We start from the raw sequence: 139085 nt of genomic DNA, 5'->3' as shown, positions 1-139085 counted from the left end.
ACACATGTTTTTTTTATGGTTAACTAGTTTATGCATGTGCATTGCACGTGAGAAATTTGTCTTCATATTAATTACCTGAATTTTGTATATATCATAGTTAAAATAACAATTATCATTATTATTACTATTATTATTATTATTATTAAATTTTCTATTCCATTTATGTCATAGCATTGCACGTGAGAAATTTGTCTTCATATTAATTACCTGAATTTTGTATATATCATAGTTAAAATAACAATTATCATTATTATTACTATTATTATTATTATTAATTTTTCTATTCCATTTATGCCATAATTAAAAACAATTTTTATTTTAACAATTATTTTTATTTAATATGACAAATATATAATATTAAAAATGTTCTCAAATGTTTTCGACAAAATTCTGTATTTTTTTCATTTTTTTGTGTTCTATCTTTTTTTTTTTAAATATTTATTATTCAGTTACGAGGTCATGAGTTTTTTAAAAAGTTGGACCATTAACCCACCATCTAAATAAAAAAATAGCTTTGCTCTCAAATCAATTTTAAATTATATATTCCATCTACATTATATAAATAATTTTTACTTATCACACTTAATTTTTGTTTGACATAATTAATATATAATTTTTATATATTCTTTTGATTATTTGTACTTTTTTATTTTTTAAAGATTTATTATTTAACTATCATCCACTTGACCCAAACCACTAACCCACCACCTGAAAAAGAAAATATTTTGATTTCTAGGTTGACATTAAATTTTGCATTACATTTTCATCATTAATATAATTATTTCTTATGTATAATACTTATTTTTATTCAATATAATGAATTTATAATATTAGAGATGTACTCAATATTTTAGTTTTATAAATATATAACATTAAATCCATGCCTAAATTTATCTCTATTTTTTTATTTTTTATTCTTTTTATTTTCTATTTTAAAAATTTTATTATTTGACTATGACATCATTTTATTTCTAAGATGACTTTAAATTTGGAATTCCATTTTCATTGTTAATAAAAAATACTTCTTACATTACATACTTGTTGTCATTTTGTATAATGAATATGCAATATTAAAGACATCTCAATTATTTTTTATTTTTTATTTGCATTATATTTTTTATTTATTTTAATTTTTTATTATTTAATTATGGCATTATTTATTAACTCATTTGACCCCAAATGGTTAAATTTTTTACCCACCATTGGGAGGGAAGAAAATGGTATTATTTTTAAATTATTTTTCAAAATATTTATTTTTATTCTATTAAAGTTAAAGTTATAGATTTAATTAGTATAATTTAATGATGATAAGAATATATCTTAAATACTGGATTTAATGAGAGAATATACCTTAAATATAAGATTTAATGAGAGAGAACAGGAAAGTAGTTTTATTTCCAGTTGGTTTTAAATTTTAAATTCAATTTTCATCATTAATAAAAGCATTTATTATTTATCTTATTTATTATTGTTTAATGTGTCATATATACGATGCTAAAAATGTTTTCAGTTTTTCTTAATTTTTATATTGTTTTTTCATTTTATCTATTTCGAATTTTATTATTTAATTCTAACAATATGGATTGGCCCATTTGACCCAAAATGTTTTAATTTCATACCACCACCTAGATGAAAACACTATTTTTTCTAGGTTGATTTGAAAGTATAAGTTTTGTTTTGATGTTATTGGAATTATTAATTTATTATGCATGGATTTAATTAATATAATTTAATGATGAGAAGAAACAAAAATGTCATAAATATATGATTTAATGAAGGTGAATGCAAGTTAATATCTTAAATATTAAATTCAATGAGAGGGAATTGGATGCACTTAATATCTTATTCATCTAATATCAATAACGATTACCTTATTTGCCCTTATTTTTATTAATAAATTTAAATATGGAGGGATAAACTATGTCCTAAAAAGTTTCCAAAATATTATTGAGGTCATTCGTGCTTTTTAAAGTAGTATAGATTTTAGGCTTAATGTGGGTGGATTTGCAAAACTGATGTTAAGAAATAGTTTTACTATCCAAACGCTATTTCTACTCTTGTAAAACAAAAATTCGTTTTCGAAGAACAATTTGCCAAACACATTTGTTACTCCTGAAGAGCAAGAAATAAAATTTTTATTATGGAACATAAATTTCTAAAAGAATAGGAACAGGTGGGATTGCTGGATTAACCTTATGGTCCGTTTGGTTTCTGAGAAACAGCGGGGTGATATGAGAAATGAAGAATTTATTTTCTCATTTTTTTAGTCCATGTGTTTGTTTGCTGAGACCTACTATCCTATAGAATATGCTTCTAGCATTTGGTTGATGAGACGAAGGAATGAAGAAATACCGCAAAACGGGAATGAATCCATGGGATAAACTCCATATCTAGAACAAACACATGTCTCTAGCTAGATCTAGAGTGCCAAAGTTAAACTAGAGGACAATAGTAGCGGATCTGGAACACAGGTGTCGTGTTTCAACTTGCCAGCAAGGAAAAACTAGTTTGGCCGACCATGGTTGGAATGGCAATTCAATGAGTTGAGGGCTGACCATGCTATTTAATACTTTGCAAATAAACAACTGTCGCACGAAACCACTGGAAATATTACCTTAGCCTGAGAAGACGAAGACAATAACATGTCATTGTTGTTTGAGATCTGAAGACAATAATCGTCAGAAACGAAGACAATAACCTGTCTTTGCTGTCTTCACCGAAGAAGATGAAGACAATAACCGCTGGAAGCGTTACCTTCGCTGGAGATGAAGGATACAAGTGGTCGGAGTTCGGACCATTGTAGAGGTGGGAGATGAGAACAGTCCATCCCTTGATAAAATTCTCTCACTATCGCCACACAACTTTCGTTTCTCAGTGGGGTCGCACCTATTTGGTGAGACCCCGCATCCCATATTTTGAGAATGCTATTCTCATCGCATCGCAGCATCTCTCCCAAAACAAACATGAGAAAATAGAAATATTTGCCCATCCAGGTCACACGAACCAAACAGACTGTTAAGGTGGATGTTGGCTTTAGTGCATCTAATGGGTCCATTGGGCTTGGGTACTTTGCTTATAAACATTTTTGGGGTCCATGTTTTAGTTTTGCTTTGTTTCATAATATTGTCATCTCCTTTGTTGGTAGAAGCCCTTGCCCTCATTGAAGGGTTTAGTGTCTCTTCTCAGTTTCTAGGACCATAGCATTTTGCTCAAGTTCGATGCCAAGGTGTTGGTAGATACTCTCAACTCCCCCTCTTTGCCCTTGTGATATCTTGAGCTTTTTCCTCTTGGAAGATATAAAAATCTTGCCTTTTATTTTCCAACTTGTCTCCTTTAGGTTCATCCACGGTAGGTTCAATGGGTGGCCTATTGTCTTGCTAGCAAGGCAAAACCATCTGGAGCGTCAAGTGTTTTGGCCCAGCTTTGTTTCTCAAGTGTTTGGGGTGTGTTGCTTGCTGTGGGGCTTAGTTGTCAATAATTTCTTTTTTTTTTTCATATTACTACACATATGAGCAAGCAAGTGAAGATAGAAAAAAGGGTAGAGATTTAAATATCAACTATCAACCTTATATAATAAAAAAAAAACCTTATACAATACTTTAATTGTTTTATAACCTACACTAAAACGGTAAAACCATGGCAAGTATTGACATTGTATTGATTTGAATGTGAATGTAAACAAATCAAATTTGGATATGCCTATATCTGATTTGTGCTGATCCATTCGAAAGCCTATAGCAATGGTAGGGTTGCAATTGAATCAAGCTTTAATTGAACATTGTAGTCTTGAATTTGATCATGTTCCATTTGAGTTCAATTATAATCATGCTTGAATCTCAAGGTAAGTTTGATCAATTTTTTGAACTCATATTCAATAAATAAAATATTTAACTCAAAAAGCTCATGAGCTTGGCTCAATTAATGTTATATATTAGTTTTTTATATAATATATCAAGAAATATAAAATATATTACATATTATAAAGTATTATATAAATATTTTATCAATATAAAAGCATATTAGTTTTCAAATATTCTAGACAACTCAAACCTATTGAATATTTAGTTACATTGAACTTGAACATGAACATAAAGTTATAATCAAACTCGAGTATATATGTATTTTAGTCGAATCGAGCCAAGGCATACAAAGTTAAACTTAATTCAGATTGATTGCACCCTCTTCATACGAGGGAGAAAGAAAACATAAGAAAGCAAAACTAAAGAAAAGATAAAATACAAGGACTACCCTATACTTCCAGGGCCAACACTCTCCTCCATAGGATTGTCAATGGGTCAGTTTTACACAACCAATTAAATTGTAATTAGCATTAGTTATATGATTTTGTCTCGATTAGTAATTAGGACAGCTATGTTTGGTACTAATACCATTTTTCTCTTGCAATGACCATCACTTAAATTGATATCTAGTATCACCTATACACCATTAGGCGCCACATATGAAAGAAGGAGAAAACATTGTCCTTCCCTATTTCTCTCTCTAAAGTACCCCAATTTTTGGATTTGGTCCATCTTTAATTGTAAGGATATAAATGCAATTTGAACAACTACTTTTCTATTCATTCAAATATGCCTCATCAAGCCTTATATTTAAGGTATTAATTCCCATTAATATTCAATGAATCCTATTTTTGACTAGTATATCCCTATTTTGGATTTTGGCCCATCTCTAATTACGATGGCACAACATGTAATTTGAATTACTACATTTCTCCTAATTCAATTTCCTCTCATTAAAATGCTAGTAAATGTGCACTGCTTTGCACGTGGCAATTTCAAATGATAGCAACAACAACAACAATAATTGTATTGGTGATTTATTGCATTTCGGCTTAAAGACTTGTATCAAATCTTTTTACTATATAGTTTATATATATTTTCAATTTATTGTGATAATTGAACCCAAGGTTCTAAATATCGATACGTCGGTAGGGGCGTATCAGGCAGTATCGATATTTTTTTTTCAAAACCGGTTCGGGGGCCGGTTTAAGGTTCCTCCACCCCCTGAACCAATCAGAACCTTGATACACCCTCTATAGGGGCGTATCGGGGTGCTCCCAATATGATACGTATATGCCGATACGTGTTGCTTTTTTGAACCTTAATTGAACCATTACTTGCCTAGAGACCGGTCATACTAATTGAATACTTGACTAGGATTTTAGGTTCATTTTCTACCAAATCGCTTATTTGTAAAAAAGCATTGACTTGACCAACAACATGGTGACCTAGCTAATCATTCGATTTGTTTAGTAGGGTGATGGAAGTTTTAAATGATAGTGGTTTCATTGCTAAGGAAGTTTTAAATTTTGTATTCCATTTCTATTATTCATAAAAATTCTTCTTATTTATTGTACCTAAAAACGGTTTTGTTTCCAAGTTGATTTTGAATACATAAGTTTTTATACTATTAAAATTGTTATTTGCAAATTTAATTAGTAAAATTTTATGATGAGAAACAAAAAATATATTAAACATATGATTTTATGAGAAAATGAAAGTTAACCTTAAATATGAGACTTAATGAGAGAGAATAAAATGAAATGAAAAATAGTATTCAATTTATAATTTATATCTTCACAATAGAGATAGAGAGAGGGACTATTTTAAGTCAAGAAAAAGTCAAAAAGCATTAAAGATCTATTATCACTTTTTATAGATCCTAAGTAATTTGTAATTCATCTACACATCAACATGTGGCTCCAAACGTCTAGAGTAATTAAATTTGTCAAGCTAAATACTCCATGCAATTTCAATTACAACTCATTAAGTTTTGTAATTTATAGATGTCTATTTAGACACATTGTGCATTATCAAAAAATAAAATAAAAAATAGACATGTTGTGTAGTTATTTAAGAAGCATAAGATAATTCCTTTTTTATCCTCTTATATAAGTCAACAAGAAATTAACAATGGATGACTTTTTTAAATAATCAACAAAATACTTGTTTTGCCCTCAAATTCAAATACAAAAGCATTAACACAAAAGGAAAAAAGTAATTCTTATATATTTTCCAAAAACTCTAGGGCTTTTTAGTGATTTTCCCAAAAACAAGTCATTAGTTTGTAAAGCTTTTTCTAACTTGTCTTACAATTGCTCCCTTACCTTCTCTTGAGCCTTGAAATAATTGACTTTGAATTTTATTAATCTTTTTGGGGGTATGTTCATTTGAACATCATTTGAAATAGATGAATTACATTTTATTTTTTATTTTTTTATTTTTTGCTCTATGGGGCTACACATTGAGGTGGCTGGCCCATTCCCCAAACCTATAACCCCTAACTTAGGTGCACATGGGATTTGATCCAAGAGACCTTACTAACTAGCTAGTTGGCGCCTTGTAAATAGAATAACTACATTCAAAAATTATTTGACAATGATCATTCTATCATCTTTAAAAACAATTTTCAATTTCCAACCCTAAATTTTCTTCTTAATTTTAATTATGATGTTCAAAGCCTTCTTATCAACTAATCCTTGAATAATTAGGGCACCCATGTATTTTTCTTTGTTTGTTGATATTGAGATGCTAATAATCTTAGAAATCAATTTTTAAACCTATCTGATTTTTTTTTAGAAAAACAAACTGACTTTTTGAAATGAATATTTCGGATGAGACCCACTTAAACATCTTGAGATTGAGTAAAAACTACTTATAAACCAATGGAAAAGCTAAATAAAAAACCATATTCAAAATTGTGGAACCACCCTCAAAATTCACATTTTAAAATCATTAAATAGTGACAATTGAGCATACTTTTAAAGATGACCAAATAACAATGATTTTGTTCAATATTAATTAAGAGCGAGTGAGAGCTACATCTAGCTAAACACTTCATGAAATTTTAGTTATAATTCATTATTAATTATAAAAGAGATAAATACATACAGCTAAACACTCGATGAAATTTCAATTACATTTCGTTTAAGCAATTCATTTAAAACAATCAACATAATATCAAATTTGTCCTCCAATTCAAATATGAAAGCATTAATACAAATGGGCAAAATTTGTCCAAGTAAAATTCCAGAAATTTTTAGTGGTTATTCATACTTTTAAAAGTATTATAGATTTAGGGTATTAAGCCATATTATTTAATTGAATCCTATTCTAAGTAACCATATTAAAAACATGTGACAATTAATAATTGTTTTATTTATGATAAAAGTAAAATACAATTTTAAAACAAAAAATGAAATTCTTTTCCTATTTGGTGTCAAGTCAACAATTCAACCTTTTAGGTCAAAATATTCCAACCCTTGCTCCCATATTTAAATAATAACAACATTTGAAAATAAGATAAAACACACACAAAAGTATAGAATATACAAGAAAATTAGAGAAAACATTTGGTTACATATACATCAAACAAAAATAAGTGTGACAAATAGTAATAATTTTTAGGGAAAATTCTCGATCAACACCTTGTACTTTGGCTTGGGTGACAATTTGGTCCCTGAACTTTAAAATGCGACAATCCAGTACCCAAACTTCCGAAACGTGACAATCTAGTACATGCCGTTGGTGGACCATCAATTATGTATATCACGTGACCTCATGTGCGACTTAATACTTTTGAAAATGTCAAAATCACCATTGAAAATAAAACATACTGTTCATCAGTTTCTTCAACAGAGCCCAAGTTCTTTGTCACAAACACTTGCAACAACTTTGCCTTTCTCACAAAGTCGTTGAAAGTCTTTTCCAATAATAGAAAATTCCAGGTTTTATACAACTTATTTTTTATTTTTTTTAACTTAACACAATAGTATTTTATTCCTATAGGTAAAATATAGGAGAAGAACTGGAAGCTTTGTCTTGATACTTAGATATATATGTAATATTTTATTCCTATAGGTAAAATATAGGAGAAGAACTGGAAACTTTGTCTTGATACTTATATATATATATATATATATATATTAGTGATGGTGGCCAGAGACTTTTCTGTTTTTTCGTTTTTCATATAAGATAATTACAATAATTAAAGAGAAACTTTTCTCTCAAAAATTGCTTTGGTTTTGGTCCAAAGATGACGAAATATTCAGAGAAGAAACACAAAAGTGTTGTTGTAGGAATGAAAAATGTGATGGTTGGTTATGATTTTAGCGGAGGTTGATAAAGAAAATTAAATGACACTTGAAGGGCATTTGCATCTTTTCACATGCCACTTGGTTAAATGATAGGTACTATATTGTTGCATTTCAAAAGTTTGGGTATTACATTGTTGCATTTTAAAGTTTGGGTACCAAATTGTCACTCGAGCCAAAGTACAGGGTACTGATCGAGAATATTCCCTAATTTTTATAGACATGAAAATATAAAAAATTTCAAAAAAATTTAAAAATATATTATTACTATCATCATAAATTGCCATGTATAAAGTAATGCACACTTACTAATTGAAAAAATGTCAAAATGATGTCTTCTTTAAAAGTGACTCTCCAACAACACTTAGCGCTACTTAAATGAATAAAGAAGAGTGAACTAAAAAAAATTAGGGCAAAAACAAAAGGGATATGTACAAATCAGCCCAGCCCAGAATTTACTAGGCCCAAAGTACAGGGGGAATGCATCCTAACCAAACATCGATACCAAATACTACCCTGTTAATAATATATAAAGATTTCCCCTTTTTTATAACTTTTATTTTATTGTATGTCCAAAATGATAACTTTGGCAGATAATGTATAAGACAATTTTAGTTAAAAACACCTTGATTTATTAATGTATAAGTCATTTATTAATTTACTATCATTTTTATTAAGATTATCCCGATTATACAATAATTTATAAATAATTTTACTGTCAATAATCAGTATAATTTCTATTGGGTCAGACCCGACTATCCCGATTAATAATCAGGATGAGATTAGGGTTAAGAATGCCAATAGTTCAGGTTTAATGGTAAATCTAGCTTGACTCAACCATATAGGGTCGCGTTAGGGTCAGACATATTTAATTTTAGAATTGGATTTGGGTTTTTGACTCCTAATTCTATAGTTTTAAAGCTTAAAATTTATTTATGTTCATTTTAGTTTTCGTTTTTTTATTTTAAATAGAAAAAGTGACACTTTGAAATCTATATGCCAATTTCCCAACTTAAATTATTGGGTTTTAGGTCTTCAAAACGTAAATTGTTGACATCCCTACTAGCCTACTAGCCTACTAGGACACCCTATCCCGATCCAGACCCGACCCACGGCTCTGTCCTCTCTTCTTCTTCTCCATTGCCGACCAACTCAGAGCGGAGAAACACAAAAAGAAAGAGAGAGAGAGAGAGAGAGAGAGAGAGAGAGAGAGAGAGAGGGTGTTCTATGAGGTGCAAATAACAGAGAAGCTTCGGACAGAAAAGAAAGAGAGCGAGAAAAGAGAAAAGGGGTGGGGGGTGTTCTATGAGGTACAAATAACAGAGAAGCTTCGGACAGAAAAGAAAGAGAGCGAGAAAAAGAGAAAAAGAGTGGGGGGTGTTCTATGAGGTACAAATAACAGAGAAGCTTCGGACAGAAAAGAAAGAGAGCGAGAAAAAGAGAAAAAGAGTGGGGGGTGTTCTATGAGGTACAAATAACAGAGAAGCTTCGGACAGAAAAGAAAGAGAGCGAGAAAAAGAGAAAAAGAGTGGGGGGTGTTCTTGGAGGAATGGAATAGAGAGACAGAAAAAACCGTGAGGAAGTGGGATCGACTGTCTCTCCTTCTCCACTATCGATAAAATCAGAGATAGGAAGCGATAGCTGGAGCAGTGTCACTGCCACGGACTGTCACAAACAGTCCTGGTTACGTCGTCCACCACCACTGACTTCACCGTTGTTTGCCAGAGACCGTCGTACTCTCCATTGTCTCCCTTATCGATGGTCATCGTTAGGTCAGTTGAATTGAACCTATCCCTGGCTTCCTTCTAGTATCAATGCCCGAGCTCAGACGTCCAGCCAATGTGTGATGGAAATTCTACGTCTGAAGAAAAGTATCTGCCATTAATCAGTGACTAGCCACCGAAGCCCTTATACCCGATACAAACGACGGCATCAAACGCAGTTCGAAGGCTACATCAGAAAGGTACCTGGTTTCCGTCATTTAGTTCCTAGGTATTGCTTTCTCTGTTTGAGTGTTTTGATCTCAGGAATGTCTTCGAAAAAGGAAAATGGTTATCATCTCGTTTTTTTTTTTTTTTTTTAATAATTTTCACTCTAGCCAACAAAATATATAATCATAGTTTCAGGTAGTTTGAGTAATTGGTGCTTCAGTTAACATGTTTTTGTCTTGTTTTTCTTATAAATTTAGTGTGCATGATTTCAGTTGGAGCCTGGTAGGGGCAGTAGTCTCGTTCCATAGTTAGGACCCGACTGGAGAGTTCAATTTGGAGATTCCTTGAGCGATCTAGTTCTAGATCCTTCTGGTACAGGTGACAGGGACGTAAGAGAGAGTGAATATTGTTACTCATTTGCTCATCTAACGGTTCTTATACCTGAAAAGGGGAACTGAATTAGATGATCTAAGGAATAATCCCTCTTTCCATGTTGAGGAATTCACCAAAATTTGCAAGGCAGTCTTCCCTTTGCTCTCTATCTAGTTCTTTTGTTTTGGATTTTTTTTCTCCTTTGGGGAAATGTCATCTGACAAGGGAGAGGGGTGCATAACACCTTCTCTCCCTCCCTCAACCTACCTAGACCGCCTTTCCATGGCTTTGGCATCACTATAAACCAAAACCGTTTTCAATTCTAAAGTCGGAAGAGCCATCACTCCCATTTCTTGGAACATGATGGGTTGCGACTCCAATTCTTGGCAATGAAGTGAACCACCTAATTCCGCATAGCCAATTGAACTGATGTCAGTTTTAGACCTACATCTCTGTAATGACACCTTTACCCAACTCATTTTATGGCTTTGTTTTGGTTTTTTGGGTGTGCTTTTAGGTTATGTTTGGTACCATTGCTGTTTCCACCTGAAATGTTTTGGGGTGATCAATACAAATTGGCATACAACTGTTATTTGAGGCAGTTTATAGTTGAAACAGGCATACCTTAAAAAATGCATGTGCTGGAAGATGTTTGTAGAAATGTCAAATTCATAACTGGTATGTGATGTGATAACACATCTCTTGCCAATTTGTATTGATCAACCCAAACCGTTTCAAGTAGAAAAAGCAATGTTACCAAGCATAACCTTAGTGCTTGGTACTCATAGTAGTAGATTGGTTCATATTTAGCCATAATTTGGGGCTGTTCTTCACATATAGGATTGAGTTCTCATCGATTAAGTTGTTGATCCAAGATCACCTTCAGGTTAGAGAATTTTATGGATTTAATGCATAAAACTAGGTTTGGCAATGAGAGAACAGGGAAAGATTAAGAGAAGAAGAGAGAAAAGAGGAGGGTTTGAGAAAATTGATCGTGGGGTTCAATAGAACTCTCACTTCTTTTATACTTTATGAAATAAAGGAGCAATGAGCAATTACATATAATACTTCTCATAAGGTGGCAACAAGATTTAGACAATAAACAAAAAGAAATAAAAGCGCAGTCCAATAGCAGGTCTATAAACAAATAAAAGAATAAACCCAATGGCCCAAAGAAATAAAACATCACTCTTTTCTACATTCTCCTTCAAGCTTATCATAAATGTCAATCATGTCCAGCTTGCTAAGTGTTAACTGTAGTGAAGCTTTTAATTATCCAAAAAGAAAAAAAAAGCTGTAGTGAAGCTTTAGGAACTCTCTTTATGAATATAGCTGCTCACTACTGATTTGTCTTCACAAAAGGAATGCAAACATAGGCATCACCTTTTCCTGTATGAAATGCTGATCAACTTTGATATACTTGGTTTTATTATATTGGGCTGGGTTGTGACTTGTGAGTAATAATGATTGCTGCCTTATCGTCACAACATAGCAGTAAGGCATATGAAAAGGTACACCTAATTTTCCCAATAAAAGGACCCCAACTATAAAGCCTCATATATACCATGTGCCATAACTTGATACTGTCTTGGTACTTGACCTTGCCACCACAGACCACACTTTGTTTCTTACTCTTCGAGGATACTATATTTCCACCCACAAAAGCACAATACCTTGAAGTAGATCTCTTATCATCTAGAGACCTACCTTATTCTACATAAGTCTATACCTCCATCTTCAATTCGTTATGTTTTTTATACAAAATTCCTGTACTAGGAATTCCCTTTAAGTAAGCTAGAATCCTATCTAGTGCTGCCATGTGTGCAGTACAATGAGCATGCATGTACTAGCTTACAACACTAACCACACAGGAGAGATCTAATCGAGTCATACAAAGGTAGAGAAGTCTCCCTACAAGTCTCTGATACATGGCACAATCCTCCAACAACTCCCCTTAGTAGCACATATCTTATGTCCAGGATCAATAGGAGTATCTACTGGCTTCACGCCTAACTTCCCTATATCTTTAAGTAAATCCAACACATACTTCCTGTAGGAGATGTAAATGCCATGTTTGGATCTAGCCATCTCAGTTTCAAGAAAATAATGTGAATTACTAAGACTTTACTTTCAAACTCTGAAGCTAAGAATTGCTTTAGTTGAGTAATTCCATCTACATTGCTTCTTGTCACCACAATATCATCTCTCAATTTGTGTGTCTTCCTTGCACAGGGGCCATGCTAATCTTCTCTATATTGTTCCAATTTTATCGGATGTCTCGGAGACATCGGATAAGAATAGTAATCAATTGCCTAGTCTTCTTCACAAATAGAGTGTGATCAGATTGAGACTGCTTAAAATCAACCCTCTGCAATGCTTTTCTGAACTGGTCAAACCAAGTATGAGGTGATTGTTTCAAGCTATTCAGTGCCTTCCTGAGTTTTCACACCATACCATGATACCATCCTACTTGTCTGTGTAAATCCCTGGCGGTAAAACCATATACATCTCATTAAAATTGCCATTTAGGAATGTGCTTTTCACATCAAACTGCAATAGTGGCTAATCAAAATATGTGGCTAATGACACTAGGACATCAATAGACAGCATTTTTTGCAATTGGAAAGAAAGTCTCTTTGTAATAAATTCCATTTGGTCTGTATGCATATCTTTGCTACTATTTACTAACCTGGCTCTGTATTTTTCAATTCTACCATCTGGTTTGTATTTTGTCGTGAACAACCATTTACAGTCAACTGGAATCTTTTACCTGGGTAGTTCAACCACCTCCCATGTCATATTTTTCATCAAAGCACCCATTTCAGCCTGCATGGCTTCTTACCACTCAGGTATTGTTATAGCCTTAGTTACAGACCTAGGAGCTTGGAATAGTAATAGTGGAAATGGAAGCCAAGAAAGAAACATACCCTGGAGAAAATCTATCATAAGAAAGATAAGAGGACACTATAAGCAGTAGATAAAGATGAGACGTTCCTTTTCCCATTCCTAAGAGCAATAGGATGGTTAAGGTTAGAAAAGGAAGCAGGAGCAGTGTTTCCAGAAGGAGCAACATCAGAAACAAGGAGTGCACTACTACTTGGATCATTAGCATCTGGAATGCCTTGAAGAGGCAGTAATACAACAGGAATGTCATCAGAACATTCATTCTTAGAGGAGATGTGAAGTGGCTGTGATTAGATGGGAGCAAACATATCTCCTCTTCCTCTCATACATCTGTACTAATTTGTATGGACTATGAAATGGCTTTAAGAATGGGAATATGAAGAGGTATATCAAGGTTCTTAAGGCTGCTCTCTATTTTTCACTCCCTAGGAATAATAAGGAGCAGACTCAAAGAAAATGACATCCATGAACACATACCTCTTCTTGGTTATAGAGTCATAACAACAGTATTTTTTTTGGTTTTGCATGTATCCCAAGAAAATGCATTTTACAGCCTCGGGCTGCAGTGTGTGAAGCCTTCAAAGGCGTCTCTCTAAATGACCCGTTAAGAGAGTGGCAAGTTGTGCATCAGAGTGTGGTTGAATAGTCCCCTCCTTCAGAAGGTGTAGTCAAGCTGAACTTTGATGGTTACTGTCAGTCCATATCAAATTTTGATGAAGTCGTACATGAGTTAACTTGTGGAGACGTGTCAACTTGCAAATCCCTTCCAAATGTGAGGTCTCCATGCATCACTGCTTGAAATGCTATGGTTTTAAGTGGAGGGTAAAGCTTCCAACAATGATCCTTGGTGCGTTTTGGCTTCTTACAAATTACAATAATCAGACACCACTTCTCCTTTCTCAGTGGATGTTGTCTCACTCTTTTTCCCTGCAGATACCTGCAAAGAAGAATAATACAAAGAGATCGATTGCTCCCTTTTCTCATACTACTAGTTATTATAATTTTTTTCAACTAATAGATTTTTGCAGTACTCTGACCCATATCTTCTTAGCCATGACTATTCTAAGTGGTTACTGCTATCTAACTTCCCTGTAGTAATCTTAGTATTGACATTAACAACAGTGAATTTTATTAGTTAGAAAATGAAGTATGAGTACATCAAGGCAGAAAAACCCAACTAGGGAAGCTAGCCTCAGCCAAACCTCAAAACAAAGAAAACCCTAGCCAAATTGGCCTGAATACAATTGATCCCTTGTATTCCCTTGCTTAGTATTGACATTGTTATTACTCATACTCATGTAATTATTGTTGTTAGATCTGATTTCTTTTGAAGCAGCCATACTAGTCACAGTAAACAACAATAAAAACACTGATTACAGCCAACCACTTTATGTCTGCCTATAGGTTCTCAGAGATAGGTAAAAAGAACTATAACAATCTTGCATAGTCTAGAAATAAACTTACTAGGGCTGGTGGCAAACAAGGGAGGGGAGAATGCAAGGTGCCAACCAGCTGGTTGGTAAGGTCTCCTGCTGGTTGTAGGGGAGACTTGGGATTGAATCCCGCCTGCACCTGGGTTGGGGGATGGGCTACCCCTGTTGTGTAGCCCTTCAAAAGAATAGAAAAAAAGGGAGGGGAAAAAATAACACAACTTCCTCAAAACTCACTCAAATTGCATGACACCACTTTTGTCCTCTCTAGAAATATTAAACATACCAAACTATAGCAAACACTGGCATTCCCATTTCCTAAAAACTTGCCAAACAGTCTTGAAAGCTGGATATGTAATTGTCACTTTTTTTTTTGATAATTGTAATTGTAATTGTCACAATTTTCTTTCCATAAAATAGATAAAAATATGTAAATGACTTCTGATGGCTCTGAAACTTACATGAAAATGTGTCTAAAGAGATCCACAAACCACCTTTACCTTCTCATGTACTGGTTGGCCATATAGCCTGCTGATGTTAGCCACTGGTGATGATGATGGCAGCAGTCAATGAAGATTCCCTTGACCAGAACTCCTTGCTTTACTTCTCACATTTATCTAATTATTTTGATGTAGAAATAAGTCGAAAAGAAGAAGAAAGGAGAGAAATGAGAATGTGTGGAATGTGATGATCTTTCTTGAGAATCATGCTCTAATCATTTGTGTTCAAATAATTGATATGACAAAATGCCAATGACTACGTAAATTGAGGAGGATGTCACTATGTCACCCGTAGAATTAGAGTGGGATGGGCATATCTGGAGTCTTATGTGATAGATGAATACCACTTAGATTGAAAGGAGAATTTTATAAAACAATTCTAAGGCCAACCATTTTTATGGAGCAGAATGTTGGACAGCCAAGAAACATGTACAAAAAACAAGTGTGGCAGAAATGTGTATGCTGAGTGAGAGGATTATGGGAAAATTAGAAAGGATAGGGTTAGGAATGAAGTCATTTGAAAGAACCTAGGAGTAGCTCCAATAGGTAATAAAATGAGAGAAAGTAGACTAAGATGGTTTGGTCATGTGCATAGAAGACCACCAACAGCACCTGTGAGAAGAAGCGATCTATTGTGAGCTGAAGGGGCTAGAAGGGCCAGGGGTAGACCAAAAAGGACATTGGGTGGTAATTAGAAATGATTTAAGTACCCATAATTTAACAATGGATATGGCTTTAAGAATGGAATGGTGAAACAGGATTCATGTAGCCAACTGCCAATCCCATATAGTTGGGATAAGGCTTGGATGATGATGATGACATAGATGCCCCTGTTTTTTTGATCAGTCATAAATACCCCTGTTATGTCTTAACAACACATATGTACAAATTTTCTAGGGTCTGCCAAACTCCTTTCTAGACTAGGATCCTATTTTAGTTCAAAGAAGACTCAATAACTCCTAAACTACTATTTATCCGATGACTCTTTAATACTTTAAACATAAACCAACTATGACTATATAAATTAGCCCCCATCATTGGACCCCACTAAAATTGTAAAATAACAAAAATATCTTTAGAGTGAAATTCAACCTAAATTCTAAGTACCATCACTGTGCTATACTAGGATTGGTTATGAGGCCTCTTGTTTTTAGAATTAGTCCTCAGGGGTGCTGATTGATTCCTATAAAATTCACATTCATTTTTTTTTACCAAAAAAGAGTGCCATTTTATACAAGAGAAGGTTATAGCTGGAGTTTTTCAATATAAATAACAGTAATGAACCTAAGGCCCTAATCTTTTTGTCTCCCATTACTGCTTTATTTGTCTCCCATTCTCTCTCACATAGCACACTATATCCATTAAACTAGCTTTCAACTATTTGTTTTAATGTTTCTTCCTTGTGAATCTTATTGACCTTTTTATGGGGGGTATTTTTTATTGATGCTAAAATTTTAGCCATAATTCCCATGCCCAAGCATTTATGTTCTATTTATATAGGGTAGCAGTACAGAGTACAAAGTTGTCATGGACAGCTCTGATGATGAAAATAATGATGTAACCAAGGAACTCTATCGCAATTCAACACTCAATGGTACAAAATTTGTAGAGGAAGTACTCACTGGTCAAAATGAATATTGCCGGGAGAATTTTCGTATGGATAAGCAGGTCTTCTACAAGTTGTGTGACCTTTTTCAAGCTAAAGGTCTACTACGCCACACAAGTAGAATAAAGATCGAGGAGCAGTTAGCAATATTCTTGTTTATAATTGGTCATAACCAAAGAACTCGTGCAGTTCAAGAACGCTTTCGGTACTCTGGTGAAACCATTAGCCGGCATTTCAACAATGTTTTAAATGCAATTATGGCAATTGCTATAGATTTCTTTCAGCCTCCAGTGTCTGATATTCCTCCAGAGATACTGGGGGATGCCAGATTCTATCCATATTTTAAGGTAATGTGATACTGATCAATTTTGTCTGGTATGTTCTTTTTGGAAGTTAAATTTCGCTTGGTTTACATTCTCCTTTAGGATTGTGTGGGGGCAGTGGATGGAATACATATCCCAGTTATGGTTGGTGTTGATGAACAAGGTCCATTTCGCAATAAGAATGGATTCCTTTCACAGAATGTATTGGCAGCTTGCTCATTTGATTTGAAGTTTCATTATGTTCTCGCTGGCTGGGAAGGTTCAGCAACTGATTCACGTGTATTGAACTCAGCACTCACAAGGCGTAATAATCTTAAAGTACCTGAAGGTATTTTAAACCCCAGACAAAATTGAACTGTTTTTTTTTTTTTTTAATCTTTTCTGAATTAGTTGGCAACTTGGTATATGAGATCTTTGATGATGTAGGTAAATACTACCTTGTTGATTCCAAGTACCCAAATATGCCAGGCTTCATTGCTCCATACAATGGTGTTCGCTACCCCACAAACGAAATTCCTGGCATTTATGCACAAGATGCAAGAGAGCTGTTTAATCAGCGACATTCAATATTGCGAAACGTCACTGATCGCATTTTTGCTGTTCTGAAAGAACGCTTCCCTATTTTGATGTCAGTGCCTCCCTACCCATTACAGACTCAAGTCAAGCTTGTTGTTGCAGCATGTGCAATACATAATTTTATCCGAAATGAGAAAAGGGATGATTGGCTTTTTAAAATGTATGAACAAGATATTGAGCCACCGGTAGAAGAATCAATGCCACAAGTTGAGGTAGAGCCAGTGGCAATGATACCGTTTGAGACCCAATCTTCCGAGTTTGTCTTCGCAGAGGGACAACTAGAAGCAGCTTCACAGTTGCGTGACGCAATTGCAACAGAGATGTGGAGTGATCATGTGCGAAGTTTATCGATCATGTAGTTTGTTTTCTTTAATAATTTCACCAAAGTTTCGAGACTGTTCTGAATATTTATTTTGATTCAGCAATGGTAATTCTGTTGAATACAAATACCCAAATACATTTGTGTTTAACTTGGCGAAAAAAACAGAAAAATGTTTGATCCAAAAATACCGCAACAAATGTTTCTTTGCAATTTGTGGAGAGCTCGAGAAGCTAATCCATGATTTAGGGAGTACTACTCGAAAACTGGTGCAATGGTCTTTCGAAAACTGTGTTGTGAGCAAGATTCAAAATTTCGTGATGTATTGGATGGAGCCTTCCCAATATGCCCCTACAGGGAGTGTTTCGGGTTGGTGAGTGGTTCAGGGGGTAGACTGGCTTTAGATTGGTCCCTCTGAATCAGATTTCGTAAAAAACAATACTGATACAGGTCGATATGCACAATATCAATATTTTGAACCTTGGTTGTGAGATTTGGACAGAACAGGATGGTTGAACTGCTGCTAATTACTTGATCCAATAACTTGGTTGGGATCTAATCCAGCTTGCACCTGGATTGGGGGGTTATGGGTTGAGGGATGGGCTATTCCCGTTGTGTATCCCTTCAGAAGATATCAGTAATCTTTCTGGGTTTCATTTAGGCTGCATTTGGAAACGATGCAAATGGAGTGTAAATTTGCACTCTGGTTCACTTTTGCTTGTGTTTGGCAACATTACATTTATGCATAAATGACAGACCTAATGCATATTTACATTTATAATAAAATGTAAAAGAAGTAAATTTGCATTCAAGTGGGCCTTTGATAAAAAAAAAAGAATATGCTTTATTGGAATTCATGTTTGCATCCATTACAGCTAAAAGTTTGTTTAGTAAGAAGAAGGTAAATTTGTCAGTGCAAAACTAACCAAAATTTGCAATTTATATGAACCATTTTACACTCTACATATTTGCATTCACATTTATTAGCATCGTTTCCAAACACAGCCTTAAGTTTTTAGTCAGATACAAGTCTTAAAACGTTCAAAGTATCCATACGGTTTCCTCAGCATTTTCCATACACATTTGGTTATGTTTAATTTTCATTTTGACGAGTAAAGATAAATATCCATTAACTATCAACTAAACAAAATGCGTACGGTTCTTAAGGTCTAACTATACTGGTGGTCAATTCAAAAATAGTGGTCACGATTAAAACGTTTAGGGTCCATTTGGTTAGCGGTTGGAATCAGAATTGGAATTGAAATCAATATCCTTTCAATGGAAATGGTCTATTCCCATAATATGTTTGATTCAGACAGGAATGGGAATTGGAAGAGAATGGCCATTTCCTCAAATGGGGGAATGCCCATTCCAGCAGGAATGAGAATGAGATTCCAATTCCGTTCAATCAAATAGTTGGAATTAGAATAACTCATTCTAATTCCAATTCCAAACCCTTATTCCCATGAACCATGATTTTCAAAACCGGACTAGATCGGACCGGAAAACCGGGAACCGGTTACATGACTGGTTCTATTTCCCCCGAAACCGTTTTTCCCCAAAACTGTTGATCTTGGTCAGCAAACCGCTGAACCGGCCTATTAACTGTTTGAACCGTTCAAACGATTTTGACCGTTTTCCAATTTTTTATTTTCTTTTTTATTCAATCAAATAGTTGGAATTAGAATAACTCATTCTAATTCCAATTCCAAACCCTTATTCCCATGAACCATGATTTTCAAAACCGGACTAGATCGGACCGGAAAACCGGGAACCGGTTACATGACTGGTTCTATTTCCCCCGAAACCGTTTTTCCCCAAAACTGTTGATCTTGGTCAGCAAACCGCTGAACCGGCCTATTAACTGTTTGAACCGTTCAAACGATTTTGACCGTTTTCCAATTTTTTATTTTCTTTTTTATTTTTTGTCAAAACAAGCTGACCGTTCAAATCAAACGATCGGACCATTCGAACATGCGCAACACTGATTTGGTCACCGGTTCATTTTTAAAAACCATGCCATGAACCAAATGGGGCCTTAGTCTTCTGGGCTAACACATGCGCAACACTGATTAAAACTCTTAGGTTTGGAGACATAGTGATCAGTGATGGCAATAAATAAGGTATTTGTGAAAAATTTCCTTTTGATTTCTAGGTCCGTCTAGTACCCTTATTACAAATCGGTTTCAAATTCATTTGATTTTTCCTTCCAATTTCTCAAACCTGTTAAACCTTTTATGTCTCACATGGTCATCATTTAATCACATTAGACAATAGATATCCACAACTCGTCTCACCCAATTATCATTTAATCGGGATTAAAAAAAAAATCCACTAATCAGCATCTAATGAGTTTCAATACATAGGAAAAAAAGGCGGCTTCAAATTCTAATATGCCATTCGATGCTTGTTTATTGACTCATGCCTAGGCCGTTTTAAGGGTTGAGCATGATCTAATGAATAGTACAATAGAATCACTGAATTATCTTCATCAAGTATTGCGAGGTGGTGCATAAATCGAGGTCATAGTTAGATAGTTTTTGTCAAAAAGGCAACAAGGTGGAGTCGAGGCGGAAGGGCGAAGCCATGCTCCAAGGTCTGTAATCAAGAAAGAAGTCAGAGGCCCGAGGAGTTATCCCTGGGTAAACATTTCGACGCTTAAGTCAGTACTGGTCCGGGCAGAATAACAGTATGGGTGTTAGAAGTTGGAATCCCTTACCTTGAGTGAGAGATACCTTTTTATAACCAAAGATCCATGTCCTAGTCGGATTAGGCTTCTAGGGCTGCCTGGATGAGGTTAATCGCTAAGGTATTCGGGATAGAGTCCTAATCCCTAGCGGAGTTGTCCCCATCCTCTCCTATTCTTTAGTCGTACTTATTCGCATGGCGTAGAGTCAACGTAGTGGGAAGATAAGGTGGAGGCTATGGAAGTAGCGCAGCACGGTCATGGCCGCGAAGCCAGTGAATGCCACGTAGATGGCATAGCGGTGCCGATGTGGACGAGATGACTAGGCGATGATTGGGTGATCACATGGCCTCAGCCTACTCAATCATGACCTGAACACTAGTCCCCCAGTTCCGAAGTCAAGAATTAAAATGCTCAGCTGAAATGTAGCGTGGGAGAGAGGTTTAATCTTTGGCTGAGGAACTCGAAGTTGAAGTCTGGTTGAGTGTCTCGTCCACTTAATGTTCTTTGGTGCTTGTCAAAATTCAGCATCCGTGCACTATGGGAGGCAGCTGAAGAGTTCTCTGATCATCGGCAAAGGAACTTTGGATTATACTTTCAGAATCCGAACACCACTCCCCTAGTTCCGAAGTCGAGGAGAGGAGTGCTTGGCCGAGGTATGGCGCGGTCGATTGCTCTAGTTGAATGCCGAGGAACTTACAATTGGTTTTCGGAATTCGAGCTTATTTGATGCTCGACTACACTGCGTAACGGAAGGGCTCCTCGATCATTGGTCAAAAAGGATGTTGCTACTTCTGGTTGAGCGCATGGGTTGGCTTGGATGGACCGATTTTCTAGGATGAACCGGCTAACTTCGATAGTGCATCGGCTCGAATGTTTTTGGCTCAGGGAATTTGTTGAATGTTGAACTACTTGAGCCGTTGGACAAGCTCTTGCACCTTCTGTAGGTAGCTTGCCATTGTGGGTGTCCGCGTCTCGAATTGGTTGTGGATCTGATTGACTACCAGCTGAGAGTCACTGAATGCTTCGATTCGCTGGGCTCCAAGGTCTAGGGCAAGCCGAAGTCTAGCGATGAGGGCTTCGTACTCAGCTTTGTTGTTTGAGGCTTTGAACTCGAATATGAGGGCATGCTCTAGTACTGTGTTGTCTGGGCTGAGGAGGATGAGGCCGGCCCCGGGTAGGCACTTCGACTCTCAAGTTAGTAGAAAATGGTGGTTGGTTGGGCCGAACAGTTAGAGAATAGTGTTGGTCTAAGCAGAATAACAATATGGGTGCTAGAAGTTGGAATCCCTTACCTTGAGCGGGAGATACCTTTTTATAACCAAAGGTCCGTGTCCTGGTCGGATTAGACTTTCGGGGCTGCTAGGATGAGGTTAACCGCCAAGGTCTTCGAGATAGAGTCCTAATACCTAGCGAAGTTGTCCCCATCCTCTCCTGTTCTTTGGTTGTACTTATTCGCATGACGTGGAGTCGACGTGGCTGGGAAGATAAGGTGGGGGCTACGGAAGTAGTGTAGCGTGGTCATGGCCGTAGAACCGGTGTATGCTGCAGAGATGGCAGAGCGGTGCCGGCGTGGTCGAGATGACTAGGTGGCCACATGGCATCCAAAGCCAGTTCAACCATGACCCAAACGAGTATATTGTTCAAAGTATCAATGTATTAGCAAAGATGTATAAGTACTTTAAACCATATTCGTTTTATTTTTTCAAAACTTTTTTCAAGTTTTAACTTTTTAAAAAGGGGATTTTACCATTCAGTCCACCCTTTAAGTGGAGCTACTAGTAGACTAGGGGTGGACTGAATCTTGCCCGTGGATTGATGCCAAATTCACGGGTAGGGTGCAGTTTATAGGGGGGCTACTAATAGACTAGGAGGGGATGCAAATTAGATTTCTGAGGAGGATTATAGTCTAAGGATCCCTTTAAAAAATGGATTCATGAAAACATCTACAAATGTACTTGAGACCAAAAAATGGTACTTTGAACCTTGTAATCAAAGTTGATTGTATGTTATAAACTTACATCTAGTTCTTCATATTTAATTTGTAGGAACCATCATATACAACTGATTTTCATTTTCATGCAAATAAGCTAAGATCGAATTTTTTTTCCTTTGTTTTTGTGAGATGTCATCATCATATGTTAAACTTTGCATGTTTAATATGCTAGTGATCAACCTCATGCAATATCAAGCATCATACTAGTTTCTTTGTTAAGGTTTACTATGATTATTTCAACATGCTTATGCATCATTTAGAATAAGATTTACTCTTAGGATAATTTTTTTATTATTCTTTTCTTGCATTATAATATGCCATGTATATATGCATTTAGGTATGTTGATCAGGCTAAAATTGGGATTTTAAGGATAAAATCCTCTCCCTTATTTGATTAGCATTAAAAGATTTGAGAGGATCATACTAGAAGGAAATGCTCAACCCTATGCATAAAACTCTAATTAGATAAGTAAGCTAAACAAAACCATCTTATCCTGAATTACTTTTTGATAATTACTTTACTAAATGACTATACGAACTGATTAGTGGGTTTTCTCTTGTTGTGCGATGTGTTACTGGTTACAGTTCTAGCCCATGGGAGTCTTTTAAGAGCTTCTATATGTAAGTAACCAGCAATTAAACAATGCAACTCATGGGGTTCATAGAAATTTAGTTAGGAGTTCTGTTTTGAAAGCCTTTACGAGTGTGAATCCATATAGACAATTGGCATTTCAAGAAATAGCATTTTAGAAGTGGTTGTCAATGTTTTTAAAACCGGACCGTATAGGAAACTGTTCTGGGTCTGGTTCCTGGGTCGAATGGTCCAACTGTTCGATTTGAATGGATGGTCCACTCTGATAAAAAAAATAAAAAATAAAAAAAACTAAAAAACGGCTAAAAACCATTCTTGAGTTGAACAGTTTAACCGCCCGGGTCAGTGATTTGCTGACCAAATCAATGATTTTTGGTTAAATAGCAGTTTTAGGGTAAAATGAAACCTGTCAGGTGACTGGTTCCCGGTTTTCCGGTTCAACCATCCTGTCTGATCCGATTTTGAAAACATTGATCGTTACTCCCACTTTCAAATATAAGTATGTCCACTCTTCACTCAAAAAAGGAAAAAAAAAAAAACTCCACTTTGAATTAAAAGTCTCAAGCTTAACCATGTATTTATCCACTCTTTTCCATGAGAATAATGAATGCTCAATGCTTAAATGGTTTTTTCTTTCTTTCTTTCTTCTTTTTTTTTTTTTTTTTTTTTTTTTTTTTTTTTTTTTTATGAACTGGGAAGATAAAAGAACTTGCGCTGCTCTATGATTCAACAAAGACGGTTCCGAGATCACATCTCCACAACGCCCGACAGAAAATAGATTGCAGCCGTGGAGGCCGAATTGATGGTGCTTTCAAGCCAACGTACTTGCAGAAAAGTTACAATACATAGTATAATTAATACATTTTCTTTATATAATTGAACTACAATAACATGATTTTTCGAAGAAAGTTATATTATACTTGGATGGATCTAAAGATCATGACTTTTATTTTGTTTGGCATTCTCAAACACCATCTGCATCTTAATCACAACCTTGGACTGTCTCTTTCTCAAACACCAAATGCAAACTAAGATTGTATTTTATTGTTATTTGTTATATTTTTAAATTTAATTTAAAACTAAAATATAAATAAATCACGTGTGAGAGAGAAATGAGAGGAGAGGGAGGTTAGTGTAAGCATTAAGGTGAGAGGATTCTTGGACTGTCTCTTTCTCTTGTTTAGAGGGTTGAAGTTTTGGTTTAGTTTTTTTGGAGAAGTCACTAAGGGCCCATTTTGGAGGTAAGACCTGTTCATGGGTTAAGCTTGGGCTTGGCTTTTGTGAAATATTAATGGGCCCAGTCTAAAACTCAATCCCAAAGCCTCGCCCATGAACAGGTCTATTGGGAGGGCCGAGCTAAAGATTCACCTAAGCTAGTTCAGCTACTTAAAAAAAAAAAAACATTTTAGATAAGCTATTCAAAGAGGTTAAAGCGGATAACCCTTAAAATGACTGACTTAATAGCCAATTTAGAGACTGTTTAGCGTGTCTTTTGGAGAAGATCTTCTTGTAGCTCTGACAGTCAAAAGAAGCACTGAGCTTTTGACATAAGATCTGGGCAGCCTGAAGATAGTTTGGCAGATGTACGTCTTTCCGTGCATCTGCCCCACGTCTTTCCATGTGAGATTAAAACGTGAAAGATGCGGAAAGCTTCATTTGAAGCTTCTTGAAATCAACTCGAAATGGGCTTCTTGCATCTTTTCAGTGCACCATCTTTTGGTGGCTAGATCTTCTGCGAGCCAAACGGGAATAGACCAAAAATCCGTCATCCTAGCTTGTAAATAGCCGAAAGACCGTGTAGAAAGATGCACCAAACGGGCCCACTTTTTTTTAGATTTTTCAACAAATATAATATGATGGAGGATGATTTGACCCAACCTATTGAGACGATGACATGTGGACCTGGCTCAGCACAAGCAACAACTCAGCATCACAGCCTGACTACAACTAAGTAACGGGCCTGTAGAGCAGATCGCTACGTCGTAGCTCACTGTAGGGGGAGCTCGCTACAATGCGAGCTCCAAGTCCCTCGAGTTACCGAGAAGGAAATACTCCAAAACTATTTTAGCTCGCGAGCTAGGGTAACCAGCTCGCTCCAACACATAGGCAGAAGAACTGCCCCAAAGACAATCTCGATGAAGGCCATCTCGAAGTATCCTTAGGAGCTCGCGAGCTAGGGTAACCAGCTCGCTCCAACACATAGGCAGAAGAACTGCCCCAAAGACAATCTCGATGAAGGCCATCTCGAAGTATCCTTAGGAGCTCGCTACAAGGTAGCCTGCTGCAAAGATAGCTCGTTGCGCGACAGGGTAGCTCGCGACTAAACAACGCGACGCTCTCAAGAAGTTTCTATCTGACAAGACCGTACTCGTCAGACTGCACCACGTCTCTCGATAGATGGTGGTGTGCCTGTCCCTTCAGGACGTGTCACTCATCCAAGCGGGTAGTACATTGAAATGATCACCTGCGCAGCCCTAGCAGGTAACGACTGCGACAGGAGCCCAATGGCGGTTACGCCCGATTGACAAGAACGCCCCTATAAAAGCCCTTTAATCGAAGGGGAGAGGAGTCTCTCGAGTTTGATCTGAACTTGAATTCTTACTTGCTCACGAGCTAATCTTGAGACACAATGATCTAGCGCGACCTACACTCTTAGCCTTTTATACTATTTTCTTCCTCCCCAGCGTTCTAAGTTAAGCTTCAAAGTATTCTCGCTGGGCAAATCCCCTGGGAATCCTTCACCTTCGTCTTCTCAGGTGTTGTCCGTTGCCAGTAAGGAGCCAACGAGGAGTGCCCAGATCGTGCCGCATCATAACCTTTAGATTGTCCATGTGGAACTTCCTTAGAAAGCCAAAAGCCATTGCACATCAATTCCCCCAAACACACTAAATGCCCATTGGGAGGGTTGAAGCTTTGATTGAACTGCTTTGGAGAGGCCACTAAGGGCTCATTTGGAAGGGATTTTGCTTTGATTTAGCTGTTCTCACAAAACTACTTTGAAGAAGTTACTAAAACAAGCTTCACTAGAAAGCCAATATTTTGGTTGAATATTGCAAAGACATATAGCTTTCTCGGTTTTTTTTGCCTAACATAGCTTCTTTGGCTGTCCATGTAGGGCCCTCATTGCAAAGATAGAAGCCACTACGGTGGTCTTGAGTTCCTTTGTCGTTTATCTGAAAACCGACACCTACTCACTGGTCACACAGGCATTTTCCCAAGTGTAGTTTTAAATATTGTTTGGTTAAACCATTTATCAAATAAACATTTTCTTCTCAAGTTCTGTGTGAGCTATTTATGATGTTTCCCCCAACTCTTAAACATTTTTTTTTTCATTATTTAGCTTTATATGTAACTAACGGACTCTAATGGTGTCTACTTGTCAAAAAATGTTGAGTTTTTTGACCAATTTTCAAGAAAGATTTTGTATAAAACGTTTGCTTGGATTTGCTGCCCATGAGTTATTCTCATATAAGTATATGGGAATATGGGAAATACCTCCCTTATTATTCATGGGGAGATGTTTCCAATATACGATGGTGGTGTAGAGATGTAAGAGCAAATTGTGGGTAGCAAATATGGAGTCACTAAATAAATGACAATGGAACTAAACAGCCCCAACGCGAAACATTCTCAAACCGGTAGTAATAAAGATTTTGGATATGCTCTTCACACATCGTGCTTCACATTATCCTCATAGCATATTTCAGCTGTACACTAGAACATTTCTATAGTTGTAAATCTATTATATATATTAAAGGAATGTAGTCAGGAAACAGTTCCTCCCATTTAGATATGTGGCACTCCAATTTTTTAGAAAAGAAAATATCAAAAGTGATTAATTTCACTTTCAAATAAAATAAATACTTTAGAAGTGGTTTATTCTAAGTTTCTAACACATTCAATCCACTCTCGTTTAGACATTTGGCACTCCAATTTTTTAGAAAATATGATTTTAAAAGTGGTTAATTTTATTAATTACCTTAGAAGTGGTTTATTCAAATACATTCAATCCACTTTGAAATGGCTTTTTATAAAAATAAAACATAAAAAACTCAAAATAAATTTACCAAATAAATGGTAAATACCAATTAATATGGGTTACCATTTACAGATAAGACATTATTTAATCTCTTAAGTCATATTAAAAACAACATAAATTAGTATTTTCAAACAAAATAAGTGATAATAATTTTTTATAATTAAATAGTAAATTTCGAACTAAATGATGTGAGGAGCATATCCAATATCAATAAGAAAAGCTTTTGTAGAAAGCCATGTCTTTGCAGATCCAATCTCAATAGGTAAAAGCTTTTGTAGAAAGTCATGTCTTTGCAGATCCAATCTCAATAAGTAAAAAGCTTTTGTAGAAAGCCATGCCTTTTTATTTTATACGAAATAAATATAGCTACCAGGCTGTCCGAGTGGGACCCACTTCTCAATGCAAAAGCTGCTGACCCGCTGTGTAAAATCCCTCCCAAACGGGCACGGCCACGGATATAAGGCTTGGAACCGCCCCCCTGCGAAATGTATGTTGTTCGAGTTTGTGGGTACGCGAATCAATGTCGGATCCATACGAAAAAGTGAAGGGTGGCAGATTAGCCTTCAAAGGAGGAAGCCTTGCTACTACGAAAGCCATCGACAAGAAGAAGAAGAAGAAGAAGAAATCGAAGCAGAACTCTTCAGACGCTGCTCCAGATGACGTCGGTGAGGGAACCATCGGAGCGGAAGGGGGAGAAACCACCGGAGAAGTTTACACAATTGATGCCGCGAAGCGATTGAAGTATGACGATCTATTTCCTGTCGAGGCCAAGAAGTTCGGGTACGACCCTAATTCGAAGACGAAGTCTGTTGAAGAGGCTCTCAATGATCGAGTTAAAAAGAAAGCTGATCGATACTGTAAATGAGGTGAGGAACTATGTATGTATTTGACGTTCTTTTCTCCTTTTTCTCCTACTGTGTGGAGCTAGGGTTTCTAAATATTTTTTTTTTTGAAAAAGGGTTTGATTGATTATATACATTTATTTTGTGTTTTTCCAATAACAACAGAAATAGTTCGGTTTTCTTTTTTGCTAATTTTTATCTGCTTTTGTGTTGGTACTAAGACAATTAATTTTATTTTGATCACGCGTGATTGATTATATACCTATTCCACTAGTACACCGTCATGAATTTTTTATTTTGGTGCTTCATACCACATGACATATTCCTCAAATTTTCGTTTTAATTATTCTATCTGTTCTAGTAGGGAAAAAGAGTTGCTAATGGATCTCTTTCTTCTGTTATTGAAAAAACTGTTATTGTCCTTCAAAGCTTCTCTCTATCATCTGTCCTAGATGTTCTTAATCTTACTACTAACTTGCGTTCCATTAGTAGTATTACCAAAACTTTGAACTATAGTGTCATATGCAGGACTTTAAGTTTGAGGATGGTGATTGCAACTAGTCGTGAATCTGGTGGCCTTCTCCTTAAATCTACATGGACATCCTCATCATCTCAGTAGTCCAACGGGTTTAGTAGTACTATTAGTAGGATTAAAGACCATTTAGTTTGCTGACATTGACGTTCATGTGTTTCTTTCTTATTTAAAGAGGTTGTTTTCTCATTTGTTTGAGTCTGGTCTTGTACAATATCAGTGAGAAGTTTGTGAACTTTCAGAACATTGTCAAATTTTATATCCTTTAATTAACTATAAAAGTTTAGTTACTTTTGTTATTGTTCATTTTGATTTGTTCGGACCATCGTTATTACATTTGTTGATATTAATAGTTCTCGATGTATTAGGGTGTTTGCTATTTTCAGGAATTTTGTAAGATGTTGTATACCCAGTTTGAGAGACTCCTTAAAGTTCTTCAATGTGACAGTGAGGGATGAATACATATTTGTATGACTTCAAGCTTATTTTGTTGAACATGGAATAAAGCACCAAACTACTTGTGCTGGTAAGCCTTAACAAAATAGTGTTGTTGAAAGGAAAAATCTTGTCTTATAGGTGGCTTGTGCTCTTATGTATGGTATGACCGTATGGGTGTTCCTAAAACTTTTTTGGTTTGAGGCTGTTCTTATCATTTCTTTTCTCATTAGTCAACTTCCTTGAATTGTTCTTGATTTTAAGTTTGTTGTTTAACTTCTCTATTCTATCTTTTGTTATGTTCCTTCAAACTTGTTTGGGTGCTTTGTTTATGTTTGTTCATTTTCTTGGTCTAAATTTGATCATACTCTTAAGTGCATTTCCCTGGGATATCCTACTACTTAGAGGGGAAGTAAACGTATTGTTCTCTTTCTTGTAAGAAATTTATTTTCATGGACATCTCTGTTAAGTTAATCCTTTTCTTTACTTATCAGGTGATCTCTTTTCACGGGGGAAGCATTTGACTATGGAAGAGAGGTTGGCTACCTATTAGCTTTAATGAAGATAGTGAGATATTCAACAAAGTTTTAGATGTACACCAGGAAGAGAAAGAGGCCCATAAGTGGAACAACTACCCTTAAGATCCTCCTTTGTTTTGATATACTATTTCTGCTAGTCCTCTTACTAATTTATCTTCTAATATTTTAGAACATTCAATTATATTTGTTACTTTGATATTGGCTTATCCATTGCTCTTAAGAAGGAAAGCATATTTGCAGTCGACATCCTTCTATCACTCTTTTTCCCATCTTACCATACTTTTCTTGGTTTTGTTAGTCTATTAATTTTTTTTTTTATGAATTTTTGTTAGTCTATTAATTTGCCTTGGAGTGTTTTAGATGTACTTGTTAAACCCAAGTAGAGAGATGTTAAGATTCAAGTGTGGGTCTGGGGACCAAAGTACAATGTGGGGAGGTGTTAGGTATCCCACACACACTTGGTCAAACCAGCCTTTACTTCACCAATATCTCAAAGAATGAATTAACTACTTTTTGGCACACTAATAATTACCAAATAAAGGAGGCAATGAAAGAACTAGTTAAATAGATAAATTAAACTAATACAACTAAGAGGAGAATTCAGCAAAGAATTTGACTACACTAGCATGAAGATTTCAGATTATGGAACAAATGCTAAGTGAGATGTAACTAATGGATAATTGATTAATCTAAACGAATGAAATTGAATATCACTTTAACTATAAATAAATAAATAAGAAGACATAATGATGAAAGCACTAAATTCTAACTCAAATAGGTGATAAAAAATGAAAGGTGAAATATCTATACTAAAATCGATGAGTGGGGGAAGCCTAAATGAAGATGAATAAGCAGCTATATACTAAACGATGATGCAGAAAACTTTGTAGAAAACTAAGTGGATGAACGGAAGTTGGTGATAAAGATGAAGTTGCTAATAGATGATTTAAAACATTCAACCACTGAGATGCAATTATGAATGAATGATTTAAAGTCCAAGCTAGTATGATCCAGTAATGTATGGAGTTAATTATTGAACATGGCAATTCCTATATGAAATAAATGAAACTCATTGTCTTAGATGTTTATGCAGAAAGTTAGGCGTACGTCTATCACTATATTGATGATAGGAAAGCATATTAATGCAAAATTTAAATCAATTCTTACATGCAAATAGATTATATTTAGAGAGCCAGCCTAAGATATCCTGAATTGGCCTACTGCAAGAATGTGAATGAGCTAGCTATGAAACAACTTAGGGAAACTGTGATACAAATTATATTTGATGAACATAAAACAAATAGCCAAATACTTCTAAATACTAAATTCAGTGGAAGGTACACAAAATACTAATATAAATTAAACCTATAAGGAATGCATGAATTGCCTATGAAATAGAGTTCTATTTGATTTGGTACATTTTTAAATTAAGATTACAAAACATACCTTACATCAATAATTTTTAAGAAGTTAGACAAGGATTAGCTATCATATTAACAATTTAAGACTAAATTGGTTTTTTTTAATAATATACAAAAGTAAAAATAAAAGATGTATAATAATAGTTAATAATTAAAATATAATTGTGTCTACCACTTTTCGATCTTCTACATTCTCATGGGTCTAATTTATTTTTAAGATTAGTTATATGTTTCTATTATTACTTATTAACAATTTAAATAAAATAATAACATACATAATTGTTTTATGCCTGTAGTAATTTGTAAAAGCGATATGGTGTCTGTCTTTGGACTCTTGGTTGATGCTTTATCAAAAAAGTATTGGAAATGCGAAGGACCTCGAAAAGGACCTTTTGAGGCATTATTGGGATACACTTTGGATATATGTGGATGCCGTCGAGAAATTAAGATATGCACAGATATGCTCTGAAAACATAAATAAATCTGTCCTGAGTGAATAGAGAATACATTTTTACGTGAAAAGCACATTCTTGAACGGTATTTATGCAAAAATGTATTACAATCATATACAACAATATATGACTTTTATCGGGTAACTTCACAAATGATGCATCAACTAGTGTCTTGGCTCCAATCCACCAAAAATATTTAATGCTATTCTTATTTTAAATTAAATCATTAATAATAATTAAAGAAAAAATATATAGTCTCAGCTTAAAAAACATTTTAGATCCTTTATCCATGAAAAGTTATGTTAGAAGACTAATTAATCCAAGACAAATCACATGCAAGTGTGAACCTAGTAATTTTTCTTATTAAAATAATTGTTGTGTATTTATTTTTTATTTCTAAAAATACAAAAAAAAAAAATAAAGAAGAGTAGGTGGTGTTTGGAGAAGCTTTCCGGAAGTACTTTTGTGCTTTGGGTAGCAAAAAAAAAATTGCTTTAGAGTTTGGTAATGCGTTTCAAAAGCAAAAACATTGAAAGCAAAAGAAGAGAAAAGAAAAGAAAAAGTGCCACATGGCATTAATTTGTGTAACATATCATAACCATGGTGATTTGTAACAACTATTTCGTAAACCATGTAGCATAGCATGCCACCCGACAGGTTAAAGGGGTAGGTTCTTCATAGACATTGGATTTGCCGCGAAACAAGATGAGTAGGGCTATAGGGCTAGGGCACAAATTATAGGCCAATGCGTGGAATTTTTTATATCACTTGTGGCACAGCTAGAGGTGTCAATTGGACTAGATTTGGTCAAACCTGATCAGTCCAATGTGAGTTCACTTACAAGTGGATTGGACCCAATCTGGTCAAAATCCAATGCAATCCATTAAGTTGTAAATGGATTGGATTAATATAAAAAATTATATAAAAAGCAGAGCATATAAAAAATTATAAAAATATATTAAAATGAAAAAAAAAAATCTAAAAATTACAAAAATATACCTTTTTGGCATTAAAAAAGCACTTTTGTAAAAACATTTTCATAAAAGTGTTTTTGTAAAAGTACTTTCGTAGAAGTGTTTTTGTAAAAATGCTTTTATAAAAATTTGTAAAAGTACTTTCATAAAAGTGCTTTTGTGAATGTGCTTTTGTAAAAATATTTTCGTAAAAGTATTTTTATAAAAGTATTTCTGAAAAAGTTCTTTTGTAAAAGTGTTTTCATATAAAAGTACTTTTGTAAAAGTGTTTTCATATAAAAGTACTTTTGTAAAAGTGTTTTAGTAAAAATATTTTTGTAAAAATGCTTTCATAAAATTATTTTTATAAAAGTGTTTTCGTAAATGTAATTTATAAAAGTGATTTTATGCCGGTTTGGCCTCATGATCGGATTATTGAAAATTTGGTTTAGATTCAATTCAAACCAATAAGAATATGAACCAATTAATTTTAGATTGGATCAATCAAATAATTATAACGGACCATACAAATACGATTTAATAAGTTTTTGGATCAAATTAGATCCAATTTGAAACAGGTCGATTGACACCCTAGGTACGGCAATACATTAATTCCCATATTTATGGGACAAAAACCTACAAACAAGAGCTAAAGAGATTTAAGGCCAAGGAGATTGAAAGCCAAGTATCTAGGTTCGAAGGCAAAAAATCTACCATAAGGTCATGCTTTAATTATTTTTTATATTTATGTTCTTAATTTTAATTAATATGTCTTATTGGGTCATGTTTATCATTTATCGACAAATTTTAACAAGTGAATGATTGCTAAAATCTATATATTTTCTAGTATTAGCTATAATTATATGGGTTAATTAGTTAATGTACCGCTGAGGTTACTTATGTACCCTTAATTTTTGGAAATATGACAAATACTATTACTACCCCTTTGTTAGTTGTTTGTCACATTCCATTTGTTTTAAACAACAAACCCAATAAATATCGAGTTTTGGATGGCGTATCGATTATCTATTACCCTTTCAAACGTGGTTCATGTATGTCCACATTTCTGTGTTTTAACCGTTCAAGTGAAACAACTCTGCCCCATGATTTTGCTATCTGAGCAAATAAGGGTCTGTTTGGTTTGCAGAAAATTGAAATTGGAATCAGAATTGAAATGGTCCATTTCTATAAAAGTCCATTCCCAAGGGAGGGGCAGGGAATAGTCATTCCCTCAAATGGAGGAATGCTATTATATCAGGAATGAAAATGGGATTCCAATTCCACCCAACCAAACAGTTGGAATCAGAATAATCCATTCAGATTCCAAACCCCTATTCCTGCAAACTAAACGGGGCCTAAGATTTGAAGAAAAATTAGTTCAAGAATTGGAGTTCAATCCCATCATCGAAAGTGTAATGTACCATCCGATCAAATTGACCTAAAGAATCAATTATCTAAGGGATTAAACTTGTGCAAACTTGCTCATCATGTAGCTATAGTTGTAGACCAAACTGTTATGGTTCTCTTAGAAAATCTTCGAACTGTTCTATCGTAATACTGGCCCAATCTCAGCTCTTACATATACATTGGTCTCACATGTATCATGGTTGGCCCCATATCTTCCAGCTACCTTAGAGGAATCGAACTTCAAAAACATGATAATACACACAACTGAAGCAGGAACTTCCCTATACTTGATTTAAATGAAATTATAATGAGTTAAATGGTTGTACTTGATATTTACCAAAAAAATAAGGTAATACTAGATTTTAAATGACTTTGAGGTTTAGGGTTACATTTTTAAATGGTTGGAGCGGCATGACCCAAAGGTAACCCAATCCAAATGATACGTTTACTTTTTCTCCAAGTAGGATCTCTGACTCATAACAGAGACCAAAACAATGTTTTCAAACTGTCATTGACTCAGATGGTTTGACCATTTGGCCTGAGAACTGTCTAGGCAACTGGTTGTCTCACCCTTAACCCAGTCCTTGGCTAAAAATTGTCAGTGACCCATTGACTGGGAAAATCATTGACTCGAATATTTCAGTTTAACATATGCTTGAAATTTTGATAAACAATATGGGGCATATTTTGAAAATTTGATGAATAGTTAAGGCTAAAAGAGTCTTTTTACTCAATTTAATTACAACATAATGAAAAATCAATTTACGAAATCGTGAGTTTTCTCAATGTATCCATGCCTTACCTTTTCCGCCATATCTATGCATATAGAAAGTGTATCCCAATACATCAAAATTGCCTTTCCCAACCTCGTTTGACATTAAGAGTAAATGGTAATGCTTATCATTTTTTTATTATTATTATTATTTTTTTTTGTAAATTTTCAAGGTACAAAGCATAAAGATCCATCTACAAGCATATATCATGTGAACACCATCCACACAATGTTTCTTTAAGACATGAAAGCCGCAATAGAGGCTACAAATCCATGAATGGCCAAGCAATAGTTTTTTGTGACATGAACCAGAAACTGCTAAATGATATATCGAAGGAAGCACAAGTTCTAACATACAATCAAACCCCAAGAGTCGCTACTCATATCAACATACAAGGACAATTTATAGAGAGATCAAGGGTCAGGGTACAAATCCAAGATCCCTGAAGTACTCATGCTCGAGTGCATTCCGTGCAGTAATTCTTTTACGTGGGTCCAAGCAGAGCATTTTCTGGTGGGACAGTTTTACAGATACGCATGAGAAAATGCCCCTTAATGTGTACGTCTTACTATTTATTTACTTCAACATCAAAGCAAAATGATCAGTTTTGTCAGAGTACGATAATAAAAAAAGGCCATTACCCAATGGGATTGCCCCATTACAACCTGGGTGATCAGGATTCAAATCTTGGAAACAGCCTCTTTGTATGTGCAGTGATAATGCTGCATACATGGCGGGAGTCTTATGCACTAGGCTGCCCTTCTCTTCTTCCATTACCCAATGGGATGTGAGAGGTGGGAGGGGTAGACTAGAAATGGACCTAACCTTGGCACTTTATGAACACATAAAGCGCTGATATGGGGGCTTAACAGACCAGGACAGAAGCACCAAAATTCTAGATGTCATATAATAAAATACCCATGGTGTTTCACCAGCCTGTTGGTGAATCTAGTAGAAAAGGGAAGGTTGAAGCCACGGGTGATCCAAATGCACCCTCTATGTGTGGGGTTATGAAGACAACAGTAATGCATGTGCAACTCCTTCAGATATAATTTTAATGGGCCCTGAATTAGTGTTCTTTTTTTCCCAATTATGTGTGAATCCAATACTTACAGAAAGAAGGTCAACTCCAGCTGGTTGAAGATTTGGGACCAAGGTTGCAATATCCTGCAGCAGAGGAGCCAAAGCTTAAATCTCCTAATGCACATACTTCGGCAAAAAGGTCAAACGTCCAACATAACTATATCAAAACCCTAATCACCTTAGGAGGCCACTTGGGAAAGGCAGACTTGAAGTCTGGTAACGAGGTAACCCCAGGCCAAGTTTCTTCATTTGGGGTACCCAAAAATCTTCATTATGAGAGCATGTGTAAACAAGAATACAAAAAAGGAAGATAATAAGAACCCAGAATATCATAAAGTGAGTAAATAGTACCATCTTCAGTATGGGTCCACAGGATCATAGCATAGGTTTCAAGCCCCTTTAACTCACCAGAATTCTCACTATTCAGAAGGTAAAGACCAACCATTGGATTAATCCCACCTAAGATATTGTATATGCTCCAAATCAGAACAATCAGATGATTCTCAACTATCTGATTCAGACATCATTTTGGAGCCTTCATAATCAAAATGACAAATAAATATATAGTTTGGATGATCCTCAAGTTGATTTATGACTCTTTTCGGTGGTGCCCAACAAGTTGTGGACAAATAGAAAATTATAGGGGCTCTGACCTAGCCTTGGGGTTTGTAGCTTCAGACACAAGATATTGCACACCTGAAAATCTTGAATAGTTCATCAATCTCAGAGTCTCCGGGGAATAATGGCCGCTGGTTCACCATCTCAGCAAATATACAACCAACTGACCACACATCAACAGGAGTAGAGTAATGGCGAGACCCAAGGAGGATCTCTGGTGCCCTATACCACAGTGTTACAACCTGAAAAGAAAATTACCGAGGGAATAAGAGCCACAGCCAAAAGAACTTATAATTGAGCTTATCTTCTCTATCAGACACACTGCAGGCATGTAGATTTTGGAGGTCTGCCTTAAGGTGAGGTACTAAGAAAACTCATGGAGTCATACAAGAGTCACACACACTTGAGGCATATGCCTCATGCTCTTACGTTTTAAGATAATGTTTTATAATAGGGTATTATAAATAGAAGTGGGGAACCATTAGGTCGTGTTTCTCATTACATATCAATGTAATAGAAAGAAGAGAATCCCTCCAAACTTGTTTATTATAATATTTATGGTAAGATACTAAAAATAGAAGTGTGGGCACCACTGCTTTGATTACTTTAAATGCTTTACATCCATTTGAACATGAGACTATGCATTTTTTATGTAAATATGATGCACCTTATGTGAATTGTAAATTCTGATACCATGTGATCTACCTGAATATATTGTTAGAACAATAAGAAAAAGAAAGAAAACTAAGGATGTAAAGTTGGTCAAGAGAAGAGAAGAAATTAAGAAGAGAGAAGGGTTTCAGTAGGGAGAAGTCGAACTAAACTCCCATACCGTCGATCCATGTTTTATTTAGCTTCTAATCAATAACCAAAATTACAACTATACCCCTGACTAGTAACACATTATAGAGAGAGAATAAAAACAATGATCAAAAGGCAATATTACCCCTGCCAACTAGACTTTAACAAGAGCCAAATTTAGTCATTGTACAGGCATTTAGATGGCTCTTCATACGAATCTCTTCTTCAAAGCAGCTGAACCAAAGTTAAGCCTTCTCAAACAGGCCCTAATAATCCCCCTTTTATTTTATTTTTTCTAGATTACACAGTAAAAGTCCAAGAAACAAAATTTGAATCAAAATAAATCTCAGAACAACTTGCATAGCTGGGGAAAAAACCAAGTAGAAGATTTGCAATCATAAAGAACAATAATAAATCAGCTACTATTGAAGAGAAACATCGAAAGTTGGATGTAATATTGCAAAAACCAGTGAAATAGGTAGCTCAAGTTGATACCTCATGAGTAAATGTCCTCACAGGAATACCAAATGCCCTGGCTAATCCAAAGTCTGCAAGCTTCAAAGCATTGGTACGGCGATCTATAAGCAAATTCTGAGGTTTTAAATCTCGATGTAATACTCTATGGGAATGACAATAAGCAATTCCACGAAGAATCTGATACAGAAACATCTGCAAGAGAGGAGGAAATCCATCCCATGTAGTTTAATAGCAGCTTTAGCCTTGTAACACCATAGGTACATTATAATGAAATGCAACACATACATGCTATTGCCAGAATAGCCAATATACTGTACAACATCCTAGAATTTTATTGACAAATATGACCTTGTTAAAAACATGGTTACAGAATCTTCAAGTGTGGCAGCTAAACTCTGAAGCAAGTCTGAAGAGCATTATATTTGTCTTTTAATATAGAAGAATGTCTTTTAATATAGAAGAATGCATGAATATCTATGGGGTGGAAGCATCTCACGCACTTTTATTAAACGTGGATCCTTGGCAAGATCTGGACAAGAATCCATGTGCTTCTTCAAGTCCAAGTCAAGATACTCAAATACAAGATATAAGCGTTTCTCACTGTGCACTACATCCTGCAACCTGTTAGACAGAACCAATTGACAAATTATTTACAAGAAAAACCATAAAACAGATGAAAATGCAAATACAAGAAATTAATTAAATTAGAGAAACTCTCCATACAGGCATATTTGCCACGAGAATTTAGTATTGAATTTGAGAAGTCACAAATTGAACAGGGGGGTTTTGCAGTAGTCTGTTAAATAGCAACTAAGTGGAATTCTCCTAAAAGATTGATGAGGAATCTCTTGTCAAATAGTTCAGCAATAAATAATTAAATAAAAAAAATCTGGTGTTGAAAAAAATAAAATAGCAAAGAGAGAAGAATAAGAGAAAAAAGGAAGAGACAATCGGATCATGAGGTTCACAATGAGTACACCATAGCTTCTCCTTATCAGCCTCTTCAGTCCTCTTAGATTTGTCACCCTGCTTAAGATCACCCTTTGCATCCAAGGCCACCTGCTCCCCCTCAGTAAGGTTCATGGCCTGGCTCCTAGTCTCCTCTGACTGAATCAATGCATACAGCTCTTGTAGACTAGGCAACTCCTTGCTCCCAACATTTGTACTCTGATTGGTTCATAGATTGGATTAAGACTGACTAGAAAGGCAAGCATCCTCTACCATGAGAATAACTTTTTACAATTCATAGCACCCTTTATATCCCTCAGGCAGTGGTTGGTGATAATCCAGCTCATTCCACATTGAAGTAAGAGTGGAGTAATAGTCCAAGAGACACTTAACACCCTGCTAATATGCAGCCAACTCCACCTGCAACTGGTATAGTCTAGCATAATGTCTTTGTTCTGAGCAAGTAGCTTTAGCCTAATCCCACACCTTGACAGTGTCACCCCACATAAAGTTATTCCTGATTGAGGGAGTGGATGACAGCAGCCAAGACAATACCATACGGTTTTTTTGGTCCCACTTATCATCGATATGACCCTTCTCCTTTGGTTCTATAATAATCCCTATCAAATAGCCAGTCTTCCCCCTATCACCAATAAAGAGTTTGCCACCCTTTGCCCAGTCTAGATAGTTTAAACCATCTAGGGGTGCAATGGGAATGGGTACAAACAAGTTATCAACTTGGTTTGGTATTCCGTATTGAGATCCTATAATTGAGGATGAAGCTGAATCCTCCCTAGCCATCCGAATGATTCAAGAATTAACACAACTGGTTCACATAGAACTTTTATCAAACACCTGAGCCACAAATGCCCCAACGGAAACTTGAAAGGTGCTATTAACTACTAGTTTCAAGCCACCAACAATGCACAGTAACAGAACACTATAATGAGACACTTCTTAGGCTGTTAAAAGAGCAAAGAGTTTCACCTTTAGATACCTGAGAACACCACTAGGGTTAATCACAATTGTAGCACATAGAAACCCTCCTCAACTGAGCTTGTAGGACATCCCAACACTTTAACGGAAAGCCTAAACACACAGGTACACACACCTGCATATGAAAGAAAAACTGGATAGAGATACCAATCGAATCTCTTCACATCACCACTTTATGTTCAGTGACAAATCTTCCTGGTACAACAACCAAGAAGAAGAAAAAGGAGTGAGAGTGCTGAAACTACTCTTGATCAGTCCAGAAATCAAATGGACCACTTTCTCTATAGTTTTCAAGGTGCCAAGGCGAGGCTAGGCAACAGGGGGGGCACCTTGTCGCCTAGGTGCCCGCCTAGGCGATGGATTTTTTTTTATGTTGAAAATTTAGATCCTAGGGTAGTTCCCTAGGTACCATAACCATATTTCCTTGATAATTATTCATAATTTTCATAAGTATAAAGTTCATATTAAAGTATAGAAAATCAACATATTCATGAGAAGAAAAAGAAGAAGGAAAATATATATATATATATATATATATATTATATAGGGGCTGAACCCTTATTTTTGTTATAGGAAAATAAGAAAAGAAAAAGTATTGGTAGTAGTAGTAGTAGAAGAAGAAGTAGAAGAACATATGGAAGAAGAAAATGTGCTGATTAGATAAAATTTTAAGTTCTTCCTTACTTATTAGTTCAGGTTTTGAAGTCTTTGAGGGTTTAATACAGCATTTAGCGATGTTCGTGTTGATTAAACCCTAATAAATAAGAAAATAAAATAGTATATAAAACCACAAAATGATTAGTTTAGTTTAATAATGTCTATTTTATAATTATAATCTCAAAAAAGAATAAACAAAAAAGTATTTTATAGTAGGAATTAAAAAAAACTGCTTGAAGATTAGGCAAGGTGAACCTCAAAGGGTGCCTTGTCGCCTAGGCATCATCTTGACAACATAGTCTCTATGAGTTTGTCAATCTGAAAGTTTCTTTTTTGAACCTAGTGGCTGGGTTTGGGGCACCAGACCTCGTACCAAGCCCCTTGAGGCAAGCTCAAACAAGTCCATGTATGTGTTTGGTTCCGTTTACGTTTTTTCATTCAACGTTTGTACTTTATTTGCTTGCAAAACCGAGAAAAGTAATAATTACAACCGTTTATGACAACTAGGCACCACTAGGCTCCACATCAGCGTAAGAGTGAAAAAACGCCTAACAGTTTGTGGAAGCTTTAAAAAATAACTTCCCCAAACGGTAGGTGTGCACAAAAACCAAAGTCCAATTTTGCCATTCTTGATGCGTACGGAAGAGCAAGAGAGGGGAAATGGTGAAGTGGTGCCTATGTGGCAACATTTATTGAATAAACGCCCACAGAACCAAACACCCTGCATGATAGCCCGCTTTGCTCACTCACCAAAGATCCGAAGACTAGGGGTGAGCAAAAAAACCAAAAAACCGACCAAAACTGAATTGAAAATTCGGCTAACCAAACCAGTCAGTTCAGCTTCATTCAGTATTTAAAAAAACGAAGGTACCGGTTCGGTTTTGGTTAACCAAAATAGAAAACAGGCAGTTAACCGAACCGAATGGTATACATATATTTATAATATATAATATATTATATAAAATATAATATTATATATATTTCTAGTATTTTATTATATATTTATATATTTTTTCTATAATAAATATTGTAAATAATAAAAAACCAAAAAACCAACGAACTGAACAGGCGGCTAATCAAACAGGTTAACCGATCGGCTTCGGTTCGGTTTCAGTTACCAGTTTTCCAAAATTAACCCACTGTTCAGTTAACCGAACCATGAGCACCCCTACTGAGGACCCCCTAGTCTCTAATGTTGTTCATTCAATCATCCTAATAAAGTATCTTTTTTTTTTTATAATTCTAATAAAGTATCTTCTTAAAAGGCAATGTATAAAATCCTTTTTGTGTGTGTGTGTGTAGGGATTAAGAATTTAAGACCCTAAAATGGACTTGTTTGGGCTTGAATATGTTTTATATGTTTGATTTTATTTTTAAATTTTCATTTGAATATGTTTTACATGTTATGTTTATGTAAATTTTTAGATATTAAGGTTTTTAAAACATAAGTTTATAATTTTAATTAATGTTATGTTTAATATATTTATTTATTTATTTATTTTTTTGCATTTTTGCACCTTGCTTTGGAAAGGCATGTGCCTTGCCTTGTGCCTTGAGCGCAAATTGCCCCTTATGCTTTTTTTGCACTTTGTACTTTTAAAACAATGGAGAGAAGAGATCAGTTCATAGGATCAGAAATTTTGCCCTGATACCATGTTTCTTTTGAGTTGGAAATCTTGGGAGAAGAGAAAGAGAGAGGAGAAGAGAGAAAAAGGATTAGTTACATCATAATGATATCTATTTGTTATCCCATCTGTATCAAGATTGAAGACACAACATTATCTTGCCAATAAGGGATTTGCTACCTCATGAAAAGACGTAGTTTTTTTTGTCTGTAGTGTTTTCTCAGAAAAAGACAACAAGTGAGAAAGGTTAGAATAAACCAAAACAAACCCTTTCAATCTCCTTTTATGCCTTGATAATAAAAAAGTACCATGAAAATAAAAAATAAAAAATAAAAACAAGAACAAGAATCTCCAACCTCCAAGAATGGCTTTGATAACCCTTCTTGACATAATGGCTTAGCAAATCTGTTTCACGCATCTTCATATAAAAAGGAAATTCTAACTTATTTTTCAATATAATTATGTCAGTGATGAGAAACAGATAGCAATAAATAAACATGCAGCAAATGAAATTATAAAAATTGAGAAAGTAATGACTTTCAGCATCACATGCCAACAATGATTTTTTTATCAGCGACAAAGAAATTTCAATTTTATTAATATGAATAAATGACATGTTTATTAGCCCCTTAATAAAGTGGCATGAGATTGTAGAAGAACCTGACTATGTTTCCATGTTGCATCTCTTTCAAGAGGGAGATTTCTCTTATTGCAGTGCTTGGAACTCCTTCATCTTCCTGTTCTAAACGGATCTTTTTAAGAGCTATAGTCTCATTTGTCAAACGGTCACGAGCCTTATAAACCACCCCATAAGTCCCTTCTCCAATTTTCTCAACTTTCTCGTACTGCCATACTTGCCACATTACAACTCAAAGGTAAACGAGAAACAAATGAATGAGAAACTACAGGACCAAGATTGATTACCTGGTCCATTAACCCCAGATAAGAAATCCTCACTGCAGAAGGAAGAATCTGAAAACAAGTATTCAAAGGGAAAAAAATACAAACAATGTCAAACATGCTTCCAATTAATGATGTTAGGTAAATACAGAATCACCTTAGGTTGCATTTAGAGTAAATTCCTGCCAATTTTCATTTGGGGAATGCACATGGTGTGCTTGGCAGAAACTTCTCAGAATCCCCATTCTAACACAACCAGAATAGCTTTTGGTAAGTAGAATGAAAATCGTGGGTAATTTCTATACTCTTATATATTCAAAATTCACCAAACAGCATACATGCAAGTATAAGAAATATGCAAAAGACGATTAAGGAATCATTGTAGTCTTGGATTTTATTTTCATCGATCTATTACACAGTTAAAATCCACTACAATTGTCTTGTATTACACTGAGCCCCCACCCTGGATAAAGGTGGGTTTTGTCAGGTTGACAGCCCAAATAAAAATCATTAGCAAATCCAATATGAATATGCTTTTTCTAATTCATAATTGAAGAAGACTTATTAATGTTGTCAGAAAAGTACAGTATGAATATACAATGTGTATACACTAATATAGTGTACAGGGAATATCTTGGAGCCAGTCCATACTGCTCCCCCTTAGTCCATTCAGAATCCCATCCTTGCAACTTGCAAGGCTATTTGCTGGACTCTTAATTCAAAGGATAGCCATCCCACACCAAGGTCCATCTGCTAACTCCTTCACAGGCCACTGAGCCAGCAAGTGAGATGGCAGATCTTGGTATCCAAACCAAGTTTGCACCCAGACCAAGTGCCTAATGCCTTGCTTCCATGATCTGATAATTGAATCTCTAAGGTTCTTCCATTTAACCTTTTAACCAGAGGATTATAGTATTTGAATCCATTTCAACTATTAGCTCCCTGAAGCCAATGAAGCAGCCAGTTGCAAACCTTGAAGCATAGCTTGTATTGGAGTTACCAAAATCTAATGGTCCAGAAAAAGCTACTTTGATGTCCACAGTTATGATCTCTGAAAACACCACCTATACCCAAGCTTCCAGGATTCCCATGGCTGTGGCCATCAAAGTTCAGTTTGATTATATCTAGTAGAAGGGGAATCCATGCCATATTCAAGCTTACTCTTAAGATGAGGTTGTCATTGCTCTGGCTGACCAGATGGTTTAGATGGAAAACTAGTGAACCGGTTCCGGTTTCATGAAACTGCTCAGGTCATTAAATAATTTAAATTCCAAAACATATGTGACAAGACTTGAACCCATGACCTCTTATTTTCAAGTATTGTTTAATTATCATTAATCCACTTCTTTATTTGTGTTAAGTAATGACTCTTTATTGCATATATTACTTTATTACACACGTATTTTAAAGAAAATGTGAATTAAGAGGTTTGAACCATGGCCATTTGCTTTAAAAATTAAGGAACTTGCCATCCATCCACCATATTTAAGTATAATAAAAGTTGTAAAATATTTTATATATAGTATTTAATTATCATTAATCCACTTCTTTATTTGTGTTAATTAATGACTCTTTATTGTATATATTACTTTATTACACATGTATTTTAAAGAAAATGTGAATTAAGAGGTTTGAACCATGGCCATTTGCTTTAAAAATTAAGGAACTTGCCATCCATCCACCATATTTAAGTATAATAAAAGTTGTAAAATATCTTATATATAGTATTTATATGACTCGTAGTATATATACGTATATGCCACGCACGGTTCGACCTCTGGTTTGACCCATGAACCTCTCCCTTTTTTGGTTCTATGCTCGATCTAGTTCTCTAAACATTGGTAGGTAGAATGTGGTTGCATAGCTTGCTTTTATAGACGAAGCACATTTTATGTGATAATACCAGTGATTTAAAAGGCATGCCTAGGCACACAAGCGAGGCGCATTTCAGGGTAGGCGCCTCGCCTAGGTCCTGAGTGCAGCCCTTTCAAAAGGTGCACGCCTAGTGTGCCTAGGCGTGTGCCTTTTGAAACCTTGACACTTTATTGCTTTTTTTGTGTCTAGCGGTTGGGCCCGTGCCACACCCCTCAAGGCAAGCCTAAACAAGTCCATGTTGGGTAATGTTGTTCATTCATTCATTCATCCTAATAAATTTTCTTAAAAAGCAATAAAAACTATAAAATCGTTATTTTATGTGAGAACTAAGAATTTACGACCTAATATGGACTTGTTTGGGCTTGCCTCGAGGGTCGTGGCACAAAGGGGGCTCATAGAATCAGGGATGTAATATGTTTTACATCACATTAGCTACTTGAAGTAATGCAATTGAGAAAAAAAAGAGATTGTGGGTTTTATATGCTTGAAAATGTTTTATATATTTGATTTTATTTTTAAATTCTCATTTGAATATTCTTTACATGTTATATTTATGTATTTTAATATTAGATAATAGGTTTTTGAAAACATTTATTTTAAAACTTAAGTTTATATTTTTATTAATATTATGTTTAATAATTTTTTTTGCATTTTTTGAAAATTTTGGCATTTTTTTGACAATTTTGGTTTTTTAGCTTTCTTTTTTATTTTTTACACCTTGCTTAAAAAGGCACACGCCTCACCTTGCACCTCAAGTGCAAATTGACCCCTGCTCTTTGCGCTTTTAAAACACTATATAATACCAAATTTGGGCTTCTCTCCTAGAAGGCCAAAGTATTGTCTTCAAATGGAATACTTTCCAACAACAAAGCCTAATTTTAGGAAGGATAGGGTCTGACCAAATGGATTTGATCAGTGTTGCATGGATTCTCTTAAATGGATGTTGTGTCAAGTCATCCAAGTCCAACACTCCACAAATTCTTGAGGGCACTTCTATATAACATATCATTTTTATCTACAAGCTTATTTGTCATAAATGAATAGCTATTCTACAAGATCAATTGAATTTTTGTATCAAACACGACTTAGTAACAAAGACAACATTTTCTATAGATATATAATGTTACAAATTAAAAATATAAATTATTTTAATAGTGTATGCTTTTCCTTAAATACGTTCACAAATCCATGTTTTCTCATCTTGCCTAGTCAAACTTTTGGAGATGCATCAGATTACAATTCCAATGCCCGTTTTCATCTTGGTTTAAAATGTCCCTAAATTTCCTAATATTTTCATGGCATATTTCCATTTCCATGGGCAGTGACACAAAATTTTACTGGAACCGACATATTCCCAAGTGAACACTAGCAGTACTATATGGAGTACAAAAGATGGTTTCCACGACATATTTCCATTTCCATGGGTAATGACACAAAACTTTATTGGAATCGACAAATTCCCCAATGAACATTATTGGCACTATGCAAAGTACAAGAGATAGTATTATAACATAAGTTGGTAACAATATTGTAGATATGTGGATTCTATCATTTGGTTTTGAATCTCAAGGTTTACAGAACAATTTCAAAACATCTTTTTTTCTTCTACCTATAACCTTAGTTTCTTAGATTTGTTTAATGATTTGGAACAAGATAATAATTTAAAAGGGTGTGTCATTGCTTCTTTTTTCATTTCATAAAATATCATTCTATGTTTTTGCATATTTTACAATATTTCCAGCATGTCTATAATTTTCACATTATTTCTATACGATATTTCTGACATGTTTCCTCTATTTGGATAATCAACATTTTAAACCTTAGTTTCCATGCAATACTGGCTTTGATAGGAAAGATGGAAGGGGATGGTCAAGAAGAGTTAAAGCCTTGATGACAGAAGCACAAGAAAATTTACCAAGATGGTCCGTACTAAAAAATCCTCATATGGAGTCATTAGGGTTAAAACACACACCATCCAAACACAGAAGCAAAGAGATAGCCCCAGAGAGTTTTTGTAAGAGGAAAGGGTATACAATCTTAGAAATGAGTGCATTGAAGCAGATTCCCCCCACCAGAGGTCCTCACAATTTATTTATTTTTTGATCAATAACAGAAATCAATTTATTAAAAAGGTCTTCACAAATTCTCAAGAAGAGAGTGATCAGTTCCGAGGGATTGCAAAGTAGCTCCCGTTACTAGTTCCACATCCTACCCATTAGCGTGAGCACCAATGGATACTTTTGATAACTGAGTGCCACAACTTATTACAATCAATTGGAAATCTCCATAGCCACTTGTGAGTGGTTCTACAATGATATGATGAGGATCTCTAGAAGAAAATGTGGTTCTTTTTTTTTTATAAGTAAGAAAATGTAGCTCTTTCTTTATTGTAAACTATAGGTTTTAGTAAAAATCATATGAATGAAATTACACTATTACTGCATGCAGAACAACCCTACTATGTTATAGAAAAATTATAAAGCCCAAAGCAGCTCAGTCCTGTACATCTACGATTCTTCTAGCCCATCTGAATCTAATTTCCATTTCTTTTGATAGGTTCCACACCTCTCGCATAGTTGTTCTATGATTCCATACTACCAAACTCTCCATTCCCATACAATTTACAACTAGATTAGAGCCACCTTCCACCTCAAAATCTAAAGAAAATGTGGATCCTGATAGAAAAAAAAATGGCAGAATTCATGTAGCCCATCTCAAATAACTGGGCTTAAGGCTCAATTTAGTTGAGCGTATCCACGACAGAACTTTATATAAGTCCACTTGTTGAAATTATATGGCAATCACAAATTGAAGAAGCATATGTTTGTGTCTCATTCAACAAGGTAAGATAATATACATTTTGTTGAGGTAACATCATATAAAGTAAAGCATTTTCTGTTGTGTTATTCGAGCAATCCACATAAAAATGATACAGGAACAAATTGAATGTTTGAATGTTATCCAATCATGTATTGTGTATTAAAGAAATCCAGAACCCAACAGTCAGATTCTCCCTTCCAATTCGAAAAAAATACGAAGCCCAGTTTTAATACAAAATGCATCACGGAGATCTTTAAAAGCAAAGAACTAATGCTGAATAAATGGAAACTATAACAGAAATAGAGAGGTGAGAGAGGGAGAGAAATCGGAAGAGCAGAGAAAGAACGTGTGACAGGGGGACCAAAAGCAAGATAGAGAGATCGAGAGAAAGTACCTGGTTGACTGGTTCTATTTAGGGTTCGAGAGAGGCTTCACTTCTACAAGAGTATCAGTTTCAAACCTGGCTCAAGTCGACTCAGAAGTCAGAACCCGCACGGCCTTGCTCGAAGTAGGGCCCGCCCAGCCCGATCCAGGGCTGAACAGAGCTAAATTTTAGGGCCCAAATTGAGTTTGGCTCATTTCCTGAAAGAACCATTCCCAGACCAAGGACCCGAGGGACGAGGCAGCGAGGCTCGATAAAACTCCACTTTTTTTAGGGTTATTTAGCAAAGCACCTCCTATGGTTTCATGAATTTACTAAAACCTTTGTCTTTTACTAAAACATCCTTATAGTTTGTCTTTTACTAAAACATTCTTATAGTTTGCAATCAATTTATTAATCTACCTTCCATTAGATGAAAGTTGAAAATGATAGTGTTAACACTAAAATCCGTTCAAATTAATTCCATTTTTGCCCCTATTAAACATGGACAAGCACTATATCTTTCTCAATTTGATCAATTTTGTTTTCTATACAAAAAAAAAAAAATGTTAGGGGTGCTTTTTGGAATAAACAACCATGATCCTTACCCTTGAATATTTTCCACTCAGTTTAGGGGGACTTCTGAAATAAACAATCATGGGTCCATGCCCTTAAACATTTTCCACCTAGTTTAGGTGACCATGTTACTATTTTCATAATGAAAGATGGATTAAGTAAATAGGTTATAAACTATAAGGGGTGTTTTGGTAAAATACAAACTATAGGGTATGTTTAAGTAAATATATGAAACTATAGGGGGTGTTCTAATAAATGACCATTTTTATTAGTGTTAAGATAATTGCACTAGGCATCGACCTAAAAAAGGAAGAGGTTTACAGGTTAGAGGTTCAACGAACCATGAGGACATAATATCAATACATAATAATATTAATTATATACATATATTAAAAATATATAACATATTTTTTAATTATAGTTTCAATTAAAAATTAAGATTTGAACCCAAAAAAGACGTTTTTTGGCAAAAACAGTGGTGGAAGGTGCCTTTGGAAGTTTGCATTTATGTTTCAAAAGAAATTCAAAAAATTGGCCAATTTACAAAAATCGGGACCCATTCATTTGTTTTTCAGTTTGACCAATCAGGTCAACAATTTTAAGTAGTTTTTTTTTGTGACTTCTTATTTTAGGGATATGACTAAACTAGCCAGGTGCATGGGTCACAATTCATCTACTTCAATCGATTGATCTGGTCCAATTTTTCTAAAATTGTGTTTTTCAATTCAAATCGCTTTGTTAAAAAAAAAAACATTGACTTAATTAACAACCAAATGAGCTTACTGGTTGAATCGTCGAACCATTTCTTCTGTCAACAACATGGTGACTTGGTTAGTTGAACCATTTAACCATTTGACATGGTTGGGGTCATGTGTTAGACATTAATTCTCTTTTTTTTCCTAACTTTTGTATTCCATTTCCATCTTTAATAATAAAATATTTTTTTATCACATCTGTCTTTTAATATGATGAACGTATAAATGTGCCCATTATTTTTTACAAAAATTATTCTAGAGTTTATTGAATATATCTATTTTTAAAACTTATTATTATTTAAATATGACATCATAGGTTGACCAATTAGCCCCAAATGGTTAAACCACTAACCTACCACCCAAACATAGGTTGGTCTTAAATTTTGTATCTAATTTCTATCATTCATAAAATACTTATTATTTATCATTACTTATTTTTGTTTCACATTACAAATATATGTGCCCATTTTTTATTTTTTGTATTTATCTATTTTTAAATTTCTATTATTTAATTATGGCATAAATGGTTCACCTATTTTACCTAAATGGTTGAACTATTTACCTACCACCTAAAAAATGCTTTTAATTTTAGGTTAATTTTAAAAAAATTACATTTCTTTTTATACTACTAAAATTATTATACATGGGTTTGATTGCTAGAATGTAATGATGAGAAACAAAAATACTTTAAATGTAAGATTCAATGAGAGAGAAATGAAGTTAATATCTTAAATATGGGATTTAATAAGAGGGCCCACCTATTTTTTAAATTTTATTATTTAATCGTGGCATCAAGGGCTCACCTATTTTACCCAAATGGTTGAACTACTTACCTACTACCTAAAAATGGTTTTATTTTAGGTGAATTAAAAAAAAAAACTTACATTTTTATACTATTAAAATTACTGTACATGGATTTGATTACTGGAATGTAATGATGAGAAATAAAATATCATAAATATAAGATTCAATGAGAGAGAAATGAAGTTACTATCTTAAATATGAAAATTAATAAGAAGAAATAGAATGAAATAAAAAGTAGTATTCAAATTACAATTTATGCATTCACAATAAAGAGAAATCAAATTCAAAAAGAATGGTACTTTAGTTGAGGTATAAAATATCAACATACCCTAATATATTGGAAGGGGGTGTATCAATACTCTGAACCTTGCACTTTTTTGTTTTTTAGTTTATTTTCAAGTTTTGAACCTTCAAGAAAAGTCAAGATGCCTTAAAGGAGTTGTTCCCACTTTTTATAGTTGCATAAGAAAATATTACTTTGTACAATCACATGCATCATTGGTAGTTGTTTCTTTGAATGCCCTTGTACTATATTTATCATTAGTTATTGGTTTAATGATCACTTAGAGAAAATGACATTATTAATATATATATATATATATATATATGTTATTTATATTACATTTTTGTAAACTTTTTATATAATTTTTCTATAAAAATATGTATATATATGATGAAAATAGTTGAAAAAAATAGTTTTATTTTTTGTTTTTCTTTATTTAAACTGTTATATTTTCTTTTTATTTTAATAATTTATTATTATTTTTTAAATTAAATTGGATGGTATCAAATTCGAATATCAAATATCCTTATCATATTCGAATCCGGATCAATATTTGTGTGATTCAATCAAATCTTGGGATCGAATTGGAATATACCCTGATTCGAATCTAATTCGATCCGTTTGCATCCCTAAAGAACATATTATTCTTAACCAGTGGCAAACCTTTAGGTAGTTGTTTGTTTATGTTTTATAGTTAGGGGCGTCCTTTTTCTGGATTTTGAGAGGGAGAAAGTCGATTGAATTTTGATTCTCATTGACCAAGAAACCCATGTTCATTTTTCAGATTTGTGTGGGGATCAGGAAAAGCTTATTTTCCAGGTACCCAACTCTTAGGTAGATAAATAGCTTTTCCACCTAGGGGAAAGTCACTAACACTTGAATGGGACAAAAATACTCCTTTTAATAATGAATTATTATGGCTAAAATGGTCATTATCTTATTTAACTGAAAAACAAAAGAACATGGATAAAGGCATTTACCTGGGTAAATTTTTCTTGGAAAACACTTACTCATGTAAGTACATTTACCAAGGTAAGTAACTTATCGAAAAGTGAACATAGCCTTGTAGTTATATATATAGTATATATGTCCGACTCACTGTTAGGGGCATTTTTGTCCTTTGCTTATGATGCCTGGTATAAATGATAGGAGGGACTTCTGTTCACTCACTTTTTTGACTATGCATTCTAGTTCTCTTTTCTCTTTCTCTCACACATTTTTCTACAAGATTAATACTTACAAAATGGTATAGAGCACTAGATTTGATCATGGCACTTTGAGACTTTATTCCATTCTTATCCTCTTGGGATTTTTTTCATTCGTGGGGCAAATAAATAGGAAAAATTTGGTCTTATCAAACCTACATCCTCTTTCTTAGTAAAACCTAGGCATGCGCAAAATCTTTCTCAGACCTGTATGGTGGTTTGAAACTTTGGATCATGTGAGCAATTTTATTTTTGGAAAGCTTTGGCTGTTTCGCAATTGATGTTTTGTTACAAGTGATGAGAATAAAAACCTTATTCATGTGTAAGGAACGCAAAATCCACTACCGGTGGTCCGGTGGTAAGTGGTCAATATTCCTCTTCTTCCAATCTTATTCTTCTTCATCTTTTTTGAGTTCACGTTTCCCGAATGCGAACTCTTTTATGCAAGCTCAGTTCCATTGCTGCATGTCCTTCCAATTTTATCAATGTTCTTATTAATCTCTCTCTCTCCCTAACGGCCTGATTAATGGTTGCATCTCTTTCTAGTAACCTTACTGGGATGAAAAAAATACAGGAAGAGGATTTGTTTCCTCTGGTCTCTGATTTTTCCCTTTTGATTTTATTGCTTTAAAAGTAATTAGTGATAAACCTTTTGATTTTTACTCTGATCTCTGATTTCACAATTTATGTCTTCATTCTCTTGTATTGTCAAAAGCCTCTCTAAAAGCCTTTTTCGTGAAAGCCAAAATGGTCTGAATCGTCTAATTGATTCTTAAAACAGTGTGTAGATGCTGGCAACATGAAAGCTTGTTATACCCTTGCCGGTGGGATGTGGGATGTGAGATGTTTCTGGGTTAGGGCTTGTTGGTGGAGGAGAGGAGGAAGAGGGAGTTTAAAGAAGATTGGAAGAAGAGGAAGGAGAGGAAGAAGAGGAAGGAGCAGAGGAAGAGTAATGGGAAGAAGAAAGAAGATTCTCTGCTTACCGTTAGAGCGCCGCTGGTGGATTTCGCGTCCATGAATGCCGGTGTAAAGTGAGATTGCCGATGGGATGTGGGATATGATTTTAAAAAATGACCCAGACACGGAATCACTCTGGCCATCGGTTTCTGGGTCACGGTCCAATCGTGCAGTTCAAATGGGCAGTCTGTTTTAACAAAAAAATAAAAAATGAAAATAGCAAAAACCCATTGAATGTATTGACGGGTTGACGGTTTCCGAGTCAATGGGTTATTGATTTTTTTTACAGTTTTTTATCAAAGACCGGATTTAAGGTAAAATGGAATCGATTGCCTAGATGATCCTCAGGCTGAATGGTCCAACCGTCTAGATCAAGGATGACTTGAAAACCATGGTTTTTGGGCTAGGGCTTGGTGGAGGAGAGGAGGAGGAGAGAATTCAAATGGATTTAATGTATGTTTTATCCTTTTGTATCTGGTTCAACTGATTCAGTTGCTAATGGTAAAAAGTTCATTAAATAAAACCAAAATTCAAAATGCTATGTAGTAGTTTCTTATTGGTGGGTTCACGTGTCCAATACACCTATGGGGTGCACAGTAAAGACCTACAGTTACAGTCACTCCTCTAAATGGTCTAAATTATCTAAAATGGGCTAGCAAAGGGAAGACTGGGTATTCAACTAAAAACATATAAAACCTGAGTTGAAGGTGACAAGACATGATAAGTAAGACTAAAAGAAGTATCCGGTGATGACTTGCTTCTTGTTCTCTATTAACCCTTCCCTTGGGAAGAATTTCATGTCGGTGAAAACGACCAAAAGAGGTTTGAGACCTCTTTACCTTAGTTTGAGACCTCCCCCCCATCCACCCATAGAAGTTCTGAAATCCTTAATTTGTTAGTTCTTGAATGGTTAGAATTTTTCTTGTTTCTTGCTCTTCTGGTTAATGTCCAATAATTTGATATGCTTTGTCAATGTTTTTTTGATCTTTACTTTCGGCGCCTGCATAATTTTGTGAGGCTGGATTTGCTCCCAACCAAAAACCATTCCTAAACGTTCCTATATGATTTGTGTCCACTATCTCAAACATGGTGGGTTCCGTTGGGACAGATTTTTTTGGTGCAGATTCCAATTCTCTTTTTTAGCATAGCTTCACCTTAACCTCCTTCCATTTTACCGTAGTTACCTATTCCTCCCACCATTCTTTTATTTACAAGACTTGGATAAATGAGCCACATAAACTAAATGGAGTTGAACCTTCTCCTCTCTCTCGATTTAAGCAAATTGGCCATTGATATAAGGTAAGCCTAAGTGAGTTAACTTTGGTTATGCTGTTGAGAGCATTTTTGGACTGGATACATTCATGATTCACTAATTCGCATCCATGTCTATGTTTTTTGTCAAAAGGAAATAAGGGGAATTACTATTTTAACTCCACTCTCATGATAATGTGTGGCATTTCCAAAAATATTCTCAACAGCGTAGGCTGTTGGCCTCCAACAGCCAACGTTTTTCCAGCCTAGTAAAGCTCCAAAAGCTAGTCCATCCTAGTGCTCTTGCCAAATCACCGAGGAAAAAGAAAATCCGTCTAGTTTGAACAAATGGAGTTGCTTTGAAGGCTAGACCATGTAAAGCTAGTCTGTAAAAGTGAAGCTCCATTTGATCACTAGAGCAAGGTTTAAGGTATCGATACACCCTGATCTGATGAAAGGGGTGTATCGGTATTTGTACTACATGCTTTTTATTTTTTATTTATTTTTTCAATAACAGGTTTGAGGGGTAGGTTTAAACATAGATTAACATATAAAATAATGGGTTTGGGTGTTAACCTTAAAAAAGGCATATTGGCACCATGCTGATATGATATATGTTTGATACGAGGTATATCGTGTTGATACTTTGAACTTTGCACAGGGTAATTTATTTTGCTTGGCTTTTATCTTAACCAAGATAGAGGGTTATGATGTCAGTACTAACAATTGCAATTACTTCAAAAGGTATCACTAGAAGTAGCTCAAATTCAACTTGACTCAAAAGTTTATATGTTTGAGCTCGATAGTGAGCCAAGCCTACTCAAGCTCAAATTAGAGCTTGAACTCAATATTTGTCCTGCTTGTTTAACATTTAAAAACTACAAAAATACATCAAATTGCCAGCTCTTATCAATCTAAAAAGAGACATAGCTTGATTATTTTGGTGAACTTAGCCGAGTTTCATACCATTTGAGCTCAGCTTGATTAGCATAGAACCTATATATTGGGCTTGAGCTTAGCTCGAAACTCAATTTGGACTGAACTGAATTGATTTTTTCGCAAGCTGAGCTCAAATGATTCACAAATATCTTCAAATCCACCTCGAGGTACTATGAATAAAGAATAATCATCCAAAAGTGCCTTTTCACACTCCAAGTTACCTCCCAAGAAAAGGTTATCAAGTCCTAGTATCATGACAATTACATATTTTGTGGTTCATCTGATTAGAATTAGTATCATATCATAAAAAAAGTGACACAATCTATATCAGCACTCAGGGAAGACAAATCCCAATTAGCATTTCCATATTTGCATACAAATAATCCACATATGCTGTTGACCAATCTAAGATATAACTATTGGCTGGAATGGAATTGTTCCGGCCATCTGATGGATCCACCTAGTTGGGTGTGAACGAACATACAACATGCTTTTGAATATTACTAACAGCCAGTCTCTGTAAGGTAATAACAGCTTTTACATACACTAACGGCTGCTCTGTTTTGCTGGTTTTTTATATGGATCAATCCAACATTTGTCACCCTCTACTGCTTTTTCCCATCTACTTCTGAAGATTTCCAATTCAGTGTAGGACTGTCTTCTAACCTGAATAAATATAAAACAAATAATGTTAATGGAACTTCCCAATCATAGAAAGAAACAAGTGAAATACTAGATAAAACTTATTAGAATGTCATCTAGTCAATTGAAAATTTTCTTGAGGTTTTAAACTTGAGTTGAGTAGCCAATAAAATTAAGACTATTGGATTGTATCTCAAATAGAAAATTTCCTGATTTTTCTACCGAGTAAGGTGCAATCTTCTTCTACATTCTTCATAAATGGGCAATCGATGTGATAAAAAAATGAAACACTACTTTTGTTTTAATATGACTAGTTCCATCTTGATCAATGTCAGTATGCGCCCCCCCCCCCTAGCAGGGGAGGTGGGACAAGGTAAAGCAAACCAGATCAATTTGAGCCCTTGAATATACAATAGATGCCTGATTATGATCAACTAATTTTCTTTGGGCAATACCACCTGGTCAAGTGCAAATCCATTTGGATTGACCAGAATATCAAAAACAGACTGCCCTCAAAACAGCAACTAATTCCATCTTGACCAATGTGTCCTCGCCATAGCAGTGGAGGTGAGACAAGGTAAAGCATACCAGATCAATTCGAGCCATTGAATATCCTAAATAGATGCCTGATTATGATCAGATAATTTTGTTTGGGCAATACCACCTGGTCAAGCACAAATCCATTTGGATTTACCAGAATATAAAAAACAAACTGCCCTCAAAACAGCAACTATGCATTTTTAACAATTATAAAAATGTATATATTATAAACCCATACTTATTATATGAATAATTGAATAGCAGAAAGACAAAAAAAGACAGTGTCCCATAGCAAAGTCTATGGGACTTCACAATTGATGAATCAAAAAAGAAAAAAAAAACAGAAGCTTCAAATTGATTGTTTTTCTAATTATAAATTTCAGTTGGAGACTCACTGATGATCTACCGTCAATTACATGGGAGTCAAATGGTGCCTGCAAGTCAAAAATGACATATCAGTTTGGATGAGCAGAAAATGATATTGGTTCTCTCAAGTTTGACATGCTGTCTTGATAAGTTATGGCCTAGTGAGTGCTTTAGAATTTGACTCCATACATGACCATTAAATAGAAATGACTAAGGCCCTAAGGGGCCATTCGATATCAGCTGAAGTGGCTGAACTGATTGACTTATTTCTTTGTCCTTTAGTGGGTAAAAGACTTAAACCTCCTTTGATGTTTCTTGTAAATACTGAAACATCCCCTCTCATTTCAAAATGGACTAAGACCTCCCCTGTCAGGTGATGTCATCAGATAAAGACCTTCCCTTAACAATCCACCAGGATCCATTTGTACATGACATCATCCATGGGATTCTTTTAAAAATCCAGTTTTGCCCCTTCAAGAAAACTCAAAGTTTTTAATTGATCACTGTATGTCTTCAGAAGGGTCCAAAAAAACCCATCCTTGGTATGGTTTGACACACCAACATGGGAATGAAGACTAGCATAAACCTCTTGACAGGATCCTCCACAAACCATGTATCATGCTTCATGATATTTACACTGGCACGGTGAACATTTTGGTACAAGAAAGGAATCTGAGGCCTCTTTTGCATTGACCATATTCCTACAAATCCAACATGTGCAGTTTGGGCAATACCGACTGTGCAGAGAAACACGATAGAGAGCTGATCCATCAGCATGCATTGCTTGCCTACCACCTTTCCTGGACTTGTATTCTGAAGACCAAACCTCAAGATGGCATAGGGTGAATGACTTCCTGAACTCCATAAAGGATATATGCATGGTCTGTACAACTTGAAACCGGCATGAACCTTGAACCCAGACGCAGAAACTGCAGCACTTACAGAGTATACTGTCCCTCAAAATCCAGTCATTTTTAACCACTAATTATCCTTTGGGGTCTGGTACTGGATTATGTCATTTACAAACACAACACACCAGAATCAATCAACCATAACAGCAGAGATGTAGCCCCAAAGGATTATCACTTACCATCCTTTTGAAGTGCTTTCCACCCTTACCAGGACTTCATGAAAACAACTTGCAATTCCCCTTTGAGTTAGAGGCCTTCTTCAAAGTAGATTCCTTGGTGGAGGGGGCTGGAATCCTTGGTTTTAATAATAGCTGCAATCAAAAGGCCATCATCCTCAATCTGACGTTCATGCAATCTCTTTTACCCTTTTCCATGGTGGACTTCAGATTTTATTGACCCGACAATTTTCCTGCAATTCTTTTTTGTATGATTTTTTGGGTGGGGGCATTTGGGGAAGGTTATACTCATGGGTGGTGACACATAAATTATTCAAGAATTGTCCTTACAGCTCTTTTTTTTGAGCATGGCTTTCTTTTTGTATGATTTTTTTGGAACAGTGTTTTTTGGAATGTACGAAAATTTTCCTGCCTTGTCCAGTGCCTTACTGGGCAAGGTTTGTATACATGCTCAGCTTTCTTAATGAAATATTTTACCTTTTCTCTCAAAAAAAAATCCTGCAATTCTGGGAAGCAATAGATATTATTCACCTGCAAAGGGATTTCATCAATGCCATTCTCAAAGTGAAGTTTCTTTCTGTGACTACATGCAACTCTTCTGAGCCATTGTACTAGTGATGAACCTCTTAAACTTGGATCTTCTGCGCCTTGCTGCTGCAGACTACTGGCAAGGGAGGAACTTTTCTGCTACTACCAAGTACCATCATTCCTTGCATTAGCTTTGCAGCACTTCTGGCATTCCTTTAGATGCATATGAATCCTATTTTTTTGGTAACTCCATGTTCTAACCATGGTTTAAAGTATCAATACACCCAAATGTATCAGCAAGGGTTTATCAGTACTTTAAACCATGCGTGTTTTATTTTTTGTAGTTTTTTTTTTAAACTACATTTTTATAGACCTTTTTATATTATTTAATAAATAAAACATAATGATTTCCTGAACATACCTTTAAACAGGTGTGTCGGAACCCCAACACCATATGATACAATATGCTCCGTATACGCCCATAGTCCTCCCATATAGGGCGTATCGTATCAATACTTTGAACCTTGGTTCTAACCTTCTGAGGTGATGATAGACATAACTTCCTTGGTTTTCTATTTATTTTGGTTGTTTTGATTTCAGAAATCTGAGGTAATGATAGACATAGCTTCTTGCTGTTGTTTCTTTTATCTTGTTGTTTATGTATTTGCCAACATGGGTTCAGATTTTATGGTCTTGATGTAGGACCAGCTCAGTTCTAGTCCTTAGAGAATGTTGAATGGTCTTCTTGATCAAAGTTTTATGGCTGTTGATGGCTGTAATGGCTTCTTGAAGGAATAAAAGAGAAAATAGGGAGAGAAAGAAGAAAATACCTAGAATCACTCTAGGGCATGGGAATCACTTACCATAGCTAGCATAAGCTGAAGAAAACTCAATATGATTCATTGCCTTTGTGTAAAACGTCCATACATATTTATAGACTCTAAACTCATAATAATCCTATGAGTCAAACTGTTAGACTCATAATAGTCTTAGGAGTCAAACTGTTAGACTCAATAATCCTGGTAGGACTCAAACTAAGTTGTCATATCCTACTTCAATTCAAAGAAGACTCAATAACTCTAATCCTACTTATGCAATGACTCTGAAATTTAAAACATAAACAAATTATAACTAGACAAATAAACCCTATCATTGGACCCCCACAGAAAATTGCAAAATGACAAAAATACCCCTACTGTCAAAAAATACAGAAATACATAAAATATCATAAAATTCCAATTTTGATTCTTCAGCTCCTGCATCAGGTCTCAAGATGCAGGGAAGTCTAGAACTCTAGATATCTGAAACTCTTCTGTATGTATTCATATCTGCGATCACTAAGCTCTGGCAAGAAAGATTCCACTGTTTAAAAAATTTGAAGAATTAGCAAGGGTAAAAGAGACTTTCTGATGATTCTGTTAGACATAGCTTTAACAAGGGAGGTCTTGGATCAATTTGGTAAGAGAGGGGAGGTTTCTGTATTTATGAGAAATGACAAGGGAGGTTTAAGTCTTTTACCCTAAAATATTTAGCAGTATGTAACAAAGCCAACACCCCTTGAGTCATTACAGATTTAATAACTAAAAGATGGGAGCAGTGAGTCAACCGATACAGCTGTTATCAAACAGCTCGTAACTGAACCAAATATACAAAACATATTTTCTGGTGGAAACATACCAGTTCTATGTTTCAAGTGGCACTGAGACATTGAAGTTGTTTAGTTCCATAGCAAGTTTAAAACAAGACTTTTACCTTGTTCTCATCTACAACTCCAAGTGTAGGGAGACCCAAATGAACTATATACTCTGAGTCCACCACCCCAACATTTTTGGTTCTATCACCCTGTCCAATAAAAGAAAAATAATTGAAAAAGAATGATCCAATGTAGGCAAGATGTATGCATATATTTATACAATTAAGGATAATATACTTGCCTGAGCACAGTAACCAAGTTGCATATCCAGGCCCCATGCATGGATTAAGTCGTTCTACAAAATGAATAAAAAAAAGAAGTATAATAAATGTTGTTTGGCTGTGCCATATAATTTAGAAAGCTACGCTACAAGCAATTGAGAGAAAAACCTTAAAAGGGAAATATCTATATTGTCAATTTTCCTTATAGAGACTTCATTATGTCTATGAGCAGCCACTACATGAAAATGCTGAACCTTAGGTCCTTATCCAGTCCATCCCTCCCTAGATAACTGGGACTAAAACTAGGTAATGACTAGAAGCTCATTAACATCATACATTCTATTGTGCAACCAACTACTTTTACTAGGATAATTGAGGTGCTACACCCCCACACCTGGATCATATACCATGTACAACGCCAGGCTGCCCTTGAAAAAACTGGTGCCATCATTTCTACCCAACTGCATCATTGTATAAATTCAGGTCATATAAATAAAGGAAGTGCATCTTTTATGATGGTAAGTAGTCAAAATTGACAAGGACATCAATAAATTAGTTAAACCAAATGGGGAACTAATTGACAAAAATATCAGCACCATGTGATTTGACATTTTTACCCTATGCATGGAGGAGCTGTACTATTGCTATCACACCTCTTCCCTTTGCCTTTTAACTTGTAAATCCTTCTGTTGATGCAAAGTACCAAATGTTCATAACAAATTAGGGCATAGTTGAAGTAACATACAGTTAAACACAAATCTAAACTAAAAGCCTGTGCCAAAAATAGAATTGCCAGAATAAACAGCATTTCAGGACACTTAAACAAGCACAATGATCCAAGAACCAACATGGCAACATGTACCAGCTAGGAGGTCATAATTGAGAAGCCACTCTCATTGACTAGTCCTAACTATTAAATCCTGAGACCTTTTCCATGGAGGTTTCTTCAAAACGCTTTTGACCATTCAAAACAAAGTTCAAGGTCATTGAAACAACTACCTCCCTGGCTATTGGCATTGGTCTTCCAATTTGGAGACAAGTAATTGAATAATCATATTTCATAGATGGTAATTACTATCCATAGTACTGATATCATAGATTTTACTGATTCAGAAGATATTTGTCCTGAAAAGATAATAAAATAACCTGTGCACTTTTGATTTCCTCCCACGAACAGTAATTTGATGATGCACCTCTGATTTAGTGGGATCAAGTGCTGGCTGTGATATCTCCAGTCCTTCATCTTTAATGATTGATAAATAGCTAAAGAACACATTGAAAAAATAACAATTTCATTTTATTGTTTTATCAATAACTGAACAATTGATTAGAAGAGAATGAAAAAGGTATAAAGCCCTATTATAGAAGACTGAAGAAACAGGGAAGAAATCCTTAGAGGCAAAAAGAAAAAAAGAAGAAATGGTTCATGGCTGTCTTGCAGAATCTCAAATTTATAACCATTTTTTCATCAGATAAATTACCGTCCCACTTGTGCATTTTTAAAGGAAAAATTACTAAAAAGGGTGTGATTATATTAAAAAATGTTGTAGGGTGAACATTGCCTTATTAGTACCTTTAAGAGTTAAGATTCACGAACTAATTACTTTGAGGGGTAAAACAACAGCAGAATACAAAACACCATCTTGTTAGTTTTATAAATATACCACTTTACACTTCCCTTGGCACATGAGCCAATTCACACACATACACCCAGTTTCATGTGGCACTTAGTTGGGGAGTTGATAGGGGCTCATGCTTCAGGTGAAAACCTATTGCCAATTTTCCATGTAAAACCATATTGAGAGCTTGGATGCTTGATAGGGGCTCAAATTCTTTAGAAATTCAGTCAAAACAATCACAACATGTAAAATTTTCTAAGCACTTTTCTGGACATGTTAAAAGATAAGTTCAATGTAAGGGGTTAAGTTGTCTATTTTCAAAAGTTATGAGAGTGATTTGTAGTGAATCTTGTTACTCCTGAAAGCAATTATTTCAAGATCCTTAACTGTGAAAGCAATAGGGTGCTATGGATGCCCTATCCATTTTTTGTAACTACTTGGAAGTGGTTCTTTTCCTTTTTGAGTTTAAGTAGAATTCTCCAATTGATGCAGAAACTATATTCAAAAGCTCCTTCACGTTACTAAGAATGAAAGATTATGTAGTGTGGTATAGTAAGAAAGCAGTTTTGGATTATATTGGAAGAGAGGAACAAAAGAATGAATATGGGATGGTATGCCCTTAGGAATTAATATAGCAATGCTTTTCCCCCAACATCTGATGGATAATGATAGCTGTAACTTCTGTTTATAAAGTTGGATAAAAGAAAATGAAAGAGATGAGACAAAAGAAAAAAACCTGATATCATTTTAATAGGCACTTAGAATTATTCTATATATGCATACCGCATAAACCTAGGCTCAGCCAGCCCTACTTAGGCTTAGACTAGAACTAGGAAACTCAAAATTATAAATTTACAACTAGCTTCCTTTAAACCAAAGAAAGCTAACTCCTAAACTAATTTATTAAAAGCAATAGAAGTTCAAGCACAATTAAATAATGACATGACCAATAGCTGACCACTTGGCCCCTACATCACTGCCAAGTTAACAGGAACAGAAAAGATGGCAGACTCTTGCTAAGGATATTCAAGGTTCATCTGGATCTGCTCATAATAGAAAAATGTTCCAACACGTTCCAACATGATCTGTGTCCACACATCGCAGAGATGGTGGGTCCCAGCCTCGTGGTGAGATGTGTGGACACAGATCATGTTGGTACTATTTTTGTTGTGAACAGATCCCACTTCTGAGGTAGCTTCTTCCTCGGGTCGTTTTCCCAAATCTATACAATGTTTTCCATTTATAAACAAGCTCATTTACCAATCAAGAACAATACCCAATACATACCGTCCTGGGTGGAAATTTTCAACCCCAATATCCTCATCCCAAACAAAAATGTAATCATATCCAGAAACTATGTCTGGGTGTAGAAAACGCTTGGCAAACCACCTATTTCAATCACAAGATGCAGAAATGTCAGACAATTACCAATATACAACTAATCATGCAAATACTAATGTCCTAAGTTGATAATTATGGGTCAATGCTTTTGTATGTATCAGACATCATCACCATTTAGTTTGATTAATTGCAGAAACATGAACAGCACGATCACTCCATTCTAAGTCCCTCCATTCATCAACAACACCATCATAATGAAAAAGCATTATAACAAAGTTACTTGAAAGAAACTGCAAAATTGAACATGAGAAAGAATTAACCAGAGATGAACAGTTAAGATAGCAAGCAGGAAAGGATAACAGTTTGGGTTATCACCTTCTTAACCATTTGATTGACAACTTCCTTTTGCTTTATTCCAACAGAAATGGCTAATAAGTTCATTGAAGGCTTCACATTTGCCTGATTCAAACAAATTTCGAATAATACTCATTGTAACATTACCTCATAGAAGGAATTAAAGCAAGAAGCATATATAAGCAAATGTGTAAGGTTACGCAAAATGCGAAGTAAATAAAACCATTGCTTTCTCTATATCTACCAGCAATAATAGAAAAGAATTTTATATTTTTGATTTCATTGTGTGGTTCATCTTTTGGCTTCAATTGAAGTTAAAATCAAAAGAATGTAGAAATTACAGACCCACTGGTTCATTAATGTTGAAAATGCCGAATATGTCATAGAGTTGTCTTTTGTAATTTTCACATTATTAGTATATAATAAAGATTGCAGGGCTGCATCATTACAGCCTCTAATCACATTACAGCCTCCTCAAGTCAGTCCTACTACTGGCAACATAAGTAAGTATTAGTACCACTTCTGGTTCTGATGTTGTTATTACTACTCCTGAGGTTGTTACTGCTCGTTTTTCTGCTTTGACCTCCCTATAGCACTTAGGAAAGGGAAAAGGCATGCATCATCTTCTTCTACTGCCGACAATTTGTTTTCTTACCTCTCCTATGTTCATTTCTCTCCTGGATATTTTTCCTTCTTGGCTTCTATTTCTTCTGTTACCATTCGCAAGTCAGTGACTGAAGCTATGCAAATACCTGAGTAGAGGGAAACAATGGAGACTGAAATGAATGCTTTGCTAAGAAAGAAGACATGGGAGATAGTTGAATTACCAAGGGAGAAAGACTCCAGTTGGTTGCAAGTGGTTATTTATAGTTAACTAAAGGTCAGATGGGAGTATTGAAAGGTAGAAGGCCAGATCAGAAGCAAATGGATAGACTTAGACTTACAGAGTAGATTAGGAGTTGCAAAGATGTACTCTCTTTGTGTTTTGTTATCTTTGGAAGTTCATTTTGATTGACCACTCTTGCAATTTGATATTTTGATGTAAAGAATGTGTTTTTGAATGGGGATCTTAATGAGGAGGTGTATATGGTGTTACCCCTAGGTTTTTACACAAAGAATAAAGAAAGCATGGCTTGCAAACTCAAGAAGGCATTGTATGGCTTGAAGCAGTAGCAGCATGCTTGGTTTGATAGATTCAAGAGACGTTTTCAGAGATTTGGCTTTGAGCAGTCCCTATCAAATCATACTCTATTCAGGAAGAAGAATGGCCAACTGATTACCATTCTTATTGTATATGTTGAAGATATTGTAGTAACAGGCATTGACACAAAGGGTATAGCATATCTGAAATAGTTTTTGGCCTTAGTATTTGAGATTAAGGACCTCGAGGAGTAGAAGTATTTTCATCATATTGAGATCACCAAATCAAAGCATGGTATTTATATTTCACAAAGAAAGTATGTATTGGACTTAAAGATATGGGGAAGCTAGGACTGAAGCCTGCAGACAATCCTGATGATCTTGGAAATAAGATCTGTGCTATTGAGAGGGAGCGCCTTTAAAGGACCATGCAATGTATCGAAGGCTTGTGGAGAGACTACTCTATCGCATGACTGGGCCAAATATTTCTTATGCTGTTAGTATGGTGAGTCAATAATTGCATGCTCCTCATACATCTCATATGGCTGTAGTTGATAGAATCCTTCCTTATTTGAAGGGGAGCCCAGGTAAAAGGATCTTATACAGGAAGAATAACCATCCAAAGTTTGAGGTTTATATTAATGTAGATTGGCTTGGATCTCTAGACAATAGGAAATCTACCTCAGGATATTTCACGTTTATTGGGGGGGGGGGGGACATGGTGCTATGGAAAGGTAAAACAAAATGTGGTTGCAAGTTCCAATGCCAAGGCTGAGTATTGTGCAATGATACATGGTTTATCTAAGGTCCTCTGGTTGAGGTCCTTGTTGGAGTTGGGTATAAGTTATTCAAATGCTACTATTACTATATTGTGATAATAAGGCAACAATAAATATTGCATATAACCCCATACAATCTGATAGAACCAAGCACATTGAGGTGGATAGATGCTTTACACAAGAGAAAGCTGTTCTTGATGATGTTTGCATTCCTTTTTGTGAGGACCGATCAACAGTGGGTTTAAGACAACTACAATATACACTGGAAAGTTGGGCATGATTAACAATGGGGAAGTGAAGAAATAAGTGTTATTATTATATTTATATGAGAAAGGTAAGGTATAGTATATTGTATTAAAATCAGAAATGTGGTCCTCTGTACACTGAGAAGCTGTACATGAAAGCCATTTGGGCCCCCCCCCCCCGCTGAAAAAGTCCTTTCAAAAAAGAAGAAAATGTATCATCTCTAAATACATTGTGTATAGACATCCAGCCCGTTAAGTATTCTACAAGTGCATTGATCACCCGATTTTGAAGCTGACTTTTGTTCAAAAATTCTGCAATTCCTTTTGAACCAAATAGCCCACAAGATTGCATCTGGGGTTGTGTTCCAACAGACCTTCCCTTTCCTTGACATTCTCAAGACTTTCCATCCTTCTAACAGACCTTCAATGACCCTGGGAGGCTCCATTGCAGGTTTATGGATGTTATGGGCTGCTTATATATTGTGTATGCAGCAGATCCTTCACTGACCCAGGGCTGCTGTATATTCTAACAGATACTTCTCTTTTTTTGATTAATGAATTTTCACTTTACTCTTCGAAAAAAATCACCTATCATAGATGAAAACACTGTAATTTGTGTCTATGTAAACTTCTACTTTGTCCATGATCTGAGTAAAGAATCCCCCTCCCAGGTAATTATTCTTTCAAGTAGTATAAAATTTGCATTGCTACCTTTAGTTGGGGCACTTCAACATGTTGGGTTGAGCTGGAATTCTACAGTATTGGAGTACTACAAGGCTACTTAAATGTCACCATATTTCAGTCAAATCAAAACAGTCATTTCTTTTCTGGTTCGTAGTGCATTCTGCAAGTAGAGGTGTAAATTGGGTCGTGCCACCGACGGGCTGTGGTACGCATGGCACGACCGTATGGGCCATGCCGGGCCTGGGATTTTAGGTCCATGGACTAGCACGACACGGCACGGCACGACCAAGCGGGCCGTGCCACCCACGTGTGTGTGTGTGTGTATATACTTTTATTTTCAATTTTATTATATTATTTCATTTTATTATTGCATACATAAACAATTGTATACATCAAAATTCATATAAAATAAAATTTTAAAATCTTCTTTTTTAATTTTTTGTATATATATTTTAATTTATCTTAATTTTTATTTTTTCAAAAAAAAAAAAAAACATGGCTTGGCTATGGTCCTGCTTGGCTCAAGGCTCGACCTGCAGACCAGCCCGGCCCACGACACGACACAGTGTGGCACAGGTCTGTGTGGTAGGGGTGAGCATAATTCGGTTAAAACTGAAAAACCGAACCAAATTTCGGTTTCGGTTTAATTGGTTTGGCCTATTCGGTTTTTTGGTCGGGTTCGGTGATTCTATTTGGTTTTTGTTCATTTCGGTTTTCGGTTTCGGTTTTACCATATTTTCCAATTCGGTTAACCAAAAAAACTGAATTAATTATATATGGAATTAATATTAATTAATTAATACATATACTTATATAGTTATATATGGAATGAAAGATCGACCATTGACCGAATTAGCATAAAAGTAGGCAATTCCACATACATTACATTAGCGTATTAGACACGTTCACGTTATTACTCATCACGTAAAGTCAAAATTGGCAAATTCCAAAACAACAAGCAATTCGAAAATAGAAAGAGAGAGACTTCGTCTCTTCGTCTTCCTCACTGCGGCGCTTCCAGTGGACCAGTTCCAGAATACAGATCTGAGAGTTGAGACTTCCATAAACCATAGTTCCATTGCAGAGTCCAGACTTTCCACTCCAGTTTCCAGTTCGACACTTCATCTTCCTCATCATCTGTTCGGCTGTTCCAGTTGACTCCATAGCAAGAGCCAAGTGCAGATTAGACTCCACCACTCCAGAGAGGCAGGGATCGAGATTCGAGAATCCTCCCAAATAGAGTTCTTCGTCTGCCACAGTTCAGGCAGGCACTTTGCACTCAGGCACTCCCTCACCGCCAGTTTACAGGCTTACAACAGCCAACAAGTATTTCTTCTTCTTCTTCTTCTTCTTCTTCTTCTCCAGAAGTCCAAAGTCCCAGCATTCCGAAATACGAAAAATATTTCGGTTAGAACCAAAATAACCAAAAAAAAATCCGGTTCAGTTTATTCAGTTTTCCATTATTTTGGTTTCGGTTCGGTTTGTCATTTAGCTAATTCGGTTTTTGAAATTTCAGTTTTTTCAGTTTTGTTTTGAACCGAAAAAACCGAATCCTCACCCCTACTGTGAGGGCTCGAGCCGTGGGTCGTGCCATGCCAACCCCTCAAAATATCCCAGGGGAGGGAAGCACAACCCACACTTTGTAGGGACCGCATGCGGGCCATGCTTCTATTTGCAAGTTACCATTCAACCTTGACTTCCATTTCTTCCTTTGCTTTCATATTTGCATCAGAATGTAACACAAGATATTTTAGGAGAATCTAAAGGGAAATGGAAAAATGCTAAAGAAACTTGGTGCTAGAATGAAAAGGTTCCAAAATATAACCAAAGTAATATAGCATGTCATAAATATTGGTAGAAGACCGAAAATGTAAAAGACTAGGAAAAATATAAAACCATAAGAAAGGAAGTTGAAAAAGAGATCAAAAGTGGAGACATTGATTTCAGATATTGAGGGTGACATTGAATTTAGTGGGAGAGGGGAAAGAAGAAAGATTCTACTGTAAGGTGGAATTTTTTGGGAAGGGTTTTTTGAAAAGAAGTGCTCAATGAAAATCATCAACTGGAATGCGAGAGGACTAGGAAGTGAAAGAAAAAGAAGGGCCATCAAAGACTTACTAAGAAGAGAGAAACTGGACATAGTGTTGATACAGGAGACCAAGTTGGCAGAAATGGATAAAAGGTGGGTGAAAAGTGTATGGAGATCAAGAGGAGTTTGTTGGACATTGGCCCCTTCCTGGGGAGCCTCTGGAGGTCTTGTAACTTTATGGAGGGAAGATGTGGTAGAATTAGTGGAGGAGCTAATAGGGAGATTCTCTGTGTCTGTAAAGGTCAGGAATGTGGGGGATGGATTTACTTGGATTCTAACCAGTGTCTATGGGCCAAACACTTATAAAGAGAGGAATGAGATGTGGGAAGAGTTGTATGGAATACGAGGCTTATGGGAGGGTCCTTGGTGCCTTGGGGGGGGATTTCAATGTAATTAGGTTATGTAATGAAACTAATAACCCCCAAAGAACAGTTACTACCAGCATGAGAAAGTTCAATGAATTTATTAGTGACTGTGACCTAAAGGAATTACCTTTCTTACAAGCCAACTTTACTTGGTCTAGTTTCCAAGAAAACCCACTTTGTTCGAAATTAGATAGATTCCTCTTTAATGAAGATTGGGAGAGTCATTGGAGAAACTTGATGGCTAGAGCATTACCTAGAGTCACTTCTGATCACTGCCCTATTCAGCCAAGCCCTGAAACAAAACCTCTGGTCCATGGCGTTTTAGATTTGAGAGTATGTGCTGACTCACCCGGACTTTGTGAATCTGATTGGGGAGTGGTGGAGAGAAGAGTTAAGAGGGGTGAAATGGAAGGTAGTGAGATTCCACAAAAAGCTGAAGAGGTTGAGATCTAAAATTAAGGAGTGGAACAGGGAACATTTTGGAAGAGTAGAGGAGCAAAAAATTAGTTTATTGTCTAGGATTGAGGAATTAGATTCCAAAGAAGCCCAAAGGATGATGAGTGAGCAAGAAAGGGTGTTAAGAAGAAACCTAAAGAAGGATTTGGAAGAGGTCCTTTTAAGAGAGGAAATTTCATGGAGGCAAAAGTCAAGACATAAATGGATTAAGGAAAGGGATGGGAACACAAAATTTTTCCATGCACTGGCCAATGGGAGGAGAAGAAAAAATTCCGTGGCCAAGTTAGAGGTGAATGGGGAGGAAGTAACAAATCGAGATGAGATAGCAAGGTTGTTTGTGGATCACTTCAAATCAATCTATAGGAAACCTTTGAATAATAGGCCAACATTGGAAGATTTGGATTGGACTAGGATAACAGAAGAACAAGCAAATTGGTTAGAAAGGGATTTCAGTGAAGAAGAGATCAAACATGCAATGTTTTCAATGGGTAGATCCAAAGCACCTGGTCCAGATGGCTTCACAATGGCTTTATATCAGGATTGTTGGGATGTGGTTAAAGAAGACCTTGTTTGGGTATTTCAGGAATATGCATATGAAAAAAAGTTAAGCCCTGGAGTTAATGCAACCTTCTTAACCCTTATCCCAAAGAAAATAGATGCAAAGCACCCTAAGGATTATAGGCCGATTAGTTTGGTGACAAGCATCTATAAAATCTTGACCAAAGTGTTGTCCATGAGAATCCGAATAGTACTACCATCCATCATTAGTCAAGCACAAGGTGCATTCGTGCAAGGAAGGCAAATAACAGATCAGATCCTAATAGCAAATGAGTGTGTGGAGAACATGAGAAAGTCGGGGAACCAAGGTTTTGCGTGTAAGCTAGACTTAGAGAAGGCTTATGATCTTGTGGATTGGAGTTTTTTACTAGAGATCCTTGGGTGTTGTGGCTTTGGAGATAGATGGTGCAACTGGGTAAAGGGATGTATTAGTTCTTGCCATTACTCAGTCTTGGTCAATGGGATGGTTAGATTTTTTCTTAGCTTGTAGAGGCCTTAGACAAGGTGACCCACTCTCCCCATTTCTTTTCACCTTAGTGGCAGATGCTTTCAGTAGATTAATCTATAAGGCAGATAGGGAAGAGGAGGTGAGTGGTTGGAGGATAGGAAGGAACAATGTCCGGATAACCCATCTACAGTTTGCTGATGACATCATAATATTTTGTGAAGGGGGTGACAGGCAAAAAGTGAGGAACCTTAGAGCATTGTTACAATAGTTTGAGAAGGCTTCCAATTTGAAGATAAACATGGATAAGAGTTGTGTGGTAGGAGTCAATATGGATGAGGAGAGTATTCAGTCTGTGGTAGATTGTCTAGGTTGTTCTGTCTCTTCGTGGCCCTTGTAGTACCTAGGTCTCCCTCTAGGGGCTAACCCAAAAGAGAGTAGTTTTTGGAACCCAGTTTTGGAAAAGTTTGAGAAAAGATTAGCTGCTTGGAAAATGAACTATATCTCTATAGGGGGTAGAGTGACTTTATTGAGAGCCACCCTAGTGAACCTACCTATCTATTTCTTATATGTTTTTAGGATTCCTAATAGGGAGGCTAACAAGTTGGAGAGATTAATGAGAAATTTTCTTTGGGAGCCAGGGGAGGAAAAGAAAGATCATTTGATTAAATGGGAAATAGTATGTAGGAGCAAAGAGGAAGGTGGACTGGGGTTAGGAAGGTTAACTCTCAAGAATAAAACCCTCTTAGGAAAATGGTTGTGGAGATGGCCTAGAGAAAGGGAGAGGTTGTGGCATGAAGTGATAGCGAGTATACATGGAAGACTGGAAAATGGATGGTATGCGGGTGTATCATGGCAACCGATGTTGGCATCTCCTTGGAAAGCAATCCAAAGTAACCTCCCTCAATTTCTCAACCTTGTTAGGTATGATGTCAACTCTGGTAACTCTGTTTTATTCTGGGAAGACACTTGGGTGGGTTCTGTTGCTTTAAAGGACCAATTTCCGTCCCTTTATTCTATTTCCCTTTACAAGGAAAAAGCTATCTCTCATTTTCTCCCTTCTCCTTTTTCACCCTCGCCCTTAAGTTGGGACCTTGTCTTTCGGAGAGGGTTGAGGGATGATGAACTTAATAGTGTTTCAGACCCTTTGGTTGCAGAAAGCATTAACCCAATCTGCAAACACTACAAAGCATTTAAAGTTCTGCCCAGTACAAGGTAGATCTATTTGCCCCCTGTTTTGCTAGAGTGTCCACCAACCCATTTGCAGTCCTTTTGATCCAGCCAAACTGAGTGTTGAACTTCCTTGCAATTATGTTAATTTCTCTGTATATAAATTTGAGCTTCCAAGGTGCTGATGTAATGTTTTTAGCCCAAGAAATGACCAGCAGTGAGTCTCCTTCTATTTCTAAGTCTGTTGTACCAATCTGCTCAGCCATCTTTAAGCCTTGAAGTAGAGACAACGATTCCGCCTGTATTGAATCACCAATACCTATTGGTCCCGAGAAGAGTGCAACAACTTCAACTAGATGATTTCTAATAACACCTCCTATACCTGCCCTTCCCGAGATGCCGAAGGAACTCCCGTCAAAGTTTAGTTTTAATTTGTTCAGTGCAGGTGGCTTCCACTCCGCTCTCACAACTTCTTTGGGAACATCTATTTGTGCTACTTCAGTCCAGCTTCTTAGAATCTCATTCGTAGAGAAGTTTTTTAATAGATCCATGGTCATCACCCAATGTGCAGTTCTGATTTTTATGGTTTCAATGGCTTCCTCCTTTGATTTACTTTTTCCAGAGAAAATTCTTTGGTTTCTTTCCTCCCATATAGTCCAAACCACAGAAGCTCTTGCTGCCTTCCATAAGCACTTTCCTCTTTTCTTGCCTCAGGAGGGAGGGATTGAATAGACTTACCACATCCTGTGGGGGAGCCCATCTGCATCCAAAGAGAGAACAAACAATTTCCCAAATACAAGAAACAAAAGAGCAGGATAAGAGTAAGTGGGGTAGGGTTTCACCACAATCCATATAAAGGAGACATACATGAGGAGAGAGGCATTTATTTGGCCTTCTTTTCTGTAGCACATCACAAGTATTAACCTTCCCTAGGAACACTTCCCAATAAAAGGCTTGCACTTTAGGAGGGATCGGTTTACACCAGATTTCTCTCACTGAAAAGTTCACCCTCAAAGGATCAAAATGAGTGAGCAGACCGAAGAAAGAGGCACAAGAAAATAAACCATTAGGAGTTGAGGACCATACTCTACTATCAGTTGTAGTTTGCTCTAAATAGACCTTCTCAAGGGTTGAAAGCAAAAGCAATAGGGATTCACATTCATTTTCCCTTAGCCCCTTTCTGAAGCCAGTCCCAAGAGATACCCAAATCGGAAAGTATGCCAACCCTAGCAACAGGTTTGTTTCTAAGGTTTGATAAATAGTAGAGGTCCGGAAAATTATCCTTAAAAGGAAAATCCCCAACCCAAAGGTCTTCCCAGAATAAAACTTTATTACCACATCGAACATCAAGACGAATAAATTGAAGAAAAGATGGTAGTACCTCAAAGATTTCCTTCCAGGGGGAGTTCGGAGCTGCATTGGAGGCTAATTTTGCATCCCAGCCGTTTTCTACTTCACCACGAATGCTCTTAATGACCCAGTGCCACAACCTATCTTCTTCACAAGGGAATCTCCATAGCCATTTCCCTAGAAGGGCCTTGTTTTCTGTAAGATGTTCCCAATACCTAGGCCACCTTGCTCCTTAGGTTTACAGACTTGCTCCCACTTCACTAAATGATCATTCTTTTCATCACCAGGTTCCCACAAGAAATTCCTCGTTATCTTCTCCAACTTCCTTGCTATTTTCACTGGGATTTTAAAGGTGGAAAGGAAATAGGTAGACAGGTTTGCTAGGGTGGATTTTATCAAGGTGATTCTACCCCCCAAGGAAATGTAATTTCTCTTCCACACTGTCAACTTCTTTGTGAATCTCTCTAAAATTGGCTTCCAAAAACTTTCAGTTTTCGGGTTTCCCCCCAATGGCAAACCTAGGTATTCTAAGGGCCAGCTTTTCACTTCACAACCTAGCAAATTTTCCATGGCTTGGATTTCACCCTCCCCTATGTTTATTCTAGCTACACAACCTTTTCCCCAATTTACTTTTAGTTTGGAGGCCTATTGAAACTTGTCCACCAAAATTTTCAGATTCCTCAAACTGGATTCATCACAACTCTCATAGAAAATGATTGTATCATCTGCAAATTGCAAGTGAGACACCACCACTTCTGAACTACCAATCCTCTAGCCTTTAAACCGATTTTCTTGGTCAGCCTCGATGATTTGTCTACTCAGAACCTCAGCCACAATAGTAAATAAGAATGGGGATAAGGGATCACCTTGTCTCAGCCCTCTTTTAGCTGGGAAGAAATCCTTTGCTACCTCATTTAGGAGAATAGAGAAGTGTGCTGAGATAATACATTCTTTGATCCACATTCTCCATCTTTCACCTAAACCCATCTTTTCCATGAGATTCAACAAGAAGGACGAATCCACCATATCATAAACTTTTTCTAGATCCAATTTACAAACCAAACCTTTGCCACCTTGTTTTTTCTTAGCTGCCACACATTCATTTGCCGCTAAGATTTGATCCACTATTTGTCTCCCTTCTACAAAAGCTCCCTGGTTCTGTGAAATAACAAATGGCAAAACTGTTTTCAACCGAGCAGCTAGAACTTTAGCAATGATATTGTACATGCTACCCACAAGACTTATCGGTCTATAATCCTTAGGGGTTTTGGCCTCTTTCTTTTTTGGCACTAGAGCAATAAATGTTGCATTTGCTCCTGGAGAGAGAGTTTCCCCTTTTGATAGAACTCAACAAAGACATCCATTAAATCATCCTTCAGGATTTCCCAACAATCTTGATAGAAAGCCATTGAAAAACCATCCGGCCCCGGAGCTTTTGATTTTGTCCATCGAGAAGATTGCTTCATGGACCTCCTCTAGACTGAAGGCTCTTTCTAAGATAGCAGCTTCGGTTTCTGGCACTCTATCCCACTGTAATTCCCCCAACTCCAAATTGCTTTCAATAGAGGAACCCAGGATTGACTTAAAATGATCCACAAAGCACCTTTCAATTTCCTCCTTTGAGTTGATTTCTCTTCCCTCCACCTTTATACTGGAGATTTGGTTTTTCCTTCTTCGCCCATTTGCTAGGGAGTGGAAAAATCTAGTGCTTCCATCCCCCTCCAGAAGCCATTTGTATATTGATTTTTGTCTCCAAGAAATTTCTTCTTTCCTTAGGATCTCCTCTAGTTGTAGTTTTAAATTCCATCTTTCGGCTCTATCCTCCGACCCACATTCTTTATTGGCTTCCTTTTGATCCAACTCCTCTATTTTCCTAGCTGAATCCTCCTTTAATACCTCAAGATTTCCAAATTCCTCTTTGTTCCACTCCTTGATCTTTTCCTTCAAATCTTTTCAACTTCTTGGTGAATCTCACCACCTTCTCTCTAGCCCTTATTCCACCTTCTGACCACCAATCTTTTACCTTTTGCAAAAAAATTGGAACTTCCAGCCACATATTCTCAAATCTAAAGGGTGTGGGCCTCCAATAAGGTTTTCTTGGTAGAGGCTTAGAGGGCAATGGTCCAAGGTTACTCTAGGGAGGCTTTTAGTGTTAAGTTTCTCCACAACTCCTCCCAATCAAAAGAGAAAAGAAATCTGTCCAGTTTTGAGCAGACTTGACTTTCCTGAAAATTTGACCATGTGAAGGAGGCTTGCAACAAGGTGGGTTCTCTCAATTTTAGGGATTCAATCGAGGAGTTGAAATGTCTCATACTTGTTGTTATGGTCTGATTGGGATTGTTTGCCTCACTTGTGTACCTTATCACATTGAAATCGCCACCCAAACACCATGGACCAACCCAAAGGCCCCTAATTGCGGCTAACTCTCCCTAGAATGTATCCCTCTCTCTATATGAGTTCGGGCCATACACATTAGTCAACACCCACATCCTTCCATCACTCATCCTCTTGGCTTTTATTGATACTGAGTATTGTCCCATCAACTCCTCCTGACAGTCCACTTCCTCATTCTTCCAGATTATGAGGATACCACCCAAGGCACCCCAAGATGGAGCAAAGGACCAACTTAGACCCCTGCTACTCCAGATACTTCTTATCCATCTTCCATCCAAATCCGAGAGTTTTGTTTCTTGGAGCATGACCACTACCGGTCTCTCTTTTTTTATCACATTCCTGATTATTCTCATTTTCTTTGCACTCCCTAATCCTCTTACATTCCAACAAAGAATCTTCATTCCACTTTTTATCTAACCCATTCCCTATTACCCAGTCCTAGTCTCCTCTTTTTTTCTCCCTCTTCCTATTTACAGATTTCTCATAGAATACTCCACAGATTAGTTTTTCCACCTCATTCATTCTTCTTTTTCTTTTTTTTTTTTGTCATCTCCTATCTCCTTTCTAAGGTAGACCTTCCCTTTGGTAAACTTTCCTCTAGCTTCCTTTTGTTCATGCCCTTTTAATTTAGGTGGTCTTTTGCATTCATCATTTTCCCCACCAAACCCACTAAGTACCTTCCCCTTTTCTTCTGTACCGACAACAGTTCCAATTCGCCCTTCTTTCTTCTCTAATAGCTTCTCGCGATTCACTGCTAGGATTCCTCCCTCCTCCCTATCTTTATCTCCTCTCCCAACTTCTTCTCCTTCCTCACAGGGGTCATTTTTCGCCACCGGTGAAGTTTCTACAGCTGGATCTGCAAAAACCAAAAGTTGAGGATTAATACTAGGAATAATATCAATTGAATTTTAAGAGTAAAAAGGGAAGGAGAGGATTGGATTAAGGGAAAGGGGGAAAGGAACTCCCTGATCCTGAATCTGGTTTCTGCCAACCACTCCAAAGACAATCCCTGATGGTTCAAGTTCAGGTTCAGTAGCCACCTGTGCAGCTGGGGGGATCTGTTCCTCAAGTGGTTCCATGTTTGGTTTGCAGCGGGAACCCAACTCCTCAAGCCCGTTACCCTGCCTTTGTTCTTGCTTTGTTTTTACATTCTTCTCTCTCTGAGAATTGAGAGTAAAAAGGGGAGGAGGAGAGGATTGGAGTAAGGGAAAGGGGGAAAGGAACTCCCTGATCCTGAATCTGGTTTCCGCCAACCACTCCAAAGACAATCCCTGATGGTTCAAGTTCAGGTTCAGTAGCCACCTGTGCAGCTGGGGGGATCTGTTCCTCAAGTGGTTCCATGTTTGGTTTGCAGTGGGAACCCAACTCCTCAAGCCCGTTACCCTGCCTTTGTTCTTGCTTTGTTTTTACATTCTTCTCTCTCTGAGAATCATCAAGAGGCCTCCCACTCTCCACGGAAGAGTCACCAACCCCCGAATCCTGTAGCTCCAGAACTTCCGTACTAGCTTCTTCAATAAAAAGGAGTTCTGTTCCATAGTCCTAAAGGTCTGTAAAATTACAGACCTTTGTTGAGATGGAGCTGCCTATATTTGACGGCTGATCCACTTCTTCATCGCCCACATCTCTCAAGTCCTCCCAGTTGGAGTCATCTTCAGAGTCCCGTTGCGAGTCCCTATTGTATCGAGGGTTTGGGTTTTCAGGCATTGTGGAGTTCTCTTCAGTAGCCGTCCTCCATTGAAGAGTCTTTCCTTGTGCAGAAGAGGCGCCTACAACCTGAGAAAGAGAGGGGAAGAAAGCTCTGTTTGACATTCTCGTAGGCGCACGGGCGTGCAGGTCCTAAAAGGTCGAAGGGGAGGTAGATGGGGACGATGATAGATCGCACCTATCGTCCCCCAACTGCGTACAAAACCTTTGCACGTGAGAAATAAGAGGGTTACGTGACCCAATTAAACTCTTTGCAACCGGTTTAAAAGCTTGGGTCGGGTTATGTAACCCTGGCCCAAAAAACCCAATTTCCTTTGTGTAATGGGCGCGAGAAGGCCCGCTTCTCGATCTCAGCACCTCAGAGTAGGATTTTCCTTGGACAGTTGGATCCCATTCAAAATTTTTCGAAAAATCTCCTATAAATGGCAAGGAGTGCTTCTTAAGGCTATCCCCCGACTTTTAAGTTACCATAATTCCCTGGTCAACTTGACCTTTCGGGCGGTCCACCCAGCTCTTACCACATGGCCTCCAAGAGTCCACGTCAACGTCTTCTTCCTTCGAATTGTTCCAGAGATTTGCTTCGACTTCCGATGCCAAGCACACCGTTCTCCAACAGTCAACCGCAAAGATATCCATACTCGGGATTTTTTCAGATTTTACTCCTGCCACTTTGATTTTTTCCGCTTGAAGATTTTCCACGCAGAACCCTTCCAATACACCACCACAAGCCACTACTATTTTGTGGAAAAAGTGTTCCTACCAGAGGTTAAAGGGTAACCCCAGAATCTTGATGACTACGGTCTTCTGAGAGATGTTTAATTCATTACAGGAAGGTGACCAATTTTCCACTGCAATCTGGCCATATTTTGTTTCAAGGATTCTGTTTTCAAACTGAAGTTCGGCCATGTCAAGTATTGCTTTACATCTCTCAAAAGGGATAAGGGTGAGTTTCTCCTTTGGTTGAAACTTCTCCCTCAAGATTTTCCGAACTTCTTCCCAATTCTCAACTTCTTTTTTTACCTTCACTACCTTCCTCCTATTCCAATCCACATTCCTAGTATCTGTTGAGAGTACTGTTATGGGAGTAGTCACTTTATTTTGTTTTAACTAGCTTGTTTTCCCAGTTAAGCTCCCATTTTTTTTTTGATAATTGAAATGATTTTATAAATCAGCAATAAAATAGTACAAAGTCCTCATGGAAAGGTACGAGTTGCAACCTCTCCAGGCTAGTTAAGTACAGATTTCCGAATTAATAATAACTTACATAGAAGCACAAAAAAGATTTCCCTATATACCCCCTGTTTGGCTAGAGCATCAGCCAAAGAATTAGCAGACCTACTAACCCATTTTACCTCCACTCTCATATTGTTGGTTAACCACTTTACTTTTTTGATGAGATCTTTGTAGCCCCAAATGGTGGTATCCAAGTTTAGGGGCCACCTGGTTACTACCTGAGAGTCCCCTTCAACTAGGAGATGCTCCACCTCAAGCTGGTTGGCGATCTGAATTCCTTGTACTGCAACAAGTATTTTTGCCCTTGTGGAATCCCCCACTCCCACCGGTCCTGAGAATAGGGAAATTATGTTGCTGTCCTTATTTCTCAGGATACCCCCTATACCTTGTTTTCACTGTAGCTACTGTAGCTACAGTAGTCCGAACCAGTAAGGAGAAGAAGAAAGAGAAGAGAAGAAGAAGAAGATGAAAGAACTGTCGAACTTGATAGCTAAACCCTATCAGTCGACCTCTTAATAGTGATTAGGCTTCTAATTAAATGTACAAGGACTAAACTGCCCCTACTTAAGTATGGGACAGAGAATCTCTAATAAGACTGCCACATAAGCTCATAACTTAACCAAGGTGAGATGACTAATCTACCCTTATTCGGCTAACTCTAACACTCCCCCTCAAGTTGGAGAATATATATCATATAATCCCAGCTTGTTACATATATAGTTCACTCTCCCTGAGCCTAAGGCTTTCGTAAACAAATCTGCCCACTGATCACCTGAGCTTACATGTTCTGTGCTTATCTCTCTAGTAAGAACCTTCTCCCTCACAAAGTGGCAATCAATCTCTATGTGCTTTGTTCTCTCATGGAAAACAGGGTTGGATGAGATATGGAGCGCAACTTGATTGTCATAGTACAACTTCATAGGTTTATCCATGTGGAACCCGATTTCTTGTAGGAGATTCCTCAACCACACTAATTCACATGTAGTGTGTGCCATGGGTCTGTACTCGGCTTCAGCACTGCTTCTAGCCACAACCGTCTGCTTTTTACTCTTCCACATCACAAGATTTCCTCCAAGAAATGTGCAGTAACCTATAGTAGATCTTCTATCAAACACAGAGCCCGCCCAATCTGCATCCGTGTACCCAACTACTTCAAGTTTTCCTCCTGGTTTATACCATAGCCCACGACCTGGAGCTCCCTTCAAATATCTTACAATTCTAAGAACTGCATCCCAGTGAGATATACGAGGGTTCCGCATAAATTGGCTCACCACACTGACTGCAAAGGAGATGTCTGGTCTCGTGATAGTCAAATAGTTCAGCTTCCCCACTAGTCGTCTATACCTTTCAAGATCATCAAATATTCCCCCTGTATCACCGCTCAACTTAACATTTGGTTCCATAGGAGTCTCAGCCGGTTTTGCACCTAACAGTCCTGTTTCGTCCAATAGATCGAGAACACATTTTCTTTGGCACAGGTTTACACCTTGTCTTGATCTAGCAACTTCTATACCCAAGAAATACTTCAATGTCCCAAGGTCTTTTGTTTGAAAATGATTTTGCAGAAAGACCTTGAGTTTGTCGATCCCCAATTTGTCACTGCCAGTTATGACAATATCATCCACATAGACCACTAATAAAATCTTTCCAACTTCTGAGTCATAGCTGAACACTGAGTGATCAACCTGACATTGTTTCATTCCAAAATTCTTCACCACTTCACTAAACTTCCCGAACCAAGCACGAGGCGATTGTTTCAACCCATAAATTGCCTTTTTCAGTCTGCACACCTTACCAGCCTCCCCTTGAGCAACAAACCCAGGTGGTTGCTCCATATATACCTCTTCTATAAGGTCACCATGAAGGAAGGCATTTTTTATGTCAAGTTGAAATAAGGGCCAATCATACATAACTGCAAGGAAAATTAACACACGGACAGAGCTAATCTTAGCCACTGGAGAGAAGGTCTCCATATAGTCCACTCCATACAACTGTGAATACCCTTTAGCAACAAGTCTGGCTTTCAGACGCTCCACACTACCATCTGGCAAGTATTTAACAGTATACACCCATTTACAACCCACAACATGCTTACCAGGGGGAAGAGTAGTGAGCTCCCACGTGTGAGTATGTTGAAGAGCAGAGAGTTCCTCCTCCATTGCCTACCTCCACCCAGGTGAACTAAGAGCCTCTTGGACATTGTTAGGTATGGAAATAGATGACAATAGTGAAACAAACTGGCGATGTGAGACGGAAAGGCGAGATACTGAAACAAAATTGGAAATGGGATGGAGAGTAGAACTACGTTTACCTTTCCGTAAGGCAATGTGTAGGTCAAGTCCTGAAGGTTCAGCAATAGGAGCAACGACAGGATCCGCGGACAAGGTAGAAGCTGGAGGAGGGGCCGGTGTCGTTCGACGTGTATACACTTGCCGAATTGGTGGTCGTTCAGTAGGAATCTGTACTGGATGAGATGACGAGTCAACTCCAACAGGAACACCCGGAACGGGATCACTGACCGGAAGAGGAAGAGGAAGTAAAGGTGGAGACGAAGATGCTTCAGTTCCTGAGAAAAAGGGAACATACTCAAAAAAGGTGACATCAGGACAAACATAGCACTTCCGAGTAATGGGATTGTAACACTTGTACCCTTTTTGAGTCCGAGAGTAGCCAAGAAAGACACACTTAATGGAGCGTGCATCCAATTTGTCTATTCCAGGACTCAGATTGTGAACAAAGCACACACAGCCAAAGATACGAGGTGTTAATGGAAAGGGAGACAAGGTGGGAAACAAGATAGAGAAGGGAGACCGACCATGAAGAATAAAGGAGGGCATCCGATTAATGAGGAAACACGCAGTAAGTACAACATCACTCCAAAACCGTTTAGGAACACTCATATGATGAAGAATAGACCAAGCTGTTTCAAGGAGATGACGGTTCTTCCGTTCAGCCACCCCATTTTGTTGAGGAGTGGATGCACAAGAAGTTTGATGAATGATGCCATGCTGTTCTAAATACTGTTGAAAGGAAGTTAGAAAATATTCACGACCATTATCTGAACGAAGAACTTTGATTGGAACACCAAATTGTGTACGTATTTCAGCATGGAATTTTTGAAAAATGGAAAATAATTAACTCCTTTCTTTCATTAAATAAATCCATGTCATTCTTGAACAATCATCAATAAAAGTGACAAAATACTTGTAACCATTATAAGACCTATTTTGATCGGGCCCCAAACATCTGAATGAACCAAAGCAAAAAGACTCAACATACGACTTTCAACTCTAGGACTGAAGGAAACACGACAATGTTTCCCAAACTGACACGACTCACACTGTAACACTGACAAATGACTCAAAGACGGAACTAGTATCTTGAGTGCCTTGAGAGAAGGATGTCCCAGTCGACAATGCCACTGTAGAGGAGTGAGTGAAGTCTAAAGTGCAACTGACGATCCACTACCGTCAAGGTAATACAATCCACCAGCTTCATGCCCCCCACCAATCTTCTTCCCCGTCCTGAGATCCTGAAAAACATAAGAGGAAGGGAAAAAAGTAACAGAGCAGTTAAGAGTCTTGGTTAATTTACTAACAGACATAAGATTGAATGGAAACTTAGGAACATATAGATGATAAAGAAAGAGAAGCCATGTCAACATTGCCAACACTACAAATGGGAGAGGAGGAACCATTGGCAAGGGTAACAGTTTGAGATGTGGAAGTTTCAGAGAGAGAAGAGAACACACCTGGAGTCCTGGTCATGTGATCAGAGGCTCCAGAGTCAATAATCCAAGGAGAGGTTTTAGATGACAGGCAAGCTATACCTGAGTGGGCAAGAGTAGCAGTAGTGTGCTGTGAAGTGGACTGAAGGAACCGCTCATACTCATCACGCGGTACACTCACCATCTCCCTTCCGGAAACGGATGTAGATGTGGAAGGAGTTAAGTCTGCCTGTTGATTATCACTGACATCAACCCCACCAGCAATAGCATGATTGGCCCATTTAGAGGGAGGGCGGCCATGAAGATCATAACAGAAATTTACGGAATGTCCTTCCCTACCACAGTGGGTACACTTCCTTGTAGAGCTGCCTTTTTCTTTCCCACGGCCTCCCCCTGAGTCACGACCACCACCACGGCCAAATATGGAACCACCACGACCTCCTCGGGAGGCATGTCCTCCCCCTTTCGTACCACGTCCACCTCCTCTGGCTGTTACAAAAGCTGATCTATCAGACTGTGTGGGATTCTCTATTTGTCCCAAAGAAATCCTGCGGAGCCGAGAAAACACTTCCTCAAGTGTAGGAAGGGTAGAGCCCCCCAATATTTGGGCTCTAACTGGTTCATACTCTGATTTCAACCCCACTAAGAACCTTGTGACGTCTAGTTGTTCCCTCTGTTGTTGCTGAACTTTAACATCTGGAGTGAGAGGATGATAGACATTGAGTTCATTTCTGAGGTTCTTCATACTGGCATAGTACTCTTCTAGGGTTTTATTTCCTTGTTGCAGACCAAAGTACTCCTGATAGAGTTGATATACCCTTGTAGTATTATCTTGCCCAGAATACAGCTTCTTGGCATGTTCCCATATGTCCTTAGTTGTATCTAAGAACATGAAGTTGGCACTTATTTTGGGTTCCATACTGTTTCATAGCCATGTCATGATTTGAGCATCCTCCTGTTCCCAATCATCAAACCCTGGAGAGTCAGCCGGCGGTTTATCTTCTTTCACATGCTTCGCTTTTCTCTTTTCCTTGAGAAAAACTTCCACCGACTTGGCCCATGGAACATAGTTCTCACCATTCAGTTTAATTGAGGTCATCTGTACACCTAGATAGTCAGAGGAAACCACCACACTAGGTTTCTGATCACTACAACCATCTCCCATTGCTGCCATGATACTCTTTCAATGCTGCCTCTAATCTGAATTCCCAATCACCAACTAAGTGCTGCTGTCAAGAGTTTGATGTTCCAGAACCTACAGCAGTCCCTAAACACAATGATAGATACACACGCCTTTGTTCTTATCCACACCACTACTGATTTCACAAAAAAAAAAACACAGACTACACCGACATTAACTCAGCACTTACTAACCACATGCAAGCTCATTTACAACTACTCAACAAAAACTCAACTAGCTGTCACACCACTACTGCTGTCAAGAGTTTGTGCATTACAAGCACCACCACAACTACTTAGCAAAAACTCAACTAGCTGTCATTGCATTACACATTGCACCATTCGGCCACCTACAGTAGCAGCCCTTACACCATTTGGTCACTGTAAACACAACCTTCGTTTGAGAGCTTCATCCAACCATTCACTCTTGAAGTTGTTTTCTTAGGAAAGAAGGTTCTGAGCACCAGAAAAAAAACTGTGATGTTTCAGGCCTGGGACGAATCACTTTTCTCCATTGACAGCCCAGAGAAGAAAAGGATAGAACTGAAGTTGTCACGAACTGAAACAGGTCACGAACTGAAGTTGTCACGCTCTGATACCATGTTTTCACTGTAACTACTGTAGCTACAGTAGTCCGAACCAGTAAGGAGAAGAAGAAAGAGAAGAGAAGAGAAGAAGAAGATGAAAGAACTGTCGAACTTGATAGCTAAACCCTATCAGTCGACCTCTTAATAGTGATTAGGCTTCTAATTAAATGTACAAGGACTAAACTTCCCCTACTTAAGTATGGGACAGAGAACCTCTAATAAGACTGCCACATAAGCTCATAATTTAACCAAGGTGAGATGACTAATCTACCCTTATTCGGCTAACTCTAACATACCTGAAGGCCCGGGATTGCCTTGGTTGCTTCCATTAAAGTTCAGCATAATGACACTTTCCAAAGGCGGAACCCATTCTGACAGAATTCTATCCTTCTTTGTTGAAGTGTTGGCTATTACTAGCCAATTTCTCTACAAATCATCAAAGGAGAAGTCATCAAAGATATCCACAGTTTTCAGCCAATGGATTGCTCTTGTTAGGATACAATCCTTCATTTCATCTAACCCTCTTTCCTTCTCTAAAAAAATTATTGCATTCCTTTCCTCCCAAAGAGTCCAGAGTGGCTGCCCTGACACATCTCCACATGACCTTACCTCTTCTAGTTAAGCTCCCATTTGCCTCCACCGATTTTTGTTCTTCCCTCTGAGCTTGCTCTTCAGTATTTAAGGTCACCCATTTTCCCTGGTTGAACTCCTCAAGAGCACCTGCGACCTTCTTCCACCCCTATTTAGCTTGTCCCTCCGGTAGGTATACTAATTGTTTCCTCCCTTTGCCAAAGAACTTTGTTAATACAAGAAAACCTCCATTTCTGTTTCTTCTATTTTCTACTATAAATCTTTTTCCCTTGTTTGTCATTTCATTTCTCCATCCCTGTATTCTTTCTGCAAGTAGTAAACCATCTACAAAACCTTAAACCAGTCGACCACTTCTGAGTCCATTAGGATCGTTGCTCGTTGGTCTTCCCTTATTTTCAGACTCTTCATCCCCCTATTTGTTATCTCCTCCATGAGGATCTTCTTCTTCTCCAGCTGAAATACTCTTTTCCATTTTGCCGCCTGAATAAATTTCTCCGTCTCTCGATTCTCCATGAGGATCTTCTTCTTCCACAAAGCTAATTTCCTCCAAAAGGTTACTTTTCTTGTGCTTCCTTTTTTAAGGCTCTTTGCTCTTCCTTGAGTCAATGGGGTTTTCCAACTAAGGAGATTTGGTCTAGACCTGTTCCACCTAAAATTGTTATTTTCTGCTGGGAGGTGTTTTATAGAAAGATTAATACCTTGGATTTCTTGCAAAGGAAAAGACCTTTCATGTGTTTATCCCCTAACTGGTGTGTACTTTGCAGGGCTAGTGGTGAGGATTGCTCCCACCTACTTGTATCTTGTTCCTTTTCTAGAGCTATTTGGAGTTGGATTTTCTCTTTATTTGGGTGTAGGTGGAATCTGTTCACAGACTTAAGCCAACTGTTCGATCCCTCCTTTTTTGTGTGGCCTACAAAAAAAGGAAAATTGATGTGGAGATGTATTAGAGCAGCTGCATTGTGGACAATTTGGGAAGAAAGGAATGCAAGGATTTTCAAAGAAAAAGAAAGAAGCATTCAGGCCGTTGAGGATTGTATCTTGACTAGGGTCATTCACTGGTTGAGAACTTTGGACTTCTTTCATACCTTTTCCTTTGATGATATTTGGAGAAACTGGGTAGTGGTGGCTAACAGCCATACAAGGAAGGACAGGGAATCTGTACTGTGGACCCCTCCGCCTGAAGGATGGGTAAAGCTGAACTTTGATGGCAGCAGCCAAGGAAACCCAGGCCCAACGGGGATAGGAGGGGTGCTGAGAGACATGGAGAGCAACATATTAGCCTTGTTCTCAGGCTCTGTGGGAATAGGAGGCTCTAATAGAGCTGATATTTTAGCAGCGGTACAAGGTATTCAGATTGCAGAAAAATTAGGGGTTCAGCACTTGGTAGTTGAAGGAGACTCTCAAATTGTGGTGGGATGGTTGAAAGACCCAGCTTCAGCCAAGTGGCAACACAGAGATTTATTAAGGAGAGTAAACTGGCTTACAAGAAATATGACTGTTACCTCTCTATGGGTGGGAAGATCAGCAAACACCTTAGCGGATGGGTTAGCTAAGCAGGGGGCTACAAGGGAGCAGCTATTTTAGGATGCTTTGTAATTTTATTTATGGTTAATTCTCTTTTATTTTGATGTAATATTTTTCTGAAGAGGAAACAGCTTGTGCCTCTTCAGTGGTGTTTTTCCTGAATTAATAAATTTCTTCATTCATAAAAAAAAGTAGAAAAAAAGTAAGTGAAACTAAATTTAAGGCATATGATAACTTCATCATAAATTAGGAACTAGCGAGAGAGAGAGAGAGAGTAGAATTTATAGGCAAGCAAAAATTAAAGAAAGTAAAAGCCAAGATGTAAATCATGTTATATGCATCAAAGAGGAAGATCAAAGGATCTTAATAAAAGATGAGGAAAGTAAAGAAAGATGGAAAATTTATTTTGAAAAATTATTAAATGAAGGACATATAAAGTATGCTAATGCAAGAGGGACCAGTAGCTATAATAGTACTAAAAACAGCATGTACCATAATAAAATTAAAATTTCTTAAATGAAGGAGACATTAAATAAGTTGAAGAAGGGAGAGACATTAAGACCTGATGATATCCCAATAGAACTGTGGAAAGGTATGAAAGATGTAAACATATTATGGCTAACTAAACTATTTAATAAGATGATGAAAGCGAAGAAGATAGTGGGTGAATGAAGAAAGAGCACTGTGGTACCTATACTTAAAAACAAAGGCAATATCAAAGTTGTAATAACAAAGAGCACTAGGGGTTGATGTTTGTATTTTGAAAACTCTTTAATGAAGTTACCGTTTCCAATAAAAAAAGTTGTAATAATTATCATGTGATTTACTCATGAACCATGCTATGAAACTTTGAACTGATTGACAGAAAAGTTTAGAGAGAAGAGAAGAGATCTTCATATGGTACTCATTGATTAGGAGAAAGCATATGATAGAGATCCTAGAGATAAAATTGCAGGTTTTGGAAAATAAAGGAGCACCAAATAGGTAATATGAATCTAATTAAGGATACGTGTGAAGGTGCAATAACCAATGTTAGAACATTGGTTTGGAGAGACATCAAATTATACAATTATAGTGGGCTTCAACGTGGCTCAACACTTTATCCTTATTTATTTGCATTACTCATGGATGAATTAACTGAACATATTCAGGAGGAGGTCCCATGATGTTTGTTATTTGCTTATGACAATAGTAATAATAATTGATTAAACAAAAACCAATTTGATATATAAATTTAATAATAATAGGAATACGATTTAGAGTACATTTACTCTTTGAGGGCTGAAATAATGGCTGTATTGGAAGGTGTGCAAAAAGCCAAGGAGTTGTCTATTTGTAAATTGGTAATTGAAGGGGACTCCAAGTTGGTTATTAATTAATTGGCTGCAATAATAGGGGGACGTTGGGTGGTGGGGTTTCATCCATGAGCATAGGAGAATTAGGAATTTGTTACAAAACATGGAGGTCATACTACATTGGGTTAAAAGAGATGCTAACTCCTTTTCTGATTGTCTACCTAAACAAGGGGTGGGAAGAAATCAGTTTTTCTTTGGCAATGTTGTAATCTTTCTTCTTTTTGGGAGAGCTAAGAGAGTTTATGTTTATCTCTCCTTGTTTTCTTCTTTGTATTTTATAGTTTTTATCATCTAAATGAATTGATTAAGTTATTGATCAAAAAACAAAAAATCAGGGTACATTTACAATCGGAGATCAAGAGATAATTCGCAGTGATCTCTTTCATTACCTTGGTATGATATAGTTCATAACAAGGGAGAGATTGTGGATGACATCACCCAAAGAATTAGAACAAGATGGGAAAAATGGAGGGGTGCATGCAGAATCCCATGCGGATGTTGGGTAATCAAGAAACAACATGTCCAAAAAAATGTGTAGTAGAAACGCAAATGTTGAGATGAATAAGTGGAAAAACTAGAAAGGGAGAGTCAGAAATGAACTCATTCAAAGAAACCTAGGAGAAGCTCCAATAGGTTTTAAAATGGGGGAATGTAGACAATGATGATTTGGTCCTATGCAAAGAAGACCTAGCTAGGGGCCATCTTACATTAGGTTGTAATATTTATTTTGTCTTTTAAGTACTTGTCAGAAAACACAACGGAGGTTTAAGTATTCCCATTCATTAAAAAAAGGACAAAATCATCTTGGATTTAGCTAGGAGCCACTGCTTGGTGAAATAGTAAAATCTCGGGCATGAAGCATGAGAAAGAAGGTTCAAGTCTGAGAATGGCTGCTATTTGAGAAAAAAGAAAGGCCAAAGGTTAGGTCTGTATCCAGTTCACCCTTCCTAGGACCTCAGATAACTGGGACCGACATTGTTAATGGCTATGCCAGGCTTAGCTGAACCATCTCAATATCCACCGCAGGTAATAAGTCTTCCTTTCCTGTGTCAATGATGAAAAATAGAGTGATACTGCGGGATACACATTTATCCAGTTACAATATACAGGAGTTAAGAATATTGTCATTCACAACATTTGACAGTGGATTAGTATTTATAGGAGCAACTTCACATACCACACTGAAAATAAGTCAATGAGCACTAGGCATATCACAAATGATTGCATAAATTTCAAAATCTAGTAAACTTGAGTCCAATATAGTGTTTTAAAAGCACAAGGGGCAATTTGCGCCCGAGGCGCAAGGCAAGGCGCACACCTTTTTGAAGCGAGGCACAAAAATGGTAAAAAAAAAATTCAAAAAAGTGCAAAAAAATATTAAATATATATTAGTAAAAAATATAAACTTGAATTTTAAAATAAATGTTTTAAAAAACCTGGGCTGAGGCGCAAGGTGCACCAGGCACACGCCTAGGACCTAGGCAAGGCGCATACCCTAAAATGTGCCTTGCTTGTGCACCTACGCGCACCTTTTAAATCACTGGTCCGATAACATTTCAAAATGCACAAGAATCTTGATCAATACCAAAAGTGCCTTGCAAAATATGAGATACCCTTATTTGTTGATACTAGTTCATGATTCACAAATAGGTTAAAGAAGAGTCTGAACCATGATCTTTTAGTAACACTAAGAACTTTCTTCCAGTTCATATGCACTTAAAAAATATGTGCAGGACATAACAATTTATGCCTTAAGAAAATAATATTGTCTTCTATCACTAATTGAGCTTTCAATACATAGTTTGAAATACCATTTTCATTGGTGTGCCCCATAATGGTCGCATTTCCAAGTCGGCTGTTGTGGAAAGGATACCTTTTGGCAATGCTTCACTCCCATAAGGCTGGCATTGATTCTAAGAAATAAAAACAATACATATCATAAAGTATTTAATCATCTATGTGAAATTTGTAGAACAGAACAGACAATAAGAAAGACAAAGAAAACTCAACTCACCATTAATCCCAATCATTTGGGGTCAGCTAAAAAGAAAATAAACTAAAATATATAAAAGTAATAACCTTGCATGCATGAGATGGCCTATTCTGCTGGGTATCAACAGCTCCCCATCTTGAGAATTTCTGCATATTCAATCCAAAAATCCATTCACTATACGCCGAAATGCATTTGAAGAACAGCTTTGATGTACAAACAAAGAAAGAAAAAAAATGAAAAGAATACAATAAACAGAGAAAACAATGATGCAAGTGCTGCAGTATGACACAAACTTTAAGGCTGTGTTTGGTTTGCGGGAAAATATTGTGATACAAGAAAGTTCTATAAACAAAGTGAAAAAAAATACACTTCCTAGAATGCAACTATAAACTAAACAAAGTTTAGTTTTGTGAGCTAGATTGTCAATTGGTAGAACTGGTTGGATCATGGCCCAACTGATAGAGATAAAAACATGAAAACTACCAAAATTAAAACTAAATAGAAAGAGATCACATGTTGTATATTGATCTATAAAGGCTCATGTTCTGAGTCACAATCCTGCCACTCTGATTGGTAGTTAGTTACTTAATTTTGGAGTTAAAAACTACAAGAAAAAAGGTTCAGAGATGAGCCTTCCACCTGAAATCTTGGTTTTTCACCTTGATGAAAGTCCATTGGTCTGTTTAATTTAATATAGCCGATGGAACTATTTTTTCAGCCATGAAGAAGATGAGGCTCCACTCCACCATCCCTTAATCTGCCCTTTCATTTGAATTCCCATCCTCACCACCATCTCATTCTAATCAGAAAATACTGCCTAAATAAGCTCCCTCTCACACAATCCTCCATCCACACCATCAACAAAAATATATTCTCAGTTCCTCACACAATTTGTTGATCTTTATGCTTCACTTATCTAAAACAGATGGTAATATGGGCACTTCCCCCAATAAAGTGGAAAAACTACCTCCATTTTCTGCTCAACTTTGGTGGCCCTACGTTTTTTGATGATAACAAACTCATTGAGAGTACTAATAGTGTGATTAAGTATGCATCTATCTTAAATAAGCTTCTCTGAGCCTCAATTGTATTAAAGCAAGTTTGCTACCAAAGATGAAGAAGTGGAAGTTTTACTTGATCAGCTGCTTGTGCCTCATGTTCGCATTACCATCTCCAAGTATCTCCACTGAGGAAGCTCCAAGTGAATTCAAGCACGACAAGGCTACTTCAAGAACTCAAAAGATTTGGAGCTGATCAAGAGGTTAACTGCTACATCAACTCAACAAGGAGGAAGACTACATCAAGTTGTACTTAAAAATGTTAGTCTTTAGGATCTTAATGTGATCATTTGTGTAAGATGCACTCTCTATGATGCTCAACAAGACCAAACTCAGTTTAGGCAACCTCAGAGACCATTGGCTAGAATAGGTTTGGTTCCTAGGATTTCCTAGACTTAAACAAGTGATTACAATCTTAAAAGTCTATTTTGAAAGCTTAAAGGAAGGAAGTACCAAACCTTTGGATGGATATTTCCAAGGTTTCTAAGTGTTGGGCTGTCTATAAGGCAAGATTGTGATGGCTTTGTAGTATAGTTGACTACTCAGAAATGTACAGTTGACTAACTGTGACAGTCGAGGCATGATTTTCTTGAGTGAGAGACATAGTCAACCACTAGAAATGTATAATGGACCAACTGCGGAAGCCGAGGCATGATTTACCAAGACTGTGAGAGAAGTAGTCGACTACCCAAAAATGCATAGTCAACTAACTGAAACAGACAAGTTCAAGTTGATATTAGTCGACTAATAATAGGAAGTAGTTGACTGGAAGAGAAAAAAGATTCCTCCCTTCGTCTAGTAGATGGCTACCAAAATTTCGTAGTCACCTACTTAAAATAAATTTGACCATTTAAAGGCTTAAACACGCATTGCTATCTTTGGTAAGCCTTCTATCATGTTGGAGCAAATTTGAGTCATTATTAAGAATGGTACAAACCCTCCAACAACTAGAAAATGGTCACTTACTCTCAAATCCTCTATAAATATAGATGTTTAGCTTGATTCAAAGCAAGCAAGAGAAAAACAAAATGCTATCATTCTAAATAGCGTATAGTTTCTTTTAGAGAAAGCAAGTTAGCAAGAGTCATTTGTGTTGAGGAGATTCTATTGCTTCAATAATTTCAGAGGTGAAAAAAAAAAACTAAGAAGCCTTTGAGCTTGTACAATCTCACCCATCTATTGTGGATCTCATTGAGTTGAGCATCTTAAGAGAAAACTCTTGCAACTTAATAGGTTTGAGTTTTATATTTCTATATCTACCTATCAAGAGGTCTCTTGTTGTAACCTACAATGTTGTGCTAGGAAGTCACAGATGAACATGGGAGGATTCATGGAGATAGGACACTGGAGAAAAAACATTGAAGATTAAAGCTAAGGAGCTTCTTTTTGAAGAACTGACACTAAAGGGGCATTTGAGTCTGAAAATCAGGGAAACAAGGAGAGGAGTGGTACTGGTAGAAGGTATGGGGGTGATTGAAGGTTTCAAGGAATTTTTGGAAGGTGCAAGTAACAAGGGTAAACAAATCAGCTGTAAGGAGTTTCTTTCAGAAGCAGGAAGAAAATATGTAGTAGAGTGCAACAGAAATTCTAAAGGGTCTATCATAACCTTGACAGAAGGAGAGGTCAGGGTTGGAAGGAAGTTCTTGGGGTATTAAGTGAACTGCTGCAATGGTTGGGTGATAAAAGAGACGAAAATTCAACAGTAAAAGGGAAGTCAAATAGTACTAATAACCAGGTTGAGGATAATAAGCAAGAGGCTCTAATAGTAACAATTGGGGCAGGAAAACACAGAATGGGAGCAAATCTAAAGGGAGAAGACTGGGGAAACAAATTGATAGTTAAAACATCAACCTATGTTGAAGACTAGACGAAAGTTTCAGAGTTGTTAACAACAAGATTGAAGTTGCAGAAAATGTTCATCTTAACTCCCTTTGAAAAAGGAAAGGCACTGCTGGATTTACTTGAGAACAAAGTAGAAGTTGAGGCCTTAAACATCGAAGCTAAACTTGGGAACCTCACAATCTCAAGATGGTGTCCAGGGTCAAACGCCAGAGACGTCTTTATTGAAGATGGGTTGTTGGTTCGAATACTAGGCCTGCCTTTTCATTTGTGGAAGCAAGAAACTGCTGAAGCCATTGCATTGATGTGTGGAGGATCACTTGGTGGTGTATTCTGGAGAGACCTCTACTCGGCTGCTATTCTACTAAATGGAGTAAATCCAGAGGAGATACCACGGAAGATAGAGGTGAGAGTCAAAGGACAGTTCTATTGGTTGAGTGGGGCCACCGATTTGTGTTTAGTTTATTTTCTTTAAAATTAAGAAGTTGTTGGGCCTTTGGCCCATCAGTTTTTATTTTAAAAGGGTTGTAACCATTTTAGTTTGAGTTGCCGCCCTACTAAGGGCATCTTTGTAATATCTCATATTTAAGTTAAATATAAATAGAATGAGAGGCTGGCGGCTAGGGTTATGATACACAATCCTAGTTGACCTTCTTCTCCTTCCTTCCCTTTCTCTTTCTATTGCTGAAATCTACAACTTTCTCCTCTTCCTTTCACAAGAAGCTTGACCGAATCATCAGATAGTGGTTTCTACTTGGTATCAGAGCAGGTTGAAGGTTCTAGAAGTGATTCTCTCATGCAGCCCTAGATCGGCCGACTGCATGGAGATTTAAGAGGCTGATTGAAGCTCTCAGGTAAGCCCAGTTTTTGGATTTTCTTGATGGATCTGTATGCCCTGTAGCTGGTCTAGGGTTTCTCATCAGAATCAGGAAAAACTGGAGGAAGGGGAAGAGTCATGTTTTTGTTGGACTCTTCAATTTTGACCTAAGTAGTGGCGCCCTAATTTTTTAGGGTTCCTTGGAGTTTTTTATAAGGGGCGATTCAAGTCCCCCATGGTTTGGAGGCTTCTAGAGAGAGCAGTTGCTTTTTCTCTCTCTTCTCCCATCCCACAGAAAAGGAATCTTTTGTGGAAAGAAAGTCCAGGACACCAAAGAAGTGTCGTTGGTTCTAGAAGGTGTTTTGTTTGTTCTTGCTGCTTTTTTATTTGTTTTCTATACACTTTTGAGAAGCATGGAGGGACACAGAGTTGAATATAAGCTCGGGAATGAAATGAGACCTGTGGGAGAAGGTGCTGGAGACCCCTTCGGAGCTAGGACCATTACTACAGTTAGGTTGGATGGTACAAACTACTTGGAATGGTCCCAATCTGCAAAGATGGCAACTGGGGCTCGTGGAAATTTGGGGTATATTACTGGTGAAGAGGTGAAACCTGAAACTAGCAACTCCCGGTGGGTGCAGGAAAATTATATGGTAATGACATGGTTGTGTAATTCCATGTTGCCACACATAAGTAAATTTTTTTTATGGGCAAATACTGCTAAGGAGATATGGGATGGGGTTGCAGAAACCTAATCACAAAGGAAGAATGTTGCTAGGGCTTATCCACTGAGAAATCAAATAGGCTGCAGGGCAGCCGAACTTTTGCATAGGTTGTAGCTGGCACCAATACTAACGATTTAAACAAGGAGAAGGTGTTGGTTCAAGGAGAACCGAACCCAGGTCTGGTGACTCTAAACCAGACGAAGGATTGAACGCATGTGGCCCCTCAAAAGTCACGTGGCATCACAGGTTGTAGTTGTGGGCCAAGTAATCAGCAAAAGCCCATCAAGAAGTTTGGGTCAACACTCAAAGGTTCAAAAGGAGCCCATGATAGCCCATTTGAAAAAAAGAGTTAGGGGGACCACGTGAGTCACTTAAAACTCACGTGGTTGAACAGGGGAGCCTCTTCTAGACGGGATGATGTGTTTATCATCGTCCTCTTCACAACCTTCTACTGGTTGCCGCTCCTCAGGAACGAAATCGATTGGACAAAGCTTGCTACAATGGATTCCTGTGAAGAAACAAAGCAAGATTTCACCTGAAAGACGAAATCCTAGGTGTGCAAAAAGGAAGGATTTGACTTTCTTAGGAGATGGGGGCTGGTTAGACGAGGAATACAATGAAGATTCAAACAAGGAGGATGCAAATAACATAGGTAGTGTTGAGTTGCAAGTTAAAGGGGATTTCCTGGAGGAAAGCTGTTTCAATACAGAGATTTTGTTCCTAGAGGGAGATTCAACTATTGGGGGTGAGATCAAGACAGACAGGAAGGCTGAAACGTTGGCTACTGATGTTGTGCAAGCTACACCCTCCTTAATTGAGGGAGCTAATCAAAGAGAGCAGTATTGTGAAGATATATCTTGATGTACATTATTAGTATAACCCTTGTTGTACAGTACTCTTATTATTTTATTTGTTCTTTTTTATCTTTCAGCCCATAAGGGCATTCTTGTAACAATACATATCTTTTAATATAAAAGGGGCTCTTTGGGAAGAGGAAGGTAACTCAGTTTTTGATGAGGCTTAGACATGAATATGAGATAATCAGGTCCAATATTCTGAGTAGGGGAACACTTCCAGATCTAGATTCTGTTTTAGGGGAGCTACTAAGGGAAGAGATTAGGCTTCTCACTGTTGTCGGATTTGATGGAAAGATGACTAAAATTGGGTCTGAAACAACTTTTATTGCTCATGGAGGTAAGAATTCAACCTCCAAAGACTTCTCCAAAACCCAGTGTTATGAGTGTAAGGGTTTTGGGCATATTGCCTTTCACTGTAAGAAGAAGAATGTCTGCACCTATTGCAAGCAACATGGTCACATCATTCTAGATTGTCCAATCTGACCAGCTAAGGGTTCTCAGAAAAAGACTCAACCTCGGGCCTATCAGGTAACAAATGGACAGGCAACTGACATTGTGTCCACTAAGGGTGATTCTTCGGTGAAAAGCAATTCCACTAGATCTATGGATAAATAAAAGGTTCAAAATTTAGTATACTTTGCTATTTCCTCTGTTTTTTCTACTATTGGCTTGTCTAGTAAGTTCTCTGCATATTGCTCTTCTCCTTCACATGCTTGGATTATAGATTCAAGTGCCACCAATCAACTAAATCCATCTTCTAAGATTCACCGTAAACACATTGTTACTGCCAATGGTGAAAAGTTAGACATTATTGGTAGTAATGATTTATCCCCTAAATTGTCACCCATTATGTCCTTCCCTCTCTCAAAAACCCTCTTAGTACCCAACCTTACTACTAATCTAATTTATGTTAGTTAACTTGTTGATGAAGGAAATGCTCTCACCTTTTCTCATGATGATTGCTTGATATAGGACTGATACAATGGAAAGGTGAAAGGGAAGGGGCATAGGCTGGGGCGTTTGCTTGCACTGGAGTTCGAGAAGTCTCAATCAAGAGCTTCTCTGTTGAGTTATAGAAATAATGTTTGGGATTTATGGAATAAACAATTGGGTCATCCATATTCTCAAAAATAGAAGTTTTTGTTTGACTCTGGTTTAACTAAGAATAAAATTCCTCCTGTTCATACTATTGATGTTTCTTACACTGCTTGTTGTTCGAGTAAAAGTTATGTTTTACCTTTTCTTCACACTTTTGAGTATGCCACTAAACCTTTTGAAATAATACATAGTGATATTTGGTTTGCTTCTATTACTTCACTATTAGGATACAAATACTTTGTATTGTTTATAGATGATTGTACCAGATACACTTGGATTTATTTTCTACAGCACAAATCAAAGGTCTTTGTGACATTTAAATTATTCCATACTTTGGTGCAAACTCGTTTCAAGTGTAATATGAGTATCCTCCATTCAGATTCAGGGGGAGAATATAGAGACGGAGACTTTCAAGCCTACTTGAGGAGTTATGAAATTCAATCTCTGCGCAGCTGTCCAGACACTCCTCAACAGAATGGTGTAGCTGAACGGAAGAAGACATATCCTCAGTGTTGTGCGGAAATTACTACAGGAATCCCACGCCCCGACTTCATTTTGGGTAGAAGCAACTAGTACAGTTGTGTATTTGATCAACTATCTTCCTTCTTCTGTTCTTGGCAACACTTCTTTTTTTTTTTTATCAGCAAAAGAGAACTTTATTTGAATTTAGGGTTAGATTAAAGTTTTACAGCTTTGTGTATGGGATTAATGCTCCCACACTAGTACATATTTCTGTCCCACTTTACATTGCAGCCCAAAACAATTGTTGCCTCAAAGCCCCTTGTTTAGCATGATAATCAACTAGCCCATTTGCACTCCTTCTAACCCATTTGAATTCAGCCTCTACCACCTTTGCAACCTTTTCCACTTCCCTTATCACTTGTTTGAAAGTCCACGGAGTATTTCTATTGTTTTTAGCCCAAGAGGTGATCATCTTGGAATCCCCTTCAACCTCAATATGCCTCAGTCCTAGCTGCTTAGCTATCTTCAGTCCTTGTAGCAATGCCATTAACTCATCTTTTAGAGAGTTGTCAATTCCAATCGGTCCAAAGAACAAAGCTAATATTCTCCTTTTAGAATTTCTGGTTACTCTTCCGATACCTGACAGTCTCGGATTTCCAAGAGAGCTTCCATCAAAATTCAATTTAATCCTATTGCCATCTGGAGGTTTCCATTCCATCCTTTCTCTTTCACTCTTGAGGATTGTGCTACTTCTATCCAAGATCTTAGAATGTTTGTGATTGAGAAGTCTTGAAAGATATGCAAAGATTTTACCCAATGAGCTACTTTAAATTTAATGGTGTTGATTACCTCCTCCATTGTTCTACTCTTCTCCAAGAATATTCTGTTATTCCTTTCTTCCCAAATCACCCAACAAATAGTTGCCTTGTAGCTTTCCACATAACCTTCCCTCTTTTCTTTGGTTGGCTCAAAAAGTCACAGTTGAAAAGTCTTGCCACATCTTGAGGGGAAACCCACCTGCAACCAAAGAGAGTACAAAAAAATTCCCAAACGTAATGCACGAAGGAACAAAATAATGATAGATGTGCCAAGGACTCACCACTTTCCTTACAAAGGGAGCACATGTGAGGAGAAAGGCAAGCAAAAGGTCTTCTTCTCTGCAGCATATCACAAGTATTTACCTTGCCAAGGAAAATTTCCCAACAAAAAGCTTGAATTTTTGGGGGCATAGGCTTACTCCAAATTTCTTTCACAGGGAAATCCCCAAATGGGATGCTAGGTGAAGCAAGAACACTAAAAAAGGAAGAACATGAGAAGAAGCCATCTGAAGGGCCTTTTCATATTTTGGAATCTTCCAAGGATGGGTCCAAGTGAACTTGTCCTATTAGATCCAGCAACTGAACTAAAGAGTCACATTCATTTTCCCTGAGGCCCCTTCCAAAACCCAGATTCCAATTGACCCCATTTGGACCAGCAATCTGCAATCAATCCCCAGTTCAGTATACCTGCATTGAAGTGGCTCCCACTCTAAGATCCTCTCTGCTATTTTCTTTGCCTGAGACGATAAAAAGAATCCTCCCCCTGTTATCATGTTGAACAGGCCATTTTGGTATTTATTCCTTTGCAATCCATGACTCAACTTGCCTTTCATCAGGGTTGGATATGATGAAAAGACCAACCAGACATGCTTCCAGTACCACTAGTCTCTCTTTCAACTTTGCACCCTCCTTAACTTTCCACCCACCAAGATGCCATGAGTTTAGGAAATAGAAAGCCGTATCCTTGTTTCCCTAGCTGTATTCGATTTGGCATCTGTAACTGGGTATCATAGTTTAGGAGATTACAAATTACCCTAGTCCCTAATTTGGTTGTCTATGAAAAATCAACTTTTGTTATTTATAAATTACTCTATTTTTTTTCTTTACAAGCTATTCATATTTACTATCTAGAAGGATTCTAAGAATCTTCTTAGTAAACCTGTATTTGGAGGAACCTAACACTAATATGGAATGCTTACATAACACATTCAAAATTTTCTCTTTCCTGGGAAGGGGCTTTTCTAAAGACTAAAGAATAAATAAGTGACCAACCATGCCTTAACCCTCAACCCAGTTTGCTCTTGTAATTAACCTCAAAAGCCGAATAACCAACACTCCAAACTGCAAGATATGCTTCTATGCTATTTATCAAATTAAGAATATCTGCATAATAATGATAAAAGAAAAAAAAAATCAACCACAGGTTTAAAATGATGTATACATCTTTGTAGTTTCTGGCTGTGAATGCACTCCCAATCAAGAGGGCTACACAAATCAAAGCAGCTCCACAGAGACATGATCTGCTTTTTGGATCCACCAGTAGAGAAACCTGAGAAAGGAAGACGGTAAAATAATACAAACATGGTTGCATCTGTGGATAAGCATAACATTTTGCTTCCATGAGTATCAAAACTAAAATGCCATTTTAGATTCCTGGATTTAAAGATGAAAAGAAACTATGAAATTCCAACTGAAGTGCTTGCATAGATATATTTCAGTGGCAAGGAAAAAGGGTTAAAGTTTCAGCTGTGGATCTGCTTGGCCAAAATCAAAAAACAAGATGAGAGGTGCCAAATGAATTAGGTAAAACATTTATAACCGTTCCAGTAAGCTGATCAATGTTGATTCATGATTACCCGTTCCCCTCACTTCAATTCCAATATGAGATAGTCAAGTGGGACAACAATTGAAGAACTTCTCAAGAAGACAAAGAACTGAAGATGACACTGAATCTTGTGATCTAGGATCTACATTTTTTTTTTAATTGGAAACAGTAACTTTCATTAAAAATAGCAATTAATCATCATACACAGTCAACCACTCAGAATATGAGTGTTGACCCCAATCAATTTCAAAAGTTCCAATACAGCCCCAAAGAAGTTTACCCTGAAGGTCCCCTGCTTTGCTAAACTATCAACCACAGAGTTGGCTGACCTCCTTACCCATTTGAATATTACTCCAAAATCCCTTGCTAAGAAAAGTATTTCCCTTATTTGTTGTCTAAAAGTCCATATACTCAGCCATTTTTGTCTGCAGCCATCCTATTAACAGCTTAGAATCTCCCTCCACCTCAAAGTTTTGAAATCCCCATTGCTTGGCCAATCTCAGGCCTTGTAGTAAAGCCATAATTTCAGCTATCAGAGAGTCTCCCACACCTATGGGACCAGAATATAGTGCCACCAGTCTGCCCTCCCCATCCCTGAAGACTCCCCCAGCTCTAGAGGGTCCTGGATTACCCAAGGAGCTTCCATCAAAGTTTAATTTTACCCTTTGTTGTGCTGCAGGTGTCCAATAAGACTGAAACACAAACCGTCTAGTTGAAGAATTTGCCACTGCAGACCATCCCCTTAGATCATCCACTGCTGATCTAGAATCTACATTGACCAATAGGAAAATTTATATGGTCTTTTTTTCCTATTAGTAACAATCAAGGATTTTTTATTGGAAACTATAAATTTGATTCAATAGCAAATAAATGTGGTTACATGTTAAAGCATGCAAAACAGCCCTACAATGTAACATTTAAATTTCAAATAAGGCTAAAACAGCTCAGATATGTTTCTCTATTGCTTGGCTAGTGCATCAGCCAAGCCATTTTCTGTTCTTCAAACCCATTGGAATCTGACTCCTTTTTTTTCACTAGGTGTCATACCTCCCACATTCTCATCCAGTCTACAACCCGCTTAGAGTCACATTCCACCTCAAATTTCTCACAAGCCTAGTTGTTTTGCAATCCTCAACCCTTTTCTTAGTGCTGGAATTTCTGCCCTCAAACTTTTATTGTTGAACCATAATTACCAATAAAAAAATTGAACCAGAATTGATAATAATTCAATAAGATGAACGGTGCACGTGAATAACATTTAGGAGCATATATAGATAATGACGGTCAAGAAGATATTGTATCAGTTGATAAGGTTTTAAGGTTAAGAAGGTAGCACACTTTGGTTGAAAGAGAAGCTGAGTTTGGCAAGAAATGGGGAGTGTTCCTTTTAGGAGGGGAAGAAGCAACTAGAAGAGATAATTAAAACTTCTAAAATCCGGTGAGAGTACACAAGAGAAGCTAGGAGAGTGAGGGCTGAGGTTTTGAGAAGTTTTTGAGGGTGGTAGGTGGAGAACGTAAGGGTGGTGATATGGCAGTTAAGACAAAGGAGTGGATATTGATATGGGGATTTAATTCAGTGAAAAGTAAATGGAACTGAAGGTTTTGGGGGGTGGATTATGATGCCATCTTAGGAGGGTGGATGGAATTTTTGTTGGTAAGGCAAGATGATCAAGAGAAGGGTTGAGGTGGGGTATTTCCATTTTTTAGTTTTACATGGATAATTTGATTTAGTAAATGAAGGTGATATAATAGTGGAGGGATGGCTGTTTGGGGTCAGGATCTCCTGAAAACAAAACCCCTGCACATACTCTGCAAGCATGGGCATCCAGCTGCACATTAGAAACATCTCCTCATGAATTTAAGATGCATGTACAGGAGATATTCCCAATGTTAGGCTGGATTCCATGTTCTCAGAATTTTGCTTTCAGGAGATCCAGGCTCCTGTTTGGGTGGTTTTTGGTTTAGCGGGCTATTTTTGTTTTATCCTGTATATTGTTCTTCTCTTGTTGATGTCTTATCACCTGAGATTTTACCATTTATTCTCTTTTAATAGAATTTATTCTTTACTATCAAAATAATATCATAAGAAAGTATCTACCTCTTTTTCTGATAGTTATCTTTAGACCTGGCAAAAAGTTGACCCAGCCCACGAACCCGACCCAACCAACCCGAAGAAAAACAGGGTTAGGGTCTCATATTTAGCTACATGAGTGTGAGGATGACCCGACCTGATCCAACCAAGAAAAAGCTGGGTTTGGTTATGGGTCAACCCGCTGACCCGATTGTCAGGTCTAATTGGGACTATTTATGCATTGTTAGTCTTTAATTTTTACTATTTAGTCTTTACTCTTTGAATTGTTAAATGTTCAAGTTTTCTTATTTTATATTTTGAATTCTAAGGTTAATTCCTTTAATTTTGGCATTTTTAAGTATTTTTTCATTATTTTTTTAAATTTCAGTCTTTTTTTTTGGATGACCCAAATTGACCCATTGGTCAACCCTAACCTGAACATTTAGGGTTAGGGTCTAGCATTTGACAACCCAACCCAAAATTCAACCCGACCCAAATCAACCTGAAGTGTCTTGACCCAACCTGAACCCGACCCACCCAACCCAATTGGCAGGCCTAGTTATCTTAGAAACAGTTATACAGGGTTGGAGCCAAGATGATAAACTGTAGTTTCCTGGTGTGTATGAGAACCATAACCCACCCTATGAAAGAAAAGGAAAAAAAATATATATTTAAGTTTGCCCTCTGTCTTAACATAATAAAAAAGGTGGATCAGCTAGAGTCAAGACACAGGGCCATCCGTTTTCCTCTCTTCTTGGCTAATGAGCTGATCCCGAAAGCATATGAAAAAATAAATAAACAAACAAAACTAAAACAAGCTTATTTAAGGCGCCAGTGGTTGCCCTTCAAATGCTTGTTCGTTATTTTGAACTATCCACATTTTTACTTAATTTAATTTTTCAATCAACTACCTTGCACTTCTTAGCTGTAAATAAAGAGGGATATTGTTAGAGTAAAAAGAAGAATAAAAGGAAAGACATTTTGGGAAACATTAACGAACATTTAGTTAATCCACATCGCCATTGTGACTAAATTCAAATAAATTCTTTGCATTTAATAGTCATTATTTGACTCAATCAAATAAAAATTTGCAGTAAGCACTATTAAACCAGTAAATTTCTTCACCATCCAGTGTACTTCAACAAAAAAGTCAAGTAAATATAAACTTATCCAAGCATAATTACAAGGAACCTTACGTAATTTGATATCTTCATCTTCCATGAAATTAAGAATCAGCTAATGATATGAAGAACAGCTATTTTCCCATCTCAAGGAATCTGTGAACAATGTAGAAGAAAATGAATAAAATTTAAGAAGTAAAAGAAAGACGGCCCAAAAGCAAGGAAGATTAAAAAAACAAAAAAATAAAGAAAGAAAGAAATAAAGAAAGGGGTGGAACAAAAACAACAGAACAATAAAAAAGAAGGATATTAAGGTTCAAGCTTCAACCTTACTGACAAGCAAACATTGATAATGAGAGAGAGAGAGGGTTGTAACTTATCCTTGACAAGAACCAAGTTGTGGATTGTGGACTAACCAAGCAACTTCAGCTTGAACGGTGGAAGTCAGAAGCTACTAGTCTGCAAGAGAGATAGAAAGAGAATCTGGACCACGCGAAGAGAAGCAACGTCGTAGGGCGAGAAAAGTAACATCGTGGGGCGAGAGGAAAGATCTCACAGCAGCATTTGCGATATAATGCATACACGTCTATGCAGAGTAAGGCGATTTAGAAGGCGTGTGTAGCTTGCCTGTTTGGAAAAACAGTCTGGGCTCTGGAAAAACTTGGCTCTTCGAAAGCTCCTACACAGCTCAGACTGCCTTTTACAAACAGCCAAACTTTTCGCTGATTGTAATTAGCCCTCCTTGTATAAACTTAAAGGACTTTTAATGAAAATATTGTCCAAACCCCAAACCAGTGAGTTTAGAGAAGAAAAAAGTTTTTTTGAGACAAAATTATCCGTCTTTCTCATCGTCTTCCATGGGCATCTGCAAGCTTGATTTCTCTGTTCTACTAGTGCTTAATCTTTTGTATCTTATTTATTAGTTTTATTTTGTCAGACTTGTTTTTTTCTGGTCTGATCTTATGAAGAATTACACTGGTTGTCAAGATTATACATTTGTATTACTATGGCTACAGTGGTTTTCCAGTTTAAACTTTAATGTTGCTTCTTGTGCTATTATAATCAGCTTACCTTCATCCAGTGGTAATATATAGTCATTCATTGTTGGTAGTCTTGTAGCTTCTACTCTGAAATTTAATTTTAATTATGAAACCCAACAGATAAATCCTGTTTTCCTATGTTTTTGTATTCCATCCTTTGTGTTTGTTGTATTCTTTTGTTTGTTTATTCACATGATCACATTCCTTTGTACAATTGTATCGTAATCTGAAACACTCATAAACCCTTTTGGATTTGAATTTAGTTTACATTAATTATAATTTTGACACCCTTGTCGTTTTCCTTCCGTCTGTCATAGAATTGGCTGGTTTAGAAAGAGTGCAAATTCAAATATGTTCAGGACACACAGATGGAGCCTATGCGTATTTATGTTTGCACCGAACATATCTGTATTTGCACTCTTCCCAAACAGAGCCCATGGAGATGAATTAACTGTTCATGAGGAAATTGCTTTTCTGTTTTTTTTGGACAAAAAAGGTACTATCAAACTGTAACTGTACCGATGATATATGGAACCGTGGAATTGGTTTTCATTTTAGTTTCAGCTTTCAGGACACAGAGAGAATAAAGTGATGAGAGAAGTTCCGGCAAATTTACGGTGTAGAAGAGCTCTGGAATGTGAAAAAAAGATACTAATATATAAGGGTTTTGAAGGGAGTCCGGACCCAACATGTATGAGATGTGTGGTGTCGGATCATGTTGGGAAGGCGTTGGAACTTATGTTGCTGGTAGGTGATTTCAACTGAGGCTGGATCTCCTATCTGCACGTACCATAGGACACTGCAGCTGTAAGTTGGGGACATGTTTACATGTCATCATTTATGGAGAGAAGATCCAGATTTGATTCCAACTTCAGCACCATTGCCAAAGTTGGCCGAGGCATGGGCAGACCATTTGACCCAAGAACTGGTCATGGCTTCCAAGTCCAGTTTTGGACCCTAAAACCGTTTAACTTGGGTTTGGACTAACAGTTAGAAAGACCTGAGAACCAGTGGTTAAAATGGTTTCATTTGCAGATCAATTTTTAAAACCATGGGCCAAGGAGGTGATAAACTTATGACATGAGTACCAAGCTATAGAGGAGTTTTAAGGCTACAAGTAGTTTCGAGAATTTCAAGGGTATTTTTACCTTAAAACTAAACACCCTTACAATAGGGTTGTCAAGATGTTGGGCTTGGGTTGGGTGCAGGTAGAAACAGAATTGACCCATTAAGAAATACTGAAGACCCAGAACCGACCAGACCAAATAGGGTCTGTAATTTTAGACCCATAACCAAACTGATGGCTTCTCGATCACAATTGGGTTTGACCTGGTGGACCCAATTATAATAAACCTTACTGATATATAATTCGGGTTGAGTGCAAATCAGTTTGGGATTGGGTAGAACCAGTTCTAAACCAATAATAATCAGGGCAATATATCAGGAACAAAAGATGACCCATGGATTCCACTTCCTCAAAACAGAACTGACCCAATCAGTTTGGGTCCATCCGTCAGGCCTGATCCATTGACAGCCCCACCTTACAGCACGGCATCCAGCTCTCCTCTAAGTGTCAATTGGGTTTGATCATATGAATGATCTACGGTGGCTGTCCACAGTAGACAACCCCTAGGCGTCAATTGAGCTTTCCCTGCATAACATAACATGTTAGCCAAAATTTTGAGCGGGCATCTAGCCTTCACATTCGGAATATCTTCTGTACTTTGAATATTAAATTTATGGGGAAATATTTTTTTTGTGAGAGTTTATGGGAAAATATTTACCATATAGAGCTGGATGCCATATTTATACAAAATTTTCTCGAAATTCTGTCTCCAAATTCTTTTAGGCCTTGTTTTCTTCGGTGTAAAGATGAACCAGATAAAAAATTTTTCATGTGATTCACTTTTGCATTTATTTACTTGCACTGTATATATTTGTATTTGCAGTATTCTCAAACTGAGCTTATGGTTTAATTTTGCATTTGGTTCATTTTTGTATCTCTAATGAATATATTTGTATTTACACTCTGCTCAAACGGAGTTCTCAAATGGATCCTATCTTTTTTACTCTTACCTAGTGTAAAATGTCCTTGGCAATGCAAAATTTGCACCACCTTCCTCTTACATCAATTCTCTTTTGTGTAAAGTGGAACCATATCATCTTGTAGGGTGCAAGTCAGGGCAGGCTGCGCTGGGTTTCAGCTCAACTCAAACCCAACCCTAAGAATTGGGCCTAAAGCTTGAGATCAAGGTCAAGTCACACTAAAATGTGATGCACTCAGGTTAGTCAATTAGTACACACTCGGGATCTTTAAGCTTAAAGAATCATGTCAGCAATGTAAGCTTTTGCAAGGGTAAATTGCTGAAACCTGTCATCGCCTCGTCAGGTTATTCACAAGTCACAACTGCTTAAAATGAAAGGTGGTTTCATTGGTTTTTTGAAGTACTTTGCTATTTTAGGTTGTGTTTGATACCATTGTTGTTTCTTCTTAAAACGTTTAGAGTTGTCATGTCACAATCAAAAATGTTTTAAGTTAATGAATACAAATACAAATTGCTGTTGTTAGTTTCAACTCTAAACAGCAATGATCAATCCCCAAAATGATTCATGAAGAAACTGAAATGATAACAAACACACCCTAATCAAGCTTTTTCAAGTGAGCAGCAAGCGATGTTAAGTTGCAACGACACGGCAAGAGGAAAGGCGAACTTAACCAAGCAATTCCCTCTGTAGACTGTAATAAACATACAATACAGGTTATTACTCTGTTAAGAACTTAACCAAGCATTCTCAATATTGTTAATTGTAATGTATCTTCCCATAAAAACTATTAAAATGTACGTTTTATTTTGATGCCTCCAAATGAAGAGATGGAAAATGTGCTATTGGTTTAATTACAAGAGATGAAAATGGAGAGATTGTGTTTTTTGTGCAAGGACATTTGCTCCGTTGCTCGTGTTCAATCAGTGTAACGGAAATGCTGGCAGCCTGGCAGCACGTAAAGATCACAAAATTGCATTAAGATTCAAAGGCCTGAATATCATTAGATATTCTCATGATTTTAGGAAAGCAAAATTTTTTAGGAAATGGGCTTACAAATTTAGGTCATGCTTCAAATTTTCTGTAACAGTTATAGAATAGTTTTTAAATCATATTTGTTTTTGTGACATTTAAGGAAGTACCACGAAAAAGTGCACATTTTATGTATTTATACTTTCATACTTATTTCAACCTTAGATTTAATGTTACTAATATATTTGTGAGATTTGTAAGAGTTTGTTAAATGTATCCAAGTGTATCTATATCATTTTACCATATCCAAACACATCCAAAGCATATAATGCATATCCTTATAAGTTAATACTTGGCACTTAATAGAAAATATAGTATCAAATTATATAAAATGTTGAGCAAAAGGAAAAATAAATCTATAGTTTAGCTAAATAACAGTTGTTTTTTTCGAAGCTAAAAATAATATTTCAAAATGTAAAAGGAAATAACATGTTGGACTTCAATTTTAATGTGCGTTACCCACAAAATAGCAAAGATATAAAGATAAGCATTATCCAATAAGCTACACCATCTAAATAAATAATTAAATATGCGGTATCATAACAATACCCACCTATTTAAGTATATTCAAAAGTTGCAACAAAAATTATTTGTAAAGAATTTTTATTATTTTTTCTTTTAAAAATAAATTAAAGTATATTAATCAAATGGGCAAGGTATACTAATTGTTTTAACTAATATAAAATAAAATGTAAGAGAAGAGTTCAAAAAAGCACAAGAAAATTGCATAAGAACTTTTTGGGGCTTTTGTCTCAAAATGCCTTTAGTCCTACATCACAGTGATCACACCTCTTCAATACCAACCTCTGCCTTACACAGATTTAAACCTCGCCTGACCTACATCTCACCTTTCAACATTGCCATTAAGCTTCCTGCTGCCAAAGATTAAAGTCGCCCACAAAGCAATACATTCAGGTGATCTCCTAAGAACCCTTAAGTATTTCAAATAACATAAGCAAAAAAATAAAAAATACAAAAGAGGTTCTGTAACGGGCCATATATGATCCTACCATTTTTTTTTAATTCCCAAACCTTACTCCTGATGGAGGCACGGCCACTGAAATTTTATTAAGAAATCCAGCCAAAAAAGACCTATGAGGGGGGCGTAAAAGCCTAATCCCTCTAGAGAACATACCGATTAAATGCTGCTAGATGGCTAAAAGAATGATAAGAATATTACTAGAACTCTTAAAGATTTGAATAATTCAAAGAAGGCCTTTACTTCCCTGTGTTAGCTTCACTCAAAACTGATGCATCAAAAACCAGATCAAAGGTCAACCTGGTTAATTAACAACAGGCAACTGCTGTTTTGACATGAGCTAATCAGCTACATCACCTAATAAGGTTAACTCCATTTTTGTTTCAGCTCCGGCTCAGTGCTTTTATCTTCTTGCTCAACTGGTATGGTCAAACTGATTTACTCTGGGAGTCTTGGGCTTCATGGGATGCTCCTACCTTCCACTGGTCAAATACATCTGAACTTAACATGAATGAGCTAGCGTTTCTATGTCCACCCCCTCCATATTTCTGCATTTCAATCACCACCTTTAATTTCATCCCAGAGTTATAATTATCTTATCTGTTAGTGTCAGGAAAGCATTTCCATAAACCCAATAGGAAGTATATTCCATAAAGTAGATAGAAAGGAAAAGAACATAACCTGTGATATGGGGGTTGTGTCTTCTGAACCCAAACTCCTCAGACTTATTTTCAGCAATTGATCATTTTGTAGCTCAGGAACTCTATAAGCAACAGCTCCAATACCCCTAGAGGACCCAAGAAAGACACATAGGACAGGGATCATATCAAATTGTAACCAGAACAAGGACACTTATGAAATTTGTACTAAAATGCAGAAGAAAATGGTGTACACCTCTGATTTCAGCAGGAAATTAATGTGGATTTTGAGTCTGTAATTCAACCTAAATAACAAGGAGGTTCCTTCAGTACTTAGTCATCTTTGAGGTTGAGTTGTTAGCTTGATTTGTGGCATGGGAAGTTCCACATAAAGCAACTTAAAGTATTTTTAGAATGGATAAGGATGAGAGATTTGAAGGACAAAGGTCATGGAGGCTAGCCTTATTAGGCCAAGTGTTCTTGCATAGGAAATTGAGGACTGATGAGCCTTAAAACTTTTAAATAAAAGGGAAATCCAAAATGATGTTTGATTTTTCCATGCTTCCTTTCCTTCTTCAGCCTTATGGGCCCATTTTCTAAGCAGAAACCATGTCCCAAATAGAGGGTCCTTTTTACAGCAAAAAAAGAAAAAAGAAAAGAAAAGAAAAAGTGGGTCATTTTTACATAACTTCTGGATGGAGGTTGCCTTTGGCATTAAAGGACATTTCCTTTGAACAATTCTGTAGTTTGAAGTTGACTGTTGCCTTAAGAACTGTTAGGAGAGTAGTATTTATATTTAGTTTCTGTTTTATTTCTTTCCTTTTCACGCCTGTGATAGGGGGATGTTATTGGCCTTTTACACTTGTAAATTAAAGTGGGATGGTTTTAGGAAATTCTATTTTACTATCAAACACTAAACAGGATTAAAATTATAAAATTAAAGTGGGATGGTTTTAGGAAATTCTGTTTTACTATCAAACACTAAACAGGATTAAAATTGTAATTCATCATTGTTTACACATTCAGATTTGAGTTACTCGTATAAATAGTAACCCAGACTTTGGGAAAGTAGATTTTCTTACCAATTGGCAAGTTCTTTTCTTCTGAGCACCAAATACAATATTTCTACATGATAAGCAGCATCAGAGAAGTTGTGTTTTCTCCCTCTATTTGTTCCATATAAAGGAGTGACAAGTTGCAGTGAAAAGTACAGATCATAGATGAATGAAGGGTAACAATTCAGTTTCTGCGAGCTGTGATTTGTGGAGTCATTGTGACATCTAACCAAGTTGGTGAACATATATTCTATGTTGCAATAATGGTGTAATTAATGATTGTGAATTGTGATCATGTGGTAGTTGTGAAGAAGGTGTTCTTAATTCTGGTTTCTGTTATTTTTGTTGAGAAAGGATATGAAGTCCAAAGTCCTCAATTGTGCTGCCAACTGATTTTTTTTAGTAGCTTCCAACTGATTTTAAGCCACATCCAAATGACCTCGAGTTGAATAGAACTATATTGTATGGGAAAATTCAGTTGAGATTCTCCTAACAGCTGGGGGAAAGGTGGAAGAAAATGAACAAGTATAAATTAGCCTAAATCTTAGGGTACTTCCCTAGGTTCCATAGCAACCAGCAATCATTTTTTTCTTCCTTGTATCTCAGTTCGGGTTTTGAATTCTTCAAGGGTTCAAGACAGCATACACCAAAATTGAGTTTAACTCAGCTTGTGCCTGATTTTAGGCCAAGACGTATTAATTTGTTGATCTATGTAGGCTCATTTGTTCTATGGCATTGAGGAGCTGAGAATAGTCCATTTCTTGGCTACTCAAGCTCTTCTTTAAAGGCACAAAGGGGTTGACCTCTTTTTCTTGGTTAGGTTATAGGCCATTCCTTCAGCTTCATAATCGAAGTCTGATTCTTCTATATGGTCTATTCAACTGCTGGCCTACTTTCAGTCATTCTAGGTTGTTTTGATCATAATTCATAAAAAAAGAACTTGAGTAGAATTAGGGTTTCCCTATTCAAGGTGTATAAGTATGCACTATGTCTGCTAAAACCCCTTAATTATATTCCTTTAAGGAAATACCATTTGATTTTGATTTTATGTGAAAGAGCTACTTTGTAAGGGTTAAACCCAATAACAGGTATAAGCAGTCCCATCAGCTTGGACTCTTAGCGGGTTATACCCATGAGTGGGCCCTACAATTGGTAGATAGGTCATGATCCATACACCATTGGGTACTTATGTATTTAAACTTATACATCTTAACAGTGAGTCCCGTTAATAGGTAAAAAGTGGGACCCACTTATTTTGACAGTGGGCCCTGCTGACGGGTGGGACCCACTAGTTTGATTTGATAGTGGGCATGGCCCACTTTAATGTTTTGAACTTAAATATTTTGACAGTGGGTCCCGCTGATAGGTGGGACCCACTAGTTTGATTTGATAGTGGGCATGACTTACTTTAATGTTTTAAACTTAAATATTTTGATAGTGGGTTCTACTAACAGGTGGGACCCACTAGGTTGATTTGTTAGTGGGCGTGGCCCACTTTTAAGATTTTAAACTTAAATATTTTGATAGTGGGCCCTACTGACAGGTGGGACTCACTAGGTTGATTTGTTAGTGGGTGTGGCCCACTTTAAGATTTTAAACTTAAATATTTTGATAGTGGGCCCTACTGACAGGTGGGACCCATTAGTTTGATTTTATAGTGAGAATTTAGATTATATTTTATTTATCTATTTAGATGTATATTTTTTATAACTGAGGTGGATAGGATCCACAGATTGAACCTTAACTAATTCAAGGGGTAATGTAATTTATCTTCTTAAAGTGGATAAGATCCACCTCATATGACAGTGGGTCCCTTTGTAACAGTTGGCAACAAACTGAAACAGTGGGTCCTAGGGGTGTGTCATTTACGAGTGGCAATATAAGCTGCCACAGTAACATGTGTCCCCCTTTTCAGGTTTGCAACAGGTGGAAAAGTGTTGCTACAGGTCAGCACACCTGTCCCATTTTATGTGTATTGATAGCACCGGGTTAGCCTACTGAAATTCTTTGGGGTGGATAGAATCCACTGACATATCAGAGGCTCCCCAGTATTATTATTATTATTTTTTGTTATCTTTGAGGTGGATGGGATCCGCTAGGTATACATATATATATAATTTGAAATAAGCTTTTGAGTTCTAACAGAACTCTAGAGAGAGAGAGAGAGAGGATAAGGATTGAAATAGATAAATTTTTAAAGAGATAGAAAGAAAGGATAAGATTTATACTTGTGTAAGCCTATCCTTATACCTCAATCAGCCGAACTTCAAATCTCCTCTATTTCTTCTCTCCTTTTTTTCTTTCTTTCTTATCTCTTTCTCTTCTCCCTTCTCTCTATCTGCCTCCCAATTTTCTTCTCCTCTCCCCCTTATATAGAGGGAGATAGTTATGGGGTAGGGAGGTTAGAGCAACCTCCCCACTCTTCATACGTGGGGTGGTTGCTTAACTCCCCCCCATAACCAGAACAACTTAAAATTTGAATTTATGTGGAATGGGCCAGCTGTCAAATCTGCCCCCCCCCCTCAAGCTTCATATTTATTTATATTTTTTTTGCATCATATATTTTTTAATCATAAACATAGGTACAACTAGAGTAACCAATAAAAATGCTATGGGCCCACGAATAGGATCTCTTCATGGGTCGGTCCACGGGGAAAACCCTCTGTTTTCCCTTGTTCCTCCCTGCTCTTGATGGACCTATCTAGGCGCCCTAATGGTGATTTGTTCAAGAGATCACCTTACTCTCCTTTACTCTCTTTCTTGACTGAATATTCGATATCCTCATTTAATAACGGTGTCTCCTTAAATAGGAGATTACAAGAGTCCTAATCTTAGGGAGTCTCCTTGCTGAATAGGGAGACTTCCAATTCTATCTTGCTAAGGATAAGATAAGCTAATCCTAATTTGATAATAAGATAAATTAATCCTAATCTGATAACAAGATATACTAATCCTAATCTGATAACAAGATAAACTAATCCTAATATGATAATAAGACAAACTAATCCTAATCTGATAACTTACTAACAAGATAAGATAAGAGCAATAGAATAAGATAAGAACAAGCAAGATGATCTAATCTAATCTGGCGGTGGGTCAGGTTCCTGTTGCTGCCGGCGGCAATGGTACGTCTTTCCAAGGAATGCAGCGATGGTACGTCCCTCCGGATATGTGGCTTGGAACTCTGTCAATGGGATCCATGTGGCTTCGGCCAATGGTAAGCTACACCATTTCACCAAGACTTCAAGAACTCCTTGATTGAAACGAGAGCGGATGACAGCTTTAGGTTGGGGAATCAGTTTGCCATCTTGCAGGGGTGGCAGGGAGGGGACTTGGTCCGAAGGAACACCCGTAAATGGTTTCAGCAAGGCGATGTGGAAGACATCATGAATCCGGCTGGTCTCTGGCCGTCCAGTTGGTAGGCCACACTGTCAATCCGTCGTAGAACCTTGAAGGGCCCATAGGACTTAGGGGCTAGTTTCGGGGCAACTATACTAGGACTAGTAATAGCTGCTCGGAGAAGTTGTTGTTGCTGTTGATCATGTTGTTGCTTCTGCTGCTGCAGTTGTTGTTGTTGTTGGTTGTCTGGCTACTGTGGCTGAGGGTGTTGCTACTACTGTGGACCAAGAAGAGTCTGTTGCTGCTGCTGTTGTTCGCCGGACGGTTCCGTCAAGTCAGGCGGAGGCTGTTTGTGGTTACAACCCCTTCTGGATTCCTCTCCCTATTAGAGAAATACGATTCCAAAAAGCGTCGCAACTCCCGGACATCGTCTTTGACCTCACGAACCTCCTTGCTGGTTTCTACGAGCCTATGCTCCAGTTCGTGGACCCTGGATGATAGCTGCTACAGATCTCCCATGACGACCGGCTCTGATACTAAAATGCTATGGGCCCGCGAATAGGATCTCGTCACGGGTCGGTCCACAGAGAAAACCCTTTGTTTTCCCTTGTTCCTCCCTGCTCTTGATGGACCTATCTAGGCGCCCTAATGGTGATTTGTTCAAGAGATCATCTAACTCTCCTTTACTCTCTTTCTTGACTGAATATTCGATATCCTCATTCAATAATGGTGTCTCCTTAAATAGGAGATTACAAGAGTCCTAATCTTAGGGAGTCTCCTTGCTGAATAGGGAGACTTCCAATTCTATCTTGCTAAGGATAAGATAAGCTAATCCTAATCTGATAATAAGATAAACTAATCCTAATCTGATAACAAGATAAACTAATCCTAATATGATAACAAGATAAACTAATCCTAATATGATAATAAGATAAACTAATCCTAATCTGATAACTTACTAACAAGATAAGATAAGAGCAATAGAATAAGATAAGAACAAGCAAGATGATCTAATCTAATCTGGCGGTGGGTCAGATTCCTGTTGCTGCTGGCGGCGATGGTACGTCTTTCCGAGGAATGCGTCCATAATAGAGAGAGAGAGGATAAGGATTGAAATAGATAAAATTTTAAAGAGATAGAAAGAAATGATAAGATTTATACTTGTGTAAGCCTATCCTTACACCTCAATTAGCCGAACTTCAAATCTCCTCTATTTCTTCTATTCCTCTCTCTTCTCTCCTTTTTTTCTTTCTTTCTTATCTCTTTCTCTTCTCCCTTCTCTCTATCTGCCTCCCAATTTTCTTCTCCTCTCCCCCTTATATAGAGGGAGACAATTATGGGGTAGGGAGGTTAGAGCAACCTCCCCACTCTTCATACGTGGGGTGGTTGCTTAACTCCCCCCCATAACCAAAACAACTTAAAATTTGAATTTATGTGGAATGGGCCAGCTGTCAAATCTGCCCCCCCCCCCCTCAAGCTTCATATTTATTTATATTTTTTTTTGCATCATATATTTTTTAATCATAAACATAGGTACAACTAGAGTGACCAGTAAAGTGTCTATAACCAGTCCAGATTTACTAGGGTTTCCGATTCTTCTACTAACACTAGTCTCCTATGGGGTCTTACACTAGCCCTCTACCAACAAGTTGTGGTGTAGACTTTTAAAAGATATTGAATCAGAAAAGGTTGGTGGGGTGGGTACCTGCTTTAGTTCACTACCATTCCGGTTCAATTCTTTGGGTCTCAAGGTACCAAAACACTAGTCTCCTGTGGGGTCTTACACTAGCCCTCTCTACCAACAAGTCGTGGTATAGACTTTAAAAGATATTGAATCAGTAAAGGTTGGGGTTGGTGCCTGCTTTAGTACACAACCATTCTGGTTCAATTCTTTGGTTCTCAAGATACCAAAAGAGAAAAAAATGAAAGATAATAAAATATGTTTATTTAACAAGCACTTGGGATGTGTTAATGCAATGATATGCCTGAAAGGACAACCTAAAGGTAGCCTACTCCACCAAAGATTGGAGTTTTTCTTTTCCGGGAAGGTATTGTGGAAGAATTAATACCTATGACCTGCTCAGAGACAGAAAACTAATTGGTGCTATCTTCCCACTGGTGTGCATTGTGCAAAGCCAATAAGAATTAATACCTATGACCTGCTCAGAGACAGAAAACTAATTGGTGCTATCTCCCCACTGGTGTGCATTGTGCAAAGCCAATGGTGAGACTTGCTATTACTTATTAATCTCGTGCCCTTTTGTTTTATGTTTTTGGGAATGGTTCTTTTCCTTGTTTGGGTGTAGGTGGAATCCCCCAGCTGATGTATGAAGTTTATTTGACTCCTCTTCGGTGGGCAAAAGAAAAGGAGTATGTGGAGGTGTACAAGGGCTGCTATTTGTTGGACTACTTGGGAAGAAAGGAATGCAAGAATCTTCATGTATGAGGAGAGAAGCAAAGAAGCTATCATAGAGACTATTACACTTAGCCCATTGGCTGCAATCTTTTGGACTCCTTTTCTACTGTCTCATCGAATGACATCATTTCAAACTGGAAGGGTGGAAAATTCTGCCCCAATTAAGAATATCAGTATTCCTACTTGGTCTCCGCCAAAAAGAGGATTTGTTAAGATCAACTTTGATGGAAGCAGTTTGGGTAACCCACACACAATAGGAAAAATACTTGCATTTTATTCTGGCCCAATTGGAGGAGATTTCCTAAGAGCTGAAATTTTGGCATTAATTGAAGGAGTAAAGAGGGAAAGATCTTTGAACATTGTTAAATTAGTTATTAAAGGGGATTCTGGATTACAAATTGGTTGTGGGATGGCTACTAAGCAAGGAGGCAAAACTGCGGAGGAGTTAAAACAACAAAAAGAGGAAATTCAAATGGTTCACACAAATGGAATAAAGAATCTGATGGGTCAAAAGCAGAATTCCTGGCAGTAGTTTTCGGGGTTAATAAAGCCAAATAATTGGGAGTTGGTAGTTTGATCATTGAAGGTGGTTCAAAGGCAGCTTAGAAATGAGTTTAGATGCTTCAAATGGATTTCAAAAGATATGAATGTTCAAATAAGGTAGGTTAAAGATCTGCTAACATTTGGCAGATAGTTTAGCCAAGCAAGGGGTTCAAAGACAACATATGTACTGGGCACAACTGTAATATAGTGGGGGGGCTAATCCTGTAATGGGTTTGCTAGTTTCTCACATCTTGTTGTATTCTGTTCTTTTTAATCTTTAATGAAATTCTGATTTTCATATTGCTAATAAAAATTATGGGTCCAATGGGTCAAAACTCAAAAGGAGTGCAAATTCCTTTCCTAATGCTCTTGCTAAACAAGGGGCAGGTAGAGATCAGTTGTAAAAAGAAGAAAAGTTTTTTGGGGAGAGATAAGAAGGTTTATCTCTTTCTGCTTTTGTATCTTTATTGTACTCTTGAGCTTCATTTCGAATATTAATGAATTTTACAGTTACTGATCAACAAAAGGGGCAACCTAAAGGTTGTATCTAAGGCATTATATGCAGCTTTATTGATGGCTACAAATGTTTAGCCATAATTGATCGAATCGGTTAGAGTCAACAGAACAGGGTATTTTGGTCTTTTGGTTTATCTAATTAGAAGTGAAAGGTCTGTTTTATTCAAGTTTAAGTTATGTGTCCCATCACTTGTAAGGGACAATACTGTCTTTCTTGTAACTCAATTTATTCAATGTAAATACAAAGTGGGTCGACTAGAGGGGTGACTTTTCCTCTACAGGCCGAACCCTTCTTCTTCTTCTCTACTTCGAACCTAGAACTGAATAGGATTATTTATGTGGTATCAGAGCAATAAGACACCAGTTTTTTCTTTTTTCCTTATTTTCTCATCACCCTTTCTTCTTCCTGAGTTCGCCGCCAGCCATATCAGTTTTCTTTATTTTTCTCCTAGAATGATTGGAAGTGAATATGCCTCCGGTTGCTGTAGTGGTGGTCATTGAGGTGGTGTACTAGATATCCTCTATTCGGTGATGCGAAGAGGGCTGTTTGTGGACAGGTATAAACAGAATCTTTTATTTTAGCCCAGTAGTGGACTGCGGCTGCTTTCTTTTGGTCTATAATACATTTCTGTGGTGATGTGAATTGATAGGTATGCATATCAGCCTCTTTTCATTCTGTTTATACCTGGATATGTGCATTGAAAGTAGGTCTTTCGATTGCTGAGTTCATGACAGCAGTAGTGTGGTGATAATTATATTCTGTTGAGTAGTGTGTGGTGTGGTGCTGAATAGTCAAAGAAGAATACCTTGTCTATAACAGTGATTCCTTTGTGAAGTGACGAGAATTAGTTAAGATGGCGTCAACCGGAGATGGGAGTGACAATAAAACAAGTATTATGATTTCTCCAGATTACTTAAATGTTCAAATGACATCTATTAAGTTGAATGGTGAGAATAATGTGTCGTGGGCCAAGTCAGTGGAGGTGTTCTTAAAGGCCAAGAAAAAGGTAAAGCATGTGAGAGAGGAAAAACCCTCTTCAATGTGAATTTTATGTTCCTAGATACAGCTAAAGAATGCTCAAATCATGACCTGGCTGTGGAATAGCATGGAACCTAAAATCAATGTGCATTTTATGTTCCTAGATACAGCTAAAGAAAATTGGGACCATGCTAAGAAACTTTATTCCGACCAAGATAATACTACTAGAGTATATCAGTTGTACCAAGAGTACTTTAATCTGAAGCAAGGTAACCAAAGCTTGGACAAATACTATGCAAGCATGAGAAATATCTGAAATGAGCTTAATGTATATCATCCTCTGACACCGGATGTTCGGGCTCAGCAACAACAGCGAAAGCAACTTGATGTGACACGGTTTCTGGTGGGTCTAAAGGATGACTATGAACCTATTCGAGCACAAATACAGGGGGATCTGCTCTCCCCTCACTTGAAGAAGTGCTTGCCTGCCTTAGGAGGATATCTATTGAGTCTACAGAGTCTTCTTCTCTCTCGGACAGATCTAGTTTTGTGGTGACTAGAGGAGGAGGTCGTGGAAATAGAGGTGGTGGAGGTAGTGGCCGTGGATTTCCAGGAAACCGAGGTGCTCCTATGTTTAATCGTGCTAGTGGCCAGAGTGGAGGTTGAGACTCAAGGGGAGGTCGTGGTAAAGGAAGGAGTAATGTACCTAAAAAGTGTACATACTGTGGATTAGAGGAGCACACTGTTAATTTCTGCTATGATTTACATGGTCCACCCAACACTTGGGCTAACCATGCTGTGATTAGTAGCAGTGGTACAGTTAGTGAAAATCAGCAAAATGATCAGGCTCCCTCCACATCTATTGGTGCTTCTGGGAAGGAGATGGTGAATGTACCACGTGAGGTATATGAGAAATTCCTTCAGACATCCTCTCAGTAGAACACAGCTACTCTTGCCCATTCAGGTATGGCTTGCTTGGCTTCCAAACCTTCACACTGGATCATTGACTCTGGAGCCTCGGATCATATGTCTGGGACTCCAGATGTATTTTCCTCACTTTCTCCGTTGTCCACATCCCAAACAATTACCCTTGCTAATGGTTCTACATCTCCCATTTGTGGCGTTGGTGATGTTGATCTTTCTTCCTTATCTTTATCATTTGTTTTATATGTTACCAAGTTCCCTTTTAACCTTATGTTTGTTAGTAAATTAACCAAGTCACTTAATTGTTCCATTACCTTTTATCCCTCTTCTTGTGTGTTTCAGGATCTCAAGACAGGGATGAAGATTGGTGGAGGGTGTTTGTTGAAACACAATAGCCGAATAAGAAGAAAAAGATTTGAGAATGGTGGCTTATCTACTTCAGTCGGCCCTACAATCTTATATAGATGTTTACAAAATAATGTTACATGAATGGACTAGAATGCCCCTGATTAGTGATGGGACACCTAGACAAATAAAACATTAAACAAGTTTAGGCCCAATAACTAAGGACTTAAGATACAAATGTGACTAACACAAACACTAAATCAGCCAAACCAACACTCCCCCCTCAAGCTAAGCATGGATGTTAGTCATGTTTAGCTTGCCAAGTCTAAGAATTCCATTGAAACTAGTCCTTTTGATAGCACATCAGCAATCTACATCTCAGAAGGAGTATAAGGAATGCAGAGTTCCCCTGAGACTATTCTTTCTCTAACAAAGTGTCGGTCAATCTCAATAATGCTTCATCCTATCATGTTGCGTTGGATTATTTGCAATGTTGATGGCAGCCTTGTTGTCACAGTACAACCTGAGAGGACACTCGACCTTTATCCCGAGCTCACCAAGAAGGGTCCTAAGCCACAGTAGTTCAGCAACACCATGAGCCATAGCTCGATATTCAGCCTCTGCACTTGATCTACCAACCACATTCTGCTTTTTACTTCGCCATGTAACCAGATTCCCTCCAACAAATGTGCAATACCCAGAAGTAGACTTCCTGTCTCCAACAGAACCGGCCCAATCTGCATCAGTATACGCTTCAATTTCAATTTTATTGTGTTTTTTGAACAGAATTCCTTTTCCTGGGCAAGTCTTCAAGTACCTAAGAATCCTTTCCACTGCTCTCATATGAGGAATATTTGGAGAGTGCATGAACTGGCTGACAACATGTACAGCATAAGCAATATCTGGTCGAGTGAGAGACAGATATATCAACTTCCCTACCAGTTTTTGGTATCTCTCTTTATCAAGGTAGTCCTCACCTACTGATTCCTATAGACCATGGTTCTGTTCTATTGGAGTATCTGCTGGTCTACACCCCACCATACCTGTCTCCTCTAGAAGATCAAGGACATACTTCCGTTGACATATATAGATGCCCTCTTGTGACCTAGCAACTTCAATCCCAAGGAAGCACCTCAGATGGCCCAAGTCTTTGATCTCAAACTTAGAAGCCAAGAACTCCATTAATCTTTTTATCTTTTCCAGATCATCCCCAGTAATCACCATATCATCCACATAGACGATGAGTGTCGTAAGTTTGCTATTCTGTTTCCTTATGAACAAGGTATGATCTGCACCACTTTTGAGTGTATCCCACTCTCTTCATGGCCCCACAAAGCTTCTCAAACCAAGCCCAAGGAGACTGCTTAAGACCATATAATGCTTTCCTCAGTTTACACACTTTCCCATCAAAACCATAACCTGGTGGAGGATCCATGAATACCTCTTCACGTAGATCGCCATTTAGGAAAGCGTTCTTCACATCCAACTAATGTAGCTCCCATGAGAAGTTTGCAGCTAATGACAATAAAACCCGGATTGTGTTGAGCTTCGCGACTGGTGCAAATGTCTCTTTGTAGTCAATCCCTTCCTTCTGAGTAAACCCCTTTGCCACAAGTTTGGCCTTGTATCTTTCAATGGACCCGTCCTTCTTATGCTTTACAGTGAACACCCACTTGCATCCCACAGTGCTATTCCCTTCTGGTAAATCCACTAATTCCCAAGTCCTTGCTTTCACTAAGGCTTTCATTTCTTCATTCATAGCCTCTCTTCGTCTTGGGTCAGACACTGCCTCTGAGTACCTAGTAGGGACATGCACGGAGGAGAGACCAGACACAAAGGAATAATAACGAGGAGATAAACGTGAGTAAGAAACAAATTCAGCAATGGGGTGTTGGATAGTACAAGAACAGGTAGACTTACGAAGAGCAATAAGGAGATCCAAATCAGAAGTATGAGTGATAAGATTACCTGGAGTTGTTGAGACAGATTGATCCGAGTCCGATTGGTTGCTACCATGAGTTAGAGGGTCTTTTTTCCTTCTGTTGTAGGTAATTATTATATCCTTTTGTTGCTTACTGGAGTCCTCAGTTACATCTGCAGCATCAAGAGTGGTAACAGGTGCAATGGGAACCTCACTAGGTTCACCCGGGATGCTACAACTAGGAGGATCAGGAGGAGAAGATGGAAGGCCCGAGGCAGAAAGAGGCACAAAAAAGAAGGGGGAAGAAGAATCCTCTTTCATCACATTAATCTCCTCCTGAAGAGGATTCTGGGAAGAAGGAAAATAGGATTGAGACTCAAAAAATACCACATCTTTTGTGACGTATTTCTTCTTGGTGACGGGATCATAACACTTGTAACCCTTCTGTGTAGAAGAGTACCCTAGAAAGATTCCTTTCGTAGCCCTAGGATCCAACTTGATCTTGTTTGGATCCTTTACATGTATAAAACATGCACAACCGAGGACTCTAGGTGGAAGAGGAAAGTCTGGAAGATTAGGACAAATGACAGAGAAAGGAGTTTTCATACCCAACACCTTGGATGGCATCCGATTTATCAGATATGATGCAGTAAGGACAGCTTGAGACTAGTAGTGCTTGGGAACCTTGTGCTGAAATAGTAAAGCTCGAGCGGTCTCCAATAAGTGTCTATTTTTGCGCTCAGCAACCCCATTCTATTGAAGGGTACTAGCACAAGATGACTGATGTAGCATGCCAGCATCCTCCATGAACAGGTTCAAGGATCTTTCAAAATATTTAGCAGCATTGTCTGAACGGAATTGCTTAATCTTCTTGTCAAATTGAGTTTCAATCATTTTACAAAATGCCATGGTTATCCATGACACTTCATCACGTCCTTTTAACAAGTAGATCCATGTGCATCGTGAGTAGTGATCAATAAAGTTGATAAAGTAACGAAAGCCATCTATAGAAACAAGAGGTGAAGGGCCCCAAACAACAAAATGGACCAAATCAAAAGGAGCTTGAATTTCATTACTAGAAATTGGATAAAGAGTTCTACATTGTTTTGACAATTGACACACTTCACAAACTAAACTTTGACTTGAAATACCCTTGAATAATTCAGGAAACAACCCTTGCAATGATGAAAAAGGTAAATGACCTAGCCTAGCATGCCACAAGTGTAACCTAGCTATTGACTCCTCATTATTCTGACTATTGGCAGCAGATGTTTGTAAGGCCGAACTGATGTCTGCATCAAAATAGTAGAGACCTCCACACTCATGGCCGCTCCCAATCGTTCTCTTCATCAATCTGTCATGAAAGACACAATGAGTAGGAAAGAAAGTTATGCTACAGTTTAAATTCTTGGTAAGCTTTGAAACAAATAAGAGATTGGAAGTAAGATTGGGAACATGTAGAACATATTTAAGAGAGGTCCTTGCTTAGGTCAACCCCCCCTTCCCAGATATGGTGGAGAGAGAACCGTCAGCAACTCTCATCTTACCTTGGTCAGACATCAATTGATAAGAAGAAAATAAAGAGGGCATGTGTGTCATGTGGTCAGTTGCACCGAAATCAATAATCCAAGAAGTAGAGCCAATAGAACTAGTTGCACTATAAGCAGAGACAATACCTAATCTGGCAAGGGAGGTGGAGGCAAGGGAATTAGTCCTTAGACGGGTTAAGGCCCGACTAAGGACCTCTACCTCATCAACAGTGAAACCCAAGGACCTGGATGCGGAGGAATTAGCAATCTGTCTCATGGGAGAAGATGCAACTGTAGATGTGTTCTTCGAGCTATCACCACTGTGACTTGTAACAAGGTTCCCATTTGTTGTTTGATTCTTCTGGTGCTTCTTGTCTTTCCTTAACACAGCTGGTTTCAGATGAGGATAAAGAACCCAACAAGTCTCTTTTACATGCCTTTCATCTCCACAATGAGTGCATTTAAGATGCCTCTTGTCTGAATGCTTGTTCCCCTTTTGGTTTGAAGAAATCAGGGCTGAATGTTCAATTGGTTGTATTTGAGTATCAACTTGCATCTCTTTCCTCCTAACCTTTTCATTCCTTACTAGATAATAGACATGATGTAAATCTGGCATTTCATTCCTTCCCAAAATTTGAGACCTTATGCTCTCATACATTGGATCTAAACCAGCCAAGAACTTAAAGGCTCTACCCTCTTCAATTTGTTTATCATGCCTCTCCTTGTCTTTTGCATTCTCCCAATCAAGAATAAGATGATGATCAAGTTCTTCCCATAGTCCTTTTAGGGTTGCAAAATACGTTGCAACTGTTATATTCCCTTGTCTCAATGCAACAATGTCTTGGTTTAGCCTATAAATTCAGGCATTGTTTTTTCTCTGTCCATAAGTTTTAGAAACTTTCTCCCAAATCTTAGCAGCGGTGGAAAAGTGTTGAGCAGTCCTGACCACTCTTAGAGTCATCGAAGCAAGCAGCCAGGACATAACAATAGCATTTTCCTTATGACATACTGCGTACTCCACACTACCCACTTCAGGTTCCTTCTTCTGTCCATCTAAATAACCCATGAGTTCTTGGGAAGTAATGAAGAGCATGGCTGAAACAGACCATTCTTTAAAGTTGTATTCATCCAACAATACACCGGTGATCTGCAAGCTGTGCAGATTTGGACTTTCCAGATTAGGAGACCTCCCACCAGTTCTATTATCCCTAGAAGACACTTCTCCCGATATTGAAGACATCTCCTTCCTCTTACAGTGATCACAACTGAAAAACTCAGTACAAAGAACACTTTCAGACTTACCAAAGCTGTTACAAGCCTGAGAACCCGTCATAACAAGTCTGAAACCAAGAATAATCCACCTCTGTACTGTGTTGAACACTTCTGGACTAGGTTGGGCTTTGACTTCTGCTGTCGTAGACTGTGATCACACTTACAATCTGTACTAGGACTGTCAAAGTCAATTCTTCCACCTAGATCTGTTCCACACAGATCTCTCTTAGTAGTCGAATGGCTACTACCTGCTACAAGGTATCTAGTAGGGCATCGACTTCTGGAATAAACTCCCCTTGGGCCCTACAACCAAGGGAAACCCTAGATATAGACCTTGTTGTGTTCTACGGTCAACCCTAGGGTTTCTTCACAACGGCCAAGATAGGAGAGAGAGAGGAAAAAAGGAATAGAGAAGAGCAGAAAAGTGGTGGCTATAACCAGACAAACGGATTAGTGCTCTAATACCATGTTTGCTGGAACACAGCAGCCGAAGAAGAAGAAGAAGAAGAAGAGGAAGAAGAAGAAGAAGAAGAAGAAGAAGAAGAAGAAGAGAAGAAGATTTGAGAATGGCGGCTCATCTACTTCAGCCGGCCTTACAATCTTATATAGATATTTACAAAATAATGTTACATGAATGGACTAGAATGCCCCTGATTAGTGATGGGACACCTAGACAAATAAAACATTAAACAAGTTTTGGCCCAATAACTAAGGACTTAAGACACAAATATGACTAACATAAACACTAAATCAGCTGAACCAACAGAGGGCATAAGGCAGGTGGATTGTATAACCTTGATGGTGGTGCCCTGCCAGTAGCATTTCAGTCATCTCTTACTCCTTTTCAATGGCACTGCAGAGTTGGTCATCCATCTTTCAAGGCCCTGAAGTTGCTGGTTTCGTCCTTAAGTAATCTTTCATCGTTGGATTGTGAATCGTATTAGCTTGGGAAACACCAAAGAGTCTCTTTTAGTCCAAGAGTTGATAGTCGTGTCTTGAGTCCTTTTTCTTTATTTCATTCTGATGTTTGGGGTCCAAATAAAGTGGTGTCATACAATGGTTATAAGTATTTAGTAATTTTTGTTGATAACTTTTCAAGGATGACATGGCTCTATCTTATGAAAGATCGCAGTGAATAGTTCTCAATTTTTCAAAAATTTTATGTTGAAATACGTACCCAATTTGGAGTTCATATTAAAATTCTTTGCTCCGATAATGCAAAAGAGTACACCTCAACACCATTTCAATAATACTTAGAGCACCATGGGATAATTCATCAAACTTCTTGTTCCTACACCTCACAACAAAACGGTGTAGCTGAACAGAAAAATTGGCACCTACTTGAAACTGCTCAGTCTATGATGCTTAATATGAATGTCCCAAAGCGTTTCTGGAATGATGTTGTCCTAACATCATGTTTCCTCATCAATCAGATGCCCATGTCCATCCTTGGAAGTCAATCCCCTTTCTCAGTTTTGTTTCCCACTCTGTCTCGGTTACCTCTTACTCTGAGAGTCTTTGGGTGTGTTTGTTTTGTTCAATATTTGGGGCTTGGTTTCGACAAGTTAGATGCACGTGCTACTAAATGCATCTTCCTTGGATACTCTAGGACTCAAAAAGGGTATAAGTGTTATAACCCTAACTCTCATAAGTTATTTCTCAGGCACCGAGGTCCCTTCTCCTTCCCCCGTGGTTCCACTTCATGTTCCTGTTGAGGACCCCCTTTCCGTGGTTCCTATTCCAGTTACGGATCCCTCTCCCATGCAAGTTACTACTGAGTGGCCACCAATCCGACAAGTGTATACTCATAGAAGAGCAACGACCCCCCCTCCAACTCAGTCCTCGTCGACAAATCCAGTGGTTGCACCTCCTCCCTTGGACCTTGATCTTCCTATTGCATTGCAGAAAGGTAAGCGTAGTTGTACATCTCATCCTATTTCACATTATGTTTCAGTTGCTCACATTTTTGCTTCCCACCGCCACTTTATATCCTTGCTATCATCGGTTTCCACTCCCAAAACTGTCCAGGAAGCCCTTACCTCTCCAGGGTGGTAACAAGCAATGGAAGAGGAATTGTCTGCTTTATAACACAATCACACGTGGGAACTTACTATTCTCCCTCCCGGTAAGCATGTTCTTGGGTGTAAGTGGGTCTACATAGTGAAGTATCTTCTAGATGGCAGTGTAGAACGATTAAAGGCTAGGTTTAGTGTTTTAAAAGCGCAAGGTGCAGGGGTCAATTTGCACCTGAGGCACAAGGCGAGGCACGTGCCTTTTTGAAGCAAGGTGCAAAAATACAAAAAAAAATGCTAAAAATAAAAAAAAAAGTCAAAAAATTCAAAAAATATTAAACATAATATTACTAAAAAATATAAAGTTAAATTTTAAAATAATGTTTTAAAAAACCTATTGTATGAGAATTTAAAAATAAAATCAAACATATCAAACATTTTCAAGCATGTAAAACCTCTAATCTCCTTTTTCACTCAATTACAGTACTTCACATAGCTAATGTAATGTAAAACATATTACATTCCTGATTCTACGAGCCGCATTTGTGCCACGCCCCTCGAGGCAAGCCCAAACAATTCCACATTAGGTCTTAAATGACCCAGTTTGGTAATGTTGTTCATTCATTCATCTTAATAAAATGTCTTCTTAAAAAGCAATTAAAACTATAAAATCATTATTTTTTGTGTGAAAAATAAGAATTTAAGACCTAATGTGGACTTGTTTGGGTTTGCCTCGAAGGGCGTGAAATGGGCACCCCCGGCCCAGCCGTTATGTTGAAAAAAAAGCAAAAAAGCGCCAAATTTTCAAAAGGCACGCACCTAGGCGCACCAGGCATGTGCCTTTTGAAAGGGTTGCACCTTGGACCTGGCGAGGCGCATACCCTGTGCGCCTAGGCGCGCCTTTTAAATCACTGGCTAGGTTAGTGGCCAAGGGCTATTCTCAGTTGTATGGTGTGGACTATATGCATTTTCTCCTGTGGCTAAAATTGGCTCAATTTGGGTATTGATTTCATTAGCAGCAAGGTATGACTGGCCTCTCTTGCAACCTGACATCAAGAATGCCTTCCTGCACGGTGATCTAATTGAAGAGGTATATATGGAGCAACCACCAAGGTTTGTTGCTCGGGGGGAGGATGGTAAGGTTTGTAGACTTAAAAAGGTAATTTATGGGCTAAAACAATCTCCACGTGTGTGGTTTGGTAGATTCAATGAAATAGTGAAGAACTTTGAGATGAAACAGTGTTAGGTGGATCATTTTGTATTCAGCCATGACTCAAAAGATGGGAAAGTCTTGCTAGTGGTGTATGTGGATGATATTGTCATAACTGGGAGTGATAGTAATGGGATTGAGAGGTTGAAGAACTTCCTACAGGACCACTACAATATGAAAGATTTGGGTAAATTGAAGTACTTCCTAGGAATAGAAGTTGCAAGGTCAAGGCATGGAATTAACTTATGTCAAAGGAAATATGTCCTTGACTTACTTGAAGAAACAGGGCTGTTAGGTGAGCCGAGACACCTATGGAACCAAATGCTAAGTTGAGCATTGATGCAAGTGAAAAGCTTGATGATCCTGGAAGGTACAGGAGGTTGGTGGGAAAATTGAACTATCTGACTATTACACAGCCAAATATATAATTTGTTGTAAGCAAGGTTCAAAATATCGACACGTATCGACTTGTATCGGCTGACCGGTTCAGGGGGTGGAGGAGCCCCAAATCGGCCCCCCTAAACCGGTTTTAGAAAAAAAATATAAAAAAGTAAAAAAAAACAGTATCCATTCGCCCAATACGCCCCTACCGGCATATCGGGCATATTGGTATTTTGAACCTTGGCTATAAGTATGGTGAGTCAATTTATGCAACATCCTCGGATTCCTCATTGGAAAGCAGTTCTAAGAATTGTTAGGTATCTGAAGGGTGCTCCAAGTCATGGTTTGCTATACAAAAGTGGAGGAACTCTTGAGATAGAAGGATATACAGATGTTGATTGGGTTGGTTCTGTATCAGATGGGAGATCAACTACAGGGTATTTTACCTTCCTTGGTGGCAATCTGGTAACTTGGAAGAGCAAGAAGCAAATAGTGGTGGCAAGGAGCAGTGCAAAAGCTGAGTACAAGGCTATGGCTCATACCACATGTGAGCTAGTATGGTTGAAGAACTTGTTACAAGAGATGGGGCTCTTAATTGACAAACCCATGAGGTTATACTATAATAATCAAGCTGTTGTACATATCTCTTCTAATCCAGTCCTCCATGAGAGAACAAAGCATATTGAAGTCGATTGCCACTTTGTAAGAGAAAAAATGATTAGTGCAGTGATAACTACATCTCATGTGAGCTTAGGAAACCAGTGGGTAGATCTCTTTACAAAGGGGCTGTCTCAGGGCAGAGTAGATTATATATGTGACAAGCTCGAACTATATGGCATATACTCTCCAGCTAGAGGATATACTCTCCAGCTTGAGGGGGGTGTTAGAGTCGACAAAATAGGGGTATTTTGGTCTTTTGGTTTATCTAATTAGAAGTGAAAGGTATGTTTTATTCAAGTTTAAGTTATGTGTCCCATCACTTTAAGGGGCAATACTATCTTTCTTGTAACTCAATTTATTCAATATAAATACAAAGTGAGTCGATTAGAGGGGTGACTTTTCCTCTACAGGCCGAACCCTTCTTCTTCTCTTTCTCTTCTCTTCTTCTTCTCTACTTCGAACCTAGAACTGAATAGGATTGTTTATAGAGTCAAATTTGAAAACAAGAACTATTTATTAATCAGATTAAATTCCAATATTGCTTCAATATAGCAGGTTGTGAAAAGGAGATATCTAACCTCAACTTTACTCTATTACTCTTGTTAGCCAACTGGTTTCCAAGCTCACTTCTTAGATCTGAAATAGAATCACCATGAACAGCCTGCATAAAGACTCATTAGAAAGTTCATATTTTAAGATTGGTAAGACATGAAAATTGAAAAATGATTTCAAGTAGGGATACCCAAAATATTTAATCCATGTATTGCGTATTAGTGAATTAGATAAAATGCAATACAATAAAACATATTTTCTATATTGTAATTGGTATAAGAAAACTAGAACAAAAGGAATCCTACCAGACTAAAATTTTTATCTTAAACTTAATCATAGTTGTCAAGGCAATGCCTAGGTGACAAGGTGCGCATGGAGGGTTGCCTCGCTTAATCACCAAGCTAATTTGTACATGGCACTATGAAATACTTTTATATTCTTAATTTTTTTAAAATATAATAAAAAAAAGGCATTAATAACTAAAATATTCATTTTGTGGGATTATATACTAATTTCTTTTTATTAGTTTCTAATTTGTTAGGGTTCAATCAACACACATGTTGGTGTATGCTGTCTTAAACCCTCAAAGACTTAAAAACTTGAACAAACAAAACTAAGAACTTAAAAATCTTGTCCAGTAAACACATTCTTCTTCTTATTTTCCTAGGAAAAAAACAGGGTCTCAAGCCCTATATTTTTTGAATTTTCTTTTCCTTCTCATGAATATGTTGATTTTCTATTTTTGAATATGAAATTTATACTTCTTTATGAAATATATGGATAATTATTAATAAATGGTGGTTTCTAGTTGTTATAGAACCTAACCTAGGTAACTACGCTAGAATTCATGTTTTTTAGTTAAAAAAAACAATCACTTAGGTGATGCCTAGGCAACAAGGCGGTCTCCTGTCACCTAGCATTGCATTGGCACCTTGGAAAACATGATTTAAATGGCACATATTCATAGACGAAGATAGTCTATGCTCCTTTCATGCAAAACTGCTATGACTTCTCAGTTTAGCATGTAAGGTAAATTCATAGGGAACTTTATTAAGAACTAGTTTTTCTGGGTTCAGGGAATTCATAATGGATATGTAGAAATTCAATACCATCCTTTTCTTTTCTCTTTTTGGTAGAAGAAGGGAGGAGCAAGAATCAAATGGATCACTATTTCAAAATCACATTTCTAATCAAACCAATATCTTTTTCTCTTTCCAAATGCTACAGTATTGAGCAAAAAGAAGTCTACCCACAGATTCTACAAAAGAAAGACTGGAAGAATCATTATAATGCTACTCAACGAAGAAACAACAAATAAAAAGAATGTGCAAGCAAGAACATACCAGGCAACGGCCAAATAATCCACCACCCAGTTCAATTTCAAAAGACTGCTCAAGAACTTCATCAATTAGTTTTTGTTTTTGTGACAAGCTTCCCATGCCTTGATTGATTACAGACTGAAGATCCAACTTTAGTAACTGCTCAAATTTATGAAATTCAGATAGTAAGAAACGATGGGTGCCAGTTGCCACATTAATGTTGTGGTGTAGTGACTGTTACACACAAACACACACATGCACATGCATGTATGAGTAGAAATCAAACTATTAGTAGTCTGATGCACACTAAGAATAGGAGAATAGAAAGAAAGGAAGACCCAAGAAGAAAATAGAGGAGACGATGGGGATCATTCAAGCCTTTGAAGACCCATATAGACAGCATGGGTCAAATGTTGCTTCCCAGGAGCATGAGCTAGTTATTACTACTACAGCTACTTCCCAGGACCACCCAACATGTTCTGTACCTAAGGAGAACCTTCTAAGTATGGTAGGGTGCTGCCATTTGAAGAGGACTTACCTTACTCCATCCACTTCATTTGCATCTACCTCAGGTAATTGGGCCCAGCCCATGATCACCCCTACTTCCGTCAGAGTACTAATGTTGATCCTCTTAGAGTTTTCTTTACCATTTTCCCTCTTACCTCTACCCCTAGTCACTCCCAGCTCAACCCAGACAAAGCTTCCTAGATCACTACCTTCATTTTTTTTTATCAGAATAGGTCACTACCTTCATTGTAACCGTCATCTTCTTATCTGTCATCTTCCTAGCAACCCAATTCTTCTTCTTCTTCCACTCTTTCTCTTCCAATTTCCTAAATGTATCCTTGTTATTTCCTTCATAAAAAAAAATAAAAAAAATAAAAAAAATAAAAAAACTTAAATCTAGCCTTAACAACCATACCCATCACATGAAACCTAAGGCTTTGACATTGCTCTGTACAGGAACAATCAATACATTGACAGAATCACCAAAACAACCAAACCAATAGATCAAATTGAATATTTACCTGCTCAAACAAAGAAGGATTTAGTTTAACATTGTATTCAATATTCATATTTTTCATCCCACTACTAAAAGCTTTACTATCTGGAAGAGCCCATCTCCATAGATCTGCATCTTCAATATATTTGAACATCTGCAGCAGACTAACGCCTTTGAGTGAACTCTCAGGTAACAGTTCATTCCCAACTCCAACTGCCCCACTACTGCTATTTGATATCTTACCACTTCCTAAGAGATTCTTCTTAAAGTAATCATAAGCAATGGTAGCCCCACTTCTCTCCATGTCAATTACTTTAATCACATTCTTGCCAACAGAAGTGTTTCCATTTAGCATCTCAAATGCAGTCTTGTGATGGTCTAAAATCACAATCCTGGGAAAAAGAGAACGTCATGAGTTATTAACAACAGAAGAGTATAACTATGTCTAAGTTGATTTCCTTGCAGAAGGATAACATGAAGAAACAACTGAGTCCTAAAATCCATCAACTCCGCATATCTCTTAAACGGAAAACAAACCAAAAAAACAAACCTTTCAACTTTAGAAGCGACTGCTTGAACAAAACCAGAAGGGCCTACGAAATCTAGGAGGTAAACATCATTAATTTCATCCAAAGGAAGATCTTCCACCCTGAAGAAAGAACAATAAAAAGAAAAAAAAAAAAAAAAAGATTATTGATGCCATATCAACAACTAATAACAAACAAGTACGAAGTATGTAATGAATAAAAACCCACATAGGAACTGTACACTCTTCATATCATTCAATCAATAAATGAACCTGAAAAGCCTAATATATCATAACAGGGACATACACATAGCATTATCCAACAACTAGCACTTAGCAAAAACATGCATCGACCAAGCAATCAACGTTACTAATTTCTGAACTAAATAAACTCCAGCTACATCAGAGACAATAGAAATACGGAATGAGGGAGGGTAGAGAGAGAGAGGGGAAAGGGACCTGATTGGGTCATAAACAGTATTGGGGAAGAAAACGGCGGGAGTGGAAGTGGCGGAGAAGAAGAGGTGGGCGGCCAGAGCTGCGAACGCGCCGTCCGGACAGGGATAATGGTACAAGACTGCAGCTTTCTTCCCAGCTTCCATGGAAAAATGGCTTTGTGTACAGAAATGGCAACCAGTTGATATCCTGCGGACTGTGAAGCAGTCCTTTGACGGGATCAGGCGACAAAAGAACCGAGTTATCATCACTTTCCCTCGCCGAGCTAGACCACTGCAACCTTTAAAGGGGACGGTTGTATTCTCGTTTCCAAATTTACCCCTATGGTATGCCCTTAAAGTACGGATAAGCCCATTTCAGATTTCTGAATCCCAGCCCAACCCTACCAGATTTCAAAAACCTAAATAACTCTGACAGAAATATTTGATGGATAAATTCCCACACCATGAAGGCAATTTGTAGATGTTGATGACTTTGGAAGACAATATGGTTTTCCATGTCGTTTTTTTCTTTTTCTTTTGCAAAATTCCGAAGTACTCTTTAATTGAAAAAGACCTAAATACCCTCTCTTAAACCCAACATTGTTTTCCAACTTAGCAACGAGAGAATGGAAGCCAAAGCCTTATTCTCTCTCTCTCTCTCTCTCTCTGTGTATTGCCATTAAAAACCCTTTTTGAATCACCATTAAATTCCATGTTTTCTTTTTGAATCACCATCAAAAGCCATGTTTTCTTTTCAGGTCACCATTGAAAAGGGTTGTTAAATGTGATAATGTATAAGCAGCAGAAGGAATAAAGAAGAACAGTGGCCAAATATTTGCACTAAAGAACGAGCCACACATTCAACGTTGTGGCTGCCCAACGAGAACTTTCTTGGCCTCACCATGACACGAGCTTTCGGAGATTTCAAGTTAATGAACCATGGCATAATTGTCATCCCAGAGATCACCCATCATCGTTTGACTATGAATAATCAATTTCATGTTCTTGCCACTGATCGGGGGTACAACAGCTCGTCAACATCAATGGTGATGAGTTAGAAAGACTGAGACCCTTTTTGTTCTTGGTGTTTGACTAATGGCATGTGTCGATTGATGTAGGTACGGGATGTGCTTATCACCAAAGAAGTGTCAACTATTGTGTGGCTTCAAAAAGTGGAAAGAAAGCAGCAAGAGCAGTAGTTGATGCAATTGTTATTGTATAGAGATGCAAATCCCCTTATTCAAAGGAGGACTGCACTGTTGAAATGATATTTTGAGTCGGTGCTTCAGCTTGTTCACATTGAAAAATTATAACTCTTTTTTATTACAAAGAAAGGAATGAGATGATTGAGTTTAGTTTTGGTTGTTGGTAATGATATTTTGAATCATTATCTCAAAATATGCAAATGGTTGAGTTTAGTTTTGGTTTCAGTTGGAAAATTGGGATTTTATCAATATCTCAAATCTTGGTAAATTGTTACCAAGTTGGGATTTAGTGCATATAAAGCTAATAAAGAAGAGCGGGAACAAAATAATTGACATTATTATGTCATTGCCAATTAGGTCATCATTGTGAAATATGAAAGTCAAATGAAAGTTATCAAGTTCTCATCAATAAATTTAATTAATACTTATAATAACTTATCTCGATAAATTTATACTAAGTTGACAATTAAGACATTAAAGTCCAAATTTAAGATGGTGATAAAAAAATAATCGATAGTTCATACATGGTTGACATGTGTCCTCACTCTTCATTCTTAAAAGTAGTTTCATAGGCTTATTTTGATAAATCTTTTTCAGATTGATAATTAGAGAACTAAAATCCAATTTGAAAAGATGAACAAGGCATAAGTAGCATTGTAATATATAGTCTTTTCTTTGATTCTCTTTTTTTTTTTTTTTTTTTGGGGGGGGGGGCAAATAGATAATGAACTTTATATTAAATGAGTCTGAATATTATAGGAGTCATCAAAACTACCTACATAAGTTCCTTCATCGTTAAACTTACAAGCATTATAAGCTAGTAGATGGGCAATCGAGTTTGACAGTCTAGATATATGACTAATATGTACATACTCCAAAGATTTAATTAGGTTCAGAGTAGAATCTTTAAAATTCTTCATGGACTAGTCCACCTTCATGTCTTTCACAATTGCTTTTGTAATATTAGTAGAGTTGCAAAAAAACCCACCATGGATTTCATATCCAATCTCTTAGCTTTTATTAAACCTTCAATGATGGCCCTTCATCTAGACTAAGTTGCAAAAGATGCACAAATTCTTCTGCCTTTTGTACAGATAGAAGACAAGCATGACATCAGAACTGAAATGGGGTTTACTTGATTTAAAATCTTTCCCATGAGTGTTGGGAATGAATGTTTCCATGTTTGAATAAAGGTCTTCTATTTTGCCTTTTTAAAACACCAAGTCTTTCTTTCAGTAGTTTAATCTCCATACTCTTTGAAGAACTTTCACTTTCAAGGGTTTTATATGCTGCAATAAGCTTTACCCATATCAAATTCAAGCTTCTGATTTGCCTCACAAAGGCACACTATCTCCTTGTTTTGATGATGTTATTTGTAGGTAGCTCAAGACTAAGCTTATGTTGCTCTCCGATTATCACCTTTCCCACATCCTTTTCCTTATATTTAGATCCTCAATATCCCTATGCAACTTCTTGTTCTACATAAATTTGACATGTTTTGCATCTAAAAGCTCCATTTCTTTCTGACAAAGCAAACCTTCTGTTCTACCTGAACTTCCACCTTTAGGAATGCATACACCAAATTGAAACTTAAACAACCATCTTACATGCTACAATAAGCTCTAGAACCTTATGCTTAAAAAGAGCTTCATGGATAATGGAAATCTACAGGTCACCATAGAATGTTGTGGCCTCAGCTTCCTAGAATTCATCTCATTTCTTCTCTCTTAGATTGGCCTTGTCACTATCATGCCAATTCACATCACCTCTACACCCCCACCATATATATATACACTAGATCTTTTGCAACCGATACCAACTCTTTGAAATGCAATAGTGATCATAACAGTCACTAATTCTGGTTCAATAAGTGACAACCTTTTTTTATCTAGATCAGAAATACGTTGAGAAAATATGAACTTTGATAGGTGTAGCTTAAGTAATCTGGGTGATTACCTTCTTTATTTCTTTCTTTTTAAGTTAAAAGCTGAAACAAGTATATACATCTTACAAGTTACAACCTTAAAACAAGTAGATAAAACCAGCTGAGTTAACTTTTCATTTCTAGAAAACTTAGAAAGTATTGTTGGGCCTAAGGTAAACTCAATAAAGGATCTGTAAAAAACTAACAAATTCGTAACTTTTTTTATCTAAGTAAGAACTAGAAGTTGATATTAAACAAAACATAATTTACTCAAATGACATCTAGGACTTCAAAGTTATAGAAGTATATAGCCTGTTTTGGTTAAATAGTTCTTAAGGACATAAAAGCAAGTTAAATATTTTACATGAAAATGTAGTTTTCCAGTTTTGATTCCTGAAAATCCACATAAGTTGTTGCAAAATTACTTGTTTTAGGATGCACATTCTGGGATCAAGTGAAGAGTATTTGCTCATCCACTTGATGTTCATTTTGGGTAATACCAATCTCCTGATTTTACCAAAGCATGAACCGGAAACTCATGCTTTTACTTCATTATGTACACATGATTGCTAGTGTTTCACATCCTTTTACTTTTGTTCTATGATCTATTAGTTGTTGCAGGAATACCAACTTGATAATTCATGATGTCTCAACATTTAGATTTAAGATTGCAATTTTACTTTATTTTTTTCTGGGTTTTAGATGATGAGGTCATTGTATCTGAATGTGAATTGCAAGATATATCAATTACACAACTATTGGATGCTCTGCATGAGGACAATACAATTGCTCTGCTAGACCTATCTCACAATTTATTAAGTAATAACAGTATCAATACCATCATTAATTTGATATTGTCATATTGTCATTTTAGAGTAATGAATTGTGATGCAACCACTTCTTACATTTTCTCAAACAATGTCAGTTCTTTTCAATTTGCTTTGCATAACCCTTTACGGCACCAGTTCTCATGTAAAATTCTTCAATATTGATCATCTATTCATTTGTTTTTTGTTCAAGAAAACGAAACAGTGTAGAAACTTCATAAAATATTCATTTGTTTTGGTCCAACTTCATTATTCCAGGTGGGTACGTAAATTATTTGCTACAACTCTTTCACTTTCGTATGTTCAAACTTCAAAGCAATGTTGCATAGACTCTCCTACATGGACAAATTGTCCATGTTGAACATGCATCAGTGTCCGACACCCATGGTTTCTTATGACACTTAAATGCACAATTTCCTCTTATCTCTTATCAGAAAAGGGTGTTTGGCCCCAATCAGCTTCCTGCCAATTGTGATATTCATGGCTTGTCTAGATTTACCGTAAAACACTTGAGTGGGAGCCCTTTTCCCTTAGGCTGAGTTTGGAAAGAGTACAAATGCAAATATGTAGAGTGCAAAACCTTACGTTTTGTATTATTGTGTATGTATTTACGTTGTACACATTTGCATTTGTACTCTTTCCAAACCGAGCCTTAGTAAATAAATCATGAACTAATAGAAAATCAATTACTATCAAGACTTTTAAGACCCCTCCTACTACAACACAAGGAATGAGAAAAGATTAAAGAGATAGATGAATAAGAAAAAGATGTGACTGATACAGTTCAGGCTTTTGGTTGATGTGACTGACATGTAATACTGTGGAGCTAATTCCCCTTTATTTATTATGGATTAAGAACATTTTTTTGGAGTTCTTTAGCTTAAGTTATTTCATATTTGCTTTGATTGGTGGGAGTAATGGGCCTAATGGATATTTATTTCTTTCTTGTTCTTGGTGCAGATAAGGTTTGTTGATAATATAGATCCAGTTGGAATTGACCACCAAATTACACAGCTTGGATTTGAGTTGGCTTCGAGACTCTGATCTCTCTTTCACATATATAAATAGTTTCATAGTTGCCAAGTATTGAAAAACAAAGGCTTACCACACAAATTGCTAGATTTATGCACATTTTACAAAGAAGTAATCATGTGTATATGTTCCAATAGACATGTCTTGAGGTTGTCAGATTTTGAATCACATGTCTTTGGCTTAAGTTATTGGTAATGACATAGCTTGATAGCCATCTAATGTTGTTGCATCAAGATTTGATATCTTGATAGCCATCTATACCAATATAATGAACTTATCCAATAGTTGGAAATCTATTTTGCTATATTTTTATTAGGTTGATAATTATGTGTTCACCCTTCCCGTATAGGCTTTATATGTCTTGACTACCATCTTGATGATAATTTACTACGAAAGGATCGAAGGGTTAATTTTTTATCTTCTAGAGCTTATTCCAAACAAGGCAACTTAAAGATTCTAGCATAATAGTAATGGTTGCAGTTCATTTATTTTCAATAAACAATTTTCCTACTATCACTAAACATGTAATATGGATAAACTTGAGTAAATATGCCATATTGTGTGATATAGGCTAGATCATACAAGAATATGAAGAGAGAAAATTCTCTCCTAACCACTATTAGGCACCAAGCCTCCCACTTGGTTGAATATAAGTAAGACCATTTTTTATCTGGATACTCAATAGTACAATGCTTGAGAATCCATGAACCACTTATGATTATGAAACAATCCAACAAAAGCTTTATACCTTGAAGCATCAAAAGTAGTTATGATCTAATAAAGTTTCCAGATTAAAAGGGAACAAATTTCCTTAAGGCTTCATTTGGTTTGTGGGATGGGGATAAGAAAAAGGGAATATCCAGAAAATATTCCATTTTCTCTCATTTGTTTTGAGGGAAAGAGAGGGATGGGATGAGAAAAGTGTGGGATGTCAGATCCCAAAATCATGGATTTGGGGTCACACCAAAATCGTGCAAATGGTGGAAATTTTTGGAAAAACATTGTTACAATTGAAAGAAGTCAAAGAACCACCATCTTCCCGTCTTCACCAAATCTACAACGAACCAGGCAGCAGCGGTGACGCACAGGCGAAGCGATCCTCTTCTCTCTTCTCTCTCACCTTCCCGTCTTCACTAGATCTGTGGTGAACTAGTGTCACAAGTGACCATTTTGCCACGCCTTCAAGTGCCATCACCACGCCCACAACATGTCATCCGAGTGTCCAAGTGTGTGTCTTGGGTGGGACATTGCATGTATTTTGTATGGGGGGGTTGCCAATGGCATTATTGTAATTCTATAGTATTATTTTTCACATTTTTTATGTTTCTTATTGTCACTCCCCCAAAAGCTTAACATACTCTTTGAGGGGAGGTAGGTAGTCGAGTGAGTCAATAGCATGTAAAGGTTAAGCACGAGATCCCCTCGACACTGAACTGTGTGCTTGTGCTTACCATCAATCAATGCAATATAAATATCCTTTTGACTAATTTGTGTGCCTTCTTATTGCCTTTTGTGTGTTGTTGCTTGCATTCGTAGGCTTTCTCGACCACATTGAGCACCGCACGAGGCCTCGTCGAATAACCCTGTGACACTAGGGCGAACCAGGCAGTGGTGACGCGCAAGCAAAGTGAACCAGAGTAGTGGAGACGACAAACAAAGAAGAAGAAGAAGAAGAAGAAGAAGAAGAAGAAGAAGAAAGAGAGATTAGAGAGGGGACGCACAGATCTACCGCCGTTGCAAGACGAAACAGAGTGAGAGAGAAAATGGGGGAAAAGGGGAAAAAAGAGAAGAGAAAAGAAAATCAGGGAGAGAGAGCGGGAGAGGGAAGCCGGAGATGGGTTCAAATCCGCCACTTCTCTTCCTAGTCGTCACTCTGTTCGATCGAGAGAAGGACGAAGGTGACTCTTTTTACATTTTCCCATCCCATCCCATCCCAATAAAACCAAACAATGTTTTTACACTTAATTTTTTACACTTTCCCATCCCACCCAAATCTTCCCACAAACCAAATAGAGCCTAAGAAAATACTATTTAGGTGATCCAAATTTCGAAAAAAAATTATATAAACCCAAAATTGGTTTTTAACTTTGTGCTTCCTCAGCCCAGTATAGTGTAGAGGATTAGCATCATACTTTTGTGTTGTTTAGACGCAATTGCCTTTGACTTGCTTAGTATCAATTGTCTATTAGATCAATAACCCTAGAATATTTGTATAGGATGGCCAAGTTTATATATCCATCTTTGTTGAAAATGACTTAATTAGCACTATCATGTGTAGTACACATTTACTTCATTGTGAAACAATGTTAAACATTTGTGGTTGCTGCCACATGTCTCCACACATCAAATCAGCCCCTTAAATTTTGAAATCAGATATCTCATAGGTTTGTTGATACATGTATTGAATTGGTAAGTATGAAAAAATGGATATGAACGTACATAAATGTGATAAACTTTCATATAAATGTTTTCATTTCTCAGTAAACGGTGGAATGAAATTCCTGAAAAACAAGCTATGAAAATTATAATAGTCCTAAAATTCATAATGACTTACTGTAGTAAAAGCACGTGCAAGAGCATTGTCATGTACATGCTTACTAGTATATAAGAATCTCTTTAACCTAGCAAGTTTTTTCCAACAAAACTAATTTAAAGAATTAAACTACTTGACCATAAATTTTTATATGCTCGTCCGAACTTTCTTATCCTCCAAAAATGGATCATTAACACCACTTCCCAGTTACCACTCAATGGGCGATCTTCTCACCAATTCTCTTAATTGCATATTCAAGTGGAAACCCACGAGTTCGAATCTTCATTGAAGTATATAATTAAACTTTTCATTTAATAAAAACAATTTAAATATTTAAGTATTTAAAATATTCATTTATATAAGTATTTTTTATAATTATTTTCAAATTAACTATAACTTAATTTTATAATTAATTCATTTCATAACTAATTGACAAAAGTTATAAAGTTAAATTATAATCATATATACAATAAAGCAATTTTGGAGAAAGTCGTTTGAGTAAACATTTGGTGACATTAGCAACAGTTATTTTTTGTAACCGTTGCAAAACTCCATTTTCTTTTGCCACAAATGTTACTAATATCACGAAGAGGAGAACTTCCGCAACGTTTTATTTAAACGTCGTGAAAGGATGACTTTTTTGTAGTGATTATATTGTAAATCCAATTCTCCAGTTTTTCTGTTTTTTCAGCCCTATAACCTATTTTGCCACCGCTGATGGATCTCTACTCATGATAGTTTGAATATCTACTTCTTATTCAAAGAGAAACTTGAAAATCCCATTTAATGTATTTCTCCACATCAACCCTCCTCTATATATGCCCAAGTTGTTCAAACTGTTCAAAACATCCTCTTCCTCCCAATGTAACTCCACAGAAGAACAACGCAAACAACTCCTTACAAAGAAGGCGATGGAATCTATATATTCGTGAAACTCCTTACAACAAAGTGAACAAAATCTCCACATGAATCATTTACAGGAGCGAACCTGATTCTTGTTTTTAAATGAAGCAGCCTATTTTGCATTCTTCCTGGGCCAGTTACAAGGAGCCATCTGCTTAATTTGTTTGTAATACAAAGGAATTTTGTATTAGTGTAAATGTTTGGAAGTGCTAATAGGTTGAATGTAAATTCTGGTTTATTTTTGTTCCAATTTTGACTCTGTTATGTTTACTTAGGAGTAAAATGGGAATGGTATTGTTCCTTCTTTATTTGAGAATGAAGTTAGGAGGTTTTTTTTTGCTTGTAAAATGATGTGGTAATCTATTTTAGAGAGAGATAGAGTTAAGGTAAGAGGAAGGTGGTGTAATTTTTAATCATTGGGATGTATAATTTGCGCCACCAATGAGTAAAAATTTGACAAATGGAGTAGAAGTGCAAATCATCATTACAAACAAATACATGAAATCTGAACTGGGTGTAAAATTTATTTCTGATTCAGATATGCACTGCAAACAAACAGAGCCTCTAATTGCCCAAGAGCCTAATAAGTAGTAAGAATATCCAGAAAAACGCTGTAAAGGAAGAAAAAAAAAAAAAACAAGAGGCATTCATCTCTTTTTCTTTTCTGT

The 139085-nt window shown here is 37.1% G+C and overlaps 5 protein-coding genes and 1 pseudogene across 21 annotated transcripts; 2 read left to right on the top strand and 4 right to left on the bottom strand.

Annotated features, from left to right (window-relative positions):
• The first annotated feature begins 9135 nt into the window (after window positions 1-9135).
• On the top strand, window positions 9136-18210 carry LOC148864069 (nuclease). Of its 2 annotated transcripts, none has more exons than XM_088979970.1 (4): window positions 9136-10076; window positions 16751-17203; window positions 17282-17507; window positions 17606-18210. In XM_088979970.1, the coding sequence occupies exons 2-4, from the start codon at window positions 16778-16780 to the stop codon at window positions 18112-18114; spliced, it is 1161 nt and encodes a 386-aa protein (XP_088836096.1). In that variant the 5' UTR covers window positions 9136-10076; window positions 16751-16777; the 3' UTR covers window positions 18115-18210. The 2 variants fall into 2 exon arrangements, with proteins under 2 accessions (XP_088836096.1, XP_088836097.1); XM_088979971.1 differs by having other exon boundaries at window positions 9138-10105.
• LOC148864070 (U6 spliceosomal RNA) lies at window positions 12610-12702 on the bottom strand (annotated as a pseudogene).
• Window positions 18211-27825: 9615 nt separating the features above from the next.
• Window positions 27826-29979, top strand: LOC148864068 (uncharacterized). 4 transcript variants are annotated; one of them, XR_016110404.1, is made up of 3 exons: window positions 27826-28253; window positions 29130-29287; window positions 29691-29979. XR_016110404.1 is itself a non-coding variant. In XM_088979968.1 (2 exons), the coding sequence occupies exon 1, from the start codon at window positions 27908-27910 to the stop codon at window positions 28250-28252; it is 345 nt and encodes a 114-aa protein (XP_088836094.1). In that variant the 5' UTR covers window positions 27826-27907; the 3' UTR covers window position 28253; window positions 29691-29979. The 4 variants fall into 4 exon arrangements, 1 of the variants encoding a protein (XP_088836094.1); XR_016110402.1 differs by having other exon boundaries at window positions 28758-29287; XR_016110403.1 differs by having other exon boundaries at window positions 27837-28253; window positions 28746-29287.
• Window positions 29980-34852: 4873 nt separating this feature from the next.
• On the bottom strand, window positions 34853-48230 carry LOC148864067 (cell division control protein 2 homolog). Of its 3 annotated transcripts, XM_088979966.1 has the most exons (9): window positions 47936-48230; window positions 42871-42918; window positions 42607-42791; window positions 38221-38341; window positions 37739-37912; window positions 36521-36684; window positions 36003-36090; window positions 35855-35908; window positions 34853-35251 (listed from the first exon to the last, which is right to left on the bottom strand). In XM_088979966.1, exons 2-9 carry the CDS (start codon window positions 42877-42879, stop codon window positions 35162-35164), a joined length of 885 nt encoding a protein of 294 aa, XP_088836092.1. In that variant the 5' UTR covers window positions 42880-42918; window positions 47936-48230; the 3' UTR covers window positions 34853-35161. The 3 variants fall into 3 exon arrangements, with proteins under 3 accessions (XP_088836092.1, XP_088836093.1, XP_088836091.1); XM_088979967.1 differs by lacking the exon at window positions 36003-36090 and having other exon boundaries at window positions 47936-48194; XM_088979965.1 differs by lacking the exons at window positions 42871-42918; window positions 47936-48230 and having other exon boundaries at window positions 42607-42809.
• A 6709-nt stretch (window positions 48231-54939) lies between these two features.
• On the bottom strand, window positions 54940-102284 carry LOC148864066 (uncharacterized). Of its 6 annotated transcripts, XM_088979964.1 has the most exons (16): window positions 101739-102271; window positions 101398-101478; window positions 97747-97854; window positions 88718-88777; window positions 88450-88551; window positions 63085-63168; window positions 62881-62999; window positions 62656-62757; window positions 60896-61012; window positions 60367-60435; window positions 60144-60210; window positions 59770-59823; window positions 59588-59677; window positions 56250-56288; window positions 55903-55978; window positions 54940-55338 (listed from the first exon to the last, which is right to left on the bottom strand). In XM_088979964.1, exons 2-15 carry the CDS (start codon window positions 101413-101415, stop codon window positions 55907-55909), a joined length of 1101 nt encoding a protein of 366 aa, XP_088836090.1. In that variant the 5' UTR covers window positions 101416-101478; window positions 101739-102271; the 3' UTR covers window positions 54940-55338; window positions 55903-55906. The 6 variants fall into 6 exon arrangements, with proteins under 6 accessions (XP_088836090.1, XP_088836085.1, XP_088836086.1 ...); XM_088979959.1 differs by lacking the exon at window positions 55903-55978 and having other exon boundaries at window positions 101739-102284; XM_088979960.1 differs by lacking the exon at window positions 55903-55978 and having other exon boundaries at window positions 101699-102213.
• Window positions 102285-104818: 2534 nt separating this feature from the next.
• Window positions 104819-130444, bottom strand: LOC148864065 (DHHA1 domain protein). 6 transcript variants are annotated; one of them, XM_088981201.1, is made up of 7 exons: window positions 130016-130444; window positions 129581-129679; window positions 129056-129422; window positions 128052-128186; window positions 126735-126817; window positions 107098-107203; window positions 106591-106964 (listed from the first exon to the last, which is right to left on the bottom strand). In XM_088981201.1, exons 1-7 carry the CDS (start codon window positions 130258-130260, stop codon window positions 106845-106847), a joined length of 1155 nt encoding a protein of 384 aa, XP_088837327.1. In that variant the 5' UTR covers window positions 130261-130444; the 3' UTR covers window positions 106591-106844. The 6 variants fall into 6 exon arrangements, with proteins under 6 accessions (XP_088837329.1, XP_088837328.1, XP_088837327.1 ...); XM_088981200.1 differs by having other exon boundaries at window positions 128052-128261; window positions 130016-130389; XM_088981203.1 differs by lacking the exons at window positions 106591-106964; window positions 107098-107203 and adding an exon at window positions 104819-105099 and having other exon boundaries at window positions 130016-130388.
• Between the last annotated feature and the right edge of the window lie 8641 nt (window positions 130445-139085).

Source organism: Nelumbo lutea, chromosome 3, assembly GCF_056320005.1.
Source record: "Nelumbo lutea isolate HS-2025 chromosome 3, American lotus-T2T, whole genome shotgun sequence".
Lineage (NCBI taxonomy): Eukaryota > Viridiplantae > Streptophyta > Magnoliopsida > Proteales > Nelumbonaceae > Nelumbo > Nelumbo lutea.
Note: the sequence above shows the minus strand (reverse complement) of the source record. Positions and strands in the feature narration are given on the sequence as shown.

Coding starts and splice junctions, on each gene's coding strand:
- LOC148864069 (XM_088979970.1), top strand. CDS start 16,778: ATGGACAGCTCTGATGATGAAAATAATGATGTAACCAAGGAACTCTAT. Junction 17,204..17,281: donor GATTCTATCCATATTTTAAG/GTAATGTGATAC, acceptor ATTCTCCTTTAG/GATTGTGTGGGGGCAGTGGA. Junction 17,508..17,605: donor TAATCTTAAAGTACCTGAAG/GTATTTTAAACC, acceptor TTGATGATGTAG/GTAAATACTACCTTGTTGAT.
- LOC148864066 (XM_088979959.1), bottom strand. Junction 63,000..63,084: donor TCAATCAAATGGTTAAGAAG/GTGATAACCCAA, acceptor TCAATTTTGCAG/TTTCTTTCAAGTAACTTTGT. Junction 61,013..62,655: donor GAAAATTTCCACCCAGGACG/GTATGTATTGGG, acceptor TGTGTTCTTTAG/CTATTTATCAATCATTAAAG.
- LOC148864068 (XM_088979968.1), top strand. CDS start 27,908: ATGTCGGATCCATACGAAAAAGTGAAGGGTGGCAGATTAGCCTTCAAA.
- LOC148864065 (XM_088981198.1), bottom strand. CDS start 130,260: ATGATAACTCGGTTCTTTTGTCGCCTGATCCCGTCAAAGGACTGCTTC. Junction 129,680..130,015: donor ACTGTTTATGACCCAATCAG/GTCCCTTTCCCC, acceptor TTCTTTCTTCAG/GGTGGAAGATCTTCCTTTGG. Junction 120,447..126,734: donor AGTAATAGAGTAAAGTTGAG/GTTAGATATCTC, acceptor CTTTCATGACAG/ATTGATGAAGAGAACGATTG.
- LOC148864067 (XM_088979965.1), bottom strand. CDS start 42,809: ATGTGGCAAGTATGGCAGTACGAGAAAGTTGAGAAAATTGGAGAAGGG. Junction 36,685..37,738: donor TGAGGACATTTACTCATGAG/GTATCAACTTGA, acceptor TTTTCTTTTCAG/GTTGTAACACTGTGGTATAG. Junction 35,252..35,854: donor CTGGAGTTGACCTTCTTTCT/GTAAGTATTGGA, acceptor CTGTCCCACCAG/AAAATGCTCTGCTTGGACCC.